Source organism: Artibeus jamaicensis, unplaced genomic scaffold (assembly GCF_021234435.1).
Source record: "Artibeus jamaicensis isolate MK-2021 breed Jamaican fruit bat unplaced genomic scaffold, CSHL_Jam_final scaffold_474, whole genome shotgun sequence".
Classification (NCBI taxonomy): Eukaryota; Metazoa; Chordata; class Mammalia; order Chiroptera; family Phyllostomidae; genus Artibeus; species Artibeus jamaicensis.
Genome location: NW_026522046.1, coordinates 29,661,433 through 29,805,611, shown reverse-complemented (window position 1 = coordinate 29,805,611; position 144,179 = coordinate 29,661,433). Strand labels below are relative to the sequence as shown.

At 38.6% G+C, this 144,179-nt stretch overlaps 1 long non-coding RNA gene across 2 annotated transcripts; it reads right to left on the bottom strand.

Annotated features, from left to right (window-relative positions):
- Positions 1–60,888: 60,888 nt before the first annotated feature.
- Positions 60,889–103,109, bottom strand: LOC119046184 (uncharacterized). Of its 2 annotated transcripts, none has more exons than XR_005081929.2 (3): positions 102,684–103,109; positions 100,574–100,702; positions 60,889–61,522 (listed from the first exon to the last, which is right to left on the bottom strand). It is a non-coding gene; the product is annotated as an uncharacterized LOC119046184 (long non-coding RNA). The 2 variants fall into 2 exon arrangements; XR_005081928.2 differs by having other exon boundaries at positions 100,574–100,697.
- Positions 103,110–144,179: the final 41,070 nt, after the last annotated feature.

The following is a 144,179-nucleotide window of genomic DNA, read 5'->3' as shown; positions in this document are numbered from 1 at the left end:
TTTTTCCCAATAATCTGCTGATGTTATAAATTATATTGATTGACTCTTAAAGACTGAAACAGTCTGGCATTTCTGGAAAAACCAGCACCAGGTCATGATTTATTATCCAATTTATATATTACTACATCTAATTTACTAATATTTGTTGAAAATTTTAGGCAAATTCATCAGGGTTATTAGTGTGTGCTATAGTTTTCTTTATATAATTTTTGTCTGAATTTTATCAGAATAATGTTTGCCTCTAACATGTTTCTTCCATCTAATTGCTTTAGATGTTTCTTAAACCAATCTTTTGATTCACACTAGTATTATTTCTTCTTTAAATGTATGGTCGAATTCCCTATGAAGCTACTAGATCTGAAATCATCTTTGTTAGAAGATTTGTAACTGTGAATTATTTTTTTAATAAGTATAAAACAATTCAAGTTGCTCAGGATCCTTTGCATCAGTTTAGAAGTTTGTTCGTTTTAGGGAAAATGTACAATTCATTGAAGCTGTGAAATTTAAGGGTTCCATGTAGTTCATGTTATTTACTTTACAATGCCTGAAAAATCTGAATTGATGTCCCATTTTTAATTTCTGATATTGATCACGTATATCTTCTCTATTTTTTTACCTCCACCCAACAGTATTTCTTGTTAATTGTCCTCAAAAACAACAAAATGATCTTTATGAAGACAATTCTCATAAAAAATTACCATGTTTATAAATGTCAGTTTCTTCATTGCCTACAAAGTAAAATTTGAAGTTTTTTAAATGGCATGTAAGATCCTTATGATAAAGTAACTTCATCCACCTTCACCTCCTGACCTTCGGCTAACAGCAACACCGGACATACAGTTTCACAAACATTCCAAGTCCTTCCCTGAAATTTTTTGTATTTGTTTGTCCTTCTTTCAGGCATTTCCTCCTCCTTTCTCTACATCTGTAAAACTCTTACTTACTCTACAAATATGAGTTCAAACAACTCTGCAGGAAGATTTCAGTGCTTCTTCCCTGACATTCTTACCAAATGGTTCATATACACCAATTATAATATTTTTATATATACTAGACTAGATTTACTTCCATCTTGATACCAGGGACAAATGCTTAGCAAAGAGCATGACACATCACAGATGATTAACAAATGCATGTTAAAGGAAAACAAAAGAAAAATAAATAAATGTGACTACATGAAACTAAAAAGGTTTTGCACAACAAAGGAAATCATCAACAAAATGAAAGACAACCTATTTGGATATTAATATCCAAAATCTATCAAGAACTCACATAACTCAACATCAAGAAAGCAAACAATTAAATTAGAAATAGGGCAGAAGATATGGAGAGGACACACAGATGGCCAATGGGCATATGAAAAGATGCTCAACATCACTAATAACCAGAGAAATGCAAATTAAAACCACAATGAGTAGCTATCATCAATAAATCAACAAACAAGTACTGGAGAGGATGTGGAGAAAAGGGAACTCTTGCACACTGTTGGAATGAATGCAGATGGGTGTGGCCACTACGGAAAACAGTATGGAGTTTCTTCAAAAAATTAAAAATGAAACTGCCTTATGATATGGCAATTCTACTTTTGAATATATACCCAAATAAATCCAAAACACTAATTCAAAAAGATATATGCACCCTTATGTTCATTGCAGTATTATTTAAAATAGCCAAGATATAGAAGTAACCAAAGTGCCCATCAAAAGATAAATGGGCAAAGAAGAATGGTACATGTATACAATGAAATATTGCACAGCCATAAAAAGAATAAATTGTATTATTTGTGACAACATGGATAAACATGATTTCACTTATATGTGGTATCTAAAGAACAAAACAAACAAACAAAAAACCAGAAACAATCTCATAGATACAGAGAACTATCAAAAGATTGTCAGAAGGAAGGGGTTTGGGAGACTGGCTAAAAAAGGTAAATAGGATTAAGAAGTACAAATTGAGGCCCTGGCTGGCATAGCTCAGTGGATTGAGCATGGACCTGTGAACCAAAGGATCATCTTTCGATTTACAGTCAGGGCACATGCCTGGGTTGCAGGCCAGTTCCCAGCAGGGAACGCATGAGAGGCAACCGTACATTGATATTTCTCTCCCTCTCTCCTTCCCTTCCCCTCTAAAGATAAATAAATAAAATCTAAAAAAAAAAGAAGTACAAATTGATAGTTAGAAAATAGTCATGGGAATATAAACTACAGCAAAGGAAATATAGTCAGCAATATTGTAATAACTATATACAGTTCCAGGTGGGTACTATAATTTATTGAGGAGATCACTTCATAAGTTATATAATTGCTTAACTGTTATTCTGTATACCTGGAACTAATATAAAATAATATTGCATGTCAACTGTAATTGAAAAATAAAATCTAAAAATCCTAAAAAAGAGAAACACACACAAAAATAAATGCATGTTAAAAAAATAAATGAATGAATAAGTGAGATGAAACATGATTGAAGTAGGTATGATAAAGACTGGAAATGTTAGCTGGCTTAGAGTCTCAGAAAATTATTTAAATATATTCAGAAATGTTAAGTTCACAGTTTCTGGAAACCACTTTTTAATTTTGAAATGTTATTGATGTCTGTCTAATGAAAATATTATATAAGTTATGCAAACACATTTTAAATTATCTAGTAATCATATTTAAAAGACTAAAAGTGAGGTAAAATTAATTATAATAATAAATCTTACTTAAGTTGACAATATAAAAATATTACTATGATATTTTACATTATTTTCTTCTAATTTAATTCTGTATGTTTAAATCCTAGCTCATTCCAATTTAGGCAGCTAACACTGTTAAAAATATTTCACCTGTATTTCAATTTCATAAAGTTTACAGTTGAAAGTACAGATTCTCATACTTAAATTGTAAACATGTTTAAAATTTTTGTAATATGTAAGTGAGTACCCATTTAAACTAAAACTTTAATTCATTAGAAGTCAATAACATAAGACTTCTGGTCAAGATGGAGGTATAGGTAGACATGCTTTGCCTCCTCATACAGCCATAGAAAGAATTACAACTGGATCTTAAAACAGATAACACCCAGAACTGTTAAAAAATTGAGCTGAATGGAAGTCCCACAACCAAGGATTTAGAGAAGCCACATTCATACAGATGGGTATAAGAGGCATAGTCACAATTGGAGAGGTGGTGGGGACTGTAGCAGAACAGATGGTCCCTCATTCATGTATGGTGGATAAAAATCAGAAAGGATACCTTGGGAGCAAGAGAACCCAGCCTCAGGCCAAAATGCATAGCCCAGAGTTCCAGCACTGAAAAGAAAATCCTAATTATTACCTTTGGCTGTAAAAATCAGTGGGGATTGGGGCAGTGGAAGAAACTGCTATTGTCTCAGGAGAGTCTGTTTAAAGTTCCTGCATGGACTTAGAATGTACACAATCCTACTCACTTTGGGTTTCACCACCAGGGCAGCTTCTGGAAGGGCACCAGTCACAAATGGGAAACAGCCACTGGAAATAGGGTGAGTGCTGGGCAAACCTCCAGAAGCCAGGCAGCAGCAGTGTCCGCTGTTTGACCCCTCCCCGCATACAGAGCCACAAAGTGATAAAGTAGGTTGCCCTGCCCTGGTAATTACCTAAGGCTCTACCCCACACAATTTATGGGTGTCTTCTGTATAGGACATACTACTAAAACAGGGAGTAAAAGCTGCTCTACCTAATACACAGATACAAACACAGAGAGGCTGCCAAATTGACGAGATAAAGAAATATAGCCCAAATAAAAACAGATTTAAAAAAAAAAAAACAGAAGAAAAGAACTAAATGAAACAGAGATAGCCAATCTATCAGACGCAGAGTTCAAACCATTGATGATCAGGATACTCAAAGAGCTCATTGAGAATGTCAAACAATAAGGGAAGAAATGAAGTTTACACTAAGTGAAATAAAGAAAAATCTACAGGGAACCAACAGTGGATAGAATGAAGCTGAGAATAAATCAAGGATTTAGAACACAAAAAGGAAAAAGCATTCAATCAGAACAGGAGGGAGGAAAAATAATTCAAAAAAATGAAGATAGGCTTAGGAACCTCTGGGACAACTTTAAACATGCCAACATCTGAATCATGAGGATGCCAGAAGGAAAAAGAAAGAGTAAGAAATTGAAAACTTATTTGAAAAAAATAATGAAAGAAAACTTCCCAAATCTGGCTAAGAAAATAGACACACAAGTCCAGGATGTACAGAGAGTCCCAAATAAGTTGAACCCAAAGAGGACCACACTGAGACACATCATAATTAAAATGACAAACATTAAAGATAAAGAGAGACTCTTAAACACAGCAAGAGAAAAGAAGTGAGTTATCTACTGGGGAGTTCCTGTAAGACTATCAGCTGATTTCTCAAAAGAAACTTTGCAGGCAAGAAGGGACTGGCAAGAAGAATTAAAAGCAATGAAAAGCAATACCCTACAACCTAGATTACTTTATCCAACTAAGCTATTATTTAGAATCAAATGAAAGATAAAGTGCTTCCCAGACAAAGTAAAGCTAAAGAAGTTCAGCATCGGCAAGCCATTATTACATGATGTTAAACGGACTTATTAAAGAAAAAGAAGATCAAAACTATGAACATTAAAAAGGCAAGAAGTGTACAACTATCAACAACTGAATTTAAAATAAAAAACAAACTAAGCAAACAGCTATAACAGGAACAGAATCATAGGCATGGAGATCATTTAGAGGGTTGTCAAATGGAGGGGGAAGGTGGAAATAGGGAAAAACGTACAGGGATTAAAAAAGCATAATTGGTAGGAACAAAATAGACAAGGGATATAAAGAATAGTATAGGAAATGGAGAAGCCAAAGAACTTACACGTACAACCCATGGACATGAACTAAGGGGGGGGAGTTGCTAGATAGAAGGTGGTTATCAGGTGGAGATGGGCAAAGGGAGAAAATTAAGAACAACTGTAATAGCATAATCAATAAAATATACTTCAAAAAGTCAATAATGTTAAAATTTTAGTTTCTTAGTCTAACTAGCTACATTTAAGTGTTCAATACCTCATGCAGCTAGTGGCTACCATATTAAACAATTAGACAAATAACACCCCTTTTTATTACAAAATCTTTTATTACAAAATCATAACAATGTAATTCTGTAACATAACAATATCACACTAGAGCACACTGACATTTTCAGTGAAATGTTCAAATTAAAACTGTAAATTATTATACCCATATTATTACCCTATCAACCACACTCAAGCAGGAGTTACTTCTGCCAGACCCTGTATATATATATGGGTATATATATATATATATATACACACACACATGCATATGCTTAGAGTACCATTTGGAAACCTTAGACCTCTCTGCCAAAAGTTGTCAGCTACTGAGATATTTGGAAAACTATGCCAGAACCCCAGATAGTCTACATGGTATTTATCAAAAGTTAGGTCTTAGGAAATACATGTTTCTTCACATGCCATTCCTTCCAAATTTGCAGACATTTATTTAAAAACAACTCATTTAGGAAATTAGCTTTGCAAATAAGCTACCAACCACAGGCTGTAAGAGGAAAGCCAATACCTGCTGTGCAAGTGAGCCCCTGCAGACCTATAGTTGAAATGCCTGTGGGCAACTTGGAAAAGATTGTGGATTTTCTTACTGTCACAACAGCTTTTAGTTGGTCTTCAGAGACACGAGCATGCTGTCCTCTTTTTAGCCTTAGCTGAATTAAATTTAAAACCCTGAGAGATTGAAAAAGAGGTCAGCGTGGCAGCAGGCAGGCTTTTGGGAGCCCTCGCCGAAGCAATAATGGAGCAGTCCTGACGTGGGCCACTGCTGTCACCTTCCTTCCCGGTCCTTCTCCTGCCTGCCTGCTTACCCTCCTTCTTCTGAGTCTATTAAAAAGTTGCTTTTGAAATTCTGACTACTTCTGGAGATTTGGTCAATTCCAAAGTGGGATCAATTAGGTGAGGAAAACTAGGGGAGAGTGCCATTTAAAAATCCTCTAGCCTTTTCTAGATGCAAACAATTTGCCTGACAGGTAAGTGTGGGGGCAACTTTCCTCACAAGTCCCCTCGTGTGCCACAGATGAGAGTGAGCATGACAGAGATATGATGTGATCTGCTTGGGGAGGAGAGGTGGCCATTCTCCCAGAAGAAAAAGGCCTTGAGCAGTGGCCTGTTTCTCAGGGGAAAAAGGCGTTGAGCCCCCTCTGCCAGGGGCTTTTATTGGGTTGTAATACACAGGAATACTGGGCAGCAAGGATGAAACAGTAGATAACATTTCAAAGAAATCTTGAGGGCTTAGTCTGAGTCAGAGTCTGTCAGGAAGAGAGTTTTAGGGTTTCCTGCTCCAACCCTCACCATATGAATGAAAGCACTCTTAGCAGAGCAGATTTCACAGGTTTATCAGCAAGTTTTTGTGATGCCAGATTTTTCCCAGGACACGCTCTAGCAAGGCAAGGAGCTGCACCCCTCCCCATCAGGTATTCAGGCTTAAGAGGATTAGAGCCAGGAAGTGCTTCTCCCAGAAGACATGGGGATTTGGGCTATTTCAAAGCCAGGGTGGGGTGGGGGGAAAGTCCATTGCTCTTTGTTTCAGCCCTCCTCCCCCCAGTCCTTCCATGAAGGCCTCCCAAGTGGTTGTGTCTGGCCTAGGTTTCCCCCCGCTGTAAGGGGTCTTACCCATCAAGGACTTCCGACCAAGCTTTGGGGGCAGGGAGGAAACTGAGGCAGCATTTGCTACCAGAGACAAGCTTTGTCTCCTGTGGGCTCACATTCCAGAGGTCACTAGCCACAGGGGGTAGAGTTACAATTCCTAAAACCAGGCAGAGTGGTCCACAGCAGATAAGTGACTTACCAGCCATGGATTTGAGCTTTATAGTTGTGATTCAAAAAAGTGTTATAGTTTGAGACAGAGATACAGGTTTTTGGCAACTGAGATACTACCATGAAAAAGAGAATGAACTTTAAAAAGGAGACTGTCATTCAGAATGCGTTGTGTGGAGACAAAGGAAAACAAAACACATTTCATAAATGTAATAACCCTCCAAAATAAAAGTGTTCTAAAGAATCAACGTAGATTAATTCTGTGCTTACTCAGTAAGTCTAAGACTGTAAAAGATAAACATAAAGAACTTTCCTTTGCCTAGAATGGGGATCAACAACCTTTTTTTGTGAAGGGCCAGATAGTAGAGCACAGCCAATCTCTAGTACGTAGTCTCTGTTATTTTGTTTTGTTTTATTTCAGAACCTGCTAAAGGGGTAACCGTCATGTTAACTTCGTAGTCGTACAACATCAGGCATCAAGCTGCCTTTGCTCACAGCCTGGAGTTGACTGCCACCTGGTCTAGAAAAACATCTGGTCCGGATATAAATAGGACATGAATGTTTTAAGCTGCATTATTGCTCCGTATTCTGTCCCCATCCCACAGCTACATTTAATATCCCAGAAAATCTCCAAAGACTATTGTCTCCCTGAGAAACACCAGCTGGCTTTCTAACTTAGTGTTTCATCAAGGCCTCTTTCACCATAAATATTATACGGTCTTATAAGTTAAATGCTAAACCAAGTAAAAATAACAATAATATTTGTTGAATGTTGTCCAATGTCAATTTACTACAGTTATATTATTTATTCCTTATAATTGCCATCTTACAAGGTACATATTAATATCTTCATCTTGGAGGTCGAATTAAAGCAAAGAATGGTTACATAATTTGTTCAAAGTTGTGCATCTAGTATAGTGATTTTCAACCTGTGTGCTGTAACAATATTTTAAAACATGCAATAGCTGACTATTTAGTCAGGGACACTGACTTCTTTTCCCTTAGGCTGTCAAATAAAAAGTAACAATAGCCAACAAAACAATAGCCCTCTGCTGTGAATAAATCAAAATTATACCTATTTTTGTCAGATCGGCAAAAAAATGTAATATATTTTTTGGCCTGCCACAGAATTTCAGTAATTAGTTTATGTGTGCCATGAAATGAAAAAGGTTGGAAACCACTGGTCTAGTAAATGAAAGAGCTAGTACTAGAAGTCCACATTGCTTTAGAAGCTATGGGCTTGGCAAACTTTCTGCAAGTTAAATGGTGATAGTTTAGCATTTCTGGGCCACATGGCCCTTGTCATGAGGACTCACCTCTGTGACTGTAGCAACGGCCATGGCTGTGTTTTAATAAAATTTTGTTTACAAAAATACGCAGTTGATCATATTTGACTTGCAGGCCATAGTTTCTTGTTTCTTGCACTAGACTAGTACTTCTCACACTTGAGCGTCATATGAATCACCTGAGCATTTTTTAGAAGTATAGACTCTAACTCATTATATATGGGAAAAGACCTGAGATTTGGAATTTTCCCCCATTCCCAGGTGAAGTGACACTGCTAATTTAAGGATCTCACTTTGAGTTGCAAGTTTTTAAGCCATATTGCACTGCCAGGTAAAGCAAGTTTTGTCAGGAGGATTGACTGCTTATGGTACATTATCATCAATTACCTTTACAAAGCTAGTATTTACTGAACACTTAACATACGTCAGATATTGTGCCAGGCATTTTGTATATACTTCAAATGGAGCAATCCACCTGTTATTGAAGCCAGAAATGTAAGTACCATTATTTAGACCTGATTCAATATTATCCATAAAGTTTCATGTGCTCTCCACCACTTAATTCTATTGCACCTCCAAAACATGTCTCAAACCCATTCTTTCCTTTCAGAATCTACTACCAACACCCAAATATAAACTACAGGTCTTCGCCTGGACTTCTACAATAGCCTCTTAGGCTCTGTATTATCAGATGTGATCTACAGTCCATTCTTCCTACAGCACCCAGAGTGGGTTTTTTTGAAAGGTAAATTAGACCATGTCACTTCTTTGCTTGAAACCTCTAAATGGCTTTAATGACGCTTAGAATAAAAGTTAAGCCCTAAACATGTCCCAGAAAGCATGTACAAAATCTGGTCTCCCATCTCTCCCAACATTTTCCCACTCACCTGCCCTGTCTCACGAACACTGATCTTCTTCCAAGTGCTGAAATGCAACAAGTTCTTTCTCAGTGTAGGACCTTTGTCGCATGTCCTTCCTTCTGTTGGAAATCCTTCTCTTTTCTTTTTCAAAGCTTGATCCTTCAATACTTCAATGAATTTGTGTACATGTTACCTGATTAGGGGACTTACTCCTTCCCACTCAAACTGAAATAGCTGCTTCTTGTGTTTCTCCCACAGGTGCTGGTCTTTCCTTCTTTATAAGTAACCATAAGCAGCTGTGTTTCTTTGTGTTTTCTGTGATTCCTAAGTCAACACCACACCATGGTACACATTGAACAAGAGTTGGTTCAATGAATGAATAAGTTAATGAAGCTCCCACTAGAATATTCTCTCCTTGAGAGCAGGATGTCTGCCTCATTGTTTTATATACCTCTCAGAAGAGTGTCCTGCATAGAGTAGACATTCAATAAATGTTAGTTGTATTAAATATCTCATTTAATATACATAAAACTAGAATTTTGAATACTATTATTATGGTCGTTATATAAATGAAGTAATAGACTGAGAAACTTAATGAATTCAATCAAGGTCAAAGAGCTATTAGTTAATGAAGCCATACTTTGGATGCAGGTTTTATTCCCAAAACACGGACTGCTAACTCCCATGCTACAGTATGTCACTACACACATGAAAAGCTCTCCATAAGGAGACCTCTGAAAATCTCATTAGATTTTTAGCACATCATTATTTACCAAAGTTATTTGCAAGTAATTATAGTACCTGCTATTTTTATATAAGCTACCAATTTTGAAACATTTCTTCTTTTCTTTGTTTCCTTGCTCAAATTCTGTCATTAATTATTCTCCAGTAATTGCTGTGTACCCAACAATACCATAAACACCTTGAGGATAAGATGAGTTTTTTTATAACCCAAACTAGGCTCAGAGTAAGCCATTAAGTGTAACATGTTGTTCAATTTCCTTATACAAGGTCCCGCACAAACAACACCCCCTTTTTAGTAAAAAATCTTTTATTACAAAATCATATGCATGTAATTCTACAATATAACAATATCACACTCAAGCATACCATATGACATTTCAGAGGAAATGGTCAAATTAAAACTACAAATTATTACACCCATATCATTATCCTACCAACCACACTCAAGCAAGTGTTACTTCTGCTGGACCCTCTATTTTTCTTTCTGCTTTCATTGTGACTTGCTAGTGGTTTGGTGTGCCTTCTTAGAATGTTCTTCCAAACTTCTTCATTAGTAAGGAAAAGTAGTCTCTTTGTATGTTTTTCAGCAGCAGTTGGTAAACAAAGGAAATCTTTAAATTTAGAAATGACAGTTTTCAAAATGTGGGTTTTTGCTTGTGTCTCAGGACAAATGTGTGATTTACTCAGTCTGAAGAAATGTTTTTTTTTACTTTAACAGAGAAACCTAACTCAGTAGCACCCGTGTATTTTGGCAACTTTGCCTTTGCAGAATCATTCAGAGCCCTCGCGGAGCTGTTGGTGCTTAGAGAGACACTAAAGAAATGCTTAAATGCTATTTAAAGGTTTTGGGGGGGCATTGTATGTAGACAAGAATGAGACTGTTGGATCACAGGTGGTTGAGAAGAAAATGGAACAGTTGGATTGAGCAGGCTAAGGCGCTTTACTACAAAGTCACGCTACCAAGTTAAAGTCGTCGGGGCTGCCCCGCATGAGAGAAGGGTGATACAGTGTTCCCAGCACTGTAAGCCTTCGTCCCACTCCAGCTGGATGCAGAAAGGAAAGGAGAGGGGCCAAAGAAATTGTCAGTATAGTTCAGATGATATGTAATGTATCCAAAAAACGATAATGATTTATTTTGCACTGGTTTATGTGATGGAATTTCCCACTTCAAAAGTGATGACACTCACTGTGGTTCATGAAAAAGTGAAGGCAGCAGGGACAGCCGACCTGAGGCAGGTGTGTGGCCACAGCTTCCTCTCAGGCCTAAAGCAGTCACTATTTATTGATTATATTTTACTTTCTCACCAAGCCCAGAAGAGCCCACAGAATTCTGTGACATGACCTTAAAGTCAGCCACTACCAAAATTAGAATTGGAACCAAAGGGTCACTCAGCACTATAGAGCTGTTACTTTCAAATGGAGAAGTTTAACACTGTTAAATATGTGCCATCAAAGCACAAAATGCACAAAATGAAGGGATCACATTAATCTGCTGATACTTCTCCTTATGTTCTGTGGTTTTCAATGTCAGTAAATTGGGTGTGCTGAGCCTTGTTAAACCTGGGAACCTAGTAAAATGCTGACAATCTGAAACTCTGCTTAAGTAACTTATATCATATTCTTTACACAGAAAAATAAAAATGGTGAGTTTATATAGGGCATGAACTGTGCATATCAATGAGTATTTAAAGTAAAAATTCAATTGATGTAATCATGAATGAAAGAAATAGGTGATGTGAAAAACAACATAAAGACAGGAAGAAGCTGGGTTTTCATCACACCAAAAATATAATTATCATAAGAGATCTACATCTTTCTCCCAATAATATATCTCTGAGTGATTTAAACGTTTGGCAATAGCATCAATATATTTCTCAGGATACATTTTCCCTTAAGGATGAATTGTGGGTACAGAGGCGGGGCTTTGTGGGAAGGGGTCCTTCAGGTCCACTTCGACCAACTTCATTGCATTGACAAAGTAATGGGGTGCCTTCTCCTGTCAAAACTAGTAGGTCATTAATATCATGGCCTGAGATTTTGAACCGAGATGCAGATTTTCAGAACCTCTAACTGCATTTTTTCACGATGCCACATTTTCTCTCATATGATCTGTCTACATAGCTTCCTGTGTACATTCCGTTTTTTTATTCGCCTGACCTATGCTTCCATCGGTTGTCAGAAGTGCCTTCTAATAATACAAAAGATCCTTCCTGATTGTCTATAATTGGGACTGAACATATGTTGGCTGCCACATCAATTTTTACTCCATCCAGATTGAGAGCATTTTTCCGCTGTTACAAAATACCACAGGTTTGTTACTTACAATCAAGAGGGCATCAGTGTAATAATGTGCCTCAACTCAATTAAACATAATTGAATTCCTCAGCTGGAAATGACACTGTAGAAAGGAAGTCTGCACTATCATTTACTTGCCTTAGTACATGTTTTGCTGTAGGCACTGGAGCATGAAATGGCTGAGTACATTCATTATTGTTTGGGATTCTGTGGGCTCTGTTCACAGTTTCCACTAAAGGTGCAAATTTTTATCTTCGTTTTTTTGTTGTTTAATGAATGTGGACACAAGCCTAAGTGGATGAGAAGTGTCTCCCTAATGAAAATATAAATATATTGATGCTACTACCTTTTTTGAGCATCACTAAATTTAAAGTTAATGGCATAAAATCTCCCTTAAATGTTATTTTAAAATTCTTATTCTAGCTGGGATACCTGCCTTTTTGGAATCAGTGAAAACTTTAAGTCACCAGCAGAGTATAAATGATTACAAATTATTAAGGACTTTTAAAAATAAAAGTAATATTCAGATTTCAATAATACCCTCTCAAAAAGCATTCTAGCAGGTTTTTCCTCTCATAAGTATAAAGCAAGTAAGAAGCAAACAACCTCTGTAGTTCACAATGAGTGACAAATACAGGGATTAGCAAATCCAAAGCTGAATACAGGCAATTCCCAGGTTTACTCCACTGCTCATTTTAGTCCTGACAAACAAACAAAACTTCCTGCTCATCATCTTCTACCCTTTATTTACCCCTTTTTCACATAGTGTCAAACTCATCTGAGCAAGCAACCAGTGACCGCAGCTTCACCATATTAAGACAGTCTTTAATTCTACCCACGCCCAAGAAGTTCATTGTAAATAAAAGCAGTTTCTGCCTACATCACTAAAACACTGTGAACCTGAAATACTTGTGAAATACCTGGCAAAATTCCTTACTTAACTACTGTCCAATTTTGGCTAGAAAGAGCTTGCATAAATGAATTTGCTTATCTGACTCTTAATAATAAGAAACATAACAATTACAAATGAATCATATTAATCAAAGGGGAAATACTTTGCATTAAAAGAGGAAGTGTTATCAGAATTAGTAGAAATAGATATGTTGATGTCAGAGAATTCAGAAGAAACAAAAATGATATGGAGAAGCAAAAAAAAATTATAAGTGAGAAACTGGGGGAACATTTTTCTACTGTGGCAAAAAATAAGGGAACGGCCATAATGGAAGTTGACTTCCATGAGTCCAAGGTTCCAACCAAAGCTGACTGAGCGTGGCTCTCTTCCCGAATAAGAACACAGCACAAACCCTCCAGAAGGGCAGAATTTAAAAGACTGATGATGCTAAGTGTCAGAGCAACAAGAACTCTCCTATATTGTTAGTGGAAGTGTAAACTGGTACAAACATTCTGAAGAGGTTCTGACAGTTTTGCATGAAATTAATCTATACTTACCCTATGACACAGTAGTTACAACAAAAGAAGTGAATCATTGGTACAAGAAGAATATGTATAGCTACTTTACTCCATATAGACAAGACCAAAACAGCCCAACTATCCATCAACAAGAATGAAAAGGAATGAATTACTGACTCACAGAACACAATAATCACTCTTGAAACACCTTGTGTTGTGTGATAAGCCTTCTACAAAAGAGTTCATACCATCATTCCAGTTACATAAAGTTCTGAAACAGATAATGTTAATCTATGGTTAAACAAAACAAAGAACCAACCAAAAAACAGAAGGACAGTATCCCCTCACTGGTGGAGCTTGACTGGAAAGGAATATAAGAAACTTTCTGATATGAAAGCAACATTCTGCAGAGAAATTCTGGTTGCACGGACAAATGCATTTGTCTCAAGTTACTGAAGGATGCACTTGATTGGTACATTTTATTATACACAAAGTTCACTTGAACTTTTTAGTAAATCTATAAACAAATAGTGAGTTCCAGTTATGATGTGCACACTGAAGTGATTAGGGATGAAGTGGCCTGAGGTCCTTATTTCACTGTGAAATGCATATAAAATTGGGTTAATGATTAGATAGGGAGTGTATAGATGGATAGATACGTGATAAAAACAAGTAGAGTTAAAAAGCAAATGGCAGATTCTCAGTTGTAGACATAAGAAGGGCAGCTGAGAAATTCTTCCAACTCTTAGTATGTTTGAAGTTCTTCATAATAGAATGTTGGGAAAATGCAGTGATTAATTAACCAGTATAAAAATGTATCACCTCTTTTGCTTTAATGAGGACAATGGCCAGTAGGTTGCTGAAGTAGGTAATGTATCTCTTGGGTATTGAAAAGAAAGGGCGTAGAAAGTGATACAGTTAAGGGTTCAAATTCCAGATCTGTTACTTACTTGGACAAATAAATTATATAATTGCTTAAGCTCTGTGAGCCAAGGTCTCTTTATATTTAAATGAAGATAATAACTTTTGGACTCCACCCACTGTCTGCAAACAAGACAAACCTGGGCCTCTCCCCAAACTCTCCCAATCCCAGTGAACCCAGTTGTCATCCCCACTTCTTTAGGCACAAAATTTCCAGATAAACAATATGTTTTCTAATTTTTTTTGAAATGCTATTTGGAATAGCGCCTTCTAACCACCCCATATGCCTGTACATACCACTACTAAGAATGAAAAGTCTGGGGGGAAAAAGGTTGTGTTGTTTCTATTAGGAAGGATGCTGCTGTATTGTGAGGACATTATTTTACCCAAATCTGGGCCTTGACATAGTAATTATATGTATACAAACAAAACTGTGTAGATATGAAAGCCTGCACTGGCTCTCACACACATTTCTAGAGCAAATCAGGTCAACCGGACTGAGAAATCTGCCTGTCTGCTACCACCTGCTGGTAGTTTACCCAACTTCCAACTCGAAATCCTTGTATTTGAATAAATACCTTGATAAGTACACCTCTCAGTCTACGAATCTAAAACATGATACTGACTCAAAACCCTTCGAGTACATTTCTAGGTTTTTAGGCATCAGTCTAGATGATTCATTTAGTGTTCTTAAGCCAGTAAATCATTATCGAATGTAAGATCCTGTTGCTTTCATACAGCACTATTTCCGTCTTATTTCCCCTTCACACTCACGGTGCTCCAGCAAGATGATCTGCTTGCTGCATTTCATACGGAGCCTGCGCTTCTCCGTCCAACCAGGGAAGTCCCCGCTCACGCCCATCTCTACATACACAAGCCAAATATTCTAATGCCACCTCCTCCACCAAATCTGTTCACTTTGTTGGGCTGGGCATACTCTTTTTTTTAAATTTTTAAATGTTGTTCAAGTACAGTTTTCTGCCTTTTCCCCCTATCCCAGCCCACCCCCCAGTCCTCACCACCTCCCTCCTGTTTCCACCCCCCTTGGTTTCGTCCATGTGTCCTTTATACTTATTCCTGCAAATCTTTCACCCTTTTCCCCTGAAATTCCCTCCCCTCTCCCCTCTGGTCACTCTCAGCCTGTTCTCAGTTTCAGTGTCTTTGGTTATACTTTGCTTGTTTGTTTTTTTGTTGGTTAGGTTCCTGTTAATGGTGAGATCATATGGTCTGCACGGATGGAACTGGAAAGCATCATGCTAAGTGAAATAAGCCAGGCAGTCTACATACTCTTTTTCTTGTTTTACCTCCTATAGCAATTTACTGTAATAACCATTCTCACTGTATAGGACAGTTTATACTTTAGTCACTTATATGCTTCATCCAGCTTTTAGGGAACCATAAAATATGTTTGTGCCCACTGGTGCTGTTCCAAATTATTTTTGTGGTTCAAAAAAAACACTTACCATTTTCTTTTTTTTAATATTAAATTTTATTTAGTTACTTTTCAAGTACATTTTTTTTTTATCTATTTCTCCCATCCCACCCCACCCCCCCGCCCGGTCTCCCCCCTCCCTCCCATTCCCCACCCCCCCAGTCCTCATCTCTGTGTCTTTCATACTTGTTCCTCAAAATCCCTCCCCCTTTTTCCCCTTAAGTTCCCTTCCCTCTCCCCTCTGGTCGCTGCCCACTTGTTCTCTATTTCAGAGTCTTTGTTTTTATTCTGTTTGCTTGTTTGTTTTATTCTTTAGCTTCCTGTCAAAGGTGAGATCATATGGTATTTGTCCTTCAATGCCTGGCCTATTTCACTTAGCATAATGCTTTCCAGTTCCATCCATGTTGTTGCAAAAGGTAGTAGCTCCTTCTTTCTCTCTGCTGCATAGAATTCCATGGTGTATATGTACCACAATTTTTTGATCCATTCGTTTACTGATGGGCACCTTGGTTGCTTCCAACTCTTGGCTATTGTAAATTGTGCTGCTATGAACATTGTGGTGCATAGGTTCTTTGAAATTGATGAAAAACACTTACTATTTTCATAAACACATACTAGGAGCCTGTTTAGAATCCACACTTAGGCTCTGGGGTCAGACGGCCTGGGGTCATCCCCAGATCTACTAGGAACAAGCCCTGCGTTTTCAGAATGGTGCGCAGATGACAGAAATTAGAAATTGTATTTTTTCAGCATTAATGGCTCATACTTTGGTCTTAATAAATATTCGAAACATACTTTTGAATAAATAAATAAATAAATAAATTTATTAATTTATAAAGACTTTAAATAAATTAATTTAAAAAGTCTTCCATAACACTAATGACACAGACACATAAGGAATAATCTATTTAGAGGTTGGCAAAAGCAGGTTTACAGGTGTGAGTATGCCGTGATATAAGAATATAATACTCTTACATTATTATGTATTCATTATTCTACTATCTATTTATATTATTTGTAAACCTACTTTTGTCCACATCTGTGTTAATACATATTTCTATCTATCATGATATAACCTGGAAGTAATTCTCACCCTTAATGTTATATAAGTGATCCAGAAATAAAGGAGTTGAGAGAACCACAACAGAAACCGAGAATATCCAAACTCCACATTTCAGACCCAGATTGTACTAGTTCCATAGAAATCAGTTATGTAGTCATTGTTTTAGTGCCTGTGTCTACTTCTTTAATGGCCCAGGTGTTGATTGCTCCCCAGCCCCAGCAACCCGCTGTCTTTATCTGTACTGAAGAAACCCTGATACAAAAGTGGATGTCACAGTGAGCAAGACCACAGTGTCAGGCTCTTAGGAGTATTGCTCAATTATGTTCTGGCCAGAAATGCTCTATACAATTGAATTTAGTTCAACACATGTTTACTGATGTGCTCCACATCGACTGTGGAGGGCATAGAGGGTTAGTGATACGCAATCTTTATCCTTAGTAATCCACACCGTGAAATGGAAGTGGGTGTAATGACAAAGAGAATATTTATAAATATCTATGATATGAGGCAAAAATATAGAAAGCAACATAAAAGGGCAGCAAATACAGTGATCTGCTGATTTGAAAGAGAGAGAGTTAATACGTAGTTAGAGTAATTCAGGAAGAAAGTTTCTTTAGAAAGGAGACTATAGAAATTTGAGCAACAAAATAAATATAGTACTTGTTACCAATAAAATAAATATCTATGAGTCCATACTTGCATATATATATATATGTGTGTGTGTGTGTGTATACACACATATACATATGAATAAATAAATAAATGGCAAATGAAGCAGCTCTTCCTTACAGAATAATTCTGATTAATGAATGTGGAGAGAATGAAATATATACAAAATCATCATTAGGCAAACATTAAGGGGATACTTGTTGCAGGCAAGATCTACTGAGGATGTTAAAGTGAGTGAAAGTTTGAAGAGAAATATTATAGTTACAGAGTTATAGTTGCAAAGAGTCTCTTCCAAGGTGTTTTTAATTACAAAGAGAGAAATAGTAACTTCGCAGTGGAGAACTTTGGCAGCCAACGCTTTAGCCAAGTGGTCAAGGTTGACATCTCTACAATTAAGACGTAACAACATCATGTGCCCTCTGATATAATGCACTGAGAGGAACACAACATGGCCTCTGGGGTATTCTTGCCAAAGACGAAAACTTAAATTTCATCATAATAAAACATTAGACAAAAAATGAATAGGAATTCTATGAAATAACTGATGCATACGGAGCAGAAGTGTCATCGTGAATGACAAAGACAAACTGAAGAACTAGCACAGATTGGAGGAGTTCAAGGAATTATAAAAGTTAATGCAATGTAGGATGTTAAAACAGGATCTAATTTTTTCTTTTTTTTTTGAATTTTGAATAAAGTAATTCAATCTGTGCTTCCAAAAATTGTCAATAGAGTTGAGTTCCTCAAGAGACTGTAGTTGATTTACAAGTGTCTCCATAGCATATGCTCATCTCATAGTTTATTGAATGAATGGTGTGAAAAAATAAGTAGAACAAGGGACTGGAAATGAGAAGGCTATTGAACTAGATCTGATGAGAGATGAGAAGGACTGAAGGTGAACTTAGATAAAAGGCATGAAGTGAATGGAATGACTTTGAGAGTTGCTATGAAGGTAAACTCTAGAGAACATGACTGGTAATTAGTTGAAAGACCAAAAAACAAACAAGATTATTTTCATTTTTTTAGCCTAAAAAGGATTGGAGAAATAGAGGAGAATGCAGTGCCTTTAACAGAAAATAATCTTAGAAAAGCCCATAAAAGCAAACTTTTTGATGTTCACATACTTTGTTTACTCATTTTTATCGGACGATTCATAACTGAACAAAAAATTCATGTCTGGAGTATATAACTCATGTATGTTATTGCTACAAGACAAACTCTGATAATAGACAGGAATGGAGAATCATTAGGAACTTTGTGAATTTTAGTTCTTTTGGCACTACCATTTTTAAGGGTAAGTGTTTTTTTTCTAAAGGCTCTTCATTTTTAGGGGTGGTACCATTACAACTGAAATTAAAAATAATACCTGGAAATAGGATGTTGCCATAACAAAATCCAAAAAAAGTGTCATTGGACTTAAGGCTAGTCACTAGAATAGGCCAGAAGGAACCTCCGGACACAGTGGCCGGATAGACAGAGAAGACACTGCCACCGGAGGCTGGAGAAAAGATCACCCATGTTATATAATGACAGAAAATTTGGCAACATTCTTACCTGCAGTAACATGGAAGGTGGGAAATATTCCTCATGAAATTATAGATATGGCTAAGAACATTTCCAGGCAGTATTTTGAAAATGCCAAATGCATTTTTAACTGTGGATGGTAAGATTAAAACAGATAAACTAACTGAAGAAAGATTTGTTTATTTTTTAAATTGAATAAAAAGGAAACATTTCCAACCCCAGAATTACTGGTTTAGGAAATAAAACTCTGTCGTTCCCAAACTCCGAGATGACAAAATGTACTCAAAGTAAATTAAAACCTGGAGGCAACGCCAGGGCACTGCTCATGAAACAAAACCTCAAGGTCAAGATCAGTTCAGGGGGTATGGTTGTAAAAGCCTTCTGTGTGACCTCAAAAAAATGTAATAAAGTACTCTGTATGCCCTCTGAGTACTTTAGAACTGAACTACACCATAGAATTTCTAAGGATCTAATGGGCAGGTCTTATGGACCCTCTCAATTCACAGTCGAGCCTCCAGGAATCATAAAGACACAATTCTTAGACCCTGTTCACTACACTAGAAGGGCTTTAAAGACTCTTTGAAGTTCTTTTCCATAGTCCAAGGTAGAGAAAAGTCTGCCTGAAAGAAATTTGTCAGTATCATTTTCATGTAATGAAGTAGATTATAATTCAATGCGCAGAAAATCCACAATATTTTTTAAGAATTATACAAGCTTGGGCCAAGTGATACAGACACAATTTAAATTTAAAAGAGGCCCCTGGACCCCCAACTTTCTATGGGTAAGAGGAAGGATGAAAAAGCTCAACTGAACTATAATCATGGGCCATTTCTTATGGAAAAGGAATGAAAATTCAGAAGAGAGAGAGTGTAGTCCAAGAACCAGGGTGATCCAAGAGCCATAGAATTCACTCCCAGGGAGCAAAACTTCCCTAATCTAGGGAAGTTCTTTTCCTGGCATCAGAAAATGGCATCATGTGCCCATCTGGATTTGAGAATTGCTATGGACTGGTGACTCCCAGAGACCCTCTATTTGCTCCTTTTTTGAACTGCAACATCCACTGCTATTATTCTAGTCTGTATCGCCATTGTAAGGAACTGAACCCTAGGAGTCCCCTTCACACCTGGACCTGATTTAGCTAGATGATAGGACTAAATCTTCCTGGACTTTGAGCTCTGCCATAATGACATCAGACTTTGAGGTTCTGGGGGGGAGGCTGAAGGCATCTTGAATGTATCGGAATCGTGCACTGTTGGGGGCCAGAGGGCTCTGTAGTAGTCTCCAAAGATAGTCCTCAACCATCTCCCCCTTTCTTTGAGCATATGCTATTCCATTTCTCAAGATGTGAAGCAATTTCCTGTTTCCTTAAATTTTGGCTAACTTTGGACCTGGTTTTGACTAACAGAATGCAACAGAAATGACATTCTTAAGCTTTCACCCCAGGACTTAAGAGCTTTGAGAGTTTTTACTTTCTGCCTCATGGAACCCTAACTGCCTTGCTATAGAAACCCCCAAACTTGTGGAGAAGTCATGCAGAGAAACCAAAGCACTTACAACCTCAGCCAAGCTTCCAGAATCAGCCAGCAGCCCCGTCAGCCATGTGAGTGAGCCCACTTGTAGTTTCGCCCAGCGCAGCACCCTGATGATACGGCCTTAGCTGACACCACATGAAACAGAAAAACCGCTTGGCCAAAGGCAGGCAACCATCCACCTGGACCCGTTAACCAAGAAAACCGCTAAGAATAAAAATAAAAAGTTTATATTTTCAGGCTTTTAAGTTCTGGGATGATTTATTATGTAGCAGTAGATAAATGAGAAAGAAATCTGCATTCTATATTGGATCTTTGGTATACAATAGATTTGTGAAATTCAAACATGATTATCAGACATATAGATATTCCTCCATATTCCTTCATTAATATCCTGAACAAAATAAATTCATAACTACAGATAATCAGTATAAAATAAAGTATAATAAAATAATGTTGTGACCTGCATCTCCCTAACTTGTACTTCAGTTAAAATTTATAAAAAGCTTCTTCTAAATCAGCCTACAAACTATTTATTAGATTTCAGTTATTTGATGTTTGCACTGTTATGAAAACAACACTTTATTTTCCCCCAGAGATTTTATTTTTAAAGAAGTATTAAATTTATTTTTGTCTGTAAAGTGCTTTTTAACCATAGTTTACATATTTTTTAATCATTCTGGGAATGTGGAGATATTGCAATACCTGATTTATGAGCTAGGAGACTGGATTAGATGTTGAAATACCTATGTCAAAATAAATGATGTGCAAAATTATTATTTCAATGTTAAGTTTGTCAAACTTAAAAAAAAAACCCTTCCAGTTTTTTATAGTCCTTGAGTAAATAACCAGGAAGTACCTACCCTATTGCTCTTAAGGTGGACTGATGCGGTTCCTTTCTTCCCTCTGAGAGTCTGCATGCTAAGTAAACCACAGTGGGCATGCTCTGGGAGAACGGCATTCAATTCTTCTTAGCTTCTTCTCTGCTACTCCCCACCAGACATATGAGAGGTTTTGGCCCAAACTTATCGGAGACATTGGCCACTTTAGAAGTTGAAGAGGCAGGGAAAATAGGCCCATGACCTGGCACCAGGCTAGAATGTGCAAGCTACATTTCAAGATGAGTCAGGCCTGGCTTCAGAAACCAGGACTGCTTGCTGAAAAATACACTGAGCAAAAGCCAAAGAAAAAGAACTTTGAATCTAACCTAAAGAGTAAATTCACAGGGCTAAATCCAATGGCCAGCGCCTGTCTTCCTTAACCTAGTGGCAGCGTTTCCGGAGCTGACCCCTCCTTCCTCCCAGAAGCATCTACTTCACTTGGCCACCCTCTTGTTTTCTTCCTCCCTCACTGGTCTCTGGTTGTACTAACTCATGATAAAGTTCTAGTATCTGTTCTTATGCCCAACTTCCTAGTGCCAGAGTGTCTTCAGGCTCAGAACCAGGTCCTGTGTCTTCTCTCTCATGTACTCTCTGTGATCTCATCCAGTTGGATCATTTTAATACTTTCTGATAGGGCAGCTGTCCCCAAGTGCACCCCCAATCTCCACAGGACTTGAGACCCCAACAGCTGCCTCCCCCTTGAAACTGCACCAGGAGAGCTAATAGGCATCTCAACTTCCTGTGTCCCACCTGAGCACTTGACCTTTCCACCAAACTGCCCTGCCCATGGTGGCAAGTGGCAACGACTCTGCAGCCTTCAGTTGTTCAGGTCACGACGTCAGAGTCGTCCCCAGAGTCGTTGCTTGCTCTGTTTCAGACACCACATTCACTTCCTGAGCAAACCTTGTTGCCTCTCTGGAATAGATCCAGAACCTGGCCACTTCTTGCTACTTTCAAACGAACATCATCACTCCCCAAATGCTGTTGTGACATCCTTCTTGTTCTTCCTGCTTCCAGCATTGCCCCATCTGGTCTATCTCAACACGAGAGCCAGACGGAGCGGTTCACCTCTAAGGAACAGCACACCAGTTCTCTTTTCAAAACCTTGCAACGGCCCGCCATGTAATTCAGCACGAACACCTTGCACTGGCATTCTCAGCCTCATGTGGCCTCAGCCATCCAACACCTTTGACTCTCTCTCCTACCCATCTTCTTCTAGATCATTCTATTCTAGCTACGATGGCTGCCTGGCTGTTGCTGGAACTTGCCAGGCATTTTCTTGCTTCATTTCTTGGCACTTGCTGTTTTATCTCTTTGAAAACCTCCTCCCCTAGGGACTTTCCACAATTGTTCTCTTACCCCTTTCCAGTCTTTGCTCAAATATCCCTTTCTCAGTGTGGCTTTCCTGGATGGTCTTGTTCATAACTGCCAGCCCCACCACACCCTGACACTCTGTTCCCTTTCAAGTTTTATTTTTCTTCAGAGCATTTACCATCTTCTAGTGTCCTGTGTAATTTACTCATTTCTTAACTTTCTGCCTCCCCACCTTGAGACAGTGAGACCCATACGAGAGGGAATTTCTTCTTTATTTTCTCTGTTCTAGTGTATCCGCATCCCTAACAGCCTGACATACTGCAGGTGCTCAGTAAATAATTGTTAAATGAGTGTTGATTCCATGTTACAAAAAATTCTGCATCCCATCCTCCTTCTCAATAATGAAATTGATCTTTCTATTAATTTCTTCAGAAAATATGTGAGAAAAAGAAATTCAAACTCAGAAAAAATAAAATGGCTCTATCTCCAAACAAATTGGTCTTACTATCTTATTATAAATGCCAAGTAATGGCTGAAAGTTTGGGAAGCTGAGCTGAAAGTTGGTTTAAAAAAATAAAAATTAAAACTACAACTGAAATTAAGACACCGACCCTATTGTTTTAATCAGTCTTTAAAATCCTTTACATACATAAAAGCCTTTCCTCACTGAATAGCTTATTCATGGACTTACACTGTCTCAGGGAAGTTTTCTGAAAACAAGGACACAAAAATCAGAGGGAGCTGGACATTAACTTAGACTTCCTCTTTGCAAGACCTAATCTGGGCTTTTAATGAACTGACTGGAAAGAGGTTTTGGTATCAAGCCACGTAAAATGGCGATGCGGTTGGAAGGCACTGCATTTTAGGGCTTCATTCGGCTTTTCCGAACAAGCCCTTTGTTGCCTGAGGTGGCTGGGTCTGAAGCCTTCATTTGTCAGCTTTTGGATTCAGATGTCTTTTTCAGGTGCCCCGGGGCACAGAATGCAATACTCTGCACTCAGGTGCAGATCGGTAAACACAATACCCCAGCGGGGAGCCCTGACTGGGGCACCTGAAGTCCTAGGGGATGAAAGGAAGGCAGGTCTGGGTTTTTCCCAAAGAATGTGTCCATCATCACTGTCTAGACCTGTGTGTGTGGGAGAGCAGGGAATAGGGTGTAATGTGCCTGGAGAGTGTCTTTCCTTTTTATTCCCGATTTCATGACTTTAGTGGAAGTATCGAATTGTTTAGAAAATAATAATTTAAAAAAACGTGTGACATGATATTCTGAATCTTTAGGAACCTTTCTGAAAAGAATTTCAAAATTTTGTCTTTAGGTTACAGTTTACACTCAATATTATTTTGTATTCGTTTCAGGCATACAGCATAATGATCACATGTTTTACCAAGTTTCCCCCTGATACTTCCAGTACCCACCTGGCACCGTACCTAGTTTTCACAATATTATTGACTGTATTCTCTATGCATTACCCTACTTCCCTATGACTTTTCCATTGCCCAAAGTATCTCTTTTCAAAGCAAATCACTTGTCTTGATAAAAATGTATGTAATTTTTGACAAAGCAAGTGACCATTGCTCTGGACTCAGCCCTTCCTCCGGTCCGTTCACTATGGCAGTTCCCTCTACTCCCAGAGGCGGTCTCCAGAGCTTCTGCACTTTCCAGGCCAATGGGCCAGTATTCGGGGCCACCCGTCCTGTTACTTGTCTGATCCAAGTTTCTCCAACAAAAGTAGTTCATGGACCTTCTGTTTTTTCCCTATCAGAATGGACCTGTTTTGCATCTTATCCAATCAGGCTTGTAATGTTTCTTTCCAAGGGTTAATACTTCTTCTTGGCTTAATTCAGGATGTCTCCCAAGGAAACCTGACCTTTAATAAGGATTCTCTAGAAACAGCACTGCACCTAACCTAATGAAAGGTCCCTGGTGCAAAAGACTGAGGAGTCAAAAATGAGTGTTTTACAGTGGAAGAACCATTAGATTTTGAGTAAAAAGACTTAGGTTTCAGTCCCAGCTATGTTATTTATTACCTGTATGACCTTCAGCAGGTCACTTAAATTGTTCAAGTATCTGTTGTGACATGCTCACCCTATTCGATGTGCTGGAAATACAAGTAATGAAATAATACATTCAAATAATGCCATAGCATTCTGTACAAACCTGACACTGTATTACTGACTATGTGGATGGACTTAGGGAACACAACCCTTTTGGTGACCTTCAGATCACACTGCGCTGCCTACACCACAGCCATTTAGAGCTGTGCCTATGTACGTGGATCAGAAAATAGATTTGGAATAACAAGTCACTGCCGCGATCACAGAGGAACGATTATTAAAAGTACCACTTTGATTAAAAATGTCAGTTTTGAGAAGCTTTTAATATCTTCCACCAGTGTTAAACTGACATCAGTGACATTTCAATATTAATTTCTAAAAGTTGGTTTTCGTTTATATCTTTATTTAACTGAGCTTTGCATATTGTCAATTTGTAAAAGACAATGGCTTTCAGTCATCCTTTAGTTCACAAAGAAATCTGTTTGAAAATTAGCACATCAACCTCTATATATGCTGAACAGTTATAAATATTTTGCCAATAGTTGAACACTCGGGCATTTTACCATATAGATCATAAGTACTTCTAGGAGATTTTTCTCCTCCTAAATGAAAATATGCATTTATTTTGACTATTCCTAAATAAGCTTACAGTTCAAAATGAGGCTTTCCATGATAGACAAAACTGATATTTTTATGTCCACCTCAGAAAATTAGAGGATTTGCTATGAAACCAAGAATAAATGGCATGCACTCACTTGGCCAAAACCTATGGAGCACCTTTTATTTGTGAGATTCTTCCCCCAACAGGCACAAATCAGGGCATAAGATAGACCATCAGTTTCTGTACCCACAGAGCTCTCATTCTGCCTTATACAAAAATATAATCCGAGATGAATGTGTAACCAAGTGAATCTCTGAACTCTTAGAGATGAGTTCCTGTGCCTCTGTGTATGTATACATGTGCCACACTTTTTGAAGCCAGGATAAAATATATTTTAATATAAAGTGAAAAGGGAGAAATGGACTGTCAGTTTTTCCCATGATGAAGTTATTCCCTTAGGCATTTATAAGGCCAATAAAATGATCAAATCATAAAATTTTCTCCCCTTGATATGCCATTCCTTCAAAATCTCTCCAATCTCAAAGCTGACACCTTCTCCAGGGTGATAACCACTCAGTTGTATGGGAAGGTGCTGCTGGGTGAAGCACGTACATTATCTAAGATGCCACATCGGTTCCAGGCTCCTCACTAGTCACGCAATTTCCTTTCAAGTTCTCCAATTTGTATGTCAGCTTCTCGCTTTTCTCAGTCTGCCATCTGATATGTCCCTTCTCTGTTTCTTAGCAACATGGAGCTCCTTTTCTATCTGGTTCATCAACCCTTTTACTAAGCTCTCTACTCCTGGTTTCTATAAAATCACATTTGTTCCTTCTCATCTCTTCTTCTATCTTTCTCTCCAGCTCTCCCATCTCTTTATAAAATGCCTAATTTTGAAGATGAAAAAGGCAGTTCATGTTCTTGGAAACATTACCTGAATAATGCAACCAGGCAACCATTCTTGAAAGGGACCACTGACCAGACCCTGAACACCAGATCCCTCACCAGATGTCTTTGTTTGGCTGGCTTCAGGGCACAGATAACTAATGGTTCAATGAATGCCATTTGTGCCATTAAATACCTTTGTATACCTTACTGGCAGTGAGACATTAACATTGTCAAGAAGAAAGTTGGCATTTTTGAGAACATAGTCTCAAGAATATGCTTCTTCTATTCAACAAATTGCTCTTCATGTTATCTTTCCTTAGGCTCTCTTTTTTCATAAGAATAATGATTAAATTTTCATCTAAAATCATAATATAGTATTTTGTAGTTTTAAAAATAATTCTTATATGTCATCTCATAAGAAATAGGATGATGATGATGGTGATGACCTACATCTATTTTGCATAGCAGCAGATTATATAGCTTGTCCTTGACCTGCCCACTTACGTGGCAGGTTAAGAAATAAAATCCAAGCTTTCTGAGGTGAGAACATGAGATTATTTTTACCATAATAGCACACGGTAGTGTCCAAATTGTTTACAAACCTTTTAGTTTATACTGTGTTCATACAAAATTATTCATTAAAATCCATCCCTTTTGTCTTGTAAATGGAATCGCCTTTATTGATATACATTTTATCTGGTAAAAACAAAAGTACAGATGATTTAGTCAAGCTACTTGGATTCAAATGATCTACTCAGCTGTTATAAGATGCATAACCTTTGGTCATTTAGACAATTTACTTAACTTTTCTGGGACTTAGTTACGACCTCAACTGTAAAATGGGAATAATAACACCAGTTTCATTGATTGCTTAAGAGATTAAATGATCACAATCCACATTAAATAATAAATATTAGCTTTTATTATTACTTATTATTGTTCTGAGAGCTGATAACATCTCTTCTCTTTAATTCTTTAAAACTTAGCACTTAATATATTCTTCTTTTGGTAAATCTGGGGTCCTGACACTGTGAAGCACTTAGAGTCCTTTGAAAATGTAATTGATGTACATTAATCTACAATATTAATGCTATCTAATTCAATCCAATAACACAAGTCCATTTTAAAATTTTAGTTAATCTTTTAAAAAATGATTTCACCTTTAAGCCATAGAGGGGCAATTTAATACTTGTGAAAACAAATGAATGGTGGCAGCCTGATAAGGACATTTCAACTTTACCAAACTTCTCTTGCATAATTTTCAGTCTGATTATAATTGTCTCTAATCAATACAGAGTTGAGGAACTGTTTTTAGAAACACCGGAATTATTTTGAATGTGATGTTCCATTTGATCATGATTCTGTTTCATGCAGAGTAATTAACCCGTGCGGTTATTTAGGCCAGAAATGGGGACTTCATACTGATAATGTTGGACTTGTTCTTTTTTGTATTTATTAATATCAGTATATTTAATAAAAATATTTTATCTAGGATAAATGCAAACTAAAGTGATCATTAATTTTATGAAATCTTCTGTCTTCAGAGAAGTAAAGGACTCATCTTCTCCTCCTAGTTTCGGAATTTCTTAACTGTGTGATTTAGGGCAAGTAAATTTCTCTGAGCTGAGAGTCTTCACCTGCAAAATGGAAATTATGTCAATTTTATGGAATCCCTAAAAAGTTAACTCATATTTCACACTTTATTGTGGATGTATATGATTTAAAAGCTGTCGAGTTACATATAAATGCATGGCTTTTATGGAGTTAATATGTGCAACAATCAGAGTTATTTCTATCACACGGGTCTTGTTGCAAAACAGAATTATTTTATTTCTAACTTCCAGTGAAACTTATTTTTCCTTCTTACATAAATGCCTTCTAGTGGCATTTAGTCTAAGAGCAAAAACCTAAGGTGCCTATGGTGGCTAGAATAAAGATAACATAATTTTTTACTGGTGTTCTTTATGTTTGCCACACAGAAGGCTAACGAGAAAACTGGGTTCTCATGCTTCACCATGCTTCCATTTCTGCACACTTTAGAATGACTTGCTAGCACTTCTGGCCTTTAAAGCCCAAAGTCTACCCTGAAGATCTGACAAAGAAAAAGAGCTAGAAATATTAGGAGGCTGTGAATTGACTCCCTCAAGGGTTTTCATTTCTTGGTCATCAAATTGAAAATGATTGGACCAATTCCATGTTATATTCTCTTTGGCACCTAGCTCTATAACCCCAAGGTTCTGGGGAGAGTTTTTGTTAATAGCATGTACACACTGAATCTGATTTATTTTGCTTGACCTGACAATTAGTTCTACTTGTCCCCATTTCTTAGTCCTTACTTCTATTCTTCAACTGTGGCAAGATGGACAGCAAGAAATAATTTGCTGTTTCAGGATTTAGTAAAATACAGCTAACCTAAAAAAATAATTGGGTACTAAGCAGAGTTTGTCCTTCACCTTTCTTGAACAAGGAGAGGATTTCATGGGAAAAATTGTTCATCATTCTATAATGCATACAAGACTTGGATGGTAATTCTTGATGTATAGCCATTTGAGATAGATATACATTTTGACTTTGAAAGTCTGATTTAACCCTTCATACTTCTCTAATTGTTACATATAGCAACCAGATATTTTCTTTGCAAATGACAGAAATTGACCCTAGCTCTCTTAAAAGAGAGAAAACTACAGTATTTATAGGAAATTTAGCAAAGAATCAGGGAGTCCATGGCAGGCTGGAAATCAAGATTTGAGAACTGAAAAACAATGTGGACAGTACTAGAGAATCAAAAAGCACAAATAAAAAACTCTTTGCAGGAGCCATTTCAGCAGGAAGCCATTGGCTTTATAAACCCCAGAGTCAATGGTCCCTGTAGAAGCACCTGATTGAATGAGGTTTTGTCATGTTCCCATACTTGTTACCACCCAAGATAGTCAGTTTTTAATAAATGTCAAATAGTGAATGAATATGTGAAGAATGAATGAATGAAGTTGTTGGATTTGTAGTCATAAAAACTTTGCTTGAGCCATTTCTAGATGTCAAGGCCATAGTCTAAATATCATTTTAGTTTCTAACCCCTATGATGAGCTAATAATGTAAATCATAGATCATTTTTTCTGTCCTCAATTCAATGGGTCATTATAACTAACTCCATTTTATTTCAACCCCTATTTATCCTTGTTGAGAAGAAAGGACGCTTGACTGGGCTGATAGTATTACAAGTAGGCAGAATGCCATTTGTTACTTTGCTAGTAGTGTCTGATTTTCATTGTCTTCAAAGGTCTCTTGAAACTCCATAAGTGGTAGGCACAAGAAGCAGTAGGAAAGCATTAAGAAGAGAGTTCTGATTGTATTGAAAGGGTTTAAAATGAAAATATATATGATGAGAAAAAGAAGTATCCTGGGTTGATTTTTTTTTAAATGACTGTTTTGCAGCATCATGGTGAGGATCTGGGAGTAGATCACCATATACAAGACACTCTTCTCCTACCTAGATCAGACTTATTGTCCAGACTTAAAGGCATGAATGCACTGTTTTTTAAAAACATGTAAATATATTAAGATTTATACTGAGCTTTATCCACAGTAACCTGGGAAATAAGACATTTTCTGGTCTCTGGGTGAGCTCCTCTAACCCCCAGGCTATAGTGCTATCTCTATAGCAATGACTTCCAAATCCTAATCACCAGCCCCAACCCACTCCAGAAATCCAGGCTCCTATTTCCAACTGCTTAATTGAGATCTTCAAAAGGAACACACAAAGCAGAACTCTTGAATCTCCCCAAATCCTCTTCTTCCTGAGCCTTCCCAATCTTACCGACTTTCTTAATCCCCAAATGATCAATCCCTTTCTCTTCCTCGCAATTACAGTCTAGCAATAAGAACTATGGTCTCTGAGTAGAAAACACACCCCTCCCAGATCTAGCCTGTCCTTCCCATGCCCATGACGATGAGCCAGCACAGTCGCCCCATCTCACTGGCCTTCTGTCCTTTTCTCTTAGCCCCTAAATATGCCTTTCACGCAGCAACCAGGATTACCTTCTCAAAATGTAAGCCTAATCATATCGCTTCTGTGATTCACACTTTCCAGTGATCATCAATTGCACTTAAAATAAAATCAAACTCCTTTCTCTGGCTTCTAAGCCTTATACCATCTGAACTTGGCTTCAGAATGCAGCTCATTTTGTAGGATTTTCTATCAGACCAAATTCACACCTGCTTTCTATTGGTCTTTTGAATTGTAGACACTTTTTACCGCCTGTTCCTGCTTCAGGCATTAGTCTTATCTCTAAACATATGTCTGATTCTTTACTTTTACTTACATCTCAGCTTAAATATCTCCCTCTTAGAGAAACATTTTTCTGGGCAGCCAATTCAAGACACTCCTCCATTACTCTCTATCCTACCATATCTTGTACTTATTAGTATACATTTGGTGAGCACTGCCACAACAAGGTAGCATAGACTGGATGTCTCAAACAACAGAAGTTTACTTTTTATACTTTTGGAAGCTACAAACCTAAGGTCAAAGTGTCAGTAATGCTGATTTCTTCTGAGGCCTCCCTCCTTGGCTGGTAGGTGGACGCCTTTTTTCAGGCTCTTCACATAATCTTCCTTTGGTATGTGTCTGTGTCCCAAGCTCCTCTTTTTATAAGGCCCCTGGTTGGATTAGGACCTAATCTGGTGACCTCATTTTAACCGAATCACCTCCTTAAAGACCCTATCTCCAAATACACTGACATTCTGAGTTCCTGGGGGTTAGGATTTCAACATATAAATTTGGGGTGATATAAATCACTTCATAACAGTTGTTAATTTGCTTATTAAATATCACGCACACGTACTTACTTCATACAGAAAATTAGTTCTATGAAAGCAGGGACATCACCTGTCTTAAAAACTATAATATGTCCTGCACTGAAGTGTGCCTAGAACATAATGGGTCTAATATTTAAAGTCTAGGATTCAGCCCTGGCTGGTGTGGCTCAGTGGCATGAGCAGTGGCCTGAGAACCAAAGGGTCTCTGATTCCTGGTCAGGCACACGCCAGGGTTGCAGCCTAAGCCTCCGATTATGGATGTGCAAGAGAAAATGGATTGATGTTTCTCTCATATATATCAGTGATTCTCTCCCTCAATTTCTCCCTCTCTTCCCCTCTCTCTAAAGAATAAAATCTTAAAAAAACAAAGTCTAGCACTTACTAGTAATACATTAATTCCTTATTAATATTAGTATATATTAATATTATAATACTCCTTCAGAAGAAACACTATATTCTTTATTCTCCGGTCACAACTTTTTAAAAATATATGTGTAGTAAAACAAAATTATTTAAAAATTAAGAGAGTTTTGAACTTAAAATACCTGATAAATTCAGAGTATATACATTTTAAGAGGAATTAAAGTTCAAATTGCTCCTAGAAATATTATTGACATGGGAGAAATGAAGAAAATAATTTCTATTTTATTTTAGTAAAATCTGTTTATGTCAAAGTTTATATTCAAATTCTACATAAATATTTTCCTATTTGATTTTTGTGATTACTTTGAATAAATTTTCTGGTTAAAAAAAGAAAAGCAGTGGTCATTATAACTGGAGGGAATATTAATTTATCCAACAGATGTTAAGCCCTATTTAATTAATTAAGCAAAATTCATGATTTTTTATTTGGTGTTGTTACACTATGTCATAAACAAAAGTAACTTGAGTGAATCAAAATGCGCACTCAAGTGAGTGAGTGATAGGTAGATAGATAGATATGTTACCTAATTGTTCCAACGACTTTACTTTTATTTATGTATACATGTAAATGTACACATATGCACATAAAAGTACATATAAATAAATGTATGGTTTGGTTCACATGAAAATGAATACTGTTGAGTAAAAATTTAAAAATAAGAAATTTCACAAGATAAAGTTAACTGTATTATCTCCATTGAAAGCACAAAAACAGAATCTTGATTTTTAAACCCCCAAATATGCGCAGCTTCCTCCTAGTGCAGTGAGGCAGCCAGTCACAGGCCCCAGAGGTGGTCTAACGGGGTCAGGTCTTCACTTGCTAAATGTGAGAAATCTTAGATAAGCTTCCTGTCTTCTCTACTCATTAATTATTTCATCTCAAAAGTGAAGTTAACAGCATTTATCTCATTAGGCAATGGGTTGCCAGGAAACAACGGTGTGTAGGACAAAGCTCAGCATGAAAACTCAAATATAGTAAATACCTAATAATGACAACTATTATTTTTATTAATATGGTAAAGTACCATATTTTTCAGACTATTCCCCCCAAATTTGGGAGGAATAATGGTTGTTAATGCTGCTATCGAATTTGGTTTACATTTACATTGGTGAAATATTGTTAGTTATGTTATTAAACATTTTACCACATTTTTTGCTTCAATTTTTTTTCTTATATTCCTCCTCTAAAATTTAGGTGTGTCTTATGGTCTGAAGATATGCTACCTGGAAATTTTTATTTTACTAAAAGGTAGCTTCTAATAAAAAAGACAAAGTAGATATTTTCTTTTTTTGTTGTTGAAAGATAGAAAAGATTTGTACATTTGCAGTATGGAAGTATGTGATTAAAAAAGGAAAAAAAAATCATGAGGTATAGATTTTAGTCTGAGGCTCATGGTCATTTGCCAGTTTTCACCCAAATTTTCGGCTCTATCAACCAAGAAAAAATAATTAAATTATCTTCTATACAAAATTAGCATTAATTTTACATTTTAAGTTGTTTCTCAGGTATTCTTTTAATTGAAATGTAATTTAATGCTATCAGGAAAAACAAAAACAAAGAAATAATTTTCCATGAAAAGAAGGACAAAGTTATAATAATATTGGCTTTCCAATAAAAAATATGGGACCATGAGACCAACAGCTACATTTAGGATGTGGAAATTTCATAGATAACAAGGGGTTTATCCACTTTTCTGACAGTTTTAATAAAATGCTATTTTCAGCAGGATGGTTAAGTATTCTTTAAGGCAGATTAAAATGACAAATGCTAAAAAATAATGAATGTGTGTTAAAAAATAACCAGATGAGGTAATCCTGACAGTATGATATTTTGAAAAGAATAGACAAATCAATCAATAGAACATAATAGAGAGTCCAGAAATAGACCCATACAAATGTAGACAACGGATATTTGGGAAGTGAGCAAAGGCAATACAATGGAGCAAAAATAATCTTTTCAACAAATAGTACTGGAACAACTAGACATCCATATGCAAAAAAAAAAAAAAAAGAATCCAGACACAGACCTAACATCCTTCCCATAAATGAATTCAAAATAGATTACAGGCTCAAATGTAAAGTGCACAATTATAAAACTCCAAAAAGATAATATAGGAGGAAACCTAGTGATCTTGGCTTCTTGGATAAAACACCAAAGCACAATTTATAAATGAAAGAATTTATTTGCTTTACTTAATTAAAAATTTTAAAAACCTCCTGCTCAGTTGAAGGCAATGTCAAAAAATGCAAATACAATATACAGACTAAGAAAAATATTATCAAAAGACCTATCTGATAAAGGACTTGTACAAAATACAAAAAGAACTCTTAAAACTCAATAAGAAAACAAGCAATCTTATTAAAAATGGTCCAAAGACCTTAATAGACACTTCACAGATGGCAAATAAGCATATGAAAAGATACTCTATGTCCTCTGGCATCCAGGAAATTAAAAGAATTAAAAGCATTCTGACATAGCAAAAATTAAAAGAACAATGACAGACCACTACACAACTATTGGAATGGCCAAAATCTGGAACACTTACAGCACCAAGTGCTGGCAAGGGTGTGGGGCAACAGGAAGTCTTAGACATTGCTGGTGGAAGTACAAAATGATACTTTGGAGGGGAGTTTGGTGGTTTCTTACAAAACTGAACGTACCCTTACCTTACAACTCAGCAACTGCATTTCTTGCTATTTACCCAAATGAAGTGAAATTTAAATCTACACAGAAATGTATGTATGGATGTTCATGGCAGTTCTATTCATAACTGCTCAAACTCAAAAAACAACAAAGATGGCCTCCAATTGGTAAATGGGTAAATAAACTGGTATATACTACACAAAAATGAGCAAGGAAGCTATGAAATGATATGGACAGACCTTAAATGCCTGTTAGTAAGTAAAAGAAGCCAGTCTGAGAAAGTTACTCACTGTATGATTTCCAACCCAATGACATTCTGGAAAACAAAAACTATGGAGACAATAAAAAGTTCAGTGATTATGAGTGGTCAGAGGACAGGAGGGGTGAGCACATGGAGCATGGAGAACTTTTAAGCATGTGAAATCACACTCTGCATTGTTACTATGAAGGTGGGTACACATCATTACAAATTTGTCCAATCCATAGAATGTACAACACCAAGAGTGAACTTAAATGTAAATTCTAGACTTTAGGTGATTATAGTATATTGATGTCAGTTCATTAATTGTAATAAATGTATCACTCTGATGGGGATGTTTATACCTGGGGTGGGGGGCAGCTATGAAATAAAATCCTCATGAAAGAAGTTTTCATGGAGGAAGTAAGGTTTCACTAAGTTTCCAAGGATCTGCAGGATGAACAGAAAGGAGGAGATGACTGTTTCTTGTGTCAGAATTGTCACTGCATTGAAGTACACATAAGGGAGAGAGGTTACGGGAACAGACAGCCTAGTCAAATTCCAGATTCTGCATCTGTTAGTTGTGTGGCTGATGAGCTAGATGCTGTACTAGGAATCTTAAATACCTTCTTGTGTTTGACCATTAGAAGAGTTTTAGAAAACTGAAGTCATTAGCCTTTTATAGATAAAGAAAATGCAGAGTTAAAGAAACCAAACTCAAATCCTTAATTATATGGTAATGCTGTAATCTTAACCCAGATCTCTCTGGTTCTAAATTTATGCTCTTCCTCCTATATCAAGCTCTCTTTTCACACTCAGATATGACATTTGTTTATACATATTTAACTTTGATCTTACTTGAATAAAAATAAAACTAAGGTTAATACATATGGCTAATATTCACAATCCTATTTTTTGGGAAGGTGGTGCTTTTATAACAAATATTTTGCCCTGGCTGGTGTAGCTCAGTGGATTGAGCATGGGCCTGTGAAGAACGGGTTGCTGGTTTGATTCCCAGTCAGGGTACATGCCTGGGTTGCAGGCCAGGTCCCCAGTAGGGGACACATGAGAGGCAACCACACATTGATGTTTCTCTCCCACTCTTTCTCCTTCCCTTCCCCTCTATCTAAAAATAAATAAATAAAATATTAAAAAACAAATATTTTCAATAGTTACATTTACATAATCACAAATCGAAACCATCAAGTACACACAGGGAATCTTGCCTCCACCCTGGTCTTTTCTCCTTGTTCTTTCCTCTGCCCATTCTGGGTAGTGATTATATTAGTTTCTTGTGTGTCCTTCCATGATTCCTTAACACAAGCAGATATGAATATATAATCCTTCCTTACCCACACTTATCAGAATCTTGCTCTTTTAACTAGCAATCTATCATGGAGACCATCCTTTATAAGTTAATAGCTGTCCTCTACATTCTTTCTTATAGTAGCATAGTAGTCTATTGTGCAGAAATGCTATAATTTAGATAGTAGATAGTGCTCTCTCAAACTGGTACTGTTCTGATCTTTTGATACGAAAACACTAACTCAAAAACCAAAACACTAATGCAAAAGAACATAAGCAGCCCTATGTTCATTGCAGCAATATTTACAATCTCCAAGATATGGAAGCGGCCCAAGTGCCCATTAATAGATGAGTAGATAAAACAACTCTGGGACATTTACACAGTGGAATACTATTTGGCCATGAAGAAGAAAATTTTGTCTTCTGCTACAGCATGGATGGACCTGGAGAACATCACACTAAGTGAAATAAGCCAGCCAGAAGAATACAAATGCCATATGACTCACTCATATGTTGAATCTAATGAACAAACTGAACTAACAAGGAAAACAGAGACAGACTCGTAGATAGAGAGCAGGCTGACAGTTATTGTGGAGGGAGGTTAGGGGGTAGAGGGATCGAGCAAAAAGGAAAAAGGACTCATGGGCATGGATAACTGTGTGATGATTACAGAGAGGAGAGGGATATAAGGGGGTTAAACAGTAATGGAAAAAATACAATGAAAATTAATTTTGAACATTTCAAAAAATTTTTAAGTGTCACCATAAGGAATCTTATAAATGTAAGGTTTATACATGTAGCTATATTTGTAGAATAGATTTCCAGAATGACACTACAAAGGTAAATACATCTTCAGATCTAGTAAATATTGCCAGTCTCCCTTCTATGAGGTTACATCATTTTGGATTTCTGTCGGTGATTTATTGGAGGTCCTCTTTCTCCACAACCTCAACAACAGAGAGTGCTCTCACAGTGTGGATTTTTGACAATCTGGTGGGTAACAAAATGAGATTTCAGTATGGATTTTGTATTTCTCTTTTTATTAGTTAATGCACTTGTTTGAATATCTTTTTATAATATTGTATTTTATGTTCTGTGAGCTATTTCATGTTCTTTTGCCTATTTTCTTTTGTATTCACTGGTCTTTTTCTTCTCACTTTGCAAGACTGCTTCATAAACTAGAGAAAAAAATTTTTTTGGTCTGGATATAGGACACAAATATTTTCCCCTGAGTTTCAAAATATAATTTTTTGTTTATAATGTTTCACTGCAATGTAAAATTCAGTGTGTGTTTATGTGTTGTCAAATGTATTATTATTCATTGGTTTTTAGATTTTAAGCCATAATTACAATAGGCCTTTCCTACTCTGTGGTTTTAAAGAAATTCTCCCAAGTTTTCTTCTGAGTAAGTTTCCACAAACATGAATTCTCTTTAAAACGTAGAAATAGTGCTCACACTGCCAGTTTAATGAAAGTAGTTTGTTTGAAATTCACATGCAGTAAAGCACCTACAAGATGTCAGGCAGAACATATGCACAATAAATGATAAGACTCTGACCCTGTCTCTGACTTGGGTGCAGCCTCATCTTGACACACTATGTATCACAAAAGGGCTTTGTAGGGAAAGCTACGGAAGCTCCGATACAGACACTGAGCACAACCTAGTGGTCTGTGAAGGCTTCCTGAAACAGAGAGTGTTGCATTGTAATTCTAGGGAGAGAGCATGAAAGAGATTATTTTTTGAAGGGAAAGAAAAACTAAACCAATACCACGTCAAAACTGTATACAGTTTTCTTAATGGAAAATTTTATTTGTACAGTAATTCAACAACTATGTCACACAGTACCTGTAAATATAACTAGAAATAGGACATATAATAGATTGATTTGTATTATTGATCCAAAAATTCTAAAATCTTTGTTGCAGAGTCTGTGTTAATAACCCAGGTAATCTCCTTTGACATGCTAATTTTGTCTCGGATTTAGAGTATCCTCGAGTTCCGACCTAATTTTTTTCTTTTATAACAGTGGCCAGAAGGTCTAGCCTGTCATTGATTTTTTTCTGTTGTTTTTTTTGTTTTGTTTTTACTAAAGAAAGTTAACATTCATCGACCAAATTTATCCTCAAGCCAACCAGCAAGGAAGGACAGCCCGTCTGCCATGGGTTTATTGACCAATTCTTCTGGTTACTGTGAGTGACTTACAGGATCACTGACAGAAAATACAATAGTTGGTAAATAAAACTGGTTCCTGGAAAATAGAAAACAATTGTCTTCAGATTTTGCGATGGAGACTCTAGAGCAGCAGTCTTCGACGTTTTTTGGCACCGGGGACCAGTTCTGTGGAAGACAAATTTTCCAGAGATGGCGTGGCGGATGGCTTCAGGATGATTCAACCACATCGTATTCCAGCTCACCTCCTGCTGTGTGGCCCAGTTCCTAACAGGCCATGGACCCATACTGGTCTGTGGCCCAGAGATTGGGGAACCCTTGCTCTAGAACATTCATGTGTCCAACATCAGATCCAGATTACCTCTGCCTGAGTGCTCCTTACCACCCTCTCCCATCATTATTCTGCAGTCACCTCCAAAGAGGTTTCCCCAATCTATCCACATTCCAAAGCCCCTCCCTATTTCATTATCCTGTTTGTTGACTATCCATTTTTATTCATACACACAACTACCTTAATTGATTGTCATGTTGTCTTTTCTCTGCTTTCCTTCATTGAGATGTAAGTTCCATGACAGCTAACACTAGATCTGGTTTGTTACCTAGTGTATCCTCAGTGCCTGGAACAGCGCCTGGAACATACTAGGTACTCAATAAAAGCTTGCAGTAAGAATAAGTACAAAACACTATGGTAACATGTTTTTCCCTGAGGGATGGCATACACTCTTGACTAGGAATAAAGCCACTGTTCCTTTAAGATGTTCTAATATTTGATAAGACTATCAAAATCACAGCAAGTTTCAGTTATGATAAAAATGTCATTCTGGTAATAGTTTGTTTGTTTTAAACATCACCTCTGGGAAATCCTAAAATATAAATTCATGGGTTCAATTACAACAGAAGTTATTTGTGACGAAACATAAATTAAGGTGTTCCTTCAATTTGTCTCTTAAGTCTCTGGGAAAAGAATTCAATGGAGAAAAAAGTTTTCCCCTGTGAATAAGAGGCAGTATTTAAATAGGCAGAATAGGAGCACCACTATTTATACAGCAGTTACCTGGACTATCCGATGATAAAATCTACTTAATCATTGTCAACTCGGAAGTGAATCCCTGGGTTCCTTCTTTTTATTTATCCATGTGGAAGATTTATTTGCTTAATTTTTTTAGGCTTCAATTTATCATAAAATAACAGTGTACATTTCCTTGAAATAAAATCCTTAGACAATTTAAAATGATTAATACAAAGGTGTAATGTATATATTAAAATATTGTGGCAATTACTGCAAAGTAAATCTGAAGTTTATTCTGTTGACATGTATATAAGAGAAAAAACAAGATTTAGTTATGGCTTCAGAGATGATGGTTAACTTTGTGGATTACGAAGTATGTGATTCTGAAATAAACTTTTTCAAATTGATTCTAATTGTTTGCCACATTATTTGGTTAAAGAATGCCAAAGGAGTGATGCAAAAATGATTCACAGATTTTCCCACAGAGAAGATTTAATTTGGCAGGTGAATTCAGGCACCAAGCATGAAAAGCATAACAAATTGTAAAAGATTTAATGAGGCAGGTGGGAGCTGGTGAATCAGAAGATTTTCTCTGTTGAAACCATAGTTTTATTTATTCTTTAGACTTTCTACAATATGTAGTTTGTAATTTGTAAAAAAGAAAACAAAAATTTAAAAATGAATATAGTATACACATTGCTTACATAATCCATTTAAATTAATATGTTTTTAAATGTTATGTTACAAGCAGCTAAACATATAAATACCAAGAATGAAAATAATTCAGCATGGAATCACACCATTTAACTTGTTTCTTCTAGGTGTAAGAAGCATTCAGAGAGCTGAAAACTGAAATGTTTGCTAGTTCTCCTTAATCTTTAAAACATTTTTGTGCACGGAAAAAAATATTTGTGTATGAGAGAAGTTTGAACTTGTTACAAATTATATACCTTGGTGATTTAATCTTCTATTAATTAGTCCTGTATTTTAATTTCCTTTGTTTCTGTAAATCCTGGATAGCTACAAAGAAGAAAGTGAAGTCATTAACTGCAGAAAGGTTGGATCCGGAATACTTTATTCAAGTAGAGACTTGATACTCTAATTCTAGTACAAAATGCTAGCACAGCTCAGAATCTTCCTGATAATGCACACTCTTCACAAAACACATGATTTCGGTTCATCGACTTTGTCATCAGGCCAGCAGTGGTACTCACTGGAGCTAACAAAGCAGAGGACTTTGTGTCATTCAACCAGTCAAACTCGCTTTTCAGAGGTGGGATGTGGAAAAGGACAGGAAAACAATGGTGGAGTTACCTGAAGAGTGACAGAAGGCTTATTAAAGCAGCAGTCTATCTAACACAACAATAGACTCAATTAAGGCCAAAGGGGGTGTGAAGGAAGCTAATGAGTGGAAGGTTTCTCTCTGCAAAGGAAGGTTGGTTATACGATGGCTGAAAATCTAGACTCTCTAAAATTCCTAGATTCCCCTTCAACCTGCTCAATACTCCAGGAACACCTTTTAGGTTATTTTGCTCTCGTTTCATCTTAAGCATGTCCATTCACAAAGCACTTCCATTAACCAAACCTGAACTTTAATCATCTAAGAAGAAACCTCCCAGCTTGTATCTTGAAGGAAATGGAGTAAAGCTTTTCTTGCTCAGAAAAGTCCAGTACACACAAATGACAGATATGCCTGAATGAATTCAGTAGTTACTGGGAATCCGAAGCAGTGTTCTCATTATCTATTGCAGTGGGGCAAACTATCCCAAACTTACTGGTCTAAAACCACAACTACCTCTGTTGCTCACCAATCTGCAATAGATTCGGAGCTCGTGCCTGGTCAGCTCTGGTGGCTAAGAGGTTAGAGTGACTCAATAACTGGGGGTTTGAAATCATCCAATGTCTCACTTACTCACATATCTGGGGATCGATGCTGGCTGTTGGCCAGGGCTTTGGCTGGGTTTGTTGGCTGGAATGTGTGTACAGGGCTTGGCCCCTGTGACTGATAAGCTTCCTCAGAGGATGGTGGTTGGCTGTGAAAAGCCACTGGCTGAGGACAGGGAGCAGGAATCCCACGTTTCTTAAGAATTCACTGGCACAGTGTCATTTGTGCTGTATTCTGCTAGTCAAGCAGTCACAGAGCCCAGGACCAAAGGGACAAGGACAGCCCCTGTGTCTCAGTGGGAAAAGTGTCAAAGAATTTCAAGACCACTTTTGAAAACCACTCCAAGTAGCAATTCCATTGCCTGCTCCTCAAGGATGAAGTTGACATTTTTCCTGAAGAATCTAAAACGATCCCCTCTTCTCAATGAATTGTTCGGATGTGGGCTGACGAAACAATATGCAAATTATTTCAATACCTGAAGAGTTTAGAACACAGAGTTCAAAGCCACTGGACACATTTCACCTCATTAAGGCCTTAGGCAGTTCAGTTTATTAAGATGCTAGGCAAAATACTTTATTGTAATATTAATAACTATGTAAAGCCATGCTTTGAAAAGCATAGTCTGATTGTCATGATATCTGAGTATCTAAAATAATAACCATAAAGGTAGTGGGTGATCGTCTACCTTTGGGATGGGAATTCATGTCAGAGGCATCTTTCGTGAGAGGCTGTTCTCCAATAATTCTTGGTGGTTACCACTTCCTCAGAACTTGGGAAATTACTTGAGATGAATACTGACTAGCTAAGAAAGGAAGGGAAATGAGGTCTGGCCATTAAAGTAATGAGATACTGTTAGCTGACCTAAAGAAATGAAAGAATCCATTCACATACCTGTAATTGTAAGATTTAGGTACAAATGTGTTAATCTGAAATTTCAAGCTAATTAATTACTTCTACTTGTACTGTATCTGACTAGAAAAGATTTAATTAATTTAACCCAGAAAATGTTCCTGATCACTATATAAATAATTATTGCCTGATGCTACAGTATGCTTTTGTACCCCAATTTACCCAAAGCAAGTTGTCTTTTCTTCTTCTATCTCAGGTTCCAAGAATTATGTTAATTACAATTCTTGATTAGTGGCATAGCATTCATTTACCAATTATTTCTTGGTTACTTATTTATACCTGGAGCTTTTCTAAGCACTCAGGATACATCAGTGAACAGGCAGTAATCCTTGCTTTTTAGAAATTATATTCTAGTAGGAAGAGGCAGATAATAATAATAAATTCATAATATAAACTTCTCTTTTGTTATGAATTTATTTGTTTTATTATTTATCTTATATTTATTAAATGTATTTATTTGCATGCTCTTATGTATTTAAACTAAGTTTATATATAAATATATATGATATATATGTATGATGTGAATATATAAAATATACACTGCATATATTATATGCAATGTGTGTATATGTATATGTACAGAAATGTGCATATAATTATATATCACACATGTGGCATATATTATATCACATATATAATAACTACTTTTCACCTGTATGTGTTTTATATTTATACTGTCTGTATGTATATATAAAATATATCACGCATATGTGATTATATGTATATAAATGCACTTGTATAATACACATGTAAAATACACAATGCATGCTTACATATGCAGACATACCTGTATATACAAATGTATATATCCATGAATAGTATGGTATTTGTAATTTCTATAAATGGCATTGTGCTTAACTTAAACTTATGTTTTTAAAATATGTCCTTTATAACGTATAGGTTTGTTGACTGTTGTATTATATTCTGTCATTTGCAAATAACATTTTATGTCTTTAATTAATGACAGTTAAATTATTTTCAGCATTTTATTATTGTAAACAATTTTGGTAAACTTCCTTAAACACGTATCTTTGCATATCCAAGTATGATTTCACATTCACAAAAAATATGAAACTTTTAACTGGAGTAGAGCATTCATTAAAGACAATTTCAGGAAATAGTATAGAATCAACAAAAAAAATAATCAAATCCCATTTGAATGGATTCTAGGTGAGCAAGAATGGTATTCTTTATTCTTTCTTTTTTTCACTTTAAATGGTAACATACTAGTTCACAGAAAAGAAATTCACATATCGAGTCATTCAGCCAAAAACATGTTGAAGCACAAAATGTGAAAATAAAGAAAAGATGTTGAAATTGTCGACTCTTATATAACCAAGAGGAAAGGTGTTTGAGATCAAAGGTGTTCAGGAAGCTGGAGTTCATGTTAAATTATGTAGCAAGGGCCATTGGTTTCAATCCATCATGACCAGAAACGCCCATTTAAATAAAAAAGTAATAAGCCCTGGAGGAAATCTAAAACAAATTTATTCTTTCTTCCTTTTTGGATCTCCTGCAACTAACTGCTGTTTCCGTCTACAATAATGCTTATTGAGATTAGTAACAACCACCTACTCATCTCAAGCATTTTAAAGCATGTTTAACATCTGAAAGGGAAGTCATTGAGCTGTCAGCTCTTGAGTAATTATGATGATTTATGCCAACCATTCTTCTTATTGTACTAATGTGCAAAAAATAAAAATAAAGCTGAATAATATTTCATGATATTAATTTATTGTTTTTCTTCCTACGTCACCTCCTCCCACCCTGTTCAAGCACTTCCTCAATTTCCACCTTCCTTGCACCTTGTAGCACAGCCAAAACTCGTTCTGGAGAATACATTATTTACCCCTCCAGAGCCACTTGTAAGAGAATTAGTAGTTATCTGAAAAAATGTGGCAGAGTTGGGGTGAGCAAAGGAAAGACGAGATCTAGGCCTTTGATGGCTCCTCAGACCAACCGTGTCTGCGGCCCATTGGAGCGGGGCCAACAGAAGACAACTTGACTCGAGAGAGGAATGATTGCGTGTGTTCTGAGCAGGGCCATAGGCAACTTTGGCCAAGATGTTCATGCCCCAAGAGTGGCACATGAAGAGCCACTCTGATATGAAGGACTGATATGAAGGACTATAAAGCTACTTAATAAATGATGGGACAGGCCAACCAAGGATGCAGTGGAGAAGGAGATTTGGAAGAGTAGCCAAGGACCATGAATGCCCGAGGGCCCAATGAGCCCTGCACTCCAGCCATTGCATCACAGATCTGTGAATAGATGAGAGTAAAGGACCCCTTGCAACATTAATATTATAGTTCTTTTTGTTCCTTTTCCCCTCACCATTCGGACAAGAGAGGCAATTGAAATTAAAAATTAAGTGAGTTATATAGAAGAAAACATTACCTTTCTAATACTCCTGAGTTTGTAGAGTCCAAGTTATTTATACTTGACGGTAACTATTGTGTTGATATTACTCAGGAGTCTGAGTTATGTGATGATAAATCCAGTGCTTCACTGAATTTGGAGACTCCTAAGAAATTCCAAAGAGGTATTACAGCGGGCAGTTGCTACTTTTATACAGTAAAATACCTAACCAGAAGAATCTAGATGAAAGATGCAACAACCATTGATTATGTGAGTAACACTGGAAAACAAACTCCCTTCAACTCTGAAAGATTTAGTGCTGGGGCCAGAAAATTACTTACTCTAAATGACCTGTACTTCACACCATGATCTTCACTCTTTTAGCTCCTGGACTCATTAGCCAGTAATTCTGCAAAACATTGAGCCTTACACTTACTTCTCCCAGTAAATGTAAGTGAATTTTGCTTTCTCTGGCACCAAGGTCAGCAGCTGCAAGTAATCTCTGCACACCAGGGAGGCAGACTTGTCACTCAATTCCTTTCTCAGTAGCTGCCTTCTCTCTTCAGAAACATTTTCTATTCTGAACCCTCTCAATCTCCCCAGAAGGCACTGACAAATTGCCCCCTCTGGAACTCTGTCACGAAACCTGGCTCCTATTCTCCTCTGGCAGTCAGTTCCCCGTCTCTTCCTGAGACTAATGTGAATGCCCAGAGACACACTTCTAATGGCCATGGATGGTGCACGTATTCTACGGTACAGAGTTCCCAAACAAAGTATCTGTGCATGATAACTACTGACAGTAGCATCACTGTTCCTCTTGGGTCAGTCCTTTTGGGTTTTTTGTACCCACTGACATCATTCCTGTCAAATTGCTGATTCTGGCCTTCTGTTTACTTGTGAACTCTCACCAACTTTTGGCTTTTGTAAAAAAATATATATATTTTACTTGATCTTTCCATATAATGTTATATTAGTTTCTGGTGTACAACATAGTGATTAGACATGTATATACCTTATGAAGTGGTCACCTCAATAAGCCTAGAACCCATCGGACACCATTCATCGTCATTATAATATCATTGACTACTTTCCCTAGGTTGTGCTTCATGTCCCTGAGACTGTTTCTGTAACTGTGTTTTCCTTTTTCACCCAGCACCCCACCCCCATCCCATCTGGTAACCATCGGCTCGTTCTCTGTGTCTATGAGTGAGTTTGTTTTGTTTGTCCTTTAATTTTGTTTTTTAGATTCCACCTATAAATAAAACCATATTTATTTTTCTCTGTCTGCCTTATTTCACTTGGCATAATGCCCTCTAGACCCACCCACATTGTTGCAGACGGTGAGATTTCACTCTTTTAACGGCAGAGTAACATTCCACTGTACATAGTATACCGTATCTCTTTGGCCTGTTTGCAGCTTTTGCCTTTTTATGCCACACCATGGTGTCAGATCTTGGAAAATTTCCCAGGTATTACTTTATTAGTTCATTTTATCTTTGACTAATCAATAAACCATACAACCTCTTCATTTTAAGCACTCAACATACAAAAAGAAATGGTTAACAGCGTGGGTCATCTGATACCGAAGCACATAATACACTTGTATTCTTTATGAAGAAAGCATACTGCCCAGAAACACAGAGACAGTGACAATGGAACGAAGTCCAAAAGGTGCTGAAGGCTGTTACGAAGCTGTGGGGGAAGGTGGAGGACCCTGCAAAAAAACTAAAACCAGTCTCCCATTGGACACCATTCTCTCATGTGACTTTATTCTAAAAGTTCTTACTGGTAGAAACAAATAACCAGAAATTGTTCAGAACATCATTCCTCTTTATAAAATTACCTCCTAAGTGCTTTTCTTTGAGTTTTTCCCAAACCGACTAGTCACAATATATCCATTGCGACTAATTTTTCTCCAGGGATTTCTCTGTCTTTCCATCTCCTGTGGTTCTATACTATTGGTAACTTTGCAAATAACTTATTTGTAGACGGTGTTGATATTTCTGAGGAGTGTTTGAACTTTTCTAATATTTATAGGCTTTAGGATAGTAACAGCAAGTGCAAGGTTTTTATTAATGAGCCAGAGAATCTAAAATACCAATGCCAGTTGTTTCATTACAACTTCAGGGTTCTTATTTCCTCACATTTGATTTGATTCCATGTCATTTGCAGCCTCTGGGCTGCAGAAGGGATGATAGGTCGGCTCTGATGGGTGAGCAGTAGAACCCGGTTGGGGGCAGAATGTCATAGCAACACTAATGACAGAGGGTTAGTGATAATGTCCTCGGGTAAAGGGCAGAGTGAAGGAATTGGCAGGTGTCTATAATTAATTCCAAATCTTTTGTGCAAGTTAGAATTGAATTTTAAATCTCTTGCTCAGAAGAGTCAACAACAGTATTGACATTCATCAATAATTCATCATTTCTAAAACCCCTTACAGTGTATCCAAGGGAGAGGTTTGGCAATGAGAAAATTCGAATTCTCATTCTGCCTCTAGCATGTACGTAATCTGACTTAAGTTTTCTATGCATCATATATTTAAAGAGTTGCTTATTATTTCATAAAACTAATGCTTATAGTTTGAGTTAATTTTAGAACAGTTGGCTATTTTAATATGATTATAAGTAATTTGCACTTCACTTTGAATCCATTGATCTCTGTAATGGCACAAACATCATAATGGGCATTATTGTACATGTGCATTTTTTTCTAATTTCACATATGGATCTAACATCTTCACCTAACCAGGTTGTGAAAATTCACAGATAACCAATATTTTAAATAACGATATGGCCAGTGAAGGTTTTTTACTTGCAGAGGAACAGCTATATTCTATAGCTTATAGAAAACATACTCTATGACTGTTAAGGAGCAGTTTTATTCATTGGTAACAGTTATGAATTAGTGTCACCTGCCAAGTACTGCTGCAAGGAAAGGAACAAGATAGAAATCGAGTAGAAAACATCATTTTTCTTTCAAAATAATATAATCCACATATTTTTAGCAGAATTCTGTAATTCTTTCTACAGTGAAGTTGGTTTGTGCTACAGAAATGTACCTGGGTGATGTTTACTTTTGCTTGATAGGTATAAGATTCCTGATTGGCTAATAAGTTCTGCCCAAGACCAGACACAACAAATGGGGTTTCATGCTATTCAATACAATGATCTAGAAAGGTTTTTTTTTTGCATCATAGCCATTATACATATGTGGATATATGAACACATATACTATAGTATTGTAGTGGTGTATATGATGTATTTGAAAACAATTTCAAGACATGAATTTAAATACATTTTTATGATCCCTGCTACAGAATCAATATGCTCCAACTTTTAATATAAATTAATATTTTTATTGTAAATGAATTGAATTTGTTGACAACTATATGAAATAAGATTAAATTCTACTATCTACAGCACAAAATAAAACAAATAGTAATAACTAAAACAAGATACAAGTTACTTTGTCAATCTCACATAAAGTGAACATAGGTACCATGGAAACTTTCAATACCTCAGAAACCCAGGCACTTTGCAGTTCTCCAACTCCTTTCTCTATGGTATAATGATTATCCTCATGTTCCAGTATGACTGCTAGAGCTCCAGCCATCTATATCTTCATTCCAGGCAGCAAGCTGGATGAAAGCAGGAAGGAGGATCTAGCCATGATCTTGTAGGAAATTACCTAAAAATCCCCACACAAATTTTCTGCCACCATCCCATCAATTAGAACTTAGTCACACAATCATATGTACTGCAAGGGAGGTGGGGCACTGGAGCCTTTTCCTAGGTGCCAATATACCAAGGTAAAAAAAAAAGGGTTATGTTGCTAAAGAGAAAGGGAGACAATAGCTATTAGAAAGCCACTAGTAATTACCGCTACCAAGCCTTTAGCATGTTTCCAAACACAGCCATGTTAAAAAATAAATGTATAGATGGGAAGAAATACATTCTCTGGAAATTCTCAATAACCCTGCATTGTACAATGTATTTGCACAAATATTCGCTGATATCTCCTTAAATAATTCATAAAGTTGCCTCTCTGTTAAAAATAATTTGCCTGATAAAAGAGCTCATTTACATATTAAGTAAAATTTTAAGATGAAGATTCTCTTAGTATAGAATATAGACAGCCACATATGTCAGAAAATTTGGCATGTCTAAAAAAAAGCCAATAGAAAGGCTGTAAGAAAAAATGATATAGATTAATGTAAATGAAAGGAATGAATCAATTCCTTACTGAGTGTTATTATTGCGTAGTTCAACTTGGAGTTAAATCTGTGAATGTTCATTCACTGATTTGACCTCAGATTCAGAATCCAGTAATACTTTTTGAGAGTCTGTGCTTTAGAAACTGAGCAAGATGCTTCAACTATCATGTTCCACTTAAAAGTCACACACTGTGGCAGGTGTTCTTAGCTGTATAGCTAGTGTGGACAGTGAAGCTGAGAAAGTTTGGCCACACTGGCCAAGGTCACACAGTGAATGAGAAGTAAAGTTGCAATTCTAATAAGACCTCTTGACATCATATACTTTTTTTTCCTGTTGGCCAACTGCCACCCCAGTAACTGACTGGCTCTAACATCGAGCGTCTAAGGAATATATCTGTATACCAACCTAAGAGTCCCAAACTACATGACAGAGTGTGATGAGTATCCTAAAACATTTGACATGCAATAAGCTGCCTTTATAATGTAACAAACAGAGCATCCTTGAAGCATGCGTGACTATAACTCTGATTGCAAACATTAACAGATTGAAGTGGAGGAAAGGACTTCACAACAATAACTTGAAACAATAAAGAATAAAATTACATTATTTAATATTCTCATTCTAGGATCCTAGAAAGTTATATAACCCCCTAGAGCAGGGCTAGCAAACTGTTAAAGACCATATGGTCAATATTTTAGGGGTTACAGGTCTGTATAGTCATAGCCACATGTTCTTCATATTCTTGATTTTCTGTTTCTGGATGGGTTGGTTTGCGATACTTTAAAAATATAAAACAGACACAGACCATGCCTGACTCCTTGCCTCTGGTTGCCAGTTCCTAAATAGACAAGTCATTATTCTTACATTCAAAACAATTGCAAAAATCAAGCTTCTTTGATGAAGAGGTTGGAAGAAAGTTAATGCTTGCCACCTAACCCCGAAGCGGTAAAGAAAGATGTGAACTGTAAGATTGCCATCAAGGGTGGACAGAGGGGGCTCGCTTCCAGGTCATGGAGGCCCAGGGCTGGGACCTTTCACTTCTGGGGCAAACACAGCAGCTGCCATTACCTGTCCTGGGCTCACCTCTATGTGTAATCAGTATTATTCTCCTGCTACATAGAAAGATACACTCAGGCTTGGAGAATGGAGCTACTTATTCAAGGTGAGATAAATTTTAAGCAAATAGGGAACATAATAGAGAAGTCAAAAGAAGTAATCACATGGCTTTCATTGTTCTTTCTACTCATAACCTACCTTCTTAGAGGCGTATATGATTTTTTTAGTAAATATGAATATTTATGAAAGTGTATTTGGTTTTCTAAAGCCCTCAAGGATGACACTTTCTTGAACTCTCACAATTTATTCTTATGCATATTTCCATCCTTTTTTTTCAATGATTGATCCACTATAGCAAGCCGTTGCTGCAGAACACTGAATTATATACTGAATGAATGCCTTACACTGTCAGAAGATAATTAATGAAGTCACGGGATCTTCTGCTTCTCTTTATTCCATTTACTGACAAATTACTAACTTCATGAAGTTCACATTTTCAAGTTTATCAAACTTCAAATTTAAAAGTCAATTCCATTGACTTTCAGATTAGGCGTTGACCAAACACAGCACTCTCCAAAACCTCAGAATTTCAGTCTCTCGAGAGTAAATTTCTCGGTAGCACTTGAAGACCTTTGCTTAGAGCATGGCTGTAACAAAAACCAACTGGTTTATGGGTTTGTTTCAGCTCCCAGAGGTAAGTGTTTGATTGTATGGCAATGAAAATTATCGCTAAATTTACTGTGTCTGGAATCACCACAGAGCTTTCACCATCACAGAATTCCATATGCATTTCATCAAAAAGCTCCCAAATATGGACACTATTTTCACCACTTTTAAACTGTAACAATTCTGCTGCATGGTAATTAGTACTAAATAGAAAAACCCAATTATGAACTAATTATACTTCTTCTGGTCACTCTGGCATGTCGGCTATGCATCCCTCTACCTGCCTGTTCAACTGGAAGGCAACCATACCAAGTAAGACTAAAGCAATAATAAAATCAGAGGCATAATGCCACTGGATGTAATGATCCCTCTTTATTCTAATTTGTCTTTAATTCAAATGAGAGAACCTAAAAACCTAACCAGCTACTCCCAGAGGTAAAAGCCAAGATCTTTAAAATGGACAGTTCATGAGCTTTTTCCCTTCTGAAAGCCAACTGCATAGCTTCAGAAAATAGGTAGCAGGCATAAATTTTAACATTTATAAAGGACAGAGCAGCAGGAAGCTTATTGACATTCTTTCTTTTTATTTTCCTCAAGCTGTAGACTTGACAGCCAGTTTTCCTGAGAATTGATTGCTTATACAAAAGATGAACTTGAAACACACTCAGCTGCTGATGAAAGAGGGTGAAAAAGTGATAAAATGTGAAAGGCTGTACTTATGTGCTGATACGAAATGAAGCCCATAGCAACGAGTTTATCTGATTGCTAAATTACATGTGTTGATTTTATGCCTACATTAGGTGCTCCTTGGTTTAAAATTATTATTATCCTTCCTAAGAGGTGACCTTGGGAGGAGTGGCCTTTTGTGTGAGTGTCCTAAAATGAAAGCAACTTGCGACATGGTCAGGGTGAGTTAAGAGAGCAAAGTTGGACCTTCGTATTAGATTGGTAGGTCTTGTCGATTCACGCCCATGCACCCACACAGCATATCCAAACTTTTCCTTACACCAGAGGGTAGAAAGCATTCTAGTAAACGTGCTAGTTACCCAAGGCATTGTGAGACCCCAAAATGGAATTGGTGTAGCTTTTTCTTAAGATAGCCTAGATTTTGCCTGATTCCTGCACTTATCTTCTCTTTCCTCCAATATGTCCTGATTATAGATCTAACCGTGTATCCCAGATCCCTTTCACATCTTTCCCTGGCACCCAAAACCATCTTTCAGTTTGACTAGTGACTTCTAGAAGGAGTGTGAACAGTGGGAAAACACTGACCAGGAATCCACAGTCTGAGGCCCAGCCCATAACTCGGGGACGTCAAAGGTATCCTTTCATTTCTCTTGTCTTTGGTTTCTTCATTTGCAAAGTGATCTTAATGAGCATTAAGATCTTTAAAATTATAAATTCTGAGTCTGTGCCCTGGCTGGTGTGGCTCAGTGGATTGAGTGCAGACCTGTGAATCAAATGATTGTGGTTCAATTCCCAGTCAGGGCACATGCCTGGGTTGCAGGCCAGTTGCCAGCAGGGGACACACGAGAGGCAACCATACTTTGATATTCTCTCCCTCTCTCTTTTCCTTCCCCTCTAAAGATAAATAAATTTAAAATTTTTTAAATTCTGAGTCTGCTTATTAAGTTGTATTTCATGCTGTGGAGTATCACCTCAAGACTTGTTCTCTGCCCTTACCATGTGCTCACAAGATCCCCAGAAGACTCCAAACTCAAGGGTCACTATGACCTTTCCCCCTTTAAGTCTGCTTTGCAAAATCTATTTTGCCTACCCACATTTCCCAACAAGAGTCTTCTCTGATTCTTTCATCAGGACTGATTTCTCCTTTACCCACACACACCTTTTATCCTAGTTACTTTCACATATATATTATATAGTTGAGAAATGCATTGAGGCAGTGAAAGGGAGGAAAGAGATTTTATCGCATACCTTTTAATGCTTGATGATTTTTAACTGATATAAACATATAGCCTGTTTAAAATTTAAAGGATATTTTTTAAATTGTAAAGAAAATGTTGGCAAGGATCAATACCTGGAGATGTTTATAAAAATGATGACTTCAAAAACTCAAGCTTCTTTTAGATGTGCCTTGGTTGAGAGGCTGCACTGCAAGGCATTCATACTGGTGTATTTTCCAGTGGTATTCACAATGCTAATGCAATACTACTTTCTGAGATTAGAATAAACTTAAGTATAAACTGAATGTGTATGTTTCCAGTGAAGGGATTTAAACTAAAGCAAGCTTAGATATAAATACATTTAGAAAATGTTTTATATAAGCATAACGCCATCAATATTTTGCTATTAAAATATTCATTTTAAAGGTTCTAAGACAAAAGCAGCGTTCATACTCACAGACATTGCCCGATAAAAAGAATTAAGTCATTTGTCAATTTTGCATAATTTTATGTGTTTTTCAGTCACATGGACCATAATAATGTTAATTTCTAGGCAGAGGAGTTCTTGGTGTTTTCACTTGTTGTTTTTAAGACTTTATTTCAGGGAGAAGTTTTAAGTTCACAACAAAGCTGAGAGGAAGGTAGAGAAACTTTCCATACATCCCCTACTACTACACACACTCCACTTCCCTCATTACCAACACCCCCACAAAATGCTGCATTTGCTGCAATTTGTGAACCTACATTGATACATCATAATCACGGTAAGTCCATAATCTACATTAGAGTTTATTCTTGGTGATTCATATTCTATGAATTTAGGCAAATTTATAATGACATGTACCCAGTACATTCAGGGAATTTTCATTGCACTAAAAAATCCCCAGTGTTTTTCCTATTCATTCTCCTCTTGCCCCTCCCCCAGCAATCTTTGATCTTTCTATTGTCTCCATAGTTTGCCTTCTCCAGAACGTCACATGGTTGGAATCAAGCAGTGTGTAGCTTTCCCTATTGACTTCTTTTACTTAGAAATATGCACTTGAGTTTTATCCATGTCTGTTCATGACCTTATAGCTTGTTTCTTTTTAATACTGAATAGTATCCTATTGTGTGAATGCACCACAATTTATTTATCCATTCACTGCTGAGGGATGTCTTGGTTGTTTCCAAGTTTGGAACATTATGAACAGAGCTACCACAAAAATCCACAGACAGGTTTTGGTGTAGACATACATTTCCAAACTCTTTGGGTGAATTCTAAGACATGAGATTGCTGGATCATATGATAAAAGTTTGTTTAGTTTTCTAAGAAATCGCCAAACTGTTTTACAAAGTAGATGTATCATTTTACATTCCCACCCACAATGAATGAAAGTTCCTGTTGCTCGATTATTTAATTAAAATGGCCACATCGCATTATACATGGTCTCAATTATTTCTTGGGAAAATAAATTTTGTTTTGTAACCATAATGTCTCAAGTTTCAAAGATAACTCTTTGAAGTCAGATAATGTAAATTCCTACTGCATTCCCCTGACATTAAATATATTCTGTGTCACATCTCATCTCTGCTCCAGGCATTAGGATAGAGGGTGGGAAGAGAAAACAGACCTGAACATAATACGAGCCCTACTTTTGAGAGGTCCAGGGCCCAATGAGGAGGAAGAGATAGCTAAAGCAAATAATGAAATTATTAAGATGTTGTAACACAGGTACTTAGGAGAAACATGGGGGACATGGGTGAATGATATGCTCACTCTCTGTGAACCAGGAGAACACGGACATTTGAGCTGAAAAGCAGTCCACCAGAAGACAAGGGAGTAGAGGGCGGAACCATAGAAAAGATACCGAAAACGCACTTTGGAAAATCTGATTTGGGGGTGGAGGGCCTTGTCGGCTGGTAGGTTTCCCTACAAGATGATCAGCCAGCAAGCCAGCTGTTTTATTCTGAGACCTGTGATTGTCACTCTCAGTAGGCTTTTCTCTGGAGTATGTCATTTTCCACTTAGAAGAATACTCCAGTCTCAGAGATGAAAGAGGTCAGGGTGGTACATGGTTGCATGTCAGGTTATATGATCCAAGCAAAAAAAGGAGCCCTCATAACTTGTATTCAATGCCCCTTGGATACAGAGTAGTTACCTCCACCCCTGCCTTCTTTTCCCAAGCCTTTTGAGGTTTATAGTCAACAGACTTATTGACCTTTGAGGTTTATAGTCAACAGATTCATTGACCTTTCTGCTTTATTCTATCACAGGCTTAGATTTTACTTTCTATGGTCTTCTAGGTCAGTACTCATGCATGTATGAAATTTTTAGCTTCAAAATAATAGACCTGTCATCTGCCCTTGTATGTACTCAAATTTATGAATTTTAATATTATTTATTATAATTTTTGAGTCTTAAGAAATAAGTAGAAATAAATATGCATCTTCAGTTTCATCCTGCCATTTTTATCTGGAAGGCCTGGCTCCTTTTCTAGGAGTTAATACAGTGTGCTTTCGGTAGCCACTTTGGAGCTTGCCCACAATCAACAGCTACTTCTTTGATGCGTTTATTTATGTATTTTAGGGAACTGTTTTTTCCCCTACATTTGCCATTTCCTAGCCTACTGGGAAAAAGTTGCTGATGTCTAGCGCACAGGGCTTTTGTGAAATTCTTATGTGCAAACACATGAAACATTTGTCTCCAGACACCATTATTCTCACAAGCAAGTGGCTGGAAAGGTATCCCAGAAGCTCACAGAAGTCCTCAGCTCTCTGTGCACACGGAGCAAAGAGCCTGGGAAGCGGAGAAAGTGCGTTAGAAATAGGAGCTGTCCTAAACTGGTACGTAATGCTTCACAGGTTTCCATGATCATTAGTGGGGTGAGATTTACGATGGAGATGTGGTGAGTATAGGGTAGTTTGCTCAATCCAAGCCCCACTTCCTCCTGGTAAAGTGCCTTTACAGTCTCAGGGCTTGGCCAAGGCTCATCCTGCTGCATCACCAAAAGTGAGCCCTGATTAGTTTAAGCCCTTCAGCGAGTACTATCTTCTAGCCAGAATGGATGGCCTAGAGGTAGGCATGTGGCTCAGCTGGACACTGAGTTACAAGAAAGTATGTACTGGGGCCTTGGAAGAAAGAAGTTCTTTGCTTTTACCAGAAATCCACATAGGACTTATATCTCATTGCTAGGTGTGACTATGGCCACTGGAAGTAGTTGAAAGTCATTTGTAACATGTTAGGACAGTGAAGCAGTCAAATCATAGGTTACCTGACTGAGCTTCTGAAACAAGCCTTACCTAGGGCTCAGACTAATTCTCTATTTTATTTTACACAAACTGATAAATCATTTAGATCGCTTATCCTAGTTTGACTTAGGTTTTCCATTAGTTGGTACCTAACTGATACAGTGATGGAATAGTGTTGCCCCTTCATATGAAACTCCAGCAAAGAAGTACTGGCTACTAAGAAATGTATCTGTGTGGAAATCCAGAGATCTGATCTGTGAGCAGTGAGGACAAAGGGCGGCAGGACAGAAGCACTGTGTTATAAGTCAGTTGCAGGCCACCCAGTCAGGGGAAGGAAATGAATGCTTCATTTCTGAAACACATCACTATTTTCATTCAGCCAGCTGCTAAGTATTCTGTAGATGGAGAATTGTAGCTGAGTTTAGGATCACATCCAGATTGCTGGCTACATGAGACAGATGACTTCCTGGAGTGTCCTGTCGTGGATTTATTTGAATGGAATGAAAAGGGTCTTAAAGGCGGAGTTCTAAAGCACTACAAGGGGGCTTTTGTATTATCTGTCAAGGGTAGGAGAGGAAACAGACATATTTATTTATTTACTCATTCAGCCACTCATTCACTCATTCATTAATTTTTAGCAATAAACTACAGAAATAATATGTTCCAGTTACATTTTGAAAGCTATGTTCTCGGATTATTAAAGTTTTTGACAGTGTTTTGCTTTATCTGAATTCTGTCATCACATACATCAGAGGTAAAAAATGTTTTTTGGTCTGCAGATCAGAAGTAGGGAATGTTGTTGTGGAAGAGGCGGGAATGGCCTGAGTGGCAAAGTGCGCAGGACACTCTGTAAGAGGCTGGGAGGAGGCATCCAAGGTTGCAGCTGAGTCAACACTCAACAGAGTCAGGACTGGGCTAACTGCGGGGCCAGTCTGGACATGATTGTCTTATGGAAATGCTAAGGAAAACAACTAATAGATAGTGGTGTGTTCGCTGACGTACTTTGATGCAGAAATTTAAAAACAAAAAGATGGATTGCTTTTCAAGTGATTCATTGGTAAGATTATGAAATTGAGATTTTTCTCTCTCATAACTCTCTCTTTAGTGCTAGTGTTAAAAGGACTGAGTCTATGTATGTGAAAAATTTGCAACAAAGCCTGGCACAGGTTGAGAGCACTATGAGCATTAGCTATTAATACTCTTAGTGTAGGACAAAGGATGATGAATTCCAGAAGAAGAAAGTCCTCTGGTCCGTGGGCCCGAGACCGTTATTATGACCCCTCCAGATTGTTTCCTCAAGAATGGTCATTCACTGGCACCAGGCCACTTCTTCTGAAGCCCTGGATTCCACAAGCAGAGATGTGAATACGGATAAACAGAAGTTCATGCCAGGAGGCAGCGTAAGGTCATTGTCATTCAAATCTACGAAAGACATTTGGCCATACGCTCGCAAGACCTGATAGCTTAGGCCTCTTGGTCTTGAGCTCTGTGAGTGCCCTGCAGGTACAATGCATGGTGTCAAGTCTGAATTTCTAGAAGAAGCTACAGGGTAGACAGGTCGTGGGTACTGTTGGAAGAGTCAGCGCAGACACCAGAGGTCCAGCAGGAGGAGCAGTATCAGTCAGTGTCATCTCCCACCAGCCACTGCAGGCTCCCACCACAGGCCACATGGTGAGGGGCCTCCATCGAAGAAAACCTGGAGCAGAAACAAGGTGGCGGCCGACTCACCTAAGCCAAATCATACAGAGGGTGGAAGGACAGATAAAAGCAAAAACTGCAAGCCAAGCACAGGTGTTTGTTCTTCCTTCCAACAGAATGGCCAGGGCTGGACAAAAGAAAAGTAGTGCTGAGTGGGGTGTCAGGGACTGTGGTCTGCACAGAAGCCTTCGAGAAGGGTGGCATTTTCACAGGACAGAGTGACCATTGGCAATTTTGGGGGGAGTCCTTGGCAATGTATTTTCATATTATGGTGGTAGAAAAGAAATCTTGAAAAATATAATGTACATTATTGCACACTGAACAGGCAGTGTGATGCCTTAGGCTGTTAAGGAGAAGCCAGTAGATTTAGGGTCAGATTTAAGGGGTGATAACTCCCCACCTTCACCTCTTCAGTATCACCGCGGTGACAAGGGTGTTGGGAGCAAACAGTGGTGACCTTGCGGACATTGAAAAAAAAAACAGCAAAACTCTATGCTAAGCTGACTCAGATTTGATCCTGAGGTGAAAAAGAACTGGATCATCTAAACAAATTGTGCGTGGGGATGACTCCCAGGAAGTGCTAATTGGAAGTCTGTTCCATGTGGCCCAGAAATCCCTGGTTTCTTAGCATAAACTCTTTCTCATCAAAGGAGGACTCTTGGGGTGCAGTTGCCCTGAAGCCCATTTCAGTGAGGGAACAAAATATGCTGTTATTCCCAGGGGGACCCACTAAAGATACTTAGTAGAACTGTCTAGGAACACTATTCTCAGAGGTGACCACCAACGGAGCTTAGAAATTAGATAGATTTCCCAGGCATTATAATCAACAACCTCTTCGCTCCCATTTCTTGACGTTTGGGTAAGAGCTTCAGCTGTTTTTCTCTGTTTTGGTTACAGGGAGATAAAAAATGAACACCTCCCTTCATGAAAAACTCAGATGGGCTTTTCTTCTGGCTACTGTGCGCCTTTGGTACATGTGTACCTGTGACGTGAAATCAGTGGTGGACTCTGCACGTAGGATCAGGATTTGTAGCCCTCAGCTCTGGCTATAAAGTGTGGTCTCGGAGAAAGCCGTAAGAGAACTGTGATGAAGACCCGGTGTTTGGTAGTAGATTGTGGAAGATTTCAGCCAACTTCTAATGTGTGATGAAGTTAAGTGATTGTGTAAAGGCAGTGCACTTACCTACACAGGGATGCAGACACCAACATGCAGAGGCAAGAATAACAAAAAGCTCTTCAGGTTGGGCCCCAGTGAGTCCTGACCCACCCAGGCAGCAGCTGGAGATGGAACTCTAGGAATGCAGAAAATGGTTAAAAAAACCAATAGGAAGAGGCAGGGCAGGGTGAAGAAAGAGAAAGAAATTTAAGGGAGAATGTCCAGGAGAGATGGTCCCTGCTGACTGAAGGTGAAGGGCAGTCCCTGGGGGATGAGCCAAGAATGAACAGAATAGGCAAGTTGAATAGAATGAAGAAGCCAGTCCTAATTCTTCGCCATTGAGAGCACTCTGGATGAGTTTTATAGATCTCATGACCTGAAGGCACATACTAGGAGAACCTTCTCCAGGGTTTTATGTGTGTGTGTGACTTGCTAACTGGCAAGATTCTTTTGTTATCATGTTAGTGCAAAAGTGACACAGAACACAACTGCTTCTGTTCCTTTCTCTTTAGTCCATGACCATTAAGGTGTTGGACCAGATGGAGTGAACAAGCGATAAGGACTGCTCTTGGGAAGAGAGTTTGGAGTCCATGATACTTATACTGACATGCTCACCCTCACAAAATCCCAGATTCCAGCCTATAAACGTCTACCATTGCCAGATACAGGAGCAGAGGCAATAAAGAATATTTATGGTGATCATTCAAAGTCATCAGATATAAGACAGTAGACAAAATATGGTGCTCAACAAGCTCAAATATGTGCTCCCTGCTATCTCCAGCTTGGCACAATGACCCCGGTAGTTAATTAACCGTGTAGGTGAGGTCATGACAGAAGTGTGTGCACCCCACAGGGGAATCTGGCACAACTTGGGGAGCCTCTAACAGTGATGTAGTGATAAAGTAAACTCTCTGGTAAACCCCAGTCAGAAGGCCATTGCAACCTATTTCTCGACTTTTGGAAGGGGTTGGTGGATGTGCCAGGAGGTTGCAGAAGTGATTGCAACTCCAGCTTAGGAGAGGTTTCTAACAAAAAGCAGTAATAAGAACAGTTGAAACTTATGCAGTCCTTAGACTGTACTAAGCATTGTTCCAACACTTTACATTTGCAGTTTTGACACATTGAATCCTTACAACACCCTAATATAGGGAAGGAGAAGACAGTGTGCCAGCTAAAGAAAAAATGCACCAAGACCCAGGGAGTGTGTGTGTTATCATGAGTGAGTGAATGAATTAAAAATCCATACATGCATAATTAATTAAAGCATCAAGATGGCGTTAACAAAGTAGGACATAGCATAAAGAAGAGCATGGTCTTCAGGATTAGATACACTGAGGTTCAAATTCTAGCTTAAGCAGGTTATATAACCCTCTGAATCTCTCCATTTATGTGATTATACTAATGTTTATCTTACGAGAATTTTGCCACAATCAGATAACAAGTGGAGAGCACTTAATGGCCGGTATGTAGTAGGCATTTTTAAAAGGGTAGTCATTACTGAGGATCTGGCCTTCAAATTTCAGTTCCACTGCTTACTTGCTTTGCGTAGCCTTGGGCAAGAAACTGATCTAGGCTGCCTTGGTCTCCCCTAGAGCACTTCCTGACCAGCGAACAAATACATGTAAGACCCTTCTCCCTGGTGCCCAGCAAAGGAAGCACTGAATAAACGATTGTTATTCTAATTATTATTATCATTACTCTCCATTACGAATATATTTTTGTTTGCCATTTCTGCCACATAACAGGTTGTCTATGCTTAAAAGTTAGCTTTCTGAAAGAAATTAGATAATTTTTCAGCTGTAAAACATCTTTATTCTAGAACACAGTTAAACCTTTCTTTTAAAAACCACATCCAATTATAGGTGACTACCACAAGGTGGCACCAGACCATTTCTATTATTTACCAAGTATTAAATCACCTTTCAGAAAGAGTTGTTCATGAGAATAACTGTGTTTGCATTGTGAAGAAATACGGCATTATAAAACACACACTTGTTTTTCCTTTTTTCTCATGTTCTTGTTAAAAGTAGATACCATTTCCATTAAAGAATACATATTACATACCCAGACATAACCCAAAATATAATTTAAGCGTGGTTGATGTTCGTTCAATCATATTATTTTACTGTATTAATATTAGTGTCTGAAATGATATGTTTGGTCTCTGTTCATTTAAGTGTGTATACTATCTAGCATTTTTAACAAATAATACCAAAATCTAGTTTTAGTAAATATCAAAATGAAGAACTGATGTTTTAAAATGTTTTATTTAAAATATTGATTTCTGGGCACTGTAGTTTTTGAGCTCTACTTTTTAAAATAAATGAAGCCCATGGGGCCTTCCATAATGCTTTCTGTGGTCCTTGTTTTCATGGTTCAAGTCTCCAAGAGGCTTCAGATAAATTTATTTAAGGATGAATCTGGAAGGGTATAGGTTCAACAGAACCAGCCACATGAGAGTTCTTAGAGCTGCCTCTGTGCTGTTTTTGTTTACCCCATATTTTTTTCAATTTAAAATGTTACAGCCACTAATTGTGGGAGAAGGTGTGTTTTCATTGACCTCCCCAGCAAGCATGAGAAAGACTCAGATGCTGCTGTTAAAGCCTCCTCCCCGGCTTACTGCTGGGAGTGTGTTTGTAGCATTTTTCCCCTAGAAAATGGAGCTTCTCTCTCTATGAGAAAACTGCTGGCTTATCTGTAGCTTACCTCCAGCACAGACTTCTGGGTCTGTTGTGAAAATGTTTTTTGCTGGCTCCAAATTTTCAGTTTCAGTTGGCTCTATTACAAGTTGCTATCTATGTAAATTTCATAATATACACTGCTTTTACATAAGCAAAGCCCCTTCTGAGAAGGGTAGTCGGAACACAACACAGACACATGTGTAAGCACCATTTCTTTGGTGTTTTTTATTTTATATCTATGGATTACACTATCTTCTTTGCATCTGGATTTGAAGTTGGGGTTCTTGCAGAACTTCTAGAGAAGTTCCATAAAGAGCTTCCCGCAGTTTTTACTCTTTTCTCACTTAACGGCTTCAGTCCTTCCTACATTCTGACTGGACTTGGTGCATTTGAGGTCGTGACCCTGCCTCCGGGGCTCTGAAGAATTGTAGGGAGGAAAAGTGAATGGAGGGGAAATGGGGGTGAGAAAGAATTTACTCTATGAATGGATCATTAATTCATTTACGTTGGGGGTCAACTGGGCTTTAAGGACATTAGGGTTTAAGGATCTCGTGGTCAGAAGCATAAATGAGATAAAGGATTCTTCCACCTGAACTTCTGTGACTCCCGCGTATTTTTTACATTTAGAACAGAGAGAGGCGTGTGTCGTATGGAAAGCCTGCGTGATAATAAACACGAGATGATTACATATCGGAACCCAGCGGTGGGGTTGTCTGTAACACAACTCCGGAAGCCACAGGGGCTGCAACTGTGTCTACGCATTGGAAAAGTTGCTGAGGTTGGAGGAGTTGCCGAGGTTGGGACAAAGCCAGAAGTTCTGCCAAAATCCAGAACCAGATGAGCCATCCTCATGAGGGACCAATCAGAGACCTGGAATATGGCACAAATACAGAGACATCATTTCAGGAGAACAAATAGGTAGGCGACCACTTTGTTAGAAAATGTGGGAGCAGAAAGAACTTTTTCAAGCTTTGTGTGATTTGGAGCACAGGTAACCACAGCACAGACAGCTTAATCCTGAGTAATTGCAGATGGAGAGAGAAATCACTTCAGTGATTAAGTCAATGACACAGAGAAAAGAAAAAAAGCACCCTTGCTGGGATCAGTTAAGGATGTGATCCTCCAGGCTCACAAACTAACATGAGGGTAGGCTGCACAGTCTGATCAGGTTAGAGATTTCTCTCTTTGTTAATGGGGGTGAGTGTGTGTGTAAGTAAAATATAGTTTTAGAGCATGCTATAGTTAATTAACCCGGAAGAGCCCTGATTTCAGAACTCTCAACTTGGTCCTTATTCCAAGTCCATTATGAAATCTCTCTCAGATGTATCAATGGAAGAAAACTACACTTTCTACCTGGATGGGATTGTCTTATCACCTGATTTGTACCTAGTGATCATAGAGACCCTAAAAATTGCCAGAGTCAGCAGGGACCAGGGTGAAAGAAGCAAGGCACAACATTTAAGGTGACACTCAATCTCCAGGTTGTGCAAGGGCAGAAACAACACCCAATAGTGAGCACTACCTTAAAACTTGGATCCTAAATTCCTCCTTTGCTTCGCCTCAGTCCTAGTTCAGGCTTCCCGGGTTCTTTCCCCCAATTTGCCTTTTCCATCAAGTCCAAGTGGCACATAGTTGGTATTGTTGCCACTGTTTTCAGGAGCAATCTTGGCAGGAAACACTGGATTCTTCACCTAGATCGTTGCCAACATGTCTCCTTAGGCCACCGGCTGTTCTGGGAGACAGAGAGGCAGCTTCAGCTGTCCTACCCACCCAGCCCGGCAGCTGCCTGGGCCTGGTCCAGGCAGCACACAACAGGTGTGTGTTTGTGTATGCACACGCGTGCACGCACCAGGGGAATGAGAGACATACCTTCAAGAATGGTCAAGAACCTAAGCAGTTTTTTAAATATTTTTCCATAAAATCCCCTCATAATTTATCCTTATTAGTAATATAGTTCAATGATGAAGCACATACATTTTTCAAAAGTAGTTAAAAACACATAGCAATTGTTTGATACTTGCGCAGCTCATATCTCAGTCTTGAAAAAAATATTTTAAAGACTGAAAAGTTTATTTTCCTAAATTATGTACTTTTAAAACTGAAAGAAAACTTCATAAAGTTCTATTTCACCCTTTTATTTGTATATGCTTTTGAAAGGTGCATATGATTGCAAAATAAAATTTGACTGGAAGCATGGTGAGAAATGGTTAAATGCTCTTGACAATTCAATTAAATGTAAGTATGTGAAATTCTACTACGTACCACGATGAATGAAATGAGAGGTAAGGGACATAACACACATGAGTCTTTTTGGAGTCTTAGCATAGGGGAAAATGACAAATTTTAAACCTAATGTGATTTGATTGTGTGGGAGAAATTACAAAGCTAATGAATCGGTATTGTCGGAGAATTGCCCGAGGGGAAAGCACGCCGACCCCGTGAAGAATACAAGTTACTCCGAGCATCTCTGTTGTTGGAAACAAGATAGTGTGAGCACAAGAAGTGAAGCCAGGATTTTTACCTGGGATGGTTATGAATTTATTATCTAGTAGCATCTTCAATAGGATTCTTTCAGATATTCAAAGACAGTAAATTTAGAAAAAATATTTTCTACATTAAATGAGTTTTGGAACTGAGTGTCTCTTTCTAAGACCCAAGTATCATCTCATCACATTCGTAAATCAACATACTGAAATCAACTTCATAATATAAAATATACTATGAGATAGTAATCAGTGGTAAGTGGCTGAATTTTATTCGATTCACAGTAATGAAGCTTCTTGAAAACTTTTGCACATACGCAAACCATCTTTCTCTCAGAAGTCATTTAAAATCAATATTTTTAATTATACATAATGTGTTCTATTGTTACATATTAATTGAAATAAACAAAATTAGTAAAACAACATACCCATTAGAATATATTTATACAAAGTTTCAGATTTAAAGCTCAAAAATATCACTACAATCCCTTTAAATTAAAAAAAAAACATTTGAAATACTAAGTAGAAAACTAACGGTTCTGATTTAAAATAATATGAGTTTGCAAAGATCACATAATAAATGCATGCTTCTTTTAGAAAATACAGAAATGGAAGGAGGGGATAAGGAAGGGAGAGAAAGGAGGGAGGGAGGGTCAAGGAGGGAAAGAGGAAGAAGCCAGTGAGCGAGTCTGAAGTGGCCTAAGTGTTCTAAATGTGAGCAAGACAAGCCTGTATAGATAATTATGTGCTTCCATCTGTCATTAAATCAAAGAGTTTTTGCTCTACAATCACCTTCTTCCTACTTCTTCTAGATTAAAATCTCTTTCTGTATCATACATTTTTATGTAAGGTCAAAAAATTGTAATCAATGAGGTGAATAGTACAAAGTTAAATTATTGAATTTAGTTAGAGTCAGGATATATGAAATCTAAGCCTGGGCTGGTCTTTAAATGAGGTTTAAGTCCTGCCTGGTCTCACAGACCCTTCGATTGGCAGAAACTCACATTCTTTGGAAACTCTCTACATCCCTTATGAACTTCACCCACTTTTTAAAAATTATTTTTAATTTCCCATATAGTGGTCATCACTCCCTGATAGTTTCTGGCTTGTTTGCTTATTGTCTGCATCACCCAGCTACAGCGTGGCCTCCAGGGAGGCAGGACCATTCTCCACCACACCCACTGCTGCGTACCCAGCACTCACAGCTGCTGGGTAGCAAGAGGTCAATAAAAGCCCTGTATTACCCAAATCTAAGGTAATTTTTCCCCATCGTTTTTAGAAAAGACAATAACCACCTATATTTTAGTTCTTACAGTCTCTCATGTTAAGTATCACTTTCATAAGCCATTAAATTCTGGCGAGGAGAGCAACACTAGCCAGAAACTTCACTGTTATCACTACAATTAATGCTAATTTTGGTATTTACAAAGACTACCTGTAAAATTTAGTAAAAAGAAGGCAAAAAAAGGTTAACAATTTCAATAATTTTTCCTGGGTTTTGACAATACTTTTGCAAAACCTGGAGGCAGTTGTAAATAAGACTTTTAAAGATTACTTTAAGAAACAGTAATGGTTACTGAAATATAAACCCAGAAGACCTAAAGAAAGAGTAGGAATGAAAATAAGGCTGTACTAATGCACATGAACGGAAACATCACACATGCAATCACATGATGCCATACCTCCTCACAGCTGACGTATGAGTGAAGCTGCTATAATGACCAAAGATATTCCAGTGATGGCAAAGACCCTGACGTCAAAGATGCCTTTGAAGAGGCTTAGTAATTCTGTGTGTGACTGGAGAAAAAGTAATGTTTCTAAATTACTATGTTTAGATAATATATTGTAATTTAAATGTGACCGAAGTAGTAAATTATATTCTATAAGTAGAAAATTTGCTTTTTGTCAGCATCCTTTAAAGGTTATATTTTCACAATAGTAAAAACTTATTTGGAGAAATCTTCTCTCTGTGATAAAAATAAGTCTATTTTAAAATATATCCTCCTATGCATTGTGTGGCATTTCAATATGCAATTATATTCTTTTCAGTTCTATATAATACTGCGCTATCTTTAACCTTTGCTTTTAGCTATTTCTTCTATTCTCATTTCAAAAACTCTTAGTAAACAATTTTGGGATTCTTTCTATTGTATACCTCTTAACTGCTATTTTTATATAATATTTCAATGTTTTACTTCCTGGGGTTGGAATCTGTGTGTATTTTTCAGTATCTTTTTCCCAATTTTAAGTGTTTTTCTCTTCAACTGTGTTTAGTCTTGAATTAACACTCTTTATTTAATTTTCCTACAATAATGTTTTTCATTTTGAAGAAATTTACTTGAGTATATGTTTTTGTTTTTCATAATTATAATATTCTTAGAATTACTATTCTTTCTTTCTGTCTGCAGAATCTGATTAAAATCTTAAAAAGACATTTTAATTTTCCATATTGCTTTATTTTTTATTCCCTCCAGAGTGGACATACATACTAATCTTTAATAATCTTGTTTATTTTTTCAGTCACAATATTTCTGAGGGACTCCGGACTCTTTTCATTTTCGAACTCACTTTGATGGGAGCTGTTTCCTCCTGTGTTCTCTGCATTGGGTTTTCACGCTCTCCCTTCATGCTCACCTCGCCCAGCGATGCACCGCCTCGAACTCTGGGTGCCCCCGTCCAGAACACTGTTGGGCACAGGGGACACTGAGCTGACCAGGAATGACATGGGAGCAAATACATGTCCAGGCACTGTGTCAGCAGGCAGGCTGGCACGAGTCCTGGGCACAACGCACTTTGTTCTTTCTTCCTCATCCAAGTGAGGCAACTTAACATAAGTTATAACCTGGTGGTTATAACTGCTCCTGGTGGTTATAGCTGGGGAGCCCCTCACCTCAGGCCTTTACTTCAAGCATCGGGCTAGACTCTGGTCCCCCATGTTTCTTAGACTGCAGGAGCTAAAATTACAGCCTCTTCTCCAGCATCTGTTCAAAGAGCTCAGCAAGACCACCTCCAGCCAGTATTTTCCACCAAAGTCCCTGACGCTTTTTCTCTGCAATGCTTTATCTTTTTAACTTTTCTCTATGTTATAACTGTCACTGGTCTTTGGAGTGTAAGGGACAAGAAGGTCTCCGGGATGAACAGTGCCAACAAAAGAGTTTCGATCAAAAGGAGAAAAAGTAGAAGATTGTTTTTTCTTAAAGTAAATCAACTTGTCTGCAAATACAATGTAAATACAGGGACTTGTCTTATTCACCACTGTTATTAGATGTACTAGGTGCACAGTCGGAGCTTAGTTAACATGTGTCAACTGAGTGAATTGCTGTTCTTCCTGAGTTAGTGAGGTAAGAAAGAGGAAAGGCCACCAGGCATTTAAAATTAGCACAGGACAATATGATGCTGCCTTTGATGCATTTGTAGTGGAAGTGACGATGCTCTACAACACACAGGATAGGACAATACGCAATAAATTTTTCAGCTGGAGCGTGCCAACTGTCCATGTGGCAGAGGCCATGACATTTGATAAATGTATAAAGTGTATCAAGCATAAGTTTAAATAGAGCAGGGAGACAGGTGAATAATTGCTACAGATGTTTTAATTAGGAGGACGTGGTATAGGAAAGGGGATAATGATTAGCCCTTTCATTTAGGTCTCCATGGCCAGACGGGTGTGGTCACAACTATAGGGAAATAGTACATAACAATGCAGGATCGCTAAGGTAGGTAGTAAATGCCAGAGGTTAATTTTACAGAGCTATTTCTGTATGAAATATATACTTTCAGAATGTAAAAAACTTGCTTACAGGCCTGGGTGAATGTATAATGTCTCAATTGTTTTGGAAGAAAGACTCTTTTTAATAAGCAGTGTCTCCATGGTAACCATAAAGGCAAATCTGGCTTTGTGTGTATTATATCAACACCAGTAACAGCTGGGACAGGTTGAATGGAAATGACAGGGGACCAGAAGCTGGGGAATTTGGAGAGAGAGTGAAGGAGGAAAATAGCCCAAATCAGACACCGTAATTCGACTACTTTGATTCATTAACACTGCATTGGAAGAAATCAGACTTTAAAACCTTTTAAAATAAGATACTCCCCCTCCATCCTATGCAAACAAGAGATGGAATGACTATTAGGTCACTTTTAAAACAATGATTTCAATTATATAGTTTTTAAAAATAATTGACATATTGACAAATAAGGACATAATTTTAAAATCAATGTCTTTGACAGGAGCCTAACAAAGAAAATGGAAACCGCACATATATGCCCAGGCTCAGATACTGAATTAATGCAAGAGGAAAGCTGTGCTGCTGAGGGGTTTCTGTTCACACTGCAGAAAACACTGTATAATGCATGTCCACACAGCACAGATGAGCACTGTCACGGAGCCACTTGCCAGTGGGTACGCCACCAACAATAAAGGGACTGCACCAGAGGAGGGCGGTGGCTTTATTTGTGGAACGAAACCTTATTTTTATATCTTCCTTTCCGGATAAAGATACAGATAAAGTGTTCAGTTCACCTTTCTTAGGTTTGTGGAAAAATAATTCCAATTAATAATAATTCCAATTATCTATGGAATTTTTTATTGCTATGTATTTTGAGATAAGTACAGATTCACATGTAGAAATAAGAAATAACACAGGGCTCTCATGCACCCTTTACTCAGTTTCCCTCCAATGATGTCTTGCAAAAATACATTAGAGTAGCAGCAGCAGATATTAACACTGATGCAATTCACAGATCTTACCCAGGTTTTCTCAGCTCACTTATTGCTCTGTGCGTGCGTGTTCAGTTCTGTGCAATTGTATCACCTGGTAGAGTTGCGTATACACCCCACAGCAGGGAGAGAAAATGGTTCTAGTGCCTCAGGGACCCCTCGGACTGCCCTTTCATAACCACCTGCTGCGCTCCCACCCAGTGACCAATCCCTAACCACAGACAGCCCTAATCTGCCCTTCCTAACTGATGCCATTTCAAAAGTGTTATATAACTAAAACCTGTACCCCACCTTTTAGAAAGAGCTTCCACCACTCAGAATAGTTTATTGGTGATCTATACCAATGTTGTGTGCATCCTTTTTTATTGCTGAGTAGTATCCCTGGCGTGAGAGTACCACAGTTTGGTTAACCACCTACTGAAAGGTTTCTGGGTAGTTTTTGGTTTAGGGCTATTAGAAATAAAGACACTATGAACATTTCTCTGCAGGTTTTTGCGAGGAAACACATTCTCATTTCTCAGGGCTAAATGCCCAAGAGTGAAATTGCCTGGCCATATGGGAAGTGCATGATTAGTTTTATAAGAAATTGCCAAACTGTCTGCAAGACTGTTTTTCATTTTATATTCCCCCAGCACTATATGAGTGCTCCTTTCTGATGTAATTTTCACAAGCTAATTAAAATAACTATTGTCCAACCAGAGCAAAGGAATTAAGATTGCTGTGTCAGAGTTTTTATGCTAAATTGGCCTAGGTTCAAAAGCTAGTTCTGCAACTTGATACCTATATGACTTCAAGTAAGTTATTATTCCACTCAGCCTCAGTTTCTCCATCTGTAGCATGGGAATAATAATAGTCCTAGTTCACGACCTTGTAATGAAGTCTCAATAACTATCACTTGATTATTATTTATGATGCAATTGTAAAGAAGTAAAAACAGGTATGTAAGAAATTAATAAAAAATACTACACACTTTATTTTGCTATGTTGTCAATCTTAGTATAAGAAAAAGAAAACATCTTTAAGTTGTGATATAGTTATGGTTTTACACATAAATCCTTTCAGACTTGCAATTTATTACATTGTTAGTCACAGTGAAATAGTGGCAATACAACGCTCTGAAGTGTAGGAAGGTAACATAACTACTCCTCCGAAATTGTACCGAACTGTAAAGTCTACTTTCTTAAGTCTGAGGGATGGAGAAGTTCAATGTTATTGAAAGTTCACTGGATGAGAAACCAGATGGCTCTAAAATATCCCAGAAGCAGTAGGAGATGGCAAGATGACTGACGGACAGCTGGTCAGCTCCTCCCTGCCATCAACAGCTAGTGCTAAAGAAGAACAGAGAAACAGAGTTTACTATTTAAATCTTCTATCCCAAAGATATCACGTTAAAGAAAACTATAGTGATCAGAATCTTATTCGATAAGGAGCGGTCAGTTCTGTTTGCCTTGTTTTGTTTTTTCTTGCGTCTCCGCCTGTGAGCACGTGTGTGTGTGTGTGTGTGTGTGTGTGTCTGAGCGTGAGCCCAGGCGGCCCCCAGTGAACGCAGCCACAGCTTTCAATTCTTTGAAATGTAATTAAAATAATTTTGTATTTACTCCAATTAAAATACCAATTAACTTTGAAAATGTTTTCATAATTTTATTTTCTTCGAATTTCTAAATAAGCTATTTTTATCTTTAATTGCCATTTCAATTTGACGTTTGTTCCTGTTTCGTTTTATTACTTGTTTTTGATTTGTTTTCCAGAAGGTTGAGGGTGAGAGCTAAAAAGTAAATTTATTTAATGTGTGGAAGAAATATTTGATCGTTGGAACTTGCCGCTTAGTGTGGGAAGTTCACCTGTGGGAGGAACTACCCTACCCAGAGAGTGGAAAGGAAAGTAAGTTTGCGTCCGCATCTCAGGTCGGTGGATGCGGCCCGAGAGCACCACGGTCATCGGACAGCCGGCTCTGCACAGTACGGACCCTGCCTGCTGAAGTCTGGCTGACCTGCGGCATCTATCGTTTGCATCACTGAACATTTAAGAAAGTTATTAAAGCTTAGTTTTTAACAGTCTATTTTGTTGTGACATCCATGAAACAGTAAGCAGAGTTTCAATTTTCTTGTATTGTTCTTTCTATGGGATTTACCTCCTTCTTGTCTCAATTTAAAGTCCATTAAATCCATTTTATTATATATTTTTTCCAATATGCCATCTGTTGACTGTTGGAAATGCAGGATTATCTTCCTGGTTTACTAAAAGAGACATTTTCCTATTCATTATTTTTTCTAATAGTGTTTAAATAAAATAGTTCTCATTAGTGATTTCTTACATGTCATATATATGTTTTTTAATATATTTTATTGATTATGCCATTACAGTTCTATTTCCCCTTCATTCCCCTCCACCCTGCACACCCCCCCCCACCACTCCCCCCTTTAGTTTATGACCACGTGTCTCAAGTTCTTTAGATTCTATATTTCCCATACTATTCTTGCCCTCCCCCCTATCTATTTTCTACCTACCGTCTATGCACTAAGAACCACACCTAAAACAAAAACAAACTAAGAGGACAGCTAGATCAGGAGCAGAAACATAGAAATGAAGATAACATGGAGGGTTAGCAACAGGGGAGTGGGAGGAGGAGAAGGTACAGAAAATAAGTATCATATATATATTTTTAATTAAGATGTTTTGAAACTGGAGTAACAAAAGATATCATCTCTAAATAGCTTTTAAAGGGAGGCTTTTTATTATTTATATCACAAAAATTCAAGGTAGGACAGTCTCTAGGTAGTTAACTTAGTGGCTCAACAATGTCATAAATAAATGCCCATCTTTTCATCTGTTTACTTGGTCATCCCTGATGTGTGAGCTCATTCCCCTCATGGTCACAAGGTGACTGCAGAAGCTCCAGGCATCACATTTTCAGAAATCACTACCATGAGGAAGAACAGGTAATATTTCTCCCTTATGTTTCTTTTTATCCAGAATGAGGAACCGTTTTAGAAGACCTCTTCTCTGTGTCGTTGGCCATAGTGGGTTAAATGTTCAACCTTAAACCAATTTTTTGGTCCCTGGCAATTGTACCCAAATGACCAGCTTAAGCAACTATGAGAGAGGGATGGGTAATATTAAGCTATAAAAAAGGCACAAAAATAAATAAATAAAGTAAACCAGCGAAAACCATTCATGTCTAACATATTATTACAGGCTTTCAAGCCAAAAACTTAGGTGGGGTTCTTGACGATATAAAATTAAACCTCTGAGTCTCAGTTTCTGTTTTTTTTAATCCATCCAGTTTGCCTCTTTTGTGAATATTATATAAATTACTATATGAAAAATACATGTAGTTTATCTGAGAGATGCCATATATGTTAATCTCCTTCTTTCTCTGCAATAGTGAAAAAATTTTTAAATAAACCTACAAAGCTGAGTAATACAAATTTTAGACCTTGAATATCCTACATTTTCTGATATTCCGTTTCAAACCCTGCGAAGTACTCCTAACACGCTCTTGACGAATCTAGAGCTATGACAATGCTTTAGTATAAACAGTTCTAACTTGTGTATTTCAAATGGTTGGTAAAAGTTGCATCAGCCTTAAAAAATATAGGTATTCAATAGATGCCATAAAATCCTTTAAGTGCCTCCATTCATTCATTTTGTTTAAAATAGATTACAAATTTCATACACGATGCTGGCTGAGTGCTGGGAGTGGGTGAAAACTGAGAGGCAAAAGTTCTGCCTTCTCAAAGTACCTCCACATTCTTGCTGTATCAATGAGTATTAATTTCCTTGATAAATTTCCAACTAATGCCTTATCCCTGAAACTCAACTGTTTCTCCCTTTCATAATTTTTAAACTTTCAATTAAAGTTGCCATACAATATTATATTAGTTTCGGGTTTACAACATTGTGATTAGACATGTACGTACTCTATGAAGTGATCCCACCAGGATAAATCTAGTGCCTATCTGGTATCTTACACAGATATTACAATATCATTTACTTATTTCCTATGCTGTACATTCTATCCCTGAGACTGCTTTTATTACTGGAAATTTGTACATCTTAATCTCTTCCCCTTTATCACCCTCAATTTTTTCTTTACACTATTTTCCCATGTAGGAAAAACCAAAACAAACAAAAAAATCGAATTATTTTAGTTGCCTTCCTCTACTACACCACTAGATGGCGCCCAAGGAACCTATTTCCCTCCAAATGACAGTAGAAAAAGTAGAGATAAAACCCGCAGCTCTTCACAGTTTGAAATGGACAAGGTCTCTGCTGTTATTTTACCTGTTATTCGGGAAAAAAAATGCACAGATGTTTTTCATTATCACTTAGCACTCACAGTTAATTTTAAATAGTCTTTTCAAGTCCACTACAATTTTGTGAAGACACTTCATCACAATTAATCATTTGTATTTCTTTATCTTACACAAGAGTAGTTATTTATTTTGCCCTTTTCTTACTCTGATGCATACACTGCTTTGCTTTTTTAAAACGCTCTTGAGCCATCCTCTTTCCTTGAGAATCAGAGAGTGACCAAATGCCACCCCTGCACTCCCTGCTCAGAGCTCTGCCACAACTTGCTTGTCAGAGTGGTTTGCAATGAATTCCCCCTTGACCTCTGTCCACCGGCCACTTCAGAGTTTTCACAGCATTTGTATCCCCTTTGGGTTTCTGTGCCCTGGAAAAATCTAGGGAACTAAATTTTGTGTTCACTGTCATAAAAAAAAAGTCATCATTTCCCAAGCTCGATTTAGAGAAGGGAAAAAATAAAAAAAGAAGAAAACCACTGAAAAGAGAAATTAATTTGGCTGAGTCAAAGCCCAAGTAAAGAATTACAAAACCTTTCCCACAGCTTTCTGTATTCTGTAATAAAATTTGGGGAAACTTCTCTGTCCACCAGTCAAGAAATACCGGCTGATGACTTATTAAAATGACTTTTGTAGGTATAATATTGAAATACATGTTTACGTTTGTGTGTGTGTGTGTGTATGTGAATGCATGGGTATTTGTGTGTGACAGGACACACCCACACATAAAATCTTCCTCTTTGTCGCCTGCACCGATGCCCCAGTTACTCAACTATAGAAACAGGGCTCTTCCCAGGCATGATTTTGTAGGGCTTGAAGCAAGGTCTTTGATCCATTTTCCTCGCCAGTGTTTTTCCCCCTAAGGATTATGTCCTGAGATGAAAGTTCACCGTTTTGCTACTGTATATGGACTGTAACCAAGGAAGGTTCTTACAGACAAAAATCCTCCTGGGCCTACATGTTGTTCCGCCTGCTACTTCTACATAGTTAGTATATAGCCCAGCAACCGAAGGCGGAGGTAGGAGTTTCCATACCCGTTTGTTTTACAGACTCAGTCTGCCCTACATTTTTGCTTCTTTTTATTTATTGACATTATCCACAGTATCTCCTGCGGCCTGAGGGACTGGCTTGCGCTCAGGTTTTGAGCTTGTTCATTTGGTGCCTTTTTCTCCACCTTCTGTTTACTAGAGAAGGTACTGGGTGGCCAGAGAGGCAACTGCAATACTCAGCTAAGACTCGCTCTTGAGGAAGGAAGGCCTGAGGCTTTGCTACGGGGCAAATACAGCAGACTCCGTGGGTATGACGTCTCTTTCCTCAGTCAGGTAGGGGGAGGAGCGCTCCAGGATTGCCAACTTGAAAACTTGCTGTGGATGAAAAAAAGGGGCTTCTATGGACAGTGACCCCACGGGGCGATATGATCAAAAATTTCTAATCAGACAGGCTTTGCTGGGTTGTCAGGTCTCAGGCATATAACTTTCTTAGTAAAAGGTTTATCTTTGCCTTAGGCAAGCACAGTCCATTGTTTCTATACAACTGGGTTAACATAAGCTCCAAAGGTCCCCTTTTCAGGCCCCTCCTTTTAAAGGTTGTCATCCTCTATAGAGAGAGCACCTACTCTTAAATATTCTGTAATCCAGTCCCTGTCTTGGTTGCTCCTACCTTCGGCTAACCTTCCTTCGTTCCCTCCTTCACTTCAAATGCATTGAATACAAACCACGAAAGTGATTCTCTGGAGTATTTGAGATCTTTGTCCCCAGCATATGTCATCAGTTGTGCCTGAAATTAACTTATATACAGATTCTCGACAAGTTTGGATGTGTCTTACTTTGACGTTAGGATCCAACAATCAAGGGTCTGTTTTCTTTCAGAAAATTGAGAGAATTACAGAAACTCATAGTTGGAAGACATCGATAGAGCCATCGAGAGCCTTGGTCACTAACCCGAGCTGTGCAGCGGGATCTCTGGGGAACTGCACATTTCTAGCTCACCCCCAGATTACTGACTCGGTTAGAATAGTGCCCAGCCTAGAGGCAATGCCACAAAATAATATTCTTGTTTGGATCATGCTACTCAAAATAAACATTTACTTAAGAGATATTATTGCCCTAATTTAAGATAGAAAAACTATCTATCCAAGCCCATTTAAATAACTATCTATCCATTTAAAGAGCTTATCTGAGGTAAATGTTAGAAGTAAGATTTCATTCCAGACCAGGTGACTTCAAGCCCACACCTCTCACACTTCAAGGAGCTACTTGACTACCTCGAGTAATAGCTAAAATCACCACTTCCAGAGGCAGCGGTGTTTACCATATGCTCCCGACACGGAACACAAACAGTGCGATGATGATTTATGAGGCGACTATTGAGCAACCATTTGTTGAATTTGTGTTCATGGCACTGGCCACACTTAGCACTTTGCACCCGTTGTTGACTCATTTGCTCATTATATATTATTGCAAGTTCAATGTTATTTTCCCTACTTCTCAGACAGGGAAACTGAGACCCTGCGTGGTTAACTATTATTCCACACTTACACAATCAGTGCATGGTGGAAGAGGTGTTTGAAGCCCTGACTCTCTGACTCTATCATTGGTGTGCTCACACACCTTCCTGTACCTCCATTCACTGCTTCTGGTTTTCCTTCAGGGGCCACAGAACATATCACTCAGTTCTCTGTGCCAAGTTAACCTTTTGCATGTTTGGGGGGGAATGAAGTGTTGTCATTTTCTAGTTTAAATATCCAAGCTCCTTCCACAAATACAGACAGTGGACATGATCTCATCTGGAGGTTTCCTCTCAGAATATTCCATGGGAGTCTCGACCAGGCACGTGGTGCGGCCCAGAACACACCAGACCGCCCCGGCAGGCCCGACTCCCGCTCCCCGGCAGGAAGTACTTCTGAATCAGTCCACGAACGAGAGTCATTAGCAAATTAGTGTGGTCTGTCTTCTGTTTTAAACGCTAAGGTTACAAAGGAGGTTTTGTTTGGGATTATTTTTTAAATTTTTTCTACCTTTGTGCTGTAAGGGTAGTTTGAGGAAAACCAAAAACGTAACATTGGAAATGTTTGTGCTACTTTCTTCACAAGCAATTGTTTGTTCAAGCACAGTTTTCGAAACCAGCAAAACAAGTAATTTCTAAAAAAGGGAAGATTTTCCATCCGGACAGGTCGTCATTAATTAAAGACTATTTTGGTATACCGGTACTTACATGAGGGATCAAAAACCTGGTTTTACTCTTACCTGATATCCATTTTCCCAGAGAAATGCTACAATATCCAACTAATATAAATCTTACAATTTCAAATTAAATTTTATTTTATTTATTATGTTTATTTTTACTTATTAATTTATTCAAATTAAATTTTATTTATTTTAGTAATTGATTTAATTTGAGTTTCCTTTACTTCTTGAGGACAAATAGGTTTAATGTCTACATTCTACGGGGTTTTTTCCCTACAGAGTAGGTGGTTGCTGCTGTCACTGTAAGAAATCCCCAAACCCATAGAGGAATTTTTTATGAGCTTATCTGAGCCAAAACTGATGACATATGCCACGGAGCAGGATCTCAACTGCGCCAGAGAATAACAGTCTTGCAGGTTCTTTTATGCATTTGGAGTGAAGGAGGGAGGGAAGACAAAAAGATTACATGGAGGCAGAAGGAAGCAAGGCAGTGATCATGGTGCAGGTTAGTTATGATGCAGTGCTGTCTTGCTTTTAGAAGGTGAAGCCTGAAAGGGTGGTCAGGTATTAGAAGGAGGAATTTGAAGGGGACTTTTCAAATATGTGGTAACCTAGATGCATAGACACTAGAGAAAGGGCTTGCTTAAGGCAAAAAAGATAAGCTTTTCACTAAAGAAGCTACAGGCCAGGGGTATGACTACCCACCAAGACCTGAGAAGTTAGGAGTTTATGATCAGATCACCCTGTGAGGGTTACCTTTTACGTATTACCCATTTCTATTACCCACTGCTCAGACAATTTCCCACAGGCCACGTAACTTCTCTTAATAAAAGGCATTTATATTTTGTGTTATGGAAAGGAAAAGCTTCTTTAATAGGAGAAATAATGTAGTTTTTCTTTTAAAAGCTTGAGCTTCATTATTTTTAATTGTATCTAATTGACTCCAATAGCTTTAGAGTCGCCTTTGGACATTGGTAAGATGTTTTAGGGGGGAAGAAAAGATACTGGAGTTAATCCCCAAAGCTTTCAGATCTTTTCTTAGGATTCTCTTCCAAGACGATCAGAAGGATTGGGTGCAGGGAACCAGTCTGTCCTGGTTGTCTGTTTCACAAGGATTTCCACAGCACAATGATCATGTGACTACATGATCAGTAAACAAACAAAACCCAAAACCTACAGAGTGGAACTGTCTTTAGTCTCCACGCCTTATTCCGACCAACTTCAAAATGTCACTACTAGACGAGAAACTCTACGTTACTAACATGAAGTCTCCAGTTTCTAAAACATGCTTAGGAATGAAGGATCCACAGTCCAGAAGCTGGTAATAATCTTGCAGTTTATTTGATACTGGAACTTAAAGTTTGTTTTTGATTTGTGTAAAAATCATTTTTGTGCAGAAACTTCAAACACTTTGGTTCATCATTTCCTAATCTTTTCCATTGCTACCTAGTCCTTCACATTTTTCCTACCAACAATGCCCAGATATTTTATTCCTTTGAGGAATTCAGTTTCTAACTTGTACCTTTGACTCAGCAGCATCAGGAATGGGCCCTGACTGATGAACATTTCCCAGCACAAGCTCCACCCCCCCACCCCCCCACCCCAGCTAATGCGGAAGGATTCATTTAGAGAGAAACATGCCACTCAACAAACTGCAGGGAGCGAGTAAACCCAACAGTTTGTGTGGGAACCACAGTTTACTCAAAGGCAGTGAGGTATGAGGTCCGGTGGGTTGCCTACAGCTTCTGGGAAGTACCACGTGGCCTGAAGCCAAACCAACATTTCAGCAAAAAATGAAAGAGAAACAGAGATGGTGATGATGGTGACCTGTGTTAAGGCTTGGGACCGAACTCTACTTCTGCACTTTAGGCTTCTCAGTTATGGGAACCAATAAATTCATGATGTTATTTAAGACCCCTTGAATCCGGTTTTCTATAGCTTACAAATAACTTTTCTGAGCCTTGGTTTCTTATCAGTAAAGAGATGTTAATGTGACCCTCCTCATTGGGTATTCTCGATGATTAAAGCAGAAAAACATTCGTTAAGCAAATGGTATGTGCTACATATCCAGCAACTCTTTAATCATTTTCCTTTCCTTTCCTTCTCCTCCTCTCACAGACTTCTGGGTACTGAGAAGTCGGACCAATGTTCACGGATCCAGGGAGTGTTCGGAGAAGGGAGTGCTGCGGGATGACCGAGGTCATTAGAAAAGCCACAGTTACCCGGGGCTGTCCTTCGACCCAGCCACCCTGGTCCTTCCCAAGGAGCTCCGGCAGCCGGCAGCTGGGTGGGTGTGTGTCAGGGAGAAGAACCCTGCTGGTTCTGCAAGGTAAGCAGTAAAGCCAGTGGCTGGACAGGCTCGGTTTTTCTAAGAAGCACCTGACGGAGGGCAACATTTAAACCCCAGGGACTATTCTGTTTCCCTAAAACATAAAGCTTATTCAAGACAATAAATTTCGAGGGCAGACATGTAAAGATGACTCTTGTTCAAAACCTTACGTAACAGAGGAGAGAACAGAGGCCCAGAGTGGCAAGGTGACTCGCTCCAGCCCCAGGAACAGCTGAAGGCACAGCCGGGGCAGCTGACCCAAAGTTCGTGTTTTTTCGGACGAGTAGACGGTGCTCAAGCCCAGCCCCTGCTTAGCTGACTCCACGTCACTTTCCATTACAAACCGGGTTAGTCAGTGGAGCAGACACACACACACACACACACACACCCATCCAGTCCAACAAGCGCAGCCGGTTTTCCCAACGGCAGCACAATTGTCACCTGTGAGTCAGCACTGGGTCTCAGGGACGCAGGGCCCTGTTGCTGCTCATGCACCAGGGAAGTCATGAGTGTCTCAACCCCGCTGGTTTCTGGGTCTCAGCACTGTGACCATTGCGCCCGGATAATTCCTTGTTTCACAGCAGGGGGTGAATGGGAAAGGGGGGCTTCACAGCATGTTTGGCAACCTCCCTGGACTCTCCCCACAGATGCCAGTAGGACCCCTTCAGTTCTGACAACTAAAACTGTCCCCAGCATTGTCGAATGTCCCCGGATGGGGGAGGAGAAGACAAAATCGACCCGCTGAGAACCGCTGCTGCAGAGAGCAGCCTGTTCTCCCCAAGGGTCCTTAACCCATGTTCTGTCTCGGCCCAGGCCTAAGTGTAAGGACACAAGAGGTGACGTGGAGTACGTCTTCTCGGGCAAATTAAAAAATTATCGGGCTTCAGTGGACATTATTTCTTCATCTGACAGTCGTCTGGGTTGATAGCAAAGACTAATATTACTTAAAGAGTCCTGACAGCTTGTTACTGCCACAGCAGTAAGAAATTATACACTGAGTTAAAAACGTTGAATGGAAAGATAATGCCTGTACGTGCCAGGGAATGATGACAACGGGAGCCCATGGAAAGTGAGTGACCGAAAACTGCAGACGCAGTCTAGATGGCTTCAAATTCCCGGTCCCTGCGTTTCCTGGGACGCACTTACCGAGGGAGCCACGGCGTTTTCCCTCCACCAGCGGCTGCCCGGCCCCGCGGTGCTCTGCGGCCGAACTCTGCGGCAGAAGCTGGGTTAGACACGGGGCAGCCGAGGAATAGCAATGAGCTGTAGAACTACGGGCCGAAGAAACACGCAAGAGGAAGCAGAATAACATACAAACGAAAATGGGGCAGGTATAAAGTAAAGCTTGCCAGAGGAGTCTAGCCCTGGTCCCAGAAAAAAAAAAACATTTCTACAAATTAAATGGTCTCATCATGGACTATTTTTGTAAAACTAATTTACAATATTTCTCTCTTAGAAAGTTTTGCATCGGAACAGCGATTGCGTCACTGGCATTCAGAATACTTGACCATGTCAAATTTGTATTGTCAGATCTAATAGCGCGAGAAGTAACACCAAATGCTGCATCAGTCACCTATATTCAGCCCTTCTGAATACCACGATGTTTCTTCAGTACCAAGCTGTCCTTGGAGCGAGCCGCAGCTCAGCAAAATACAAAAGCTTTCCTTTCTGCCTTAATAATTGTCTGGGACACATTCTTACATTTCACTTTAAATCATCTGATGCTTTTCAGATTCTCCAGAGCACGCCTTCAGTAGTACAGCAAATGAGATCCAAGATTTCTAAGAGCCCTATGCTGCCTTCTTTCTGCGGTTGATAACATGCTGCTTCTGCCTTGTACTGGGTACCAGATGCAGAGCCGACAGCATAAGGAGAGGAAAATAAGAAATGTTCGTGGAAGGGCCAGATTCGTGTGCAAGTGAAAATATTTTCCCCAAACCAGGAAGCCTCTTTCTTTAAATAAAAAAGGGGATCCAGTCATTTCAAGTGCTGAGATAAGGCAATTTGAATGGTTTTTCACCTTGGGACAAAAAGCTTACATGGAAAAAGCACTGTTAGAAGAGGCCTGAATGGCAATCTTGGGTAGGGAGAGAGGGGAGCAGAGTACAAACAACAACAACAAAAGGTTCCAACTCAAAACATTCTCTAGAATTATGAATATGCTTCCATATTAAAGAACTATAAAATTAATGGTATTGTATTATTTCATCAAAGCTCTTGGTTCAGTGTTTATGAATAAAGAATAAAGATATGCAATAATAATGATGTTATAAAGATGGGTAAGTACTTAACTCTAAGGAAAGAAGTATCTCAGTGGTTCTCAAACCTAATAGGACACTCAGAGTACTGTGCGCCCCTCTGCAAGTCCTGATGTAATATTTCTAGGACAATGCTTAGCACTCTGTATGTCTCACAATCTCCCTGGATTATTCCGATGCCTCATCAGGTTTAGAAAATGACTGAACATCTAAGTGTGCCCATTTCATCCACTTCAAGGTCACTGCTCCTACCTTATGTGCTCTTGACCTTTAGGGGGTCATACAGTGTTTTACTGAGCCAATGAACTGTTGACCTACACTCTAGAAAAATACCCATGCCCAGGCAGGTAAAATTTTTATGTACAATTTTAGGGTGACTATAGATTGCTGAAATCCATCTGGGAAGAACCCAGATAGATTGAATAATTGCCTTTGCGGTTTGCAAGAGGTCTTTTTTCAGTGACTTCCCCTCAAGTTCTAGAAGTTAAGGATAGCCTATATGCTTTCTGGAAGACAGTTGCTGGATTGAATAGACCAGGTTTAAGTGGAAGAAAGGGAACCCTCATGCACTGTTAGCAGGAATGCAGACTGGTGTTTCCTGAAAAAATTATAAATGGATCTACCTTATTCATTTACCCTGATCCAGTGGTTCCACTTCTGGGAACATATCCAAAGAAACCCCAAACACTAATTCAAAAGAATGTATGCACCCTTACATTTAATGCAGGGTTATTTACAATAGCCAAGATTTGGAAGCAGCTCAAGTGCCCACCAGTAAGTAGATGAGTGGATGAAACCCTGTGGTACATTTACACAATAGAATATGACTCAGCCATAAAAACAGAAAATCTTACCTATTGTGACAGCATGGATGGACCTGGAGACTATTATGCTCAGTGAAATAAGCCAGTCAGAGCAAGGCAAATACCATATGATCTCACTTTTATGTGGAATCTAATGAACAAAATAAACAAATACACAAAACAGAAACATTTATAGATAGAGAAAACAGACTGACAGCTGTCAGAGAAAAGGGGGGTTGAGGGGTGGGTGAAAAAGTCGAAGGGATTAAGCAAAATAAAAAACCCTCACAGACGCAGACAACAGTGGGGTGATTACCAGAGGGACAGAGGGTGGGGAAGGTAGGAGAGGGGAAAGTGGGGGTAAATGATGGCGGAAGCGGACTTGGCTTTGGATGGTAAACACACAATACAATATACAGGTGATGTGCTATAGAATTCTACACCTGAATTCTTGAAAGCTATATAATTTTATTAACCAGTGCCACCCCAATAAATTAAATTTAAAATTTTTTAAAAGAAAATGGGAAGGAACCAGCAGAAAAAAAAATGCCAATATATGGGTACAAATTGCTTCAAAATCTCTGAGGGTAAACGGAGAGAATCAAAGAGGGATGGATTCTAGGAGAGAAGGGGAGGAGAGGGGAGGGAGGGGCAGATCTACGGAACCACTCCTCCGGCGATTTGATTGTATAATGAGAGTCAGGAGTTTCTCTAGCCAGTGCTGAACTACTTGAGTTCCGGAATGTACCTGGCTGCATCTAATCTCTCAGTTTATTATGTGTTCTTCCTTCTGCTCACAATAGTTTACCCTCCTACCCCCTTACTGAGGTAACCCCACCTTTCCTAACTTCTGAAATCTAAATGCCCGACTCCTCCCAGAGCTGGACTCCGCATCCTTAATCTATGCCCTCTGCTCACCTCTGCCTGACAACCTCCTGAGCAGTTTGAAAGTAGGAGGCAGATTTGGTGTTTGGGGTTTGTTTTGTTTGTTTCCAGGTTTAGGACCAGAGTCTAGTACCAAACCTAGTGCATTAAGTAGCTAGTTTAAAAGAATTTGGAGAATAAGAAATAATTCGGGATCCACATGTCGTTATATTCAGATGACACCACAGTGGAAGGGTTCTCTACTTGGACAGGTATGTGACAGACACCTTGACCCGGGAACTTGACTGTGCACCTGGGAACTTTCCTGCTTGCTCTGACCGCACTTAGAAGAGAGTAGCCAGAAAGGGAGATGAAACAAATATTGGTTTGCTACTCAAACTCTTTCCTTTTTTGTTATCCTTCTAAGACTTTTTTTTGGGAAGAGACTATTATTTCTTCCTTTTTTGAACTTCTTAGAAGTTCCAAAAACTATAGTTTGTCATCCAACAAAAATGAGTCATTTAAGAGACTGAATGAGTAAGTGGATTTTATCTTAGCCTGTGAAAGTTGGGTCCACAGCCCTACAGCTTATGACCATGTGAAAATATGGAATATGATATTTGTTAGAGTGGTTACTTGTGTACTAATGCTGCTATTTTGGACACTTTATCTTGATATAGATAATAAGAGAACATGTTTTTAAGCATCCTCTCCGTGCCATTTACTTTTCCATACACATGAAATATATTAACTCACTTACGCACAACCTTGAAAAGAGGTTGCTGTTACAGTCCCCATTTTATAGATGGGAAAACTTAAGCAAAAAGAGGTTGTTTAATGTCCCTGAAATTATGTAGCTATTAAATAGAAGAGCCAGAAGTCAAAGTATATAATGTGAAAAGTTAAAATAAAATTTTAAAGTTTGATTAAAAAAGTAGTTTCAAAGGAAAGAGAGAAAGAAAGGGTGGTGGAGGTGGGAGGAAGGAAGGGAAAAGAAGGAAGAAAGAAAGAAAGGAAGGAAGGAAGGAAGGAAGGAAGGAAGGAAGGAAGGAAGGAAGGAAGGAAGGAAACTCTTCATTTTCTGTGGAATGTGAAATTGTTCCAAGCATGGGGTACTTCACTTCCCAAAATCATGATCTTGCTTTCAACACTTCTAGAAAAACCCCAAGTTCTTAGTAAGGTTTCTCAGAAGTCTATAAACTCTCAATGCTCCAGGTTTTGTATCTATAAAACTGTAACTTGTGCATGTGAACATACTCACACACACATATATTTAAATCTTATTATAAGGATCAACTGAGGCAAGTTATAGAAAAGAGGGACTCCTTCATTCCTCTTGTTCTACTTTTTGATGTGTACTTTTAAAAATTATCCAAACCAAAATGTATATTAGCATTGTTTCCGTACTAAGGAACTTTTTAGAGAATTACACTGAATTAGGAAAAACATATTTTACGCTCCCTGACATAGGACCGCTGTCCCCCTGCTGCATGTCTCCCAGACCGAACAAGAGGTCTTTACATCCAGGGCCGACGGGGTAAATGCCAAATACCCTCTGTATTTACACTAACCCTTCCACAGCTTTTCCATTTTAAATATGACCTCGATGTATCTGTGAATTAAAACTTATTATTATAAGGACCAAGAATGGTTTTTGCTTTTATCATAGGTAAACCAAATTTCAATAAGATAGTGTATATTAGAAGTTTAACTAGGTTGGGTGTATCTTAAGTATGATTATTAGCAGACAGTGCATTCTATTATCTGAATCCCTTGGGTAAATTGAAATACCTCTGGATAAGGCAACAATATCCCTTATCATGAAAAATTTTCTGTTACTGAACTCTTCAATCTTAGCTGGTCTGTTTGTATTAACTTTGGCATTCTGTAGTTAATGTCATGTAAGCCAGAGTAACATTTAGAGTTACAAAAATAATTGTCGCTCAGATTTTGAGAGCTTACTAACAGCTATACAATGTCCTAAGCAATTCACAGAATTAACTGTTATCCTCACAACCATCCTGTTACTCCTCCTTACAGAAGAAAAAACGGGGTCTCAGAACAATGAAGTAACTGTCACAAAGCCTTTCAGGGGTGTTCTGTTCACTTTTTATTTATAAAATGTTCTTGTATAAGAGTCTGAGAGATGAACAGTGTTATCCTAAAATCTTCTTCTTGCATACAGGTGCTCTTTACGGGTACAGTTTCACAAGAAACAGAATTTTCAAGTGGCCTTTAATTCCATTTTTTTCTGTCAACTGTCCTTGCAATAATATCTTTAACATCTCTGAAAAGTTCAAAGATATTCCTCTAGCTTTATATCACTTATTCTTGAAACACCCCGGAAATGGTGCAGGGAAGGTGTTAATAAACCCATTCTGCAGTCAGAACAACTGAGTCCCAGGCCGCTTAGCATCACCAGTGAGCCAGTGGGACAGAGTCAGTCATTGCACCCTCGCTTTAGAATTTCCACACCCCACCTTCATTTTCAAGCCACGTGCCATGTACTTCCAGAATGAAAAGTGTTCTATTTTTGGATCAAGGTTCTGAGAAATGGCAGCTCCTTTAATCCTAACTGCTCTCAGTCAGCTCTTTCTCTAGGTTCTTACCAACAGAATATTCTGATCAATTCCTCTCTGTTTCAGCAAACTTAGGTACACTGTTCTTGTTTTTTTGGAAGATTTTATTTATTTATTTTTAGAGACAGGGGAAGGGAAAGAGGAAGAGAGGAAGAGAAACATCGGTGTGTGGTTGCCTCTCATGCACCCTGAGCTGGGGACCTGGCCTGCAACCCAGGCGTGTGCCCTGACATGGGAATCGAACTGGCAACCCTTTGGTTCATAGGCTAGCACTCAATCCACTGAGCCACACCAGTCAGAGTCAGTTTTCTCATTTGTATAATGATATTATAATGACTTTTGCTCCTTCCACAAGTGCCATGTATTTATTATGCAAATTTTAGAAAATATTTAAAATAAAAATCACCTATTATCCCATCACCCAGAGGTATCCACCAGCGCCGCTTCATGAACATTCATTCCCTTATTTTTCTATTAAGTTGTTAAAACAGAAAATGGGATTATACACTTTTCTATTGTTTACCTTAGTAAAATATGCTGAACTTCTTTGTCACTGCTAATACCCTTTATAACCTTTTTTCTGAAAAATGTTATTGGAATACAGCAGATGTGCAGAAAAGTAAACAAGCATCAGTGTACAGTTTGATTAACATTCACGAGTATCAATCTTAAGACCAAGAAACAGGACACTGCAGGATTCCAGAAGCCTTCCTGAGCCCACCTCCAGCCCTCAGGCACTCCCAAAGGTAACCACTGATTATCATTGCCTCACTCGGAACTAGCTACAAATGACATACAGTATATATTGGGTTGATCAAAAAGTCCGTATGGGTTTTTCTTTCTGTAAGATAAAAGACATAGTTTCTTATTTTCACCAATAACTTTATTGATTTGGATACTATGAATATGTCAGCTATTTCCTTCAAGGAAAATTTTTGGGATTGTTCTCCATTAACGTCTTGATTTGATTGCTATCAACTGCAACTGGTCTACCCAGCTGTGGAGATCACCCAGGGAGAAATCTCCAGCACAAACTTCACAAACCACTTCTCACATATTCAATCAGCTACAGCATCTTTTTCATATACCGCATAAATCTTTGTTTGCATTTCAGTTGCATTTGTACCTTTCTTGAAATAAGAAAGCATAATATGCCAAAATGTCACTTATTTTCCTCCAATTTCATTATTAAAATGGCTACACAAAAATTCACCAATTTTGATGTGTTTTTTTTAAATGCACGCTGATATGACAGTTGTTACAGTACAGTCTAACAAAGTAGTTTCAAATGAAATTAAGCACAGCTAAGTGCTACTAGAGTCATCTTACAGGAAAAAAACAAATGAACTTTTTGGTCAGCCCAACCCAATACTCTTCTGTCTGTCTGCTTTCGTTTAACATTGTGTTTATTAGATATATGAACGCGTGAACTATTAATGGCTGCATAGTCTGCTGTTGAATGGACTGCCATAATTGAATCCAGCACAAAGCCAAAACATGTCCTCTTACAGAACGTTGATGCTTCTACCGTCTCATTGTCAGAGTCAGTAGAAGCTGTGAGCATCACTGCTGTCTTCACGCCTGCACTTATTCCACAGGACACGTCCCTAGAAGTGAAAGCCTCATTGGGAAGATGCTCATGATGGCGAGACTTTTCATGAGTGTTACCAGATTGTCCTGTACCGTGGTGAAAATATGTTTCCACAGGAGCACGTGAGAGTGATTACTGTCTCCGTACATTCGGCATCACTGCCTATTATACTTTTATTTAATCCTTACAAATCCTGATGGCTTCCGGCCTCAGCCTGTGAAAGCTATTCCTGGCAATATTTCTCTATTCAACCCCCCAATTAATTCAGAGAGACAAAGACCAGTTTTCATTTTGTAAAGCTAAGTCATTCTAATATAACATTTGCACGAACTAGGTTTTTGTTAAGTGTATTATTCTTCACTTAATAACTCTTTTTAAATGCTAACAGACACCATGATGTAGGATTCCTTAAGAATATACAGCCTTTTCTAGGTAAATATTTCACTTTTCAAATATGTATTGTTTCGGGGTTTGAAAGGAAACATAAATACTGTGTTTTTTCGGTCTATATTTTAATTGCTTTCTATTCCCTTAACTGTAGAGATTTACTAGTCTAAGTAATAATTATTGCCCTATTCTTTTATAACTTGAATATCTTCTTCCTAAGTCTTTTAAAAATATTTTTATCCTAAAGCTAACATGATTGCTTTAAAATACAGATAAGTCAGAAAAATTAAAAATCATCTGTACTTTTTACCCCCTTATTTTTTATTTGCTACATATCAATGTAGTCTTTCTGAAATACATTCATAAAACTATTTTTCACAAAGCAAAAAAAAGAAATGTATGGCACATGCTGTTTTGAAACCTTTTTTCCTCTTAATGTATTTCAGTTTTCCCTCCAGTCATTTCTTGACTCAAATAGCATCACTCAAATCAATTAGTATGTTACATACTTATATAGATTCTCTGCAGAGTGATTTCTAAACACCAAATTCTACAGAAGGTGAGAGTTCCCTGTTCTTGTGGAATTATCTCACAACAACTGTGTTTGGTGTTGAAAGCATCCTGGCATCCAGGGACGCAGGAAGCCCAGGTGAGAATGTGTTTATTGATGTAATTCTCTAAAGCTCTAGCCCAGCCCTATCTCTCATTTTGGTCCTAACACCTCTGTGCAACCAAAAGGAAAACAACAACTCCTTGACTTTCATGTACTTTTCAGTCATGAGTCTAGAATGCAAATGTCTGCAATTTTCTTGGATCGTTTCTAAACATGTTACTTCTGGGAAGCAGTCAAATGGCTGCATTTGTTTCCCAGAGAGTCACTTTTGTTTAAACTTCATTTATAAACATGCGATATTCATCAATTCAAAGTGCTGTCTCCATTCATAAAATGTATGAGCTGGTAGTACAATGGCGAGTTAGCTAAAAAATCCGTAATCACTGTATAGAACATGAAGTTTTAAACTAAGTTAGTTAGGATTTGGAATGGGCCCGGTATTTCTCTAATAAAATGTATGTGTGCTGTGCGGGGAAGCTCATTCCTATAATTCCATGACGGCATAGTTATTTGCAGGAATATTACTCTCTAGTTAAACTATCAAAAACTAGTCTATATTTTAGTGTGCTATTATTCTTTGCATTTTTAAAAAATATTTTATGTATTTGTTTTTAGAGAGAGGGGAGGGAGGGAGAAAGAGAGGAAGAGAAGCATCACTGTGAGAGAAACATCAATCGATTGCACCTCAGACACACTGGATCAGGGACCGAACCTGCAACCCAGGAGTGTGCCCTGACTAGGAATCAAACGGGTGATCTTTCACTTTGCAGAGGAGGACCAACCAACGGAGCCACACCAGCAAGGGCTGTTGTTTGCATCTTGTGTATTTGATCAGGCAATCTAATATGAGATCAGTTCTTTAACTTCTTGCCAGGTAGCTGTTCTAACACTTGGCATCAGCCAGGAAATACATATATGTCACTCTGTGAATCAAGGGTGATTTATTTACCAAGCTCAGTCAATGTGGAGTGTTCCCAGGGGTCTTAAGCATGACAATATGTTTGAAAAGGGTGTCATGTTCATCCTTTGACAGAGCTAAATCCACAAATCATTAGGTCCCAAACCAAACAAGATGAAAGGTCATTATGTTTTTCCACCAAGCCATCTAACCTCTAGTTTTAGCACAAGTATAAAACCATCTGCTTTCACCAGGAGGCAGAGAAGCTCAGGACCCATTAACGCCATATGTATCAACAGAAGTGTGACTTCAGTGCCTCGAATGTTTTCCATTTTTTCCCTTCATTATTATCTGCCAGAAACTTAGTTGGAATGCTTTTCCTGCCCTGAAAATGCATTAAATTATAGTTTAATTATGCAAGTCTCCCCTTTACTAAGTGATTACACACATTTTCTCATCTGTGTGTCTATATTTCAGAAGTAACTGTTTCATTTTGTTGGCAAAAACAGGAAATCAACCCAAAAAGGGAGAAATAAGATTTCATTTTCAATTTTCCTGATTTCTCCCGAGGGAAACTAACACTGCTTCCAACGCATCACAAGACAAAGATGCTGACTCAGCCTCTTAAATCATCTCTGGGGTCCACAGCACAGCCCTTAATGAGACAGAGCCTGCTGCACAAGAAGTTGTTTTCATTAAATGAGTGGAAAAAGAACTTTTCCTCTTCCAAAACGGCCTTTAGTGAAATAATTTAAACCGGAAACCAAACCTTCCTGTACTTATCCCAAAACACAGGGAAGAACAAACAACACAATTTCAAAATGACGAACTGTCTCCTCAGTTGGAAATTATATTTGAGAAATCTCACCAAAAATGGACGGTTAACTGTGATCAGTGATGGAGGTAAAATGCTCACCACATGAAAAAAAGGACAAACTGAGCCAGCCTTCAGAAGGCAGGGGAGGAGAAGAAGTGGGGAAGTTTCTAATCTAGTCCACAACGGCTGTGCCTTATCAGGTGGACGTAGGTTTGAGTAAGTAATTCTTTGAGTTTGTGACTTATAATACATTAGTGTTTTATATGTTGTTTCATTTGATCCTCACAGCAACCTTGTGGATGGGGCAGGAAATACATTGCATTCCCCTAATTACAGATGTAAAATCTGTGGTTCGGGATTATTAAGGACTTGTCAAAGGTCTTATGGGACTGGTCAGTAGCACACGGCCACTGACTGTGAATGAGCCAGCCCTACTGCCTGTTTAAATTACCTGGTAGGAAATTATTTACATTGAAGTTCTCAGGATGCTATTGTAACTCAGATGTATTATTGGAGCAAAGCAAAATTGAGAATTATTGGAACATATACTCTACATGAAATATTAAGTTCAAGGGATTAATTTTAGCATGCACTATCTAAATCTTTCAAAGATGCTTACATTCCTGTATTAACCACAGATATCTACTTTCTGCTTTTGTTAATGGTAGCATTGGTTGATTGAGGTTTCACGGATTCCTCTTACCTACCTGCAGAAAAATCTAATGGCAATACAGTGGGAGAGAAAAGAAAGGAAATTAAAAATATATATATATTCTAAAAACTGAAAAATAAAACTTCGATAACATTGACTATGAAGGAGCATCACTCTGAGGATTAGTCATTGATCTACTAGCTGACTACAAACAGCCTCTTAACTCACCCGTCTGCCACCTTCCCTCCATTCTAGAGTAGATTGCTGCAAGATTATTGTAACTGTAGTTACCTGGTGCAAACCTTCCATACGCTGGCTAGGAAAAAAACGTCTCCACACTGGTATTCAAAACCTCTGCAAAATAACAATACCTACCCCATATTAAATGACTATTAAAACATATCTCAAAACAATCCTGGAAAATGTGTGATTAGGTCAATTTTAGAAGTGAGGAAACTAAGGCGTAGAGAGGTCAAATGACTTGCCCCAGGTTGGATGTTTATGAAGTGATAGCACCGGTATGCAACCTCAGGCCTACCTTAAAGTCCAGCCTGTCTTTCTAGATGTTTCTGACCCCCGGGGCATACCTGTATCACCATAAGCCGATGGTGCGAGTAGAGCAAACATTCCTGGCCCCATCTCAGTTCCGTGCTATCGTGGAGACACTGTTTCCACTTGGAATGTTTTCCACAATCCTACTGCCTGTAGAAATGCTGTTAGTTCTTCAGGACTAACCCCAAACATCCTCTCTTCCTGAGGTCTTTGCTGAACCTTACCACCAGTGGCTTCCCATGCATGAAAAACACTTCACTCTCCTTTGAATGCTTTTAGATCTTTGCATAATTCTTATAGCACTTACCTTATTCTTCTTTTAATGTGGTTAGATCCACATTATAAGGAATCTTCCTGAAGACAGGAACTGGAGTTTATTTATTATTAACATCCTTGTAGTCCCTAGCAGGAATTAAATGCTTCAATACAAGATTTGTAACATTGAATAATAAATACCACCTAGAATATGAGGTCTGTCCAGAAAAAGTTCAACCATTATCAATATAACAAGAACAGTTTATGTAACGTTGATGTAACCTGGAAGCCAAGGCGAGTGGCCTGGAACGCGCATGCGTGAACAATGATGACTTCACTGCAGTGATCAGTGGGAGCGGTAGATGCCATCCAGTGAGCACGTGGATGGTGTGGCCATTGCATTCAAAATGACTGAGCAAACACAGCAATGAATCTGCATCATATTTGACATTAAGCTTGAACATTCCTCAACAGAAACTATGCAGATTCAGAAGGCCATAGCTATGGGCAACTGGTGAGTGGTAGCTTCATCATGACAACACGCCTACTCACGCATCACACCTTATACACAGTTTTTGGTGAAACATCAAATCACCTAAGTGACTCAGCCCCACTACAGCCCAGATTTTGTGCCCTGTGTCTTCTGGCTTTTCCCAAAGTCACCTTTGACAGAGAAGAGATTTCAGATTGTTGATGAGATTCAACAGTGACAGGGCAGCTGATGGTCCCACGGTGCCTACTTTGAAAGGGACTGAGGCATCATTGTCCTGTGTACAATCTTTCTTGTATCTTGTGTCTTCTTCAGTAAATATCTGTATTTTTTACATTACATGGTTGGATATTTATGGACAGGTCTCATATACTATGTTTAAAACATGTCTCCTTTTCTCCCCGATATCTCCTTCTTCTCTGTTCTCTAGCTTAGTGAAGGGTGACCCATGAACCAGCGAAACCTTGGATGTCATTCTTGATTTCTCCCCGTACCTCACCCCACATGTAGATACAAATTCTGTAAGTATACCTTCTCAATAGCTCTCCACTTCATTATTTTTTTCACCAGCCATATAACCTATATACCTTTTTAAAAATCCTCTCCCAAGGACATGTTTATTGATTTTAAGAGGACATGCTTATTGATTTTAAGGAAAGGGGAAGGGAGGGAGAGAGAAAGGAGAGAAACATTGATGTGAGAAAAAAGCATCAACCAGTTGCCTCTCACTTGGCCCCTACTAGAGACTGAATCTGCAACTCATGTATGTGCCCTGACCAGGAATCAAACCCACAACCTTTTGGTTTATGGGACAATGTTCCAGCCAACTGAGCCACACCAGCAAGAACCACCTATGCCTTCTGGATGAACATATGCTCAAGAGAGTCAGTGAACATAGGCAATTGTTTCAATGCACTTCTTTACTGGACTTTTTCCCCCAACTCATTTTAAATAAGGTTAATCATTTCCAAATTTGTAAAACCCTTGTTTTAATTCCACTAGTTGATATCTCCCTTTCTTCCTTTTCCTTTTACAGCCAAATCCTTCCCCTTCTTTATTTCCCTCTTACTTCCCCACCCACTTTTCTGGCTTCTCCCCCCACCATTCAATTTACTTTTTTCATCTCCTTAGCTGCAAGGATTTTGGTGTGAGTCATCAGAAGAATGGAACTGCCATTTACCTTTTGGCACATGGGCTGTTTGCTTTGGGATATGTTAGGCTGGCGATACCCATTAAGTTTAAGTTGGGACTGTCAAGTTTGTAGTTATCAATATAGAGAGAGTCAGTGAAGGCCTAGTCCTCACTAAGTCACCTAAGGCAGTGGTTCTCAGCCCCGTTACACATCACAATTATCAGGTAAGCTTAAAAATCTCAAATGCAGTCCAAAGGTTAGGGCAATAAGATCCAGACCTCAGTACTATTTTAAAATTCCCTGGATTTTACTTACCTAGGGATGGAAATAGTTTTTTTAAAAAAAAGAGGAATAAATTGGTTCCTACCCAGCACAGCCAGGACTCGACTTAGATACAGTCTAGCATAACCAGCAGAGTGAATTTTTCCACTGAATTTTCTCACACAGGGAATTTGTTCCACTATGACGAAATCTTGTCTGAAAACTAATGTTTGGCCCTGGCTGGTGTAGCTCAGTGGATTGAATGCAGGCCTTCGAACCAGAGGATCGTGGTTCAATTCCCAGTCAGGGCCCATGCCTGGGTTGCAGGCCAGTTCCCAGCAGGGGACTCATGAGAGGCAACCATACATTGATATTTCTCTTCCTTTCTCCTTCCCTTCCCCTCTAAAGATAAATAAATAAAATCTTAAAAAAAAAACCCAAAAAACTAATGTTTGACTTTGAAGTAGCATCACCCTGAGGATGCTACTTCATTCATTCCATCCTCCCAATTTCTCACTGAAAATTTGGGGGTGCTTTAAACCTAGAACTTAAGTAGTGCCACCCAGGAGGATAGAGAGAACAGAGCAGAGAACCCTAATCACTATTCATTCAACAAACATATGTAAGCCCTAGGTAACAAATGTTTGTTTCAAGAGATTGACAGGTAAAACACGGGCAGCATCCCCAGACCTCACAGTCCAGCCAGGCAAGAGAGACTTGTAAACAAATAGATACAATCCATTCAACTACCTAATGTAAACAAGTACAAAGGTCAGTTTTACTGGGGTGGAGGTGGCCAGCTTAGGTTTTACACAGAAGGTGAAGCTGGAGCTGATTTAAAAGATAAACTGGTGGATTCCTGCAGCCAAACAAAGAGAGGTGGGGGGAGATAACCCTAAGACGAGAGGGGTGTGAGTAAGTAAAGGAGGAGGTGGTGGGTTTGGAAAACCGCACGTAATGCAGTGTTTCTAAGAGGCGAGGGGCAGAGGTGGCAGGGAGTTTGTTAGAGGAATACCTAAGTAGGGAGAGGAATGGTGCTTGTAAATCCTGTTAAAGGCTTTTAAACTTTTTCCAGATGGCTTCCTCCTATAGAAAATGTCTTACAATGGGGGTAACAGGAAGCCACTGAATGAAAGGAGCATAATCAGAATTGCATTTTCCATCAAACCTTAGAAAGACACAGCATATCTCCTAAACTGCCTCGGGAATGTTTGGAAACCAGGTGAGGTCAAATGGAACCTAGTCAGTGCATTTCATTTAGATATGCAATTTCTAAGGTGGGAAAATGACCCGCCCAAGGGCTGTGCTTCCATTGTGTGTTTTTCCCCTACATTGTTCCTTCCCTCCTCACCCTCTGGGCTAGAACAACTACTTGCCCCAGGTGGTCTATTACCATAAGTGGCAGGCGAGATAGTGACCTGACCACCAGCTGGACTCATTGAGCTTCCTGGCTGGCAGGCAGTCACTGCCATGAGATCGCTGTTCTGTGAAATTGAGCCCACCCCTTTTCTCCAGGGCCGCCTGGAGGGAGCTGGCTCTTCCTGTGCTTTTGTGATAAACCCGATTGCACCCTGGAGCACCACTGCCCTGAAAGGAAAGGAGGTCGGGGAGAAGTGTTAGTATTCAACCCTCCAGGAAGGGGGAGGGCAAGGAAAAGTTTTCCTGTTTCTCGCTACCTGCCACTCAGTCCTGGAGGCTTTGCACAGCGCACTGAGAGGAACAGCGCTTCTGTGGTCACAACCTACTTGAGAAGTAAATCGCAGGTCGTTTCCCCACTGGTAGGCTTATTGTTTACTTCAAAAATCTCCCTGTCGTTCTTAGACCCAGACAAGAACTACAAGCTTTAGCTGCCCTGTGAAAAGGCTGCCAAAAAGGGTCGGATTATTTCCATCCTTCCATTCAGAAACATCTGATGTTCAGATCTCCCCCTCTGACCCTACAGTTTTAGCCTCTGCTTGACTTGGTGAACTCGGCAAACCGCCCAGCCTCTAGATACCACAACAGTGTTTTTCAACAGGAGTAATGCGTGCCCCTTCCTAACTCCCTGAAATGCTGGATAAACTCGATTGGAGAGTTTTGGAGGAAATAGTAAAATGTTTTGATGTAAGAAAGCTCAAATATGGAGTTGGGAGAAAGCAAAGTGTGGATTGGATTCCAGTCTAATTAACAAGATTATGTGCTCTCTTGAGGGTGATTGTGGCTCATGTCAGAGGCGTGTTAATTTCACGTATCTCCTGTAATCAAGTTATCCATCTCAAAGTTATTTTTTCTTTTTAAAAATTTTCTTTGAAATGGAAAAAATGTCTTTCCCATGAGAAGTAGTCTTCTTTGATACCTACTGAGAATAAACTCACCATAATTTGTAAAGTTTAAAAATATCAGTTTCAACTTAAATACTTCATTAAAAGTGGAATTCTATGCAGCAGAGAGAAAGAACGAGCTACTACCCTTTGCAACAACATGGATGGAACTAGAAAGCATTATGCTGAGTGAAATAGGCCAGGTGTTGAAAGACAAATACCATATGATCTCACCTTTAACAGGAAGCTAAACAACAAAACAAACAAGCAAGCAGAATAAAAACCAAGACACTGAAATAGAGAACAAGGGGACAGTGACCAGAGTGGGGAGGGAAGGGAATTTAAGGGGAAAAAGGGGGAGGGATTTGGAGGAACAAATAGGAAGGACACAGGGACGAGAACTAAGGGGGGAGGAAATGGGAGGGAGGTGGGGGGAACGGGGGGGGGGGGGGGGGCGGTGCTGGGATGGGAGAAATAGACAAAAAACTGTACTTGAAAAATAACTAAATAAAATTTTAAAAAATGGTAACTTTAGAAATGCTAAATATTTTCAGCTCTTAAAGCTTTATGAAAGATAAGGCAAAATAGAATTCTGGGAAGACTACTGAGGTCCTGACCAAAAGATTTAAATATCTCTCCATAGTTCAAATTATAAATGAAGTTATAAAATATAATAATCCACTAACATGACATAAATAGGTGGCTGTTACCTTGTAGCTCAGAGGTATTAAGTCTATTTTTTCCCCATAAAGACAGATCCATTTTTGAAATTCCTTCCTTTATCTCTTAGAACACAGCAGTGTGTCTCTAGAATTATGTAATTAGTCTACTTCTTACTCAGACCAAACTGGAGCTCTTCTTAATGATGAGAAAAAAGGGTGCAGGGGAACCTGTCAATTAGGATTATTCAGAGAAAAGAAAGCTGAGGGGATTGAAAACTGCATTCTGTCATTACCTTCTACAAGTCATGCTGGGAAGACTAAAAAAATAGAATAGCATGTTATCAAAAATATAAATCTAAGGAGGAGAAACAATTTCCGTTTTTTTTTAAGTGCTATTTTAACAGCCATGATGACTTGGTGGTTTAGATGGCTCAATATGAAGGGTATTATATAACAACTTGTGTGTGTGTGTGTGTGTGTGTGTGTGCGTGTGTGTGTGTGTGCGCATGCGTCCTGAGAGCTCTGTACACTATAACATGATAAAGCTCCAGACAGCATGTCACTGGAGCATCTGAAGTTCTCATTTAGGTGACTGGTAGTTTTTATTTGTCTTGCCTTCTTTTCTAAGCACATTATCAGCCATTAGCTGACATATCTTTTTAAAAAACTATATACAGGGCCCTGGCTGGTGTAGCTCAGTGAATTGAGCGTGGGCCTGCGAACCAAAGGATAGCGGTTCAATTCCCAGTCAGGGCACATGCCTGGGTTGTAGCCAGTTCCCAACAGGAGATGCATGAGAGGCAACCATACACTGATATTTCTCTCCCTCACTCCTCCCCGACTCCTCTAAAGATAAATCAATAAAATCTTTGAAAAAACTACATACATTCAGAGCTTTTCTCCTGTTTTATAGTTTAAGAAACTGAAAAGGGCAATTTATCCTCAGTGACCAACAACAGCCCTTCTGCTCTTGTGCTTTCTCCCCGAGCCCAGCCCCACTGGCACCTCTAACTGTAACCCCGCCCCCATGAACCGATGCACACATTGCTGTCAGGAGGCTCAGGGTCCAGTGCTACAGTCCATAGCATCCTAAGTCAGAGCATGTTACTAGGGTCTTAGTACACTACTTAGTGCCGCAATACACGACTGTTTTTTGCTTTTTAAAAGTGAGAGAAACACTTAATATAAATGAATTGTTTCAATACGACAGCACCAGGCACTTCGGCGCTTGTGTGAGAAATAATACTGGGACCCTCAAAATCACACTTGGTGAGACTCCACCCTCTTCTGGTGAATAGCGGAGGCCTTTGTGCCCTAAGTCAGAACATGAGTCAAGAGTGAAACTAGAAAATAAACGTACCGTATTTTTGGACTATAAGACGCAAATTTACCCCCCAAATTTGGGAGGAATAATGGTTGTTAATGCTGCTGTTGAGTTCTGTTTATATTTACATTGGTAAAATATTATGTTATTTATGTTATTAAATATTTTACCATATTTTTTGCTTCAATTTTTTTTCTGTTTTCCTCCTCCAAAACCTAGGTGTGTCTTATGGTCTGGTGTGTCTTACAGTCCAAAAACTTGGTAAGACCTCCACCTGTTTATCCTGAGATTTTGTCCTCAGACTCACATGACAATTAGTGATGGGAAAAGCAGATGGAATTGTGGGACTATAGTAAAGCAGAAGAAATTCTAAGACTTTTCAATGATTCCATGCTCAAGTTGCACCTCTGGATAAAGAACTGGTACTCCAGACTGTCAGCAGCAGTTTTTTCAGTTTTATTGAGAAATAATGGACACACATCACTATGTAATGGCTTCACTTACATATATTGTGAAAGGACTACCATGATAAATTGTTAGCATTCATCATTGCATATAGCTGCAATTAAAAAACTAAAACATTATCCCTGTGATGAGAACTCTCAGGATCCAGCTCTGAACAACTTCCTTGCACCTCAGGAAGCGGCGTGAACTACAGTCATCCTGTCGCACATCCCATCCCTAGTGATCATCTTACACATGGATCACACTTTTTGACCTCCTTCCTCCAATTCCTTCTCCCCCTTCCCACGCCTCTGGTAACCACAAATCAGGTGTCTTTTTCCATGAGTTGGGTATTTTTTAAAATAAGCTTCCACATATAAGTTAAATCATGCAGAATTTGTCTTTGTCTGACTTATTTCACTTAGCATGTGCCTTCAAAGTCCATCCATATTGTTACAAATGGGAAACTTTTCTCATTTCTTTAATGGAAGGATAGAAATAATATTCCATTGTATATATTCCATTGTATATATACCGCAGTTTCTTTATACATTTATTCATCAATAGACACTTACATTGTTTCTACAGCTGGGCTGTTGTAAATAATGAGGCTATGAGCATGGGAGTGCATGTATCTTTTCAAGTTAGCGATTTTGTTTCTTGTGGGTATATTCCCAGAGGTAGAATTGCTGGATCCTATGGTAGTTCCAGTTTTAATTTTTTGAGGAACCTCCATAGGGTCTTCCACAGTGGCTGTACCAATTTACAATCCCACAAACAGGGTCGCACAAGGGTTCCCTTTTCTCCACATCTACCCAGCATTTGTTATCTCTGTCATTTTGATGATAGCCATTCTAAAAGGTGAAATCTCATCATGGCATTACAATCTGGGGGATACCTCATTGTAGTTTTAATTTGCATTTCCTTAATGATGAGTGACGTCGATCATCTTTTAATGTACTTGTTGGTTTCCATAGCTCTTCTTTGGAAAAATGTCTACTTAGGTCCTTTGCCCATTTTAATTGAATTATTTGGGGCTTTTGATATTGAGTTGTATGAGTTATTAATAGATTTTGGATGTTAACCACACGAGATAAATGTTTTGCAAATATTTTCTCCCATTCCATAGATTGTCTTTCACTTTGTTGATGGTTTCTTTTATTGTACAAAAGCTTTTTAAGTTTGATATTGCCTCATTTTTATTTTATTTTGTTGCTGGTGCTTTAGGTGTGATTTCTGAAAAATTATTACCAATACCCCTGTCAAGAAGCTTTTTTCCTGTTTTCTTCTATGAGTTTCATGGTTTCAGGTCTTACATTTAAGTTTTTTATGCATTTCGAGTTAATTTTTGTGAGTAGTGTAAGATAGTTTCATTCTTTTACATGTGAATATCCAGTTTTCCCAGCATTATTTATTAAAAATACTGTCTTTTCTTTGGTGAGTATTCTTAGCTTCTTTGTGAAATATTAGTTTATTGTATATGCTTGGGTTTATTTCTGGGATCCTGATTGTGTTTCATTGGTCTATTTGTCTGTTTTTCTGCCTTTTCCATACTATTTTAATTACTTTATCTCTGTAGAATAGTTTATAATAAGGAAGCTTGAGGCCTCCAGGTTTGTTCTTTCTCAGGATTTTTTTAGCTATTTGGAGTCTTTTCTGGTTACATATAAATTTTAGTAGTGTTTTTTTCTATTTCTGTAAAAAAGTCATTGGAATCTTGATACAGATTTTATTCAACCTAAAGATGCTTTAATTAGTATTGGCATTTTAACAATATTAATTCTCCTAATCCATGAACCCAGGATACTTTTCCATTTATTTGTGTCTGTTTCCATTCCTTTCATCAATGTCTTATCATTTTCAGAATAAAGATCTTTCACTTCCTGGGTTAAATTTAAAATTTATCAATTTTGATGCTATTGCAAATGGGATTGATTTCTTTATTTCTTTTCAGACAATTTATTGTTAGTTTATAAAAATGCTACTGTAAAATGAGTTTCAGAGTATTCCTCTTTGATTTTGGGGGGGAGAGTTTGAAAAGTATTGATAAGTTTTGAGATGAAATTGAGAAAGATTTTTGGGAAGAGTTTGAAAAGACAGCATATTCTGACACAACATTTAAAATGTAGCATAAAAATGTTCACTCACATACTCATTACCATAAATCAGGCTATGCTATTTGAACATAGGAGTTAAAAATAAAGGTCCTTCTCAAGCATTAAATGCTGAAGAAAAGGGCAAGAATTAAGCCCCAGAGGAGCTGGGGCAGGAGGGCAGAAGGGAGGGGAAATTTACTATGCATCTCTGAGGCAAATTGCTGAAGAAATTTAGTTATCATGGTTTTATGAGAAGAACTAATTAAATTAATTTGGAAACCTAAAATTAGGAGAAATCAAACAGATCTACAAATCTTAGTAAAGTAACATACATAATAAATGGATGCTTCAGGGCTCCGTGCTATCTCTTTGGTAGGAAAATGCTTTTTATGGCAGGGTATAATTTCAGCACAAAATGAATTGAGAGGATGCATGGCTTAAGAAACTTCACAGGGTGCACACAGACTTTTATTCTTGGATTGTTCATTTACATGGACTTCAAATCTTTATTTGCTGCTGGTGATTAGGCCACCAACTAGCCAACCATGGAATGTTAGGAAATAGTGGTTGTATTTGGGAGTTGTGGGGGAAGGATGGATCATAAAAACCTTTATTGTCTGTGAGCAGGCAGAAGCAAATCTGAGTGATTGGAGTCACCAAGCTGGATACAAAAGTTAGCTGGTTGCTAAAGCATAGCTGTCATAGCTCTTCATTCTTCTGCTGAAGAATCCAGGTGAAAAGGAAAAATCTTAACAAAGAAAGGGTCCCCTTGGACAGTGGGACAAGGGCAGTGGGGGCTCTGTGCAAAGGAAACACTGAATTCCAATGTTATAAGGCACCTGATTACGTTAGACCCCTTCACTATCATTTTCTACGAATAAGTACTTTAGAAGCCCACTTTAGGCTGTGCTGATGGTAGATTTTTTTTGTATCGAGTGCTTTGCTCCTAGTGGCATTGTGACATGGTGTGGGGTTTATTGTCACATATACCTCTCCAGACTATGTGCTTTAATTCATGAGATCTAGAGTGCTTCTTTAATATTAATCATACCTGTCCTCGCATTCATTTATTCATTCATTCCTGTCTTCATTCCCTCAATTATTCTTCCATTCTTTCATTCCACAACATTACATATCAGCAGGCACTTTAAGTACCTGGTTTCAGTAAAATGAAAAATAAAAAAAAACAGACAAGGTCCCTGTCCCCAGAAAGCTCATTTCACAGACAAAAATATTCATGCATAATTATAAGACAATGGGACCCATTATAATTTCATACAAATGTAGTGGGCCTCTTTCCCTCCTCTCCTCTCTCTCACCATATGTATATTTAAATATTCATAGCATTCTATGATTAAAAAAGAGTACTCAAGTTGACATAATTGAAGTAGCATACAGGAACTGACACCATCACTTACTAGCCTTGTGACCTTGAGAGTCTGGTGGAATTTAGCCTCTCAGTCACTTCACCTCTCAGAGCTCCAGTTTCCTCATGATCACTAACACTTATTGGTGGTTTAATAGGAACAAGGCACCATTGTGTGTATTGCATGTATGAATTATACAGTCTTCACAAGGAATTTATCAAGATGTTGCTAATATCCTTATTTTACATATCATACAACTGTGGTACAGATGGGCTAAATGATTGGTACAGATGGGCTAAATAATTCACCAAAGATCGGGCAGTGTAACCAGCTTTCAACACCGGCTGCAGTATCTAGGCTCTTAGCACTCTCTAAAGCATCTTCAAACAGAGGGCTAACAGTGAGGTTAAACTTAGAGAATTAACAGGGAACCTGTTTGGAAAAGCTTGAGCATACAAGAGTAAAAATTGTAATGTGAAAAAAGCTTTTAAATGCACAACTGGGTTGGAGGAAATCAGGTAACAGCTGTGGTGTCCTGCTGTGTTCACTTACACGCTTCCTCGGATGCTTCCTTGGACGAGAGGACCGTGGCTTCCTTTCCTCACTCTCAGCCTCCGTGGGTTGGGTAGGAATGGCTCTGCTCCCTCCTCCAAGGATGAGGAAACTGGTTGAACACCTGTTCTGGACCAAAAGTAAAGTCAAGAGGGAACTAAAGTTAAGTCCCTGCATACTCTGTGAACTCCAAAGTCTTGAAGATGGCTCACCATGGAAGACACTGTGATCGGGAACCTTTGCTTTTCCTCCAGAAGTCTGTCATGAACCAGTTGCCAGACCTCAATTTCCTCATCTATACTATCCCCCAAGTTTCTTTTTTTTATCAATGGCCAGGAGTCATCAAAATCTTAGATCTGTATAAGGCTCTTTACCTATAGGGCGTGTTTAAAAACAAGGAGCACATCAACATACTCGCCTTTAGGCAAGCAAGCTTTGCTCTCACCATCTTCAGGCATGAAGGAAGGAAAGGCAGGATTTGCATCTAGAGGGCATGGTCCACAATCTCACCAATCTCACATCCCTCTGAAACTGAGAGAGAGAGAATTTCCAATACTCGTCCAATGAACGAAGCCATTTTGCTGATGGCCATGGAGTTGTAAAAGCCAGGTCTCTGAAGCTACCTCAAGAGAATACTGAAAGACACCTTCTATTCTGAAGCTTAGTGGATGTGTCCTGGCTCTCAGCATGGGCTGGAGAGCATAGATGCTATTCTGCCATGCAGTTTAGTTAAGTTGACACCCACACTTACACATCATAATGGAACTGATAACCATTTTAGCCTGCAGATTTCTACTAATTTAATGTCTAAAGAAAGCACCATGCCCGTGGTGCTTCGAGCCAGCTAAGCCAGACTGGATTTTCCACATTTATATACCTATGATTCAACTACCACTACCCTGCTATTTACAAGGTTTAAGGACAACAGCAGGGTTAAATGTGTAGAACCTGCTAAAAGGGTACCATTGACTCTGGGAACAACCAGTGGACCAAGGGTACTTGTTCCTCGAAGTGATGGTGTCCCCGGCTGGGGCATGAAGAGCCAGCCCCTTGGCAGACTTAGAGGCTGAAAACAGTGAAGCTGGAGATATAGCTATAGATCTGTTTTCTTTTTTTTCTTTTGAACCTGTAAGATTCCCAAAATATCCTAGTCATCTGATCAAAGCAGCATTTCTCTAACTCCATTTACTAGAATGTTCAAAAGTATGACTTCAAAGATTTCAGACACATTTTCCTATATTGTATAGCTACTAGCCATTAGAGTAACTATTACAAAACCTTTTTATATTCCCCCCATTATTTAGGTGAATTGTTCTAAATAAGTTCTTAACCAAGGTTCTGTCTTTGGTCAGACGAGGCCTTCTCCGGTCCCAGCCCCCACGGAACATCTGGAGGCAACCTGAATATTCTCGGAGCTGACAGCCAGCCTTTTCCCAAACCGCCACCGTCTGGCCATCGGCTGTGCACTTCTGAGAACCCACACAGGCGAATGCCAGTCTTCTCCCTGCAAGGCTGTGAGTGTACCATTTCTCTAGGATTCTAGCCCAGTGACTCAAGGGAATCTAAATTTGTCTTTCCCCCAGTACTCTCATTCTCCTAACTTTTGAAATAATTCTTCACATCCATCAACAAAAACAATAAAATTTCCTTTTAATTAGAGGAACTATTTTTATGTCTTGCCACCACATTAAAATGAAATATATTTTCCATGTGATTTGCTATGTCATGTCATGGAAATATAAATACATTCTGCTAAGAATTATGACATATACTTGGGAAGCAGTTAATTTCAGCTGTCTCTTTAAAAATAAGATCTGACAATATTACTTAAATCTGACACTTTATTTTCTTTACTTATTTCTAAAGAATCTGCCTGCTGGGGAGAGGCGGGTAATGGAAAAAAATACAGTAGAGATTGCATTATAAAGTAATATGCCTGCTAAAAACATTTCTTTTGCAGATTTTTAAAATTATTTTTTAAATTGCACATGGAAAGTAAAATGTTAGTTCTAGCATCTCCTTGTTAATTCAGCAACTACTTTTTCCTAAGTAACAATATTTGGCTTCCTTAATCAATTAGTTATTTTGAAACACATTTTTCAGTGCTTACCTTAGGTCACCTTCAAAAATACAGAGAAGCCCAAGATATAGAAATGCTTTGGAGGTTGCAGGCTGGTTGTGGGACTGACAGGAAGACAAGTAACTTCCATTTCAGCTCAAAAAGCAGAACTAGAGATACAAAAGCCTTTCACAGAGCAGCATTGATTTTTCAACCATTCTGGGTTTTTGAAGATAGCGTTGGGTGATTCTGAGTTCAAGTTTAAGTTATCAAAATGAGGGCTTTCATCAATAGGTAGATAAAGAGATAAACAAAAATTTAAAACTCATCTTCCCTCATCATTTTTTTTCTCAAAATTTGTTTTGTTTCTCTTTAATTCCAGTGGATTTTTATCTAGGTAGTGGTTCTTCACCTTTTGGAGCAGTAAATGTGCATATTTGTCAGAATTAGAACCACAGAGGGAGATTTTTTCAACCTTCATGTGATCTCTGCCTTTCAATGCTCAGGAACTTGAGTGCAGAGGGCTTGTGAAAGCGAAGACAGACGAGCTTACTCCCAGAGTCTCCGATTGAGCAAGTTTGGGGTGGGGCCTGAGAACATGCATTCCTAAGTTGTTCTTTGGGTGATGCTGACGCTGCTGGTCTGGGGAACCAGCTTTAGGAAACCCTGTTCTTTCCCATCAGACTATCAAGGATGAAGTTGCACTTCCTGCAGTCTCTCAGACAAGGGTGCTCTGCCCTTTTTTTAAACCACTGATCGACTGAATTTTTCCCACCAACCTCGCCAGAGTCTTTCCCACACATTTGTTGTTCAAGCTCTTCACACACTTAGAGATATTTATACTCCTTTTTTAATGGCACCAGATTCTACAGATGCAAAGCTATAAACTGACCTTGATTTTTTACCCTATTGGTGATTTCCCTGTCTCTCTAATTATAAAATAAGATCTGTGGAGTTATTCATTTACATGTCTATCAGGGATTTACAAGGAGAAATGTATAAAAATGACACTAACACTACTAGAGAAGTTGACATGTGCCTGCCGCTGTTCTAAGAGCTTCATATACATTACCTCATTTCATCTTCTCAACACCTCAAAGAAGTAGGCATTATTATTATCCCTACTATCCCCATTCTTTTTAAAATTGATTTTAGAGAGAGATTAAGAAAGAGAAATGTCGGTTTGTTGTTCCGCTTATTTTTGCCTTGATTGGTTGACTCTTATATGTGCCCTGACTGGGGATAGAACCCCAAACCTCCGTGAATGGGGACAACACTCTAACCAACTGAGCTACCAGGCTAGAGCCTATATTATCTCTATTTGGGTTTTTTTGTTTGTTTGTTTGTTTGCTTGTTTTTTTGGAGGGCGCCTGATGACTGTGTAGATTCATCACTCTGCGATTTTTTAAAAGGTTATATTTATTTATTTTTAGAGAGAGAGGGAGGGAGAAGGAGAGGGAGAGGAAGGTCAGTGTGTGGTTGCCTCTCACATGCCCCCCACCCCGGATGGGGACCTGGCCTGCAACCCAGGCATGTGCCCTGGCTGGGGATCTAACTAGCAATGCTTGGGTTCTCAGGCCAACACTCAGCCCCCTGAGCCACACCAGCCAGGGCAGTTATCCCTATACTTGAAAGATAGAAACCGAGGCCCATTGAGGTTCAGCAGCTCGCTCCAGTTGGTACAGCCGGGGAGCGATGGAGCCCAGGCGGTCCAGCTTCAGACCCGTGCACCTGATCACTCTCTATCCAGCTGCCATATGAAAAAGTAAAGGCTGTTAGTGCATCTATTAGTAATTCTTTTTTAAAATGTTAAAACCTTTCTTAATTCCCTCAGGATTTCCCACAAGCATGTCATGTATATAACCTAAATTTAACAGTATCACCATTAAGGAAGAAGTAACTCGTATATTCCTAAATCTCCTCTTACTGACCCTCCTCTTCACCATTGTAAATGAAAAGGCCTTCACTTCACAGTTTATCATCTGATAGACCCATTAGTGAGTAGTGGAAAGATAAGCTTTTCATGAATTTGAAAAAGCAAAAAGAAAGAAAAAACTCCTGATACCCTGTAAGAGAGGTTATCAAAACGTGGTCATGAGGGTTGACTAGAACATGCAGAGGACTTCGCTATGATACTGTTCATACATGACCCAAAGTCAGATTAAGTTTCTTTTCTCCTGTTTTTCTGTTTAAATAAGAAGATTGGGAAGAACAGCAGTAGAAGGTTGCTATTTGTGAATTTCCTTTCAAGATATCCAAGGAAAAAAGCATCATATAGATCAGTTTCTAAGGGAAATATTCTATAATTTAATTTAGGGTGAAATTAAACTGTGGGTCACCTCAGGTTCTAGTACTAAAACTAATTCCTTTTCTCTCCCTCCCTCCCATCCCTGGTATCTTTTTTTAAATAAAGATTTTATTTATTTACTTTTAGAGATAAGGGAAGGGAGGGAGAACGAGAGGAGAGAAACATCAGTGTGTGGGAGATACATCAGTCGGATGCCTCCCACACACCCCCAGCTGGGGACCTGGTCCACAACCCAGGCATGTTCCCTAACTGGGAGTCGAACCGGCGAACTTTCGGTTCACAGGCTGGCACTCAATCCACTGAGCTGCACCCTCTAGGTCCCATCCCGGGTGTCCTGAAGGTTCAACCTACAGGGCCTTGTTTTAACTTCAACCAGGTGGCACTAAGTCCTCGAAACATTTTAACAAACGAGATTCCCTTGGTTCACTTGTCCCAAAGTATGCTGTTCTGAAGTGTTAGTGTCTCAGCTTTATTTTGATCTTCAGACTAGAAAGATTTGATTAAAATTAATAGAATTTAACATTTTAAAAGATATTCTTTTAAAACCCACGAGGTTTCCTGAGGAAAAAACAGTTGTGGTTTTTAATACTTAGCATTTCGAGTTAATCAGATTATAATATCTTGAAGTTTAAAGACAAAACACAAGTTGAATTAACAAAACCATAAGTACTATGCTTATGTGTCAAATAAAAAGCCAGAACTCTGCTTTGCCTATTGCAGGCCACCTGGCCTATGGCAAATAACAACTCCTCAGTCCGTCAACCTCCATATCAGACAAAGAGCAGGTGACTAAATGCGTAGAACATTACAGTCGGAAGGGCCAGAATAAGGATCTAATCATTCCCACCTGCGGTTCCTGGGCCAGTGAAGCTAATGATGCTTTTCAAAGGAGGATAGACAACGAGCTATTTTCCTTACAGGAGCTCCTCCAGAGACTGCTGTCGGGAACACCACGTAACAAAGCGACAAAGGGAAAGTAGTTGTACTATGAAAAAAACACATACATTAACAACTTACAAAAACAGAGTCCTGCTCTACTCCAGTGCTAGCCCTAGATCCAGCGTCAGCTTCAATATCGTTGTTCTCTTTGGTGGTTACTACAGGGTCATGCCCTTTCAACAACTTAATGCAAATGCAACGCGGAATCAACTCCAAACCTAAGTCAAAGATCCAGACAAGGATGATGGATCAGCAAAAAGAGAACAATTTAAATATCAAAGGATTAAGGAGGTCTTTGGGCTTCCACTATTTTGAACCTCCCTGCCCACCCCACAAAAAAAGGACCCTTTTTGCAAGTTTGCAGAAAAAGTTGAGTGTGAAATGAAGGCTTCTTGAAAAAAAAAATGACACCCAAATGAAACAAACAGCATTTTTATCACTCCCTTTATTATTCTGATACCCTTAGGTTCAGATATACCTTTAGCTACAAGTATAATGGAAATAGAATAAACTTATTTTCTTAACTTTAAACTTCAGCATTCAAGGCAGTGTGACCTCTCTTGCTTTCAACAGCCCTTTTCTGGAACCAATTATCCTCCTATAACAGGCACCGCCTATATTTTACAATGTCTGATAGAAATAATAAATTTTACCACAGTCAATCTGAACAGGTTAACCGAAATATCATATTTCTTTGGCTTTGGCTGAAACCGTATGCACCCAGCGTGGTAATGCTGCATACTTTGTGCTTATCAGAAGCAGCGATGAACATGTTTCATTAATAAAATCTGAAAAAGTATTTATTCTTCATTAGATGCAATTTGGTTAGCAAAATTTCCAAACATAGGGCCCATGGGGAGTGAGTGAATAATAAAGGTGGTCTTTAATATGAATAGATTGGGATTCATCAACATACACCAAACCTTAAATTTTGCAAGAGCATAAACTGTGGCCAAATGAGGCTGCATCTTGCCCAAATCCCTCCAACTGAATTTTTATTTGCCTGATGAATCTATGGTACATTTCTAATATATTTCAAGGCTTAATACATCTCAGTGGTGATAAATATATTCGGACTTAATTCCCTGTGGTTCAACTAAATTCCATGTTCTCTGTAAATGTTCCATTCCCTCATACCTTAAATAAGTGGCTGATTAATTAAAACAATACCGAGATTTGTGTTATAATGGGCTGATGTTTAGGCTTGGTTACCTTAGTTCAATAATCTCTCCCTAGTAAAACATATTTATAAAAACATTTGTAACTTATGCATTAAATCCTTTTCATAGAACATGTGGCTTTAAATAATGAGGGAACAATTTGGCAAAAGCATTTTGTGTTCTGCCAAACCCTCAACAAAATGGCTTATGAAATTTAACGAAGGCTAAAGCACTGGTTCCTGCTTCTTTTCCTCTGAATTCTTTGTTCTCTTGAAGACAAAGCTTTTTTTAATTTATAATATTTCAAGGCAACTCTTTGCTGTTTTCCCTTTTTTTTTCTAGAAAGGTAAAAGAATGTTAATTGAAAACTAAGAAACAAAATATTGATTTATATGATCTCATGTTTAGTATTATTAAAATATACTCAAAATTATATAAATAATAACATTATTATTTTTTTCTATGAATCATCATAACATTCCCACATAAAACTAAAGATTGAAATTAAAGAAGAAATCCATTAAAATGCTATTCTGGCTGACCTAAGCCACTTTGATCATATATACCTCTTGAAGTCTATCTGACCCCAAAAGAGCTTGGGTAGGAAAAGGTTAGCTCCTCCCCAACAAACTGGCTACCACCTTGTAATGAAAATAAATCTCAGATCTACTTTTGTCTCACATATAGACATTTATTTAACAAACTTTTTTAACAAGCAGTTTCAAAAATAGCTCTTATAACCAACAGAAGACATGCCAGCCCTCTGTTCTTTAGGCATTCTGCATGGAAGTTTGTGTGGGAGAGAGAAAACAGTAACTCACAGGCAGGATTCTCTCCTTTCCAGTCTGCCCTGGACAGCCAGTCAGTCACAGAAGCAGTGAATGGACACAGCATTCTATGCATCCACGTTCCGGTTCCCTCCCTACTGGCACGAGTTGCGGGATTGGCCAGATTCACCCCAATGTAGAAAGTGTTTTTAAAAGACCTTGGGGATTGATGAACACTTTTAATGTTACCAGTGACGGCCCATTTCTAACACTCATCATGCCAAAAATAACCCAGGAGTTTCCTAGATAAAAACCACTTGTGACATTAGTATACAATTAGCTGAGTCTCAGGTATCGAAGGGCCGACAGCTGACACCCTGGTACTGGTTACCTGTGAAAAGTGGCCTCTCCTGATGAACTGCTTGCTGCCCATTTCTATCACCTTCACTGAGGCAACCACCTGCCCCTTGGATTAAAGCTAAAACTGACAGATATGTGTGTGATATTACACGGTCTATGCTGGGGCATTTCTAAGAAGATTACAGATTTCACCACCAAGCCTGACTTGTCATTACTCTTAGGCATTTTGAGACAGCATTTACAGCAGTAACCAGTGAAATAACAAAAGGAGAGATTCTGTTTAGAATTCTCTTTGAGTGCATTTCTCAAGTGTTTTCTTAGTTTTGGGAGTTAATTTTCATTTCACCATATATATTTGATTTTACCATCAACCTTTACCTCTATGAATCGATAAATACTATTCATGGTAGAGATCGTGCATAGTTAACTTGCTGCTATGTTAACCTTGGAATTTATTATATTTTGCCTTAATTCCCACTGGTTTAAAGCACTCACAGCTAGAGATGGTTTTATAAACAGAACAGTCTTTAAAGGAAAAGGAATGTTACTGTGCTTTGCTTTCCCTTTTCAATTCTAGTTGCTAAGCATTAGAATTGTGAAAACTATTTTTAAACTTAAAAGCATTTTCATTATCTGGCTCTTGTGAATTCATATGTACACCGAGGTACCTACTGGAAGACTGAACAGGCTTTGACACTTTTAAAGAAGTGTGTTCCAAACTGGCATTCCAGAAAAACCAGGAGAACCAGAAAGGGGTGATTCAAATGCTATTATCCTGTGGTGTCCGGGGAAGCAAACAGGCAGTGGCTGAGTCACTCTGGGTTGGACACTGTGCCAAGGGTTTTGCATGCGCTATTCTATTTCATATGTTCTCAATCAATCATCCTGTGAGGGGTGGAACAGTGTGTAGTTGTTCAGAGAACAGGCCTTCAAGTCATGCAGATCTGGATTTAAATCCTACCCCATCACACAGCCTCTGGAATCTCTGTCAAATTGTCTTCTTCAAGCTTCAGTTTCTTCATCAGTAAATAACATATTTATCTTATGTGTGTGCGTGTGTGTTAATAACTGACCTACAGTCATTGCTCAAAAATAGATCTAATTTCTTGTTGTTAACGAATTAGAATTTCAAACTAAAATATATGTTATGGGGCAAGTTATGTTCCCCTCCAATTATGTTAAAGCCCTAACTCTCAATACCCCAAAATGTGACTGGATTTAGGATAACACCTTTAAAAAGGTAATCAAGTTAAAGTGAGGCCATTGGGCTGAGCTCTAATTCATTCTGACTGGTGACCTTGTGAGAAGTGAGCATTTGAACACACAGAGAGACACCAGGGGCACGTGTGTACATGGAGAAAAGGCCACGTGAGGACAGCGATAAAGCAGCCAGCTGCAAGACAAGGAGAGAGGCCTCAGGAGAAACCAGTCCTGCCAGGACCTTGAACTTGGACTTCTATCCTCCATAACTTCAAGCAGATAAACTTTTGTTGTTTAAGCCACCCAGTCTGTGGTATTTTGTTATCGCAGTTCTAGCAAAATAATACAAAATAAAAACATCAATTATCCATGTATTGGTACTAACATCAATTTAATTAACTATTTTTAAAATAAAATGTTTCATTATCAAACTCTTCCAATATGGAAGTTAATGTGAATTTTCTTGAAAAAGAAAATCTTTGCTGAATAACAGAATAGCAAGTGGAATACATTTTAATAAGTTTCTATAAGTAGAAAGGCAGCAAGTGAAATTTAACACGTCAGCATTTATTTATTGCATATGCATTTATCAGGAATCTGTTGTGCATTCTTTGTTGAGCCCAGGTGATAGAAAGATAAATTTAATGCAGTCCCTGCTCTTAAAGAGCTCAGAGGCAAACAGTAAATCATACAGTTTTGTAAAAATATACCAGACTTCTCAAAAATGTGGTGAGTTATGAGTTTTCTCATTTCCCAGAGGCACAAAGGGAAGGAACCGTCGGCATCCGCATGCATTGCCCCATGAAGACCTTGATCAGATGAGCCAGTGTGGTCCACAAAGGTCAACAAAAATTCTAATAAATTAATAATAGTAGCACTAGAAATAAAACAGGAAAACAGAACCTTATAAAGAGCTATAAAATCTACATTTCATAGATGGCTCTATGGCCTCTACCTACAAGTTATTTTTATAGAGCATACTCCCTTCCCTCCCCGCCTGTTCCTACCTCGCTATCCAAGGCTTGGTGACCTCTGGTCTGGACTTCAGGACCTGCCAGCTTCCCACCCTGAGGCTCTGCAGTCTACCCTTCACGGGACAGCCAGAGGAACTCTGTGAGTCCTGAGTCCATTCATGCCATCCCCCTGTTCAAATAAATTATTAAAGATTTTCTATTTAATTGGGAAAAGAAGTAAGGCCCTTTATCTTTGCCTTTAGCGCCCTGTGTGACCTAGTCCCTGCCTATCCCCCCAACCTTATCCCCAGTCACTGTGTTTCATGTCGACTTCTTGTTTTATGGCATGATCAACTTCCACCCATGTTAAATTTTGTGCAGTAGTTGTTCTTTCTTTTCCTGGAATGCCCTTCCCCCACTCCTGACACACCCCCTGCCTTCTTTGCATTTCAGCTTAAATATAATAACCTAAAAGGGGCCTCTTTGGAGAACACAGTCTAACATTGTCTGCCAGGGCCTATTTACCATGTCACTTTATTGTTATCATAGCACTTCTCATCGACTGGTATTTCTTCTATTGTTTCATGTCCTCCCACTTCCAGTCCCAGCAGAATGTTGATTTGCTGGGAGTCATGACCTTGCCTGTCTTGTTCACAGCTGCATCCCAACTCCCAAAGTGCCTACCCCACAGTAAGCACAGGGCAAACGTGCTCTCATATCTGTTGATATAGAATGAAGCTTTGGTAGAGTCACAAAGGTACAGCGATGGACTTTGGACTTGGGATATGAAGGACTTGCTTACTTCAAGTTGCTTAGTGAGAACAGGGACTCTATACTCTGCTCACACAATTGTGGTTCATTGGGTTTAAGAAAAGCACTTCTAAATAGTGGTAGTTTTACTATAAAGGACACATGGACAAAACCAAGGGGGAGGGTGGAAGCAAGGGAGGGAGGTGGGTTTGGCTATGGTGGGGGTGAGCAGTGCGGGTAAAATGCAGACAACTTAATTGAACAATAATAAAATAATTAAAAAGATGTATTTTAAAAAGTTGTAGTTTTAAGACAAAAATAATAACTAACAAATATGATGACTGCTTTTGCTCAGAAAGTGGTAGATCCAAGCGGTTGCTTTCTTAGAGATGTAGCCATTGTTATGCCTTGTGCTGCCATTCAAAGCAAACCTTGGAATGGGTAGGCGATGAATTCCTTTTTGTGTGTGTGCGTGCAAATAAACACTACGTACAGACCAGTGGAAGGTAAACTTCGATCCTGAAATTCCATTTTAAGAAAAGTCAACTGGAAAAGTCCTTGTGTCCTTAGGTTCTAGTTATGCTAAAAGTGTACAAAATTTTCACTCCATTCATAAAACTGGCTAGCTTGACAGATTTCTGAGTTGATCTGAATGGAACTAAGCCTAAAAGTTTTAAAAATATTTACATTTTAGGCATTTAATTGATATTCTGTGGGAGAATAATTTAGTAAAACTCTTAAATTAAAACACATTAGCCTATAGAACTCTTAGGTTAACTTTGTCAAACAATTTAATTCAACAGTTACATAATAGAAGAAGAGGGGTAGTGAGGGGGAAATGCAGACAACTATAACTGAAGAACAATAAAATAATTTAAAAAAAGAAGATAGAACTTAGAACAAAATACTGTACTTTACCATGTGTAATCTGAACTTTTTTTGCCCAAATTTTTGAGGGGAAAATAAGGATATGCATTATACATGGGTCATACTAATTCTGTATCTACATGAATGTTTTTAGGTTTTTTTATTTATGTTTATTCATTAAAAGTGTAACTCCAAAAGCAATAACAATATTCATATGCAAAATAATACCCTGGAATATGATAATCAGTTTTGTTTCTCAATATAAATTAAAAAATTGACTTAAAAATTAAAATGAAAGATTTTTGTCCTGCAAGTTTGGGCCAGAACATGGGTAGACACCATACATGGAAGCACATTATACATGGCAAAATGTTGTATTCCAAATACATACTAATCAGAAAATTGGGTTATATTCTCTTGTATTTGGGGAGGTTAAAAATCAGACAATGAACATGGATGGCAGTACTCCACAAATGAATGATTATCTGGATTTGAAGGTCTTCAAAGAAAATTAATTCAGTTTAGTAATCCCTACAGATTTTACTTTTGTTGATAAAAACAATTTCATTACATCTAAAATATGTGCAGTCCTTAAAGATCATTATCATTTTTTTTTACTTTCCATCCTCATTATTGTAAAACATGGCATTTTAATTTGGTATATATGTACTAGTCACCCTGAGTTACCCTTCTCTATTTTGAGTCACCCTTCTCTATTTGCTAAAGAATTATTTTGATTCGGTACGTACTTCTACATTTTTGTGGATTTGACAAATATTTTCTTAGAACCTAGTATCTTCTTCAAGCCACATGCAATCTAAAAAGAAATCTTACTTTCCCATTCATTTTTTAAATTTTTTCATTCAAAGAAAAATTTAAAAATTTTAGCATAATTCATCATACATAAATGTGTAATGCTGGAGAATTTTTTGTTTAAAAATTTAATTTTTTCTCATCATACATACTAGAATATGGACATTTTCATATATTTTTTTATTTAAATTTATTTATTTTAATTATTGTTCAAGTACAGTTTTCTGTCTTTTACTCCCATCTCAGCCCACCCCACCCCATTCCCCCCACCTCCCTCCCATTTCCACCCCCCCCTTAGTTGTTGTACGTGTGTCCTTTATACTTGTTCCTGTGAACCCTTCCCCTTTTCCCCTGAAATTTCCTCCCCTCTCCCCTCTGGTCACTGTCCCCCTGTTCTGTATTTCAGTGTCTTTGATTATATGCTTGTTTGTTTTGTTGTTTAGGTTCCTGTTAAAGGTGCGATCATAGGGTATTTCTCTTTCATCACTTGGCTTGTTTCACTCAGCATAATGCTCTCCAGTTCCATCCAGGCTGTCACAAAGGGTAGGAGCTCCTTTCTCTCTACTGCATAGAATTCCATTGTGTAAATGTGCCACAGTTTTTCTGATCTACTCTTTTTCTGATGGGCACTTAGGTTACTTCCAACACTTGGCTATTGTAAATTGTGCTGCTATGAACATTGGGGTGCATAGGTTCTTTTGGATTGGTGTTTCAGGGTTCTTAGGATATAATCCTAGCAGTGGAATTGCTGGGTCAAAAGGCAGATCCATTTTTAGTTTTCTGAGAAAATTCCTTACTGTTTTCCATAGTGGTTGCACCAGCCTGCAATCCCACCAACAGTGCACTAAGGTCCCCTTTTCCCCACAACCTCTCCAACATTTATTGCTTGTTGCTCTGTTTACGATGGCCATTCTGACCAGTGTAAAGGAGTATCTCATTGTGGTTTTAATTTGCATCTCTCTGATAGCTAGCGATATTGAGCATCTTTTCATGTATCTCTGGATCCTCTGTATGTCCTCCTTGGAGAAGTGTCTATTCAAGTCCTTTGCCCATTTTTTAATTGGGTTGCTTGTCTTCTTAGGGTGGAGTCATGTAAGTTCTTTGTATATTTTAGAGATTAAACTCTTGTCTGAGGTATCATTGGCAAATATGTTTTTCCATAAGGTTGGTTCTCTTTTTATTTTAATACTGTTTTCTTTAGCCACGCAGAAGCTTTTTATTCTGTTGAGATCCCATTTGTTTATTCTTTCCTTTACATCCCCTGCTCTAGGGGACATATCAGCAAAAATACTGCTGCGTGGAATATCTGAGATTTTCCTGCCAATGTTCTCCTCTAGGACTTTAACGGTGTCATGGCTTGTATTTAAGTCTTTTATCCACCTTGAATTTATTTTGGTATATGGTGTAAGTTGGTGCTCGACTTTCATTTTTTTGCACATAGTTGTCCAGTTCTCCCAACACCATTTGTTGAAGAGGCTATGTTTACTCCATTTGGGGGCATTTTAATATTAACTGCTGTTTATACATTGGTGCATGAAAATTCAGCTTTGTTTTCTGAACTAACAATAAGTCTTTTCTGTGGATGAGTAAAGGCAGCTCCCATGTATAAAGGAATTGTGTTCTAATAGGTGGTTTATAAGTTAGCTATCTATATCAGAGTGCTTTGTCCTATATTGCATGTATTGGTTTGACTCTAGGCTACTTTCAAAGCCTATTTAACCCATTAGGAAATTAAAATACATTAGTAACAATACAGGCTTAGGTCCTGGCTCCTAGAAGCAGCAAGTTATTTAGACCAGAAGAAGAAAGAATAGAAGAAACATTTCCCAACTTTCCTAGTCATAGGGCCTCCATTACGTGATATTAGAAATATTTTTAAAATTAAAGCAGAGTTTTGTAAACTTTAATGAGCATAAAAACGTCTCAGTACTGTCTTAAAATACAGAGTGTACTCTTCTAAGAAGCTTCCAGGTGAAGCCATAGCCCACACTTGGAGTGACACCGGTCCTGAGGCTTCTGTACTAGCCAACCCTCTGCCAGGACACCATTGTTGATTGTTCTTTCAATTTACCATGACAACCTGCCACCTCACCTCTTAAAATATTTCCTACTCCCAAACCAGCCCCAAAACCCCCATCTCTACAAATAAAGCTGAGCGTGGCTAGTGGGTAGGAGATAGCTACCTAATTTAAACTGTTTCATCTTGGTATGACTAATGAATGTCACATTAACCCTAAACATGTACATTGACTTTTTTTTAAGAGGATGTGTTAGCCAAGTGGAGTTTCCAAGTAGGGGAATTTGGAATGCTGTATGGAAATAAAACATTAGCAACTCACACAGAATGCTGAGGGAGGGATATTTTTGAGATGCAGCCTGCCAAGGGACCCTGCTTGGAGGTGTGCCTCGGGACGCGGGGCCCCAAAGTTATCCCTGCATCATCCGGGGACCACCTTCTCTCTGATCCTGGACGAACAAGACCTACGAGAGAGCACATTGACTCCTGATTTGTTATTGAGTTCTATTTGAAACAACTAATGTTTATCAAGCAACTGCTTTGTAAGGCCCGGTGACAAGCCTATTAGAGGTACATGAATAAGCTCTCGGGGAACTTATGGTTTAATAGGGCCGCGTCTTACCTAAATCTTTCTTTAAAGAAAACTGAACTCTTCACATGTCCTAGATGACTCTCCTATGGTGTCATAGTCACTTAGAACTTGGGGAAGTCACTATCGCTGGGGGCTTTGTTCTCAAACCCGAGGAGCCTTCTTCCAACTGCAACACTACAGTTTTAATAATATTGTATCATTTCCTTGTGATCTTTTTTGTGTCTCCCCAGCCCCCTCTGTCTTTTATAATGCTTCTGCCCTCATGGACCCCATCTCCAATGCTACTCCCCTGCCCTCTATCAAATCTGTTACTTCCTATGTCAACCTCTGTATTAGTATCAAGTTCCTATAAAATTTCAAGTTTAAATTTATTTGGGTGAAAAACTGATGGCCTAGTGTAGTCTATAGATTTATTGTTTTTATTTGATGAGTATAGCACTAACTGATGAAGAATAAGAATGAGAATGAGGAGGAAGAGAATCAGGAGATGGAAAATTAGTCATTGTCAAGTTTACTACACACCACATGCCATACTACTGACTTCAGTACAGACCAGTCCACCTGTTAGGTACTGACTAGGCTACTTACAGGGGTTTGTGCATCCCATCTTCTGTACTAACTATGCTCTGTGATGTAAGGGGATAGATCATAAGTCAATTTGTTCATCCCCTTCTCTGGTACTCTTTAAAAGAATTTTAAAAGACAGCATATCAGTCTGGTGCCACAATATATATCATGTGTATCATCTCCCAGCATGAGGTTTGAGAGTTTTGTCCAGGCAAGTCTATTAGAATTCTCCAGAAAAGCAGATCGGGATACATAGAACCGGACATACACATATATAGAAAGAGGTTTAGTTTCAAGAATTGGCTCATTTGATTATGGACGCTGGTAAGTCCAAGATGTGCAGGGTGGGCCATCAGGCTGAAGACCCAGGGAAGAGCCGATGCTGTGGTTCAAGTCTGAAAGCCACCTGAGGGTAGAACTCCCTTTTGGTCAAGGGAGGGCAGTCATTTGTTCTGTGGGACCTTCAACTAGTTGGATAAGGCCACCCACGGCATGGAGGACAATCTCCTTTACACAGTGTCCACCAATTTAACTGTAAATCTCATCCTAAAACACTCTCTTATTTGAATACATTACTTGTGCACAGAAATGTGACATTTCTCCCTAGATCGGTGCTCATATAACCAGGAATTTCCCAGGCATGTGAGTGTGTGTGTGCAGTGGGGAATAGTAGGATAGAGGAAGAGAGGTAAACAGTCATTTCTGGAGACATTATTAGGCATTTCTTTCTTTTATAATGAAAGCATTTTTATTTCAGCCCCCTTTTCAGTCCCTTCACTGTAGAGATACTAGATACATTAACAACTCTTTAAACTCACATTTGATTTGATAAAGCTATAAAACATAATCCTTTAATTGAAACACATTTTTACCTTCTGTATGGAACTCCTTCTAACAATTTCCAATTCGTTTCATGCGAAGAAATTTGTGAGACATTTGTGCTGACAAATTGGTTCTCCCCTTGCCATTCTGTATCCATTTTATTTATGATTTTTCCTATTATTTAATATTTAAATTTGCATAAGGTGGGAGAAATGGCCAAGCTGACATCTAAATGCAGGTCAAAGCTAGAGACTAATTTAGTTCTGTTTAAACCGAGAATGGGAATTGACATTAAGCTCAAGAAAAGATTGTCAGAGATTGTTCTTTTAATATCCTCTGCTGAGATTTTCAGAATAAGATAATTTAGGTATTAAAAAAATCATCACTTTGTGCATGTATCAGTTTATAAGAAACAGCTTATCACAAAGCTAACATTCAGTTTTTAAGTGTGGAAGAAGTTATTAGACTGTGGACAAGAGAAGTCTATATTTATCCGATTTTTTAGTAAAATAGAACTTGCATCTATGAAATGTTTAGAAAGCTTGTGCCTCATGTACCAGCTTCAGAGAGAGATTGCTACCCTATCAACCAGGGCCCTTATTGTTGATGAGTTCCCGAGTTTCAGCAGTTGCCCTTCACAGCATCACTGACACAGTTCTGCCCAAATAAATGAATGTTTCTGTTTTGAATAATTCTATTGTATAAAGATCAAGTTCACATCTTTTCGAAGAAGGGGACGCAGGTGGTGCAAGTAAGGTAAAAGGCCTTAAAAAATCCATCAAACAAGGAGTCTAGTTCATGGAGGTGTGAGTACCAATACTACAAGCTTTTAAAAAAGCCCTGCCCAGAAATAACCTTGTCTTTCTGCCATCCCCACCCCACCCCTAATCCCCCTGTTGGATTCAATTCTCAAGCTAAACCTCAATTATTTGCCTGAATTGCACATGCAGTATAAGAATCAATGCTGATATCTATAGAAACATATGGATTCTACTGAAATTTTATGACATCCCAAGGTGCCATGAAAATGTCACATGTATAGTGCCAGGAAGAAAAGCACATTTTTAAAAATTCACCTCTATGAATCACTTATTGGACAGTAATGGCGTTGTCTCATGTCTGCTTGCCCACTAAATTGTCAGTGTCTGGCAGGCAGAGGTAGACCTTCCTCATCTCTGCCTACGGGGAGCTAGAGTTAGTGCAGAGCCGACACGGGATGTGTAGCTTCCACCAAGACTGGCAGAGTAATTAAGGATAAATGGCTCAATAGTAAATAAGCATAAGAAACAGACTGTCACCCTCCGGCCCAGTTTTTTTTGTTGTTGTCGTTATTAACAACAGCATGACTGAGAAATTGTCCTGTTTTTATGTTGCTTGTTGGCAGAATAGATGTTTTGACTTTAAAGGCAAATCGCTCACTGTGGTTAATACCCCATCCCTCCCACCACCCACCTCCCAACACTCTTTATCTCATGGGGATAACATTTGAAAACTTCAAATTGCAGTTTGCAAACAAAGTAACTGGCAACGTTTGCCCTACCTCAGGGCGCACAGTGAGTAATTAATTAAACCTGGTAAGTAGGGAAGTGGGAATTAGACCCATTTTACAAATAATGATTACATATCTTCAAAGCATTCTTTCTTCCCATACCTTATAGCTCTGCTTTATATCAAGTCCATTAAGCATAATTATTCTTCCCTTATTAAAAATGGGTTGGAAATTTTTTCTTTAGTTTCTGACGGGCCAAGTGTGTTCTGACTACTGTGTAAAAGCAGAAATGGAAACCCTAATGTATCTGCAATGATAAGTTTGACAGTAAAACTTGAACGCATTCCTTATAACATGGTTCTGATTATATGAAAGTTTTCTCAGTTTAACTACCACTTTTTACATTCCATTGTACTTTATAGAGTTTGCAGAGTGAAGGTGTCGGTTTTCTCTAATCAAGCTCCTTTTCTAACAAAGAAAAAGGGAAAAGGAGAAATGAAACTCCTTGTCTATATAATATCAGGGATTTAAAAATGTGGTTAGTAATAATAACAGTAATAATAGCAGCTTACACATACAAAAGGCTTACCAGATGCTAGCTCTGATTTAAGTGCTTTGCGGACATTAATTCACTTATTTCTCAAAACAACCTTATGATGTAGGTATTATTATTATTACTATCCCTCTACTACTTACAAGGACTCTCAAGGCACAGAGAGGTTAAATAACACATTCGCAGTCACCGCCAGCAAGTGGCAGAGCTGGGGTGTGAGCCCAAGGAGCTTGTCTCCACTGTCTGTGCTCTCCCAGGAATCTCTGTCGTGAATATCAGCTCTGTGTAGACAGGGATTGTGTCAGCTTGGTTCACCTTTGAATAGATTGTCTTACAAGGTACCTGGCCTATAGTTCCATAAATGATTATAAAACGAACACCAAAAATATGTATATACAGTGCATCATGTTCAGAAAAATGCAAATAAGTGAAAAATTAATCTTTAATCCCAACAAATTGCATTTTGGTATATGCCATTTTAGTCTCTAACAAACATACACCCATATACACACACAAAATGCAATATCATTTTTTACTTCTTGATGTGTTATTGCTTGTGTTATCACAGATGTCCCATTTTTTGCCCACCCAAACTCCCCCCACTTTCATAGTCAATGCCCACACTGGTGTCGATGTCCACGGGTCCCTCGTGTACACTCTTTCACTAATCCCTTCACCTTCTTTCCATCAGTTCCTACCTCCCCTCTCCTCTCTTACAGCTGTCAGTTCATTTCATGATTCCATGCCTCTGGTTCTCTTTTGCTCATTAGTTTATTTTATTCACTAGATTCATCTTATAAGTGAGATAATATGATATTTGTCTTTCACTGATGGGCTTATTACACTTAGCATACTACTCTCCTGTTACGTCCATGTGGTTGCAAAAAGCAGGAATGCCCTTTTTCTGCTGCATAATATTCCACTGTGTAAATGTACCATAATTTTTTGATCCACTCATCTACTGATGGGCACTCAGGCTGTTTCCAAACCTTGATTATTGTAAATAGCACTGCTGTGAACATAAAGGTGCATAAATTCTCTTGAATTGGTATTTCGTGATTCTTAGGATATATTCCCAGCAGTGGTATCACTGAGTTGAAAAGCAGTTCCATTTTTAAATTTTTGAGGCTATTCCATACAGTTTTCCACAGTGGCTGCACCAGTCTGCATTCCCACCAGCACTGTACTAGGGTTCCCTTTTCTCCACAGCCTCGCCAGCACTTGTTGTTTGTTGATTTACTAATGATGGCCACTTTGGCCCATGTGAGGTGATAGTGGAACACATAGGCAGTAACATTTCAGATATCTCACATAGTAATATTTCTGCTGATATATCTCCTATATCAGGGCAAAGGAAATAAAGGAGAAAATGAACAAATTGGACTACATCAAATTAAAAAGCTTCTGCATGGCTAAAGAAACCATCACCGAAGTGAAAAGGGAACTGACTCTATGGGGGAACATTTCTGCCGATGATATATCAGATAAGTGTTTAATCTCCAAAACATATAAAAACTCATGTGACTCATTACCCAAAAGACAAATAATCCAATTAAAAATTGGGCAAAGGACTTGAACAGAAACTTCTCCACGGAGGACCTACAGAGGGCCCAGAGACATATGAAAAGGTGCTCAACATCACTAGCCATCAGAGAGATGCAAAAAAAATCATTCTTTATTGTTTCTAGAGACTTTTTTCACTGTAGACATTTTTATTATAGGATTTTCCCATGTCTTTTTAAAAGTATTTTTATCGAATAACAATTCTTCTCTTCTCTAACATTAGGTATTTCCTATGATCAATTTTATTTACATTTTGGAAATAAAGTCCGTGTTGATGGTAAAGTCATTCTCTATATACATATGATGCCGTATTAAAATGTAAAGTATTCCTGTTTCTCTATCTATAACACAAAATTTATCACCTGAAATTGTAAGAGGATATTTGAAAACAACCTGGTTCTTAGCAGACATAAGAATGATGAAATGAAAGTAAACAAGCATATGCATTTATATGAAAATCAGTTCTGTCAATCAGTAAGAATGGTAGCTTTTCGCTTGTCTTTGTCCAGGTGCCTTCTGTTTTGTTTTGATTTTTTGAAACATTTTGCGTTATTTACATTGTTCTCAATTTACAAATTTCACTGCTTTAGAAATTTCAGGAGCTGAATTTTCAAATACGTGTTAAAAATATGACAGCAAACTTACATTCAACCTAATACCACATAATGTCAAAGCTTGGCATTTCTATTCTGGAGCCAGTGGACTATTTTTGGTAACTAGAGGTATAAGAGAGCTCCAAAATAGATATGCTTTTTTAATTAAATTTTCAAATTTTCAAGCTTCAATACACTGTTATACAGAGATGATGGATTTTCAGGTCTTCATTTAATTTAATTAGTTGAAAATGAACAAGTTAATTACATGTAATTATAGCTTTGCTTGAATATAGGACTTCCACAATACTGACAGTGGATAAAAGCAGTTCTTTTACTAATAGGTATGCTGATTTAGTCTATAACATCCCAGGAGGGATTTGGTGGTAATGTTTTAGATGTTAACCTACTTCTACAGACTACTTCTCAGCCATAGCATACAAAAAGTAAGAAAGTGTTTTTAAACATAAAATAAGCAAATTCTTTTTTCTCTTGATTTGAATACTATTCTGTGAGTATCTCCTGATGCCCCCAAATCCCTTACATGTAACTGGTTCTATCTTTTAGAAGAAGTCATTACAAAGAACCCCTCTTGGGGACAATGGGATTGTGGATAGACTTTCTTACTGCTGTGCATATAATCAAGAACGAGTAAGAATCATCTACTTAAGGCTAGTGCTGGACACATAGAAAATTTACTCCATCAATATATGAGATACTTTCAAAAGTTCAAAAATTCACTAGGTAAAACAGCTATTTGAAGTACAAAAGTCATTTTTCACATTGAAACAGTATAATAAGTCGGCAAAGCCAATGGCTTTTCCCTTGATCTTCACATTTCACCTGATTATTCGTCTACTTTATTTCTTAATTCCCATGTCACTGCTTCCCTCTCTCCTTCACTGTTTCTTCTTTCAGGTCCCTTGATTGTGGGCCATTCCCAAGGCGGGTCTTCTGTCTTCTCTCTCTCTCTCTCTCTCTCTCTCTCTCTCTCTCTCTCTCCGTTTCTCTTAGACATTCACCCACACACTGCCTTGGTGTTATCTATAGTTAGTGACTTCCAAATGTTTCTTTCTTTGACTAGATCCCTCTCACATAATTCAGTCCCTCACAATCTGCCTATTGAAGGATTACCTACAATTTTAACCAGTCTGAGTTGACATGAGTCCAGATCTGAGCAAATTTGGAGGGAGACTTCTAGAAAGACTTGATGTTTTAGAAGAAGAGCAAATCAGTTTGTTCAAAGTAATGAGAGAAAGGAAGAATGGAAGGAACGTAGATTGGAGCATTAATATAGGACTGCATTATTTAACATCTGGTGGGCTATATATTTTATGAGGCCTTTGGAGTGTTGAGGCCATGGAAGTGACAAGTTCTGATGTGTGAACAAAAAAAGGGATTCTATGGCAACTACTAACCTCATAGGATGATCTGCTCATAAATTCCTAATTAGCAGGTCAACAGCTGGATGTCATGCCCCAGACATATACCTTCTTCAGTGAAAAGCTTATCTTTGCTGTAAGCAAGCGATGTGCATTGTTTCTGCACACCTAGGGTGACGAACACATTTTTGAAATGCCCCCTTCAGACTCTTCACCTGGTACCTGACTACTCCTTCAGACCCCACCCTCTAATACGTGCTATAATCCAATCTCCACCTTCATGTACTCTTCCTCACATTCCTTCCTTAACCCAAAATGCATTTTACAAGTTGCAAAACTGTTATTCTCCAGAGCATTTGAGATCTTGCTCCTTGGCACATGTTATCAATTTGGTGCAAATACACACAAAAATTCTCTACCAGTTTGGACATTTTTTACATGGATAGGTAACCCTTTAAAATGATCCCTCTGGCTGCTGGGTGAGAAATAGTTAGCAGGAATGGCAAAGAGAGGCGCAGGGACAGCAGCTACTTGGGTTGCTACTTTACCCTTCCAGGCAAAAGATTAGGAATGGATAGCTTGTAAGAGTCAAGGCTAACTCAGAAATGCCTGTTTAAACCTCAGTATGGCTAAAGTTGTTTGACTTACAATAAAAAATAAAGTACCATTTCTATAATAGTAATGAAATAAAACAGAAAAAGCAATGTTACTTAATAATGATTCTCATCGATACTCAGTTCTGGTGCTGATAATCGAAGGAAGGCTGGTTTTACTAAACCACTTGGAGTTCAGTGGAGAATTGCCAAACATCTGTTGAGAACTTCTGGATATTTTCAAGAGATTTAGAAGGCAAAGGAAATAGTTCTACATGATATTTAAACTTACTTTAAAACTCATGGCTTTCCACTGTAAGAGTGTGGGAGTTATCACTTATGATTAAAATTATCTTTATCTTTGAGATTACAATGAGGAGAGAACATGGGGGAGGAAAAAACATGAAATGTTTTCCTTCAGTAAAGCATCAGGATAAAGCAGAAGGAGGAAAGGAATTAAAAAGGATATTGTATACATAACAAGCACAAGCTAAAGCGGAAGTAACTGAGCTGTGGAAGGTGGTAGATAAGAGGATGGAAGACCACAGCTAGCACGTGGTCCACCTCAGGGAGGGGGATCAGTGTGAAACAGGGAAAAAGAAAGATTGGCTGGTAAGTGCCTTACAGCTTCGAGGATGAGAGGCAGACACCATGAAATAAAATACATAAATGGCAAAGTTATAAGTCAGGGTCTGTAATTCAGAGAAACCTTACACTGTGACTTAATTAATTAATTGTCAAGAGATTGCCCTTATTGACTTAGAGCTAATAAAGAATAAAAAAAGATCCTTTCTGAAAGTTTAGGGAATAGAAATTATTAGCAACATGCTCACTTAAACTTATTTCAATGGTGTCAGAGAATTTTCCAGTCCAGAATATATTGAGATATTAACTATATATATTCTAGCAAATGGTGGTTTTGTGAGATATATTGGCAAAACACTGTCATATTTTAATTTATGAACATAACTTTATAAAATAGCATATTAGAGGACATATAATTCTTGGTTTTGTGTTCTTATAGAAGTAGTTACCTTTAGGACTTATCTAAGAAATAGAAGAAGATAAAAAACTATGAAGAGTAAAACGATAACAAACACAACTATCAACAACAAGCCTAAAAAGCAAAAACAAAGACTAAGCCAACAACTAGCACAGGAATAAAATCACAGATATGGAAATCACATGGAGGATTATCAGCAGGGAAAAGGGGAATTGAGCAGGGAAGGTACACGGAATAAGAAGCATAATTGTTAGGCATAAAATAGACAGGGGGGAGGTTAAGAATAGTATGGGAAATAGAGAATCCAAAGAACTTAGATGTATGGCCCATGGACATGAACTAAGGGGGAAATGCTGGTGGGAGGGAGAGTGCAGGACACTCTCTGCAGGACAGAGAGGTATAAAGGGGAGAGAAAAATGGGACAAATGTAATAGCATAATCAATAAAATACACTTTAAATAGTAGTCCCCTTTAGTATTTGATAATATATTCCAAAGTTTATATTTGCTTGTGTGTGTTTGTGTGTATATGTGGAAAGAACAAGCCATCTTACTTATGGACATTGATTTTATAACTAAATAAGCCCTCTTAATTATTCTTCTGGAATTGAACTTCAATACTCTGTATATAAAACTGATCATGAAAATTGAGCTCAAACATGTTGATGTAGGGTTATAGTCTATGAAATATTCATATATTTTAAATGTTACTACTTCATACTCTCCTCGACCTAATTCATTATAAAATAGATAAAAGGGTAAATACATGTTAAAGGGTAAATACACACATCATGTACAATAGTAAGAAAATTAATAAGCGCTTAAAATATAAACCAAAAAGAAATTCCTGAACTTTTCTCTTTTCTGGCTAGAGAAATTGTGTTAACAGCATGCTAGCAAGAATCATCCTAATTTTTGCAAATACGATTTTAACTGCAGTGTAGGCAGGGCCTTAAATAAATTTCTCACTACTGCATCTATTTTTAATTTCTAATTCAACATGCAATTCTTAATTCACTGTCTCTAAGTTGCAGGCTATTTACAAAGACTTAGGTGAAACACCAAGCTTTTACTGAGTAATTTATTTTTAACTTTTCCCCAAGAATAACACAAAATGAACCTTTTCCCGAAAATGTGAGAAGGAAATATCTGGTGCATTTTTCTTCTGCAATATGCAAAACAGACGTCCTGCCTCAGCAATGATGGTGCTCTCCCAACCAAGCAAGCGTCAGCTAAAATGCATTCTGGACACCGAGTGCACAGGGTTGGTCAGCCTCAAAGCATGAAGGTCAAGCTAAGTGAAATCATTTCAAAACAGCATCAAAAATGTTTTTATCAGTTTATGTCTTTAAAAAATAATACCTTGGTCTCTCTCAGTCTCAGTCCATCTCTCTTTCTGTCTGGAAAGTTAGCATGTCTGGGATTTTGATTTGTCGTTTTTGTTAAAAAGGAATGTATGACAAGTTGGTACTATGCAATGCAGTTCTGTTCTTACTCCTGTTCATCATGATTTTTAACAACATGATTATACTTACTTACAAAGTTCAAATATCACCCATGGGACTAAGATGGACTTTCTTTTAAATGATAGATTACCCTGACCAGTAGGGCTTAATTGGTTGAGTGTCATCTCACAAAGCGAAAGGTCACTGGTTTTGTTCCCAGTGGGTTGCGGTTGGGGTGCGTGCAAAAAACAACCAACTGATGTTTCTCAATCTTTTTCTCTCTCTCCTTTCCACTCTCTCAAAAAATAAATAAATACAACTTTTAAGAAGTTTAAAGCACACAGATATGCATTTTCATTTTCCCTATAGTCAGATATGGACTTTTAATTGTCAGCTTTGCTGTTCGTATATCTTCAGAATGATAAGGAAACAGCATAGTACAAGGAGATTTTATAACAAATGCTTCTTCACAAGCTTTATGATGTAATCACTTCTAATTCATATAAGCTATGAAATAACAAATAAATTACTATTTGTGAGGTTTTCAGATATTTCTTTTTTAAAATTGTTGTTCAAGTACAGTTGTCTTTATTTTCCTCCATCACTTCCCCCCACCCCACCCATCCCCACCTCCCACCCTTGATCCAGTCTGCCTTTTGGCTTTGTCCATGTGTCCTTTATACACGTTCCTTGATGACCCCTCCCTTTTTCCCTCCCTATTATCCACCCCCCTCCCCTCTGGTTACTTTCATTTTGTTCTTTATTTCAATGTCTCTGGTTATATTTTGCTTGCTTGTTTGTTTTGCTGATTAGGTTCCACTTATAGGTGAGATCATATGGCATCTGTATTTTGCTGCTTGACTTATTTTACTCAGCCCAATGCTCTCTAGATCCATCCATGCTGTTTTGAAGAGTAGGAGCTCCTTCTTTCTTTCTGCTGTGAAATATTCCATTGTGTAAAAGCACCATAGTTTTTGATCCACTCATGTACTTGATGGGCACTAGGTTGCTTCCAGCACTTGGCTATTGTAAATTGTGCTGCTATGAACATTGGGGTGCATAGGCTCTTTTGAATTGGTGTGTCAGGGTTCTTAGGGTGTAATCCCAGAAGTGCAATTGCTGGGTCAAAAGGCAGTTTCATTTTTAATTTCTTGAGGAAATTGCTTACTGCTTTCCATAGTGGATGCACCAATCTGCATTCCCATCAACAGTGTGCTAGGGTTCCCCTTTCTCCACAACCTTGCCAGTGCTTATTGTTTGTTGATTTATTTGTGATGTCCATTCTCACCGATGTGAAGGGGTATGAGATTTTTTTAAGTGTCCATGTGAAACTAATCTTTGGTGGTAGTAGCAAGAATAGTTGTGAGCTTGGGCTCCAAGTGGCTGATTACCAACAAGAAAGGAAAGCCTTCTTATTATGGTTTTCTGGGTGGTAGTTCCATGAATGGAATCATACATACAATTCATCTAGCTGTACAGTTAAGACTAGTGTCCGTTGTATATATTATACAATTCGAACAGCGTGCATGCACATGTGTATATATGCCATGATGCATGATAGTCAAAATTAAACCAAAAAAGGTTTAGGCTTTAATGAGAATCAAACACAATTGAATTACAGGGACACACTATTGTAATTCAATAGTCTATTCTTATTTATACTAATAAAAATATTTGACATAAAGTCCATGTTCTGTTTGGATAGATATTTATTAACCAATAATAAAGTAATATGTGTTAAAATTGATTGTCTTTGTTCAAATCTCCTTCTAGGAAAAGTTATTTGTTCATTCTGCATGATAGTGTATCTTCTACTTCTGCCCTCTTCTACACGCCTTTTGTTCTCCATACTCACTTCCCAGCAACAGAAAAGCTACTAAGCCCTTCTCTGCAGAGACAGCACTTGCCTGTTCCTTAAAGAGGACAAGTCAGGAGCTGAATCACAGTGCAAACCTTCTGGGGCTCTGTTCTTTTCTGAGCTGGGAGTATTAGTACAATCTAGGTTGTATGCCCCTTTTGTGTGATGAATTAAAAGGTTGAGGGCTTAGGAAGAGCCCAAAGAAGATTTTTTTTTAAATGCAGGAAATAGACTAGGCATCAACAAAAAGAACAAAATATCACCTATGGGAAATTTTTGGAAATGTCTGGGAGTCATAAATATCCTGTAAGTATTTCTGGTTGTTTAAAAAATTTTCATAACCATTTGCATCATAGACCTCGTTCTTTTTCTCCACTTGTATTTGAGAACCATGTAGTCTCTGAAATGTACTGAGCGTATTTTATAAATTTCATGATCTCTTACCATGAATGTCAATGTCAGTGATCTTCCCTGAAAACATTTAGAATTTGGATCTCAGAGATGAAAGTGTTGGGTTTTTTTAAGGAAAACAAAAAAACCCATGAAATTAAAAAAAATTATTTATTTTTAGAGAGAGAGGAAGGGAGGGAGAAAGAGGGAGTGAAACTCCAATGTGTGGTTGTCTCTCGCACACCCCCTAATGGGGACCTGTTCCACAGCCCAGGCATGTGCCCTGACTGGGAATTGAACCAGTGACCCTTTGGTTTGCAGGCCTGTGCTCAATCCACTGAGCCACACCAGCCTGGGCACAAACATGGGATTTTAAAAATTCCTGATTTTAAGGAGTGGATATTGCTTTAAGTTTTTAGAAAATGAGGGTATGGAGAGGAGGCAAGCAGTGAGAAAAAGCCCATGTCAGAGTTTAATTCTTGGCTATACATTACACATTTAATTTTGTCCTAAAAATTCTGATGAGAAGGATGGGATTTTTTAAATCAAGTCCTTTAGAACAAATAGTAAACAGAAGGGAGAGTAAAAAGAAGCCTCTAAAGGATTCTGAGCACAGAAGTTACTTTTAATCTGTTCACAGCTTTCTATTCCTTACAGATACCACTGTTGGGAGTTTTTAGCAGTTAAGTAACTAGTTATCCTCAAGGCCAGGAGAAATTGGTGGGAAAAAATGAAGGCAAACCTAAGGATATCTAGAAACATAACAATTTGTAATAGTTCAGGGACACACATACACACAAAGACACACAGACACACACTGCACTTGAAATAAATACTCCAACCTGCCATTTTAACTTCCTCAATTCTAAAATTATGGCTGAAAAACAATCTCTGAAGTCAGTTACCTGGTTGGAATAAGCATGTTTTAATATTCTGCTGTTTCTATTTCTCTGTAACACATCATCCCCCCCAAATTTAACAGCAGAAAACAACAATAAAAGTGCATGTTTCATACGGGGTCTGGGACTCAGGAATGTCTTTGCCGGAGGGGTCTGGCTCAGAATCTCTCCTAAGGTTGCAATGAAATGTTGGCTGGAGTTGTAGTCATCTGACCCGGAGTGTCTTTCTCAAAGGTGGCTCACTTACAGGGCTGGCCAGTTAATAATGGTTGTGGGTGGGCAGCTGTGGTTCCTCCCTACATGGTCCTCTACATTGGGTTGCTTGAGTGTCCTCATGACATGACTGCTGGCTTCTCCCAGAGCTGGTGATCCAGTAGAGAGCACAGCAGAAACCGTAATGACTAGTGGTTGGATCTAGTCTCAAAAGTCACCGCCTGCATGTGCACAGTGAGCTGTTGCAATTAGAAGTCAGTGCTGCTCACTGTAAAAGTGGACTACCCAGGGACATGAGTAACAGGAAGTGAGAGTCATCTAGGGCATCAACATGGAAGTCGGCTGCCTCAGTCCTCCCAGGTCCCCAGTGATTCATATCCTCCTGCAAGCAAACTGCGTTCATTCCTTTCCAAGGTTCCCCAGAGTCTCATCCCAGTAGATCATTAACTCAAAGTCCAGAGTCTCACCTCCTGAGTTGGGTCAGGACACAATCCCTCTATGATCTAAAGGTTTAGACCCATGATATCTGTCCCCTCCCAACTCACTATCACACAATGTTGCAACAGGCATAATCTAACTTCTAGAGACACTCTCCTTAGAAAAAGAGGAAACTAGAAGCACAAAAGGAGTTATTGGTCCATAGTAGTTTTGAAAAGCATCAGACTAATATTGAAACTGGAAATATCCATACACATTGAACTTGAAATGAAATCATAGTCCATTATTTCTGCAACATCCTACTGGTTATATAGGTTACGACTGTTCACTGTGGGATGCTGGCTACTACACCTGCAAATGGCCAATCATAGGCAGCTCTCGTGTTATGAAAGCTTTCTGTTTTAAACTGCATATGCTTTATGATAAAGAGCTTATAGATTGTAAACCAGTAAAGTAATGTTGCTCGTGGACTACTGCACCTATTAAAGATACCTAGGTAGCAATAATAGAGTCCCAAAAGGGAAGGATATTCAAGATGTGTGACTGAGTCTTGTGAAAGTAGGAAATACCCCGGTCCTATATGCAGGCCGCTCTGTATGGACTTGCTGTTCTGCTAGCTTTCCATCTGTTGGCTGAGCAGTTGCTTTCAGAGAGAAGAGGTTTCCTTCTGATGTTCATTAGCCAGCCTGGGGCAAAAAAAAAGGATTCACAAGTATTAGACATTATAGCAAGGTGGTTAAGAACATTGGCTTTGGTGTCACAAACTCTGCACTTGGAATCACAGCCCTTACCAGTCACTATAATGTGACCTTGGGGAGATCAGTTACCTGAATTTCACACCTACCGAATGGGGACATTGAGAAGATTAAATGAAATAATGTATGTAAAGCCCTTAGCATACTGTCTGGCCCAGAATAAGCCTTCTAATTATTATTATTATCTTAAATTATGGGAATTATCTGTGCATTTCACTACTCTTTGGGTCAAAGTTTTCCCATCTGCAAAATTAGGGGGTTGGACTTGATTTCTCAGGCTCCTTGCAGTTCTACCAGCCCACAGTTTTTCCAGCTGAGTTGCCTACAGCAGCCTTTTTCCCCCATAATAATCAGTTACATTTGCACAGCACTTTTAACTTCAAATCTTTTCATATCTATTATCTCTCTTGATTCTTATCATCACTCTGTGAGGTGAGTGGGCAGGGCAGGCAATATTATCCTCATTTGACTGGTGAGGAAAATGAGATACTGAGAGGTTGCAACTTGCCTGAGACGGTTGCAGAGTCAAAACTAGAGAAACCTGGATCTTTAAGGGTATCACCCCCGTTTTCTTCGTTTTTCTCTGGGCAATATAGCCTATCTTAGTGTTTAATCTACTTTACTTCAGCCCAGGAAACATGAAAAACGGTTCTAAAAATGTGCCCAGGGGAAGAAAAACATAGAAATTGAACATGAATGACATGGGCAGCAGCATACATTACATCTCACCTGTCCACACCCAAGTGAAAAGGTCACCTCATCCTGCACCTCGACTCCCGCCTGAGATACGACGGGTGTGGGCAATGGTATTGATGCAGCGCAGTCCTTTCCATGAGCTGTGCGTAATGTTTAACAACAGGATGTGAGTAATCGCTCAGTTCATCATCACTTTTCTTCCTTTGCTGTTGATTGTTTCCAAGTTTCAGCCAAAGTTTTTACATTAGAGTGATTAATTTCTTTGCTATTTTAATCAGTAGCCCTGTTTGAGAACCAATGACTAGGGAAAGGACTGGAGGAGATAAAGGGCATGTAGAACTGAAGAGCCCAAAAGCATAAAGAGTGGAATAGAGGGAAGACTGAAATAGAGTAAAAAAAAAAGGAGGGGCTGTTAGCAGCAGTCTCTCTGGCCATGCTCCTTCCCTGGAGTGGAATTCATACTGGGGCGCTGAGCCAAAACTTTGGTCAAATATTGACTTTGCATTGACAAGACTATCTGGCCACACCCCGGTTCAAAGCAACAAAGATTTGCTGAAACCACACTAGGTTATACCACACTCTGTTCACTCAGTAGAGGTATTTATTACCATTTTAGTTCCTAAACCAGAATGCCATACAGGTTTTCACAGTGTTTATTTGGCATGGTCTTCAATTGTCAAATTCCGGTGGAGGATAAGACAGCTTTTTTTTCTTTTCTAATCTTGGAAATATGGTTAAGAAGAGCCCAGCTGAAATATCCTGCTAGCCAGAAAACAGTGTGCCTAGTTACAAATGGGAACAACTTTAACACACCCGCCTGTCCTCAAAGTCTTAAAATCAACACTTCTGTAGGCCCAATGGAAACATAATAAATTCATGTTGAGGATCTCTCCATTTTTTTTCTGAAGAAAAGTTTGGACTTTCTGAACGCATGTAAAAATGTTGCTGAGAAAGTGTTGCAAATGCAAGACCGGCTGGCACTTTGATTGTTAGTCCATGGTGACCTCCTCACACACAGTTCTCTATCAATAACTTCTGAGGGAAGACTCCAGAAATAAGTGCTGCAGTATATTTCACCCCCTTGATAATGAACAGCTGAGCCCCTCAAAATTAGGATCCATCAAGCAATTTGGAGTATTCCACCAAACCTCAGTTACCAAGAAGTTACAAGAAGCAAATTTCCTGTTCCTCATATGGACCTTTGCCTTGTCTGTAAGCACCTTGTGGTTATGGCTCACATTGTTTTGACCTCTCTTTTAGCAGTTCCCCTTGCACGGGCCTGGGATTCACCCAATCACAGATTGATAAGCGCTTGCAAAATGAAATCGGTTCACTAGACTGATGAGAGAGAGGGAGAGCGGAAAGGGATCCCTAGACCCAAATCAGAGTCCAAAAATTTAAAAAAGCTCCCCCGCAGCACTAGCTTCTATTTGCCCTCAACCTTGTTGATGAATTTTAGGAAATGTAAAGCTGTGACATACTTAAAAATGATCAGATCTTTTTATTTCAGGTTTACTTGAGCTCTGGCTTTCCTGTGATCAAAGCCAGCACCAAAGACCTCTCTTCTGTCTCATATATTATGTCCTGCTCCTGTGTGATATCAAAGATATCTGCATTGCTACAATTTAGCGAAGTTATTGGAATGTGCTGGAAAGAATATGTTATAATGACTTTTGCTTCTTTTTCACAGTCGAGATACAAGTTATAAAATACAATTTCTTGCTCCGTTTTTATTAATTTCCAATATATTTTTCATATTGGTACCCCCACAAAAAATAGTAAAGAAAATTTTTAAATGACAAGTAACTGGTTTTCCCAACTACAGTATACAAGCTTCTTGAGAAACTATGAAATTTGGGAGAATTAGTCTTTCCAGTCTTCATCACCTCCTTGCACATTAGTGAGTCCCTAGACCAAGTATTGATGAGTGTTTTCCATTTCCTGGCCACGTCAGCACATCATTCAGAAATGAATTTCCCTTGCTGCTAGTCAGCAAATAGCTGAGGAGCTTCTATACATACACTGTTTCCTAGGGAAGTAAATGACTAGAACATTTTTCTCTTGACATTTGCTTAAAAAAATGTTACAGGTTTGTACTGAACAACAAAATGAATGAAATTGGGCAATTTTATGCGGCGTAGGTCTAAAACATTTGTCAGTGCTAATAAAAAGTGTATATGGCAAGAAAACAACCTGTCAGTAGGACAGAATATAATTTTGTATTGCTCTTACAAAACATCACACATACAGTGATGTCTAAGTAAAAAAAAATCTTGGGTACTTTCAGATTTATTTTTATTTGGTTCTGATTCTACTGGGATTTGAAGTAAATTTAAATTCACATTTTAAATGATTTCCTAAGACTTCCTATTATTAATGGCTTCTTAGGTTGTTCTGCTCTGTACCAGAAAGTTTTGCATTATTTTTAGCGTCAGATATATGCTTCAAATATATTTCTTCATCAATTTCATAAAGTAGTTATATAAAATTGTGAGAGGAAATTCTTGAAAAGAAAATATTGAATGAGCTCACTATCCTTTAAAAGGTACTGTTTTAAAAAAAAAAACCCTTAAAATGGACATCTGGCAACCATTGCATTTTAAACACATGGAAATGAAGTCCATTTTCACATATATCCAGATGCTCTTTTTTACATCTCCTTTAATAGGCAACTCCAACTACCAAATGTTGTCTAGTAAGTATTTTGAAACATACTTAGTGTCTGTACCAATATTACTTCACTAAGAAAAAAAATGTGAATTTAGAGTTACATTCTTTAACACCAATTTAATTAGTTTTGCCTGTTTCCCCGCCTTGTAAGACAGAAAGAGTTCACATTGCACATAATCCACCTCCCTGCCCACGTCCTTCACAAATCCTCGGCCAAAGGATTTCTACCTTTTGTATTTACATGAGGAAGACTGACGATGGGAAATTGGAGCCTGCAGGTGGGCAGGGCCATTGCCGGTACAGGAATTATAATTAGCCCAGTTACACCAGATCCTTGAAGACTGCCTACTGAAGTGGGAGGCGAACTCAGAAAACCTGTTCATGAAGCCATTCAGACCCCCAAAAAGCATATCTACCAAAAAACGTAATGTATTAATTTAGAATGAGGGGCTATGATGTTGAGTGTGTAATTCAAAAATAAAAAAGTAAGATATCTGGATAGAGTGTTGTGGATTGTCACTTTCCTTTCTACTTCCTTACACTGGGGTCCTTTGGAAACCATCGCTCTATCAGAAGTTGATCAGATAATGCTCCCAAAGTATGGGCCTCAAAGAAATACAATGATCAGCACTGCAGAGTAATGGTTTAAAAGATGTTCAGACTGAATACTTGAGCATCAAAGTATTTCAGCACATTATTATTGACATCTTTGTATAAACAGTTAAAAGGAAATATTTTTAAAATAAAAGCACAAAGTATATTTCTGATTAGTTTTTTTGCAACTGCTTCCTCCTTATGGTGTTAACATTTCTCACGAGGTTTACTCTTTCAGTGGAAAGCCTATCCCTAAATTAAAACAAAATTAAAGCAGACAATTAATTTTCATTGTTTCACACTGTAGAACTCTCTCATTTCAGAGTTTATTCTTATCATGTTCTAGAAATACTGTAGGTCAAATTGATGACATGGAGTAGATACGTCTACAAGTAGATGTTTTAATAAATATTAGTGTCCCAAGCCAATATTAAAGAAATAAGATCTTTTTTCAGGTAAATCAATCTGATAATTTTTAATTAAAACTAAGTTCTATGAATATTTTAGTTAAACTAGCTTGAGCCCTGGATGGTGTTGCTCAGTGAATTGAGCACAGGCCAGATTCCCCTTTGGGGCACTTGCCTGGATCGCAGGCCAGGTCTCCAGTAGGGGGCGCATGAGAGGCAACCACATTGATGTTCCTCTACCTCCCCTTCTCCTTTCCTTCCCCTCTCTAAAAGTAAATAAGAGATTATCTTTTTTAAAAAAGAAACTAGGTTGAATTTGGTTGAACAACTAGGTTAAATGTACATCGTCAGGAACAATCTTGAGGGAGAGGAAACGTCACAAGGACTAACATGACCAGCCAGAACCTGTATATGTGTAGAAGAGAAAGAAATTGTTCTATTTCCTTGACTTGTTGATTAATGGTTACAAGCTCCTTTGAAATACTTCTTTTCCAGCGTTTGCCTCTGTAATTACTGCCCAGCCTCCGAATGCCCGATGTCTATGAAAAGCACCCTCCCACCATACGTCAGGAGATGAGTCCGACTATAATAGTCTATCTTTCACTAATATTGTAAAGGAATGCTCCTTTATGATCACAGAACTAATGGAGAAGTGATGAGATCTTATAATATCAGTGGCAAGGAACTGGACATGAAAGTCATATGCAGAAGGCCCTGAAAGTGATGATGTGGAGAGAGAAAATGTAGATAAAGCTAAGAAACTCTTCTTAAAAGAAAAATCTTGTAGGGACAGCTTCTAATGCAAACAGGAAGTGACTGGAGAAAGTAGTTACTAAACATCTTCGGAAAAAAAACAGCAGAGGCTGTGAAATTTAACTCCAAATGCCCGTGGGTGTGGAGATGTGAGTGGACCAAGTAATAACCAATACAAGTGCTTGTTAAAGGCCTCCTGTTCTACATATGACCCCCTTCTGGAGCCAGTACCTACTTCCTGGGCACCTCTAGGGCTCTCTTGAGAATCCTTGAGTCAATAGTTTTCTCTTTGTCTGCCCTACATTCCAACTGGGGCCAAAATATTCCCCTCCTTTTTGCAGCGCTGAGAATAGAGCTGCAAGTGAGTGAAGGTATGATCACAGTTTGGGATAACCTTTTGATATCATGTTGTAACTTATGAGAATGTTGCCCCGAGGATACAGTGTATGAGGCTCATTAAAGGAAACTCCTGCAAAGAACTCTGGTGAAACTGCCCAGCCCATTGCCTTTGACACACAGCAGTTACAGAAACCGGGGAGGGTTGGGGAAAGCATGACCTTGCATCACTAAGGCGGAAGCTGGAAAGGAGGAAACCCCCCAATGCGTTCTGACAGGTCAGCAGTGTCTGTACTTATAAACAAGTAAAACTACAATGTTCTGAGGTAATCCTGGTATGACTCAGTCCTTTATCAGAAGCTCATGGGTCGTTTTCATGAGTCTTCTGTTGGGCAAATAAGACAGTTTCACGATGATACAGTATTTAGATGTTATGTCTTCGCTTATCCAATCTTCTACGTATCCTTTATTTACTCTTCTTGAAATAGACCCAGTCATAATATAAAGCAACAGAAAAGAGAACAAGGGAGGGAACGATGTCATCTTCCCCTCTTTGTATCCCTGATATTCTTCTATGTGAGGCCACTTCGTAGCTGAGCAGATACTTGGGAAAATCAAATGAAAGAAAAGAGACAAAATCACAGCACTTGATTTCCTAAATTTATAAATGAGGAACTTGAAGTTCCAAAGAAGAAGAATGACTGGCTTAAACTACATAGCAAGTTAGAGGAAGAACCTGAATGAGAATTCCAGTCTTTTCATTCCTCATTTTTTTTCTTTATAAGTGCTTGTTTTTGTTGTTCTTGTTATTATTTTTTTAAATCCTTTTTTATTTTTTCAGTTACAATCGACTCATTTCTACTCTTAATCCGAAAACTTTTCAAAGCTGAAAGAGGCCTCAGAAATTATGGAGCACAAGAGTTCTCAAATATCACTTATGTTTGGTTCTAAAGAAGTCTTTTTCTTAAGGTGTAGACAAGCTGAAGTGGCGTCGTTGCTTTTGAACCTGGGAGAGGAAGAGCCATCAGGCTCTTGACCCAAAGCTTCGGTCTCCCAAGGAGTTTGCTGGAAAGAACACTGCTCCAAAAAGATTCGAAAACCACGGCTGTTTCCTGATGATTTCATGTTACTAATGAGCACGCAGAAGCCGAGTGAGGCAGTGACAGGCTCACTCTCCAGGGCACTCAAGTTAGAACCTAACGAGGCAGCCCCTCAAGTTTGAAACAATCAAAGAATGTAGAATTAAAATTGAGTTCTGAGTACCTCGTGGAGGCTAAAGAAAAAGGGGAAACATGATTCATACTGTCCACAAGGAAAACAGTATCAGTTCCTCCAGAGCAAACTATATACGACATTGCCAACGCTCCTTCCCTTTTTAAAATCAAACCCAGAATCCTCCTTACTCCAGTTTCGCAGATGGTACACTCAGCTGAAGTGTGAACGTCTGAAGTGAGATTTGGGAATTTAACTCTAGCCCTCTAGTCTCAAGTGCACACATGTCTTTTTTATGGGTTTTAGGCTATCAAACTCTAAGGCCACAAAATATGTATAAACAAATCAAAGATGTTCTCAGTTACTCATCATTCAAAAATGATTGGGCGGATTTCTTTTATGGCACTTGGAGAATATATTTGGGATGGTCTGGTTTCTATTACACGCATACATGAAATTCACTTTGGGGGTCTTCGGGCTTATTCAAACTTATAACTAGTCACCTTTTGGAGAGGCCATCGGTGAACCTCCCCAGTCCTTCCCTATTGAATATTGGAGGTACACATGCTCTTTGCATTAAGAGCCACTATGCACAGAGAAAACAAACTGTGGTTTTATGACCATCCAGCAAAACTCAATAAAAGCTGCCCCGATACTTTATTAAACCATGGCCAATGAATCACCTAACAGTACCAGGTAGGCCAACTAATATTCCACATGTTTAAATGCATTTAAATAAAACACATAGGTTTATTAGGCTCTAGCCTTTATTTAAGATGACCTGCTTCCTAATACAGCTCCAAGTCAAAGTTTACGACCCATTAGCCAGATTTCATCAGAACAAGGGCAATTCCATATTCAGGTCACTGTTTAAGTGAGAGTATAGTTTTTCTCTGCATGGAATTGCCTCACACATGAGCGGCTTCCACCTACGATGCCGAGACACTGTTTCACGATTCCTGAGTACTGAGTTTCCTTGGTATAAAGGTCCCTCTTTGCTCTGGACTCTATAGCTCAGAAGGGCCAGGTCAGTGCTCAAAGTGAGTGTGGAGCACAGTAGGGCACCTGAACATACTCTCATTTGCATGTGTGATAGCTCTTCCCCCATTTAAAGGTGGGAGGAAAAGAACCCTGGAGACTCAGGTCTATGTAGGATATCTCTTGAATCTTAATCTGAGTTAAAATACACGTGCTACTTACTGACTATAGCTAATTTTCAGGGTTGAATTGTGAATGGGTAAGAAGTCAAGACTCTGACATTGCTAGGAAACAGATTAGCTCCAAATAGTAAAGTGCGGGAGTAAAAAGGCAAAAGAGTATAAGCAATGAAAGGTATTGCTAGAGGGCAGTTTTGCTGGACGTGGAACCTGAGGACAAGTAACCTGTGGAGGAGTGGAGAAGCACCAAAGATGGCGCATGCGTGCTTCAGCCCCGCAACCGAGAAAATGTGCACGAGCGTTGGCACCAGAAGAGAAGGAGGTGATTGGATGGGAGGGACATACCTTCCCACCGACTTCCCCAGGCGATGAATTATGGGGCGGAGTGGTGGTGGGGGGGCGGTTCTTTAAAAGAGGAGTGCACGGGAACACCGTGGCAATTTTCCCCCCCTCCCCTGCCCGGGAGGTCTGTGGTGGCTGAGGACGAGGTTCCTGAACCTGCAGCCTTGACATGAGGATTCCCTGTGCCCCTGCCCGATTACTCCAGGACAAGCGGGGCCAGGAGCATGGCAGGTTCCGGTAAGAGAGCAGAGAAGAGGTGCAGGCTCAGGGAGTACAGCTGGCTGGCAAGCCCTGCACCCTTTTCTGAGACGGGCAGCCACTGTGACTACTTACTGCCCACCTGCAGTCAGTGCCAGTGTGGGCCTGTCAGTGACAGCTCCAGGGCAGCCAAGTAACAGTTCTAGCTGCCATCCTTGCATTCCTCCAACGGGAGCCCAGCGACAGCAGTTCCTGCTATCTCTGCTAGCAGTTCCTGCTATCGCTGTTGGAAGCCAGCGCCCCCAGAGGCAGGGTCCTGAACTGGGGTTGCATGCCTTGCCAGACTCTGGCCTTTGGGACGCTTCAGCCCATGTGCAACATGGCACTTGGGTTGTGGACTGCTTCCACTCCCTTGCAGAGAGAGCCGTTCAGAGACTGAGAGCTGCACATGGAGGCATGATCTGGGAAGTTCCTCACGAATGAAGCTTCCCTTGCACGACTGTCTGGAGTGATCTAGCAGCACACCCCAGACCTGAGAGAGAAAGAGAGCTGCTGCGAAAAGATGGCAACTCTGAAACCCGCTAGTGCGTACCTCAGAGAGGATGGAGACCTGTTTGTGTGGCCGGCTGGCTTAGGCTCCAAAAGGACAGATAAACAATCGTGGGGACCTTCTCGGTTTGGTGTTTTACTTTCATCTTCTAGGGGTTGGTTGGTTTGTGTTGCTTTGCAAATGAGGTTGCTCTAGTGTTTCCAGATCTCTCAAATGGGGTTTCCTGTTAATGACCTGTTTTCTTCCTCACAATCTCTGCAGTACGTGCATACACGGCGACAAATGGCTGGACCGCATGCTGCCCAGTCACATTCTCTGGAAGCTTGCATCTGATCCAGAAGTGAAATCACAGTGGAATCACCCACTTTCCATATATGCCTTGCATCCCTCATACTCTGGAAGCCAGATAGAGTCATCTAGAAATTTAAGAGCCCAAGGTAAAAATGAACATCTGGTGCTGCTATTCTGTGGACATGCCTTTCTAGTTTCAAATCTTTTAAATGGCTGCTCTCAATTGTAAGAAATGGGTTTCTTGCATTCTGCCTCATCTGTATAGAAGGGCATAGAAATAAGCTGAGCTGCTTCATCCCAGCGGCTCCAGTCCCATTTATTTATTTTATAGTCAGTGAACAGATATTTATTAAGGTCTTCTTGGTACTTCCACAGACTGATCTGGGCATGGGGAGACAATGTCTCTCTCCTCATTAGGCTTATAAGTAAATTCACAAATAAAAAACCGTAATTACAGATTTGGTGAGTGCAGTGAAACAGGTAGGATGCTGGAATTGCCTACATCAGGGAGACACACTTTTCTTGTGAAGGGTCACACAGACTGTGTGTGGACTACATGGTCTCAGTGGCCGCTGTGTCAGCCTGCCCTTGCAGCTGAACTCAGCCATAAAGCCTATAAACATGCATAGCTAGCTATGTCCTGATAAAACTTTATTTACACACACTACATTTTGCATTTCTTTTAATTTTCTTACATTCTCTTTTTTTTTTTTTTTTTTTTTTTTTTTTCAATTAAATTTAATTTCTTTGGTTTTAGAGAGGAGAAGGGAGGGAGAAAGACAGGGAGAGAAACATCAGTGTGTGGTTGCTTCTCGTTTGCCCCACAAGTGGGGGCCTGGCCTGCAACCCAGGCATGTGCCCTGACTGAGACTCAAACTGGAAACATTTTGGTTCTCAGACCAGCACTCAATCCACTGAGCCACACCAGTCAGGGCGCATTTCTTTTAATTTTTATGTCACGAAGTACTTGTTTCTTTGCTGATTTATTCTAACCATTATAAAAAGGTTAAAACCATTCTTAGCTCATGGGTCATTTTAAAAACCAAAGAAACAACAGAATGAAAAAAATGGCAGGTCAGATCTGGCCTAAAAACATGCTCTTCTATGGTCTGAACTTTTGTGTTCCTCCAACTTCATGTGTTGAAATTCTAATGCCCAGTTACGAAGTCAGACTTTTGGGAGGTGCTTCAGTCATGAGGGTGGAGTTTTCGTGGAGGTGAAAGGGCCTTATAAAAGACAGCCTACAGAACTGCCTCGTCTAGAGCACCTCACCACCCAAGGACACAGCCAGAGGTCAGCAGTGTGCAGTCTGGAAGAGGTGATTCTCCAGAGCCTGACCATGCTGGCACCTGGATCTCAGCCACCTCAGCCTCCAGAACTGTGGCAAAATCAGCTCTGTTGTGTTTAAGCCCCCTGGTCTGTGGTATTTTGCGATAGCAGCCTGAACCGACTGACATTCCTTTTGCATTAACTCCTGGCCACAGGCCTCAGGGAGAAGGGAGTACAGTCCACATAGATAGAGCTTCGTTCAGCTTCTCTGATGAGGTGACGTCTCAGTGGGCAAGAGGAAACCAGCTGTGGGGACAGACGTCAGGAAAGCACTGCAGGCAGAGGAAAGAAGGCCCAGAAACCCTGAAGCAGCGGGAGCTGCAGACACCTCATGTTGTACATGGAGCTTTATGAAGGAAGAAAATATTTAAGGGTAAAGCCTTTAAAAATACGTGTCTTATTGCATGTGTGGTCGCAGATCTTCGGTCACTAGGTGATAGATGTTTAAAAGAGATGGAATTAACATGCAAATAATCCTTTAACGAAATTTCACATTCTTTTATTGTCATCCTCTCTGGCCAAGAGTTTATTTTTTTACTTGTATATGATTACTTGGCAGAGTAAGAGAAGAACCATTTAAAATCTCTACGTCTACGTCGATTAAAATGAATTGTCCTGTAGAAAGTGGTAGACATTTTTCATTGAAAGTTTTCACTTCAGTCTATGTTACCAAGTACATAACCATACGTTTGCCAGCCAAATGTCATAACTCACGTCGAAAGGATTTGTGCAGTGAAATTATGTGTAAAGATGAATGGCATATACTTACTCGTATATACATTAGAAGTCTATTCATCAGTGCTTTACGTATATATAAAAGACTTTCATGTAACCGCAGATTTGTAGCCTGGCCATCTGGGTCATAGGACTGGAACACACCCATAAAAGTGAATGATGAAAAGAAATGTCCAAATACTGTTTTATACAGTGTTTTTTTTCTGAACCCATACTTCATTTGTGATTTCAAAGCTTGGCATTGAAAATAAAACAGGAAATAGAAAAAATTATTTGCAGACACCTTATGTGGGAGAGAGATCATTACTTCTGCCCATATTTTAAATCTGTGACAGAACTCCAAATCTCACCCAGATGCTGCGAAAGGGGAACATTTTCTTCGTTTCAGAAATAAAACCCAGAGAACACACCCATCTGTTGTAAGAAAACGTCCAAGTCATCGGTTTATCGAAAGAAATGAAAGTGTTAGTGAGAGGTAAAATATGCCACGGACAACAACAACAAGTCAAAGGAAATATGGGCAATAGTGTTTTAAAATGTGTTTCTGGTAAAAATGATATCCAGGGTGTCTGTTACCTAACAAGTCCCTCAGGGCAGATTAAAGATGCTATGAGATTCAGCTCAGAAGTAAAACTCAAAAATGTTCAATGATACCATGAAAGACTTTGTGCCCACTTCAAAATTTTCAGCAGGTGAAAAAACGTATCTTAGTTTAAAGAACTTTTACTTTTGTTCCCCCGTATCACTGCCTAGTTTAAGGATGCACATTACTTGGGAATTTTAAGTGCTTTAGTTTTATAGGGGGCTATAACATTTTTGGAAAGCACTTTAATTAAATTTAATAATCACTTGTATACCATGGTGTAGGATCCTAAGTATGAAGATGAGTAAGCCTGAAATATTTCCCCAAGATTTCAAATTCATCAGAAAAAAACAAATCTCAAAGAACTCTGATTTGAGGGAGAAGAGTTAAGTGCTATAACAGAGAGAGAATGTGAGAAGGGAGCAGAGAGAAGGAAAAGGATAATTTGGGCAGAAGAAATCTAGGAGGTTTCACAGAAGAGCTGGCACTTGAGCTGGGCCTGCAAGAAATGAAGATACAGGGAAAGCATCTGGCTACAGGTGTTTCATCCATGGAAACTATCATATAGGTTTTTGACCAGGATGTGCTCTGATCAGTTCTGATCAGTTCACACTTTTTTGGAGGTTGTGAAATAGAATAAACTTACAGAAAAATATACACATCATGAATGTTCAACTTTTGGCTTTTTCTGAAACAAATATCTATATCACTCTCTTTCTATGGAGCTGAAAAATAAAGCATCCACAGAAGCTCAGGAATTCTCCAATCAGAGCCAAGGCTTCATGGGGTTGCTGCATGAGCTGTGGTGCAGGGCTTGGTACCAAGCAGGGTCCCCCACTTGCCTTGACGCTCTGCGGTTGCCCCTTGAAATTCTTCATACAATTGGGACAAGGGGCCCTTAACTTGCTCTGGGCATTGAGCCCCACAAATTAGGTAGCCTTTCCTGTCTCCAACCCTCATTCTGCAACACAATCAAATGTGCCGTTTTCTCTCCACCACTGCTAATCACAATTTTTTAATTTTCTTTCCAGTTTATTCCCTAATTATACCTGCCTGAACAAAATACTTTAATTTTGTCTTATGAGCATTCTATCAATAGACTCATACAGTATATATTCTGTTGCCTCTGGCTTTTTTCACTCCACAGTATGTATTCTAGAGTCATCATATTGTGATGCATTCATTTAATGAATGTTACACAGTATTTTGAATAAGCTCTATCTGCTGGATTACACAGGATTGATTGGTATGGGGAGAGCAAGTCGGGAAGCAACAGGAGCCTGGGCTTATTGACAATTACCATGTGAGAGCCTGGGACCCACCCATTATAGGACAGTCTCTGCTCTCCAGAAACCAACATTTCAGAGCCCTGAGACTCGTGGGACTAATGCAGATGCAGAATAAGCTTAAAAACCCAAAACGACAGCAACAAGAACAAAACCCTACTTTGGAGCAGAGAAGCAGGCCCTAAGCATCCAATTGCAAATGCTAGTAAAGACAGTTCAATGAACCAAAAATTATTCCCAGCATGCCATGCTGGCCAAGAAAAAAAAGTGATCTAATTGTACAGAATACACACATATACACATACATATACAAACGTGTGTGATATACACATTTATACACTCACACTTTTGGGGTCCAAGTGAATTAAGGTATAGAAATAATATGAGACAAGAAATAAGAAAGTAATTTTTAAAAGGAAAAGGAAAAATAGCAGAGACGATCTGAGACTCAAGTTGGCCGCAGCTGTGCTGTGATCAGTGAGTCTGTGATTAGAAAGAGAAGGGGCAGTGGAAGAGGGCAGAGGGTGAGGACGGAACAGGCTAAAGAGACTGGACCACCCTGCAGGTGCACAGCGGGCTGTGGTCTCCACCGTGCGCTCCTGCTATCAGTGGTTCAGCAATGGGGGCGCAGAGCAGATTAAAACCACCAAAAGCTTTCTGGAGTGAAGAAGGTAGGAGCTATTCACAACAATAGGGCAATATTTTATTTAGTTGGTAAGACACATCAGACACCGCAGTTCAGCATCCTGGGAGAGACATTCATTATTAAACACAGGTGGCCTTAGCTAACACAACCGTCCCCAGTGCAGGAGAGTGCTACGGCAATGTGACAGAGACACAGGGCTCAGTGACGTGTTCCACACTAGTGAAAAGCAAAGGACAAGGACCTTTTAAAAAACTGTGCTAATCTACGAAAGAGGAGTTCTGAAAAGGGTAAACATGTGAAGATGATCACAAACAAGTGGTATCTGTCAATTTAGTTTTTGTATGTCCTTATTTGCAGGAGTTGCATCGGGCAGTTTCACCTACACTATCTTATTATCCTCATAAAAAGGATTTATATCCCCAGTTTATGTAGGGTTGGCAAAAAAAGGCTGTTTAGTTTTATCTGTAGAACAAA